We start from the raw sequence: 144,179 nt of genomic DNA, 5'->3' as shown, positions 1-144,179 counted from the left end.
GTTTTATATACTGTAGTGCAACTTTGGTTCATTTTTGGTTCGTGGGTCCCCCTGGATTGCCTTTGTTGATCTGTTTCAGGGCATCGCATTATAACACATTTTTCTTTTATAACACATTTTAACCCTTCACTGTTTGTTTATTATATATGTACCTCACTTTTTATTTTCATTCTTTATATGCCGCAGTAGCTGCTCCTAACTATCTGTTTCACACTGCACTTTTCTTACTATGGCGGTGCCCTGGGGCGGCTTAACTGGGCTAGTTTGGGGGTGTCCTGCACTCTGGATTTGAATCGTAGTATGTTAGGGACCTACCCTACAGAGGTTATCTGGATATGGTGGGTAGGCCCGTAACCTTGGCCAAGATTATGCTAAAAACCTCTATTGATTGCAAAATTTTATTGCATTTATATATTATTAATAATTTGGAGTTGTGCACCTGAGATTTGTCTGTTTTTGTGCCTGCAATTTGTCTCATCAGGTAGCACCTCCCATTATATATATATTCAGGGTGTGCAGTCCAGAAATCTTTCCCATGTACTCCATTTAATGTGCTTTATTGCACACCTGAGGGAAAGGAGATGCCCTCAGTCTGGATTAGCACCCCTACCTTATTGGTTTAAAAGCATGGAGTCGTGTAATGAATATGCACACTAGTAATAGGCACAATTCTAGGTAAGTCCTACAAGTTTTATATACTGTAGTGCAACTTTGGTTCATTTTTGGGGCGTGGGTCCCCCTGGATTGCCTTTGTTGATCTGTTTCAGGGCATCGCATTATAACACATTTTTATTTTATAACACATTTTAACCCTTCACTGTTTGTTTATTATATATGTACCTCACTTTTTATTTTCATTCTTTATATGCAGCAGTAGCTGCTCCTAGCTATCTCTTTCACACTGCACTTTTCTTACTATGGCGGTGCCTTGGGCTGGCTTAATTGGGCTAGTTTGGGGGTGTCCTGCACTCTGGATTTGAATCGTAGTATGTTAGGGACCTACCCTACAGAGGTTATCTGGATATGGTGGGTAGGCCCGTAACCTTGGCCAAGATTATGCTAAAAACCTCTATTGATTGCAAAATTTTATTGCATTTATATATTATTAATAATTTGGAGTTGTGCACCTGAGATTTGTCTGTTTTTGTGCCTGCAATTTGTCTCATCAGGTAGCACCTCCCATTATATATATATTCAGGGTGTGCAGTCCAGAAATCTTTCCCATATGCTCCATTTAATGTGCTTTATTGCACACCTGAGGGAAAGGAGACGCCCTCAGTCTGGATTAGCACCCCTACCTTATTGGTTTAAAAGCATGGAGTCTTGTAATGAATATGCACACTAGTAATAGGCACAATTCTAGGTAAGTCCTACAAGTTTTATATACTGTAGTGCAACTTTGGTTCATTTTTGGTTCGTGGGTCCCCCTGGATTGCCTTTGTTGATCTGTTTCAGGGCATCGCATTATAACACATTTTTCTTTTATAACACATTTTAACCCTTCACTGTTTGTTTATTATATATGTACCTCACTTTTTATTTTCATTCTTTATATCCAGCAGTAGCTGCTCCTAACTATCTGTTTCACACTGCACTTTTCTTACTATGGCGGTGCCCTGGGGTGGCTTAACTGGGCTAGTTTGGGGGTGTCCTGCACTCTGGATTTGAAACGTAGTATGTTAGGGACCTACCCTACAGAGGTTATCTGGATATGGTGGGTAGGCCCGTAACCTTGGCCAAGATTATGCTAAAAACCTCTATTGATTGCAAAATTTTATTGCATTTATATATTATTAATAATTTGGAGTTGTGCACCTGAGATTTGTCTGTTTTTGTGCCTGCAATTTGTCTCATCAGGTAGCACCACCCATTATATATATATTCAGGGTGTGCAGTCCAGAAATCTTTCCATATACTCCATTTAATGTGCTTTATTGCACACCTGAGGGAAAGGAGACACCCTCAGTCCTGATTAGCACCCCTACCTTATTGGTTTAAAAGCATGGAGTCTTGTAATGAATATGCACACTAGTAATAGGCACAATTCTAGGTAAGTCCTACAAGTTTTATATACTGTAGTGCAACTTTGGTTCATTTTTGGTTCGTGGGTCCCCCTGGATTGCCTTTGTTGATCTGTTTCAGGGCATCGCATTATAACACATTTTTCTTTTATAACACATTTTAACCCTTCACTGTTTGTTTATTATATATGTACCTCACTTTTTATTTTCATTCTTTATATCCAGCAGTAGCTGCTCCTAACTATCTGTTTCACACTGCACTTTTCTTACTATGGCGGTGCCCTGGGGTGGCTTAACTGGGCTAGTTTGGGGGTGTCCTGCACTCTGGATTTGAAACGTAGTATGTTAGGGACCTACCCTACAGAGGTTATCTGGATATGGTGGGTAGGCCCGTAACCTTGGCCAAGATTATGCTAAAAACCTCTATTGATTGCAAAATTTTATTGCATTTATATATTATTAATAATTTGGAGTTGTGCACCTGAGATTTGTCTGTTTTTGTGCCTGCAATTTGTCTCATCAGGTAGCACCACCCATTATATATATATTCAGGGTGTGCAGTCCAGAAATCTTTCCATATACTCCATTTAATGTGCTTTATTGCACACCTGAGGGAAAGGAGACACCCTCAGTCCTGATTAGCACCCCTACCTTATTGGTTTAAAAGCATGGAGTCTTGTAATGAATATGCACACTAGTAATAGGCACAATTCTAGGTAAGTCCTACAAGTTTTATATACTGTAGTGCAACTTTGGTTCATTTTTGGGGCGTGGGTCCCCCTGGATTGCCTTTGTTGATCCGTTTCAGGGCATCGCACTATAACACATTTTTCTTTTATAACACATTTTAACCCTTCACTGTTTGTTTATTATATATGTACCTCACTTTTTATTTTCATTCTTTATATGCAGCAGTAGCTGCTCCTAACTATCTGTTTCACACTGCACTTTTCTTACTATGGCGGTGCCCTGGGGCAGCTTAACTGGGCTAGTTTGGGGGTGTCCTGCACTCTGGATTTGAATCGTAGTATGTTAGGGACCTACCCTACAGAGGTTATCTGGATATGGTGGGTAGGCCCGTAACCTTGGCCAAGATTATGCTAAAAACCTCTATTGATTGCAAAATTTTATTGCATTTATATATTATTAATAATTTGGAGTTGTGCACCTGAGATTTGTCTGTTTTTGTGCCTGCAATTTGTCTCATCAGGTAGCACCTCCCATTATATATATATTCAGGGTGTGCAGTCCAGAAATCTTTCCCATATGCTCCATTTAATGTGCTTTATTGCACACCTGAGGGAAAGGAGACGCCCTCAGTCTGGATTAGCACCCCTACCTTATTGGTTTAAAAGCATGGAGTCGTGTAATGAATATGCACACTAGTAATAGGCACAATTCTAGGTAAGTCCTACAAGTTTTATATACTGTAGTGCAACTTTGGTTCATTTTTGGTTCGTGGGTCCCCCTGGATTGCCTTTGTTGATCTGTTTCAGGGCATCGCATTATAACACATTTTTCTTTTATAACACATTTTAACCCTTCACTCTTTGTTTATTATATATGTACCTCACTTTTTATTTTCATTCTTTATATGCAGCAGTAGCTGCTCCTAACTATCTGTTTCACACTGCACTTTTCTTACTATGGCGGTGCCCTGGGGCGGCTTAACTGGGCTAGTTTGGGGGTGTCCTGCACTCTGGATTTGAATCGTAGTATGTTAGGGACCTACCCTACAGAGGTTATCTGGATATGGTGGGTAGGCCCGTAACCTTGGCCAAGATTATGCTAAAAACCTCTATTGATTGCAAAATTTTATTGCATTTATATATTATTAATAATTTGGAGTTGTGCACCTGAGATTTGTCTGTTTTTGTGCCTGCAATTTGTCTCATCAGGTAGCACCTCCCATTATATATATATTCAGGGTGTGCAGTCCAGAAATCTTTCCATATACTCCATTTAATGTGCTTTATTGCACACCTGAGGGAAAGGAGACACCCTCAGTCCTGATTAGCACCCCTACCTTATTGGTTTAAAAGCATGGAGTCTTGTAATGAATATGCACACTAGTAATAGGCACAATTCTAGGTAAGTCCTACAAGTTTTATATACTGTAGTGCAACTTTGGTTCATTTTAGTGGAGTGGGTCCCCCTGGATTGCCTTTGTTGATCTGTTTCAGGGCATCGCATTATAACACATTTTTCTTTTATAACACATTTTAACCCTTCACTGTTTGTTTATTATATATGTACCTCACTTTTTATTTTCATTCTTTATATGCCGCAGTAGCTGCTCCTAACTATCTGTTTCACACTGCACTTTTTTTACTATGGCGGTGCCCTGGGGCGGCTTAACTGGGCTAGTTTGGGGGTGTCCTGCACTCTGGATTTGAATCGTAGTATGTTAGGGACCTACCCTACAGAGGTTATCTGGATATGGTGGGTAGGCCCGTAACCTTGGCCAAGATTATGCTAAAAACCTCTATTGATTGCAAAATTTTATTGCATTTATATATTATTAATAATTTGGAGTTGTGCACCTGAGATTTGTCTGTTTTTGTGCCTGCAATTTGTCTCATCAGGTAGCACCTCCCATTATATATATATTCAGGGTGTGCAGTCCAGAAATCTTTCCCATGTACTCCATTTAATGTGCTTTATTGCACACCTGAGGGAAAGGAGATGCCCTCAGTCTGGATTAGCACCCCTACCTTATTGGTTTAAAAGCATGGAGTCGTGTAATGAATATGCACACTAGTAATAGGCACAATTCTAGGTAAGTCCTACAAGTTTTATATACTGTAGTGCAACTTTGGTTCATTTTTGGGGCGTGGGTCCCCCTGGATTGCCTTTGTTGATCTGTTTCAGGGCATCGCATTATAACACATTTTTCTTTTATAACACATTTTAACCCTTCACTCTTTGTTTATTATATATGTACCTCACTTTTTATTTTCATTCTTTATATGCAGCAGTAGCTGCTCCTAACTATCTCTTTCACACTGCACTTTTCTTACTATGGCGGTGCCCTGGGGCGGCTTACCTTGGCTAGTTTGGGGGTGTCCTGCACTCTGGATTTGAATCGTAGTATGTTAGGGACCTACCCTACAGAGGTTACCTGGATATGGTGGGTAGGCCCGTAACCTTGGCCAAGATTATGCTAAAAACCTCTATTGATTGCAAAATTTTATTGCATTTATATATTATTAATAATTTGGAGTTGTTCACCTGAGATTTGTCTGTTTTTGTGCCTGCAATTTGTCTCATCAGGTAGCACCTCCCATTATATATATATTCAGGGTGTGCAGTCCAGAAATCTTTCCCATATGCTCCATTTAATGTGCTTTATTGCACACCTGAGGGAAAGGAGACGCCCTCAGTCTGGATTAGCAACCCTACCTTATTGGTTTAAAAGCATGGAGTCTTGTAATGAATATGCACACTAGTAATAGGCACAATTCTAGGTAAGTCCTACAAGTTTTATATACTGTAGTGCAACTTTGGTTCATTTTTGGTTCGTGGGTCCCCCTGGATTGCCTTTGTTGATCTGTTTCAGGGCATCGCATTATAACACATTTTTCTTTTATAACACATTTTAACCCTTCACTGTTTGTTTATTATATATGTACCTCACTTTTTATTTTCATTCTTTATATGCAGCAGTAGCAGCTCCTAACTATCTGTTTCACACTGCACTTTTCTTACTATGGCGGTGCCCTGGGGCGGCTTAACTGGGCTAGTTTGGGGGTGTCCTGCACTCTGGATTTGAATCATAGTATGTTAGGGACCTACCCTACAGAGGTTATCTGGATATGGTGGGTAGGCCCGTAACCTTGGCCAAGATTATGCTAAAAACCTCTATTGATTGCAAAATTTTATTGCATTTATATATTATTAATAATTTGGAGTTGTGCACCTGAGATTTGTCTGTTTTTGTGCCTGCAATTTGTCTCATCAGGTAGCACCTCCCATTATATATATATTCAGGGTGTGCAGTCCAGAAATCTTTCCCATATGCTCCATTTAATGTGCTTTATTGCACACCTGAGGGAAAGGAGACGCCCTCAGTCTGGATTAGCACCCCTACCTTATTGGTTTAAAAGCATGGAGTCGTGTAATGAATATGCACACTAGTAATAGGCACAATTCTAGGTAAGTCCTACAAGTTTTATATACTGTAGTGCAACTTTGGTTCATTTTAGTGGAGTGGGTCCCCCTGGATTGCCTTTGTTGATCTGTTTCAGGGCATCGCATTATAACACATTTTTCTTTTATAACACATTTTAACCCTTCACTGTTTGTTTATTATATATGTACCTCACTTTTTATTTTCATTCTTTATATGCAGCAGTAGCTGCTCCTAACTATCTCTTTCACACTGCACTTTTCTTACTATGGCGGTGCCCTGGGGCGGCTTAACTGGGCTAGTTTGGGGGTGTCCTGCACTCTGGATTTGAATCGTAGTATGTTAGGGACCTACCCTACAGAGGTTACCTGGATATGGTGGGTAGGCCCGTAACCTTGGCCAAGATTATGCTAAAAACCTCTATTGATTGCAAAATTTTATTGCATTTATATATTATTAATAATTTGGAGTTGTTCACCTGAGATTTGTCTGTTTTTGTGCCTGCAATTTGTCTCATCAGGTAGCACCTCCCATTATATATATATATTCAGGGTGTGCAGTCCAGAAATCTTTCCCTATACTCCATTTAATGTGCTTTATTGCACACCTGAGGGAATGGAGACACCCTCAGTCTGGATTAGCACCCCTACCTTATTGGTTTAAAAGCATGGAGTCTTGTAATGAATATGCACACTAGTAATAGGCACAATTCTAGGTAAGTCCTACAAGTTTTATATACTGTAGTGCAACTTTGGTTCATTTTTGGTTCGTGGGTCCCCCTGGATTGCCTTTGTTGATCTGTTTCAGGGCATCGCATTATAACACATTTTTCTTTTATAACACATTTTAACCCTTCACTGTTTGTTTATTATATATGTACCTCACTTTTTATTTTCATTCTTTATATGCAGCAGTAGCTGCTCCTAACTATCTGTTTCACACTGCACTTTTCTTACTATGGCGGTGCCCTGGGGCGGCTTAACTGGGCTAGTTTGGGGGTGTCCTGCACTCTGGATTTGAATCGTAGTATGTTAGGGACCTACCCTACAGAGGTTATCTGGATATGGTGGGTAGGCCCGTAACCTTGGCCAAGATTATGCTAAAAACCTCTATTGATTGCAAAATTTTATTGCATTTATATATTATTAATAATTTGGAGTTGTGCACCTGAGATTTGTCTGTTTTTGTGCCTGCAATTTGTCTCATCAGGTAGCACCTCCCATTATATATATATTCAGGGTGTGCAGTCCAGAAATCTTTCCCATGTACTCCATTTAATGTGCTTTATTGCACACCTGAGGGAAAGGAGATGCCCTCAGTCTGGATTAGCACCCCTGCCTTATTGGTTTAAAAGCATGGAGTCTTGTAATGAATATGCACACTAGTAATAGGCACAATTCTAGGTAAGTCCTACAAGTTTTATATACTGTAGTGCAACTTTGGTTCATTTTTGGGGCGTGGGTCCCCCTGGATTGCCTTTGTTGATCTGTTTCAGGGCATCGCATTATAACACATTTTTCTTTTATAACACATTTTAACCCTTCACTGTTTGTTTATTATATATGTACCTCACTTTTTATTTTCATTCTTTATATGCAGCAGTAGCTGCTCCTAGCTATCTCTTTCACACTGCACTTTTCTTACTATGGCGGTGCCTTGGGGTGGCTTAATTGGGCTAGTTTGGGGGTGTCCTGCACTCTGGATTTGAATCGTAGTATGTTAGGGACCTACCCTACAGATGTTATCTGGATATGGTGGGTAGGCCCGTAACCTTGGCCAAGATTATGCTAAAAACCTCTATTGATTGCAAAATTTTATTGCATTTATATATTATTAATAATTTGGAGTTGTGCACCTGAGATTTGTCTGTTTTTGTGCCTGCAATTTGTCTCATCAGGTAGCACCTCCCATTATATATATATTCAGGGTGTGCAGTCCAGAAATCTTTCCCATATGCTCCATTTAATGTGCTTTATTGCACACCTGAGGGAAAGGAGACGCCCTCAGTCTGGATTAGCACCCCTACCTTATTGGTTTAAAAGCATGGAGTCTTGTAATGAATATGCACACTAGTAATAGGCACAATTCTAGGTAAGTCCTACAAGTTTTATATACTGTAGTGCAACTTTGGTTCTTTTTTGGTTTGTGGGTCCCCCTGGATTGCCTTTGTTGATCTGTTTCAGGGCATCGCATTATAACACATTTTTCTTTTATAACACATTTTAACCCTTCACTGTTTGTTTATTATATATGTTCCTCACTTTTTATTTTCATTCTTTATATGCAGCAGTAGCTGCTCCTAACTATCTCTTTCACACTGCACTTTTCTTACTATGGCGGTGCCCTGGGGCGGCTTAACTGGGCTAGTTTGGGGGTGTCCTGCACTCTGGATTTGAATCGTAGTATGTTAGGGACCTACCCTACAGAGGTTACCTGGATATGGTGGGTAGGCCCGTAACCTTGGCCAAGATTATGCTAAAAACCTCTATTGATTGCAAAATTTTATTGCATTTATATATTATTAATAATTTGGAGTTGTTCACCTGAGATTTGTCTGTTTTTGTGCCTGCAATTTGTCTCATCAGGTAGCACCTCCCATTATATATATATTCAGGGTGTGCAGTCCAGAAATCTTTCCCTATACTCCATTTAATGTGCTTTATTGCACACCTGAGGGAAAGGAGACACCCTCAGTCCTGATTAGCACCCCTACCTTATTGGTTTAAAAGCATGGAGTCTTGTAATGAATATGCACACTAGTAATAGGCACAATTCTAGGTAAGTCCTACAAGTTTTATATACTGTAGTGCAACTTTGGTTCATTTTTGGGGCGTGGGTCCCCCTGGATTGCCTTTGTTGATCTGTTTCAGGGCATCGCATTATAACACATTTTTCTTTTATAACACATTTTAACCCTTCACTGTTTGTTTATTATATATGTACCTCACTTTTTATTTTCATTCTTTATATGCAGCAGTAGCTGCTCCTAGCTATCTCTTTCACACTGCACTTTTCTTACTATGGCGGTGCCTTGGGCTGGCTTAATTGGGCTAGTTTGGGGGTGTCCTGCACTCTGGATTTGATTCGTAGTATGTTAGGGACCTACCCTACAGAGGTTATCTGGATATGGTGGGTAGGCCCGTAACCTTGGCCAAGATTATGCTAAAAACCTCTATTGATTGCAAAATTTTATTGCATTTATATATTATTAATAATTTGGAGTTGTGCACCTGAGATTTGTCTGTTTTTGTGCCTGCAATTTGTCTCATCAGGTAGCACCTCCCATTATATATATATTCAGGGTGTGCAGTCCAGAAATCTTTCCCATATGCTCCATTTAATGTGCTTTATTGCACACCTGAGGGAAAGGAGACGCCCTCAGTCTGGATTAGCACCCCTACCTTATTGGTTTAAAAGCATGGAGTCTTGTAATGAATATGCACACTAGTAATAGGCACAATTCTAGGTAAGTCCTACAAGTTTTATATACTGTAGTGCAACTTTGGTTCATTTTTGGTTCGTGGGTCCCCCTGGATTGCCTTTGTTGATCTGTTTCAGGGCATCGCATTATAACACATTTTTCTTTTATAACACATTTTAACCCTTCACTGTTTGTTTATTATATATGTACCTCACTTTTTATTTTCATTCTTTATATGCAGCAGTAGCTGCTCCTAACTATCTGTTTCACACTGCACTTTTCTTACTATGGCGGTGCCCTGGGGTGGCTTAACTGGGCTAGTTTGGGGGTGTCCTGCACTCTGGATTTGAAACGTAGTATGTTAGGGACCTACCCTACAGAGGTTATCTGGATATGGTGGGTAGGCCCGTAACCTTGGCCAAGATTATGCTAAAAACCTCTATTGATTGCAAAATTTTATTGCATTTATATATTATTAATAATTTGGAGTTGTGCACCTGAGATTTGTCTGTTTTTGTGCCTGCAATTTGTCTCATCAGGTAGCACCACCCATTATATATATATTCAGGGTGTGCAGTCCAGAAATCTTTCCATATACTCCATTTAATGTGCTTTATTGCACACCTGAGGGAAAGGAGACACCCTCAGTCCTGATTAGCACCCCTACCTTATTGGTTTAAAAGCATGGAGTCTTGTAATGAATATGCACACTAGTAATAGGCACAATTCTAGGTAAGTCCTACAAGTTTTATATACTGTAGTGCAACTTTGGTTCATTTTTGGGGCGTGGGTCCCCGTGGATTGCCTTTGTTGATCCGTTTCAGGGCATCGCACTATAACACATTTTTCTTTTATAACACATTTTAACCCTTCACTGTTTGTTTATTATATATGTACCTCACTTTTTATTTTCATTCTTTATATGCAGCAGTAGCTGCTCCTAACTATCTGTTTCACACTGCACTTTTCTTACTATGGCGGTGCCCTGGGGCAGCTTAACTGGGCTAGTTTGGGGGTGTCCTGCACTCTGGATTTGAATCGTAGTATGTTAGGGACCTACCCTACAGAGGTTATCTGGATATGGTGGGTAGGCCCGTAACCTTGGCCAAGATTATGCTAAAAACCTCTATTGATTGCAAAATTTTATTGCATTTATATATTATTAATAATTTGGAGTTGTGCACCTGAGATTTGTCTGTTTTTGTGCCTGCAATTTGTCTCATCAGGTAGCACCTCCCATTATATATATATTCAGGGTGTGCAGTCCAGAAATCTTTCCCATATGCTCCATTTAATGTGCTTTATTGCACACCTGAGGGAAAGGAGACGCCCTCAGTCTGGATTAGCACCCCTACCTTATTGGTTTAAAAGCATGGAGTCGTGTAATGATTATGCACACTAGTAATAGGCACAATTCTAGGTAAGTCCTACAAGTTTTATATACTGTAGTGCAACTTTGGTTCATTTTTGGGGCGTGGGTCCCCCTGGATTGCCTTTGTTGATCTGTTTCAGGGCATCGCATTATAACACATTTTTCTTTTATAACACATTTTAACCCTTCACTGTTTGTTTATTATATATGTACCTCACTTTTTATTTTCATTCTTTATATGCCGCAGTAGCTGCTCCTAACTATCTGTTTCAAACTGCACTTTTCTTACTATGGCGGTGCCCTGGGGCAGCTTAACTGGGCTAGTTTGGGGGTGTCCTGCACTCTGGATTTGAATCGTAGTATGTTAGGGACCTACCCTACAGAGGTTATCTGGATATGGTGGGTAGGCCCGTAACCTTGGCCAAGATTATGCTAAAAACCTCTATTGATTGCAAAATTTTATTGCATTTATATATTATTAATAATTTGGAGTTGTGCACCTGAGATTTGTCTGTTTTTGTGCCTGCAATTTGTCTCATCAGGTAGCACCTCCCATTATATATATATTCAGGGTGTGCAGTCCAGAAATCTTTCCCATATACTCCATTTAATGTGCTTTATTGCACACCTGAGGGAAAGGAGACGCCCTCAGTCCTGATTAGCACCCCTACCTTATTGGTTTAAAAGCATGGAGTCTTGTAATGAATATGCACACTAGTAATAGGCACAATTCTAGGTAAGTCCTACAAGTTTTATATACTGTAGTGCAACTTTGGTTCATTTTTGGGGCGTGGTTCCCCCTGGATTGCCTTTGTTGATCTGTTTCAGGGCATCGCATTATAACACATTTTTCTTTTATAACACATTTTAACCCTTCACTGTTTGTTTATTATATATGTACCTCACTTTTTATTTTCATTCTTTATATGCAGCAGTAGCTGCTCCTAGCTATCGCTTTCACACTGCACTTTTCTTACTATGGCGGTGCCTTGGGGTGGCTTAATTGGGCTAGTTTGGGGGTGTCCTGCACTCTGGTTTTGAATCGTAGTATGTTAGGGACCTACCCTACAGAGGTTATCTGGATATGGTGGGTAGGCCCGTAACCTTGGCCAAGATTATGCTAAAAACCTCTATTGATTGCAAAATTTTATTGCATTTATATATTATTAATAATTTGGAGTTGTGCACCTGAGATTTGTCTGTTTTTGTGCCTGCAATTTGTCTCATCAGGTAGCACCTCCCATTATATATATATTCAGGGTGTGCAGTCCAGAAATCTTTCCCATATGCTCCATTTAATGTGCTTTATTGCACACCTGAGGGAAAGGAGACGCCCTCAGTCTGGATTAGCACCCCTACCTTATTGGTTTAAAAGCATGGAGTCTTGTAATGAATATGCACACTAGTAATAGGCACAATTCTAGGTAAGTCCTACAAGTTTTATATACTGTAGTGCAACTTTGGTTCATTTTAGTGGAGTGGGTCCCCCTGGATTGCCTTTGTTGATCTGTTTCAGGGCATCGCATTATAACACATTTTTCTTTTATAACACATTTTAACACTTCACTGTTTGATTATTATATATGTACCTCACTTTTTATTTTCATTCTTTATATGCAGCAGTAGCTGCTCCTAACTATCTCTTTCACACTGCACTTTTCTTACTATGGCGGTGCCCTGGGGCGGCTTAACTGGGCTAGTTTGGGGGTGTCCTGCACTCTGGATTTGAATCGTAGTATGTTAGGGACCTACCCTACAGAGGTTATCTGGATATGGTGGGTAGGCCCGTAACCTTGGCCAAGATTATGCTAAAAACCTCTATTGATTGCAAAATTTTATTGCATTTATATATTATTAATAATTTGGAGTTGTTCACCTGAGATTTGTCTGTTTTTGTGCCTGCAATTTGTCTCATCAGGTAGCACCTCCCATTATATATATATTCAGGGTGTGCAGTCCAGAAATCTTTCCCATATACTCCATTTAATGTGCTTTATTGCACACCTGAGGGAAAGGAGACGCCCTCAGTCTGGATTAGCACCCCTACCTTATTGGTTTAAAAGCATGGAGTCTTGTAATGAATATGCACACTAGTAATAGGCACAATTCTAGGTAAGTCCTACAAGTTTTATATACTGTAGTGCAACTTTGGTTCATTTTTGGGGCGTGGGTCCCCCTGGATTGCCTTTGTTGATCTGTTTCAGGGCATCGCATTATAACACATTTTTCTTTTATAACACATTTTAACCCTTCACTGTTTGTTTATTATATATGTACCTCACTTTTTATTTTCATTCTTTATATGCCGCAGTAGCTGCTCCTAACTATCTCTTTCACACTGCACTTTTCTTACTATGGCGGTGCCCTGGGGCGGCTTAACTGGGCTAGTTTGGGGGTGTCCTGCACTCTGGATTTGAATCGTAGTATGTTAGGGACCTACCCTACAGAGGTTATCTGGATATGGTGGGTAGGCCCGTAACCTTGGCCAAGATTATGCTAAAAACCTCTATTGATTGCAAAATTTTATTGCATTTATATATTATTAATAATTTGGAGTTGTGCACCTGAGATTTGTCTGTTTTTGTGCCTGCAATTTGTCTCATCAGGTAGCACCTCCCATTATATATATATTCAGGGTGTGCAGTCCAGAAATCTTTCCCATATACTCCATTTAATGTGCTTTATTGCACACCTGAGGGAAAGGAGACGCCCTCAGTCCTGATTAGCACCCCTACCTTATTGGTTTAAAAGCATGGAGTCTTGTAATGAATATGCACACTAGTAATAGGCACAATTCTAGGTAAGTCCTACAAGTTTTATATACTGTAGTGCAACTTTGGTTCATTTTTGGGGCGTGGGACCCCCTGGATTGCCTTTGTTGATCTGTTTCAGGGCATCGCATTATAACACATTTTTCTTTTATAACACATTTTAACCCTTCACTGTTTGTTTATTATATATGTACCTCACTTTTTATTTTTATTCTTTATATGCAGCAGTAGCTGCTCCTAGCTATCTCTTTCACACTGCACTTTTCTTACTATGGCGGTGCCTTGGGGTGGCTTAATTGGGCTAGTTTGGGGGTGTCCTGCACTCTGGATTTGAATCGTAGTATGTTAGGGACCTACCCTACAGAGGTTACCTGGATATGGTGGGTAGGCCCGTAACCTTGGCCAAGATTATGCTAAAAACCTCTATTGATTGCAAAATTTTATTGCATTTATATATTATTAATAATTTGGAGTTGTACACCTGAGATTTGTCTGTTTTTGTGCCTGCAATTTGTCTCATCAGGTAGCACCTCCCATTATATATATATTCAGGGTGTGCAGTCCAGAAATCTTTCCCATATGCTCCATTTAATGTGCTTTATTGCACACCTGAGGGAAAGGAGACGCCCTCAGTCTGGATTAGCACCCCTACCTTATTGGTTTAAAAGCATGGAGTCTTGTAATGAATATGCACACTAGTAATAGGCACAATTCTAGGTAAGTCCTACAAGTTTTATATACTGTAGTGCAACTTTGGTTCATTTTAGTGGAGTGGGTCCCCCTGGATTGCCTTTGTTGATCTGTTTCAGGGCATCGCATTACAACACATTTTTCTTTTATAACACATTTTAACACTTCACTGTTTGATTATTATATATGTACCTCACTTTTTATTTTCATTCTTTATATGCAGCAGTAGCTGCTCCTAACTATCTTTTTCACACTGCACTTTTCTTACTATGGCGGTGCCCTGGGGCGGCTTAACTGGGCTAGTTTGGGGGTGTCCTGCACTCTGGATTTGAATCGTAGTATGTTAGGGACCTACCCTACAGAGGTTACCTGGATATGGTGGGTAGGCCCGTAACCTTGGCCAAGATTATGCTAAAAACCTCTATTGATTTTAATATTTTATTGCATTTATATATTATTAATAATTTGGAGCTGTGCACCTGAGATTTGTCTGTTTTTGTGCCTGCAATTTGTCTCATCAGGTAGCACCTCCCATTATATATATATTCAGGGTGTGCAGTCCAGAAATCTTTCCCATATACTCCAAATAATAACAGAAAAAGACATGAAAAATAATATCAAAAAAATTTGATGAATAAATAATAAAAAAAGAAGAAAAAAGAAGAAAAAAAAAGAAAAAAGAGCAATGTACCCATAAACCCTGATGGAAGTAAAATAAAGCTGCTAGTGTACTTAAACTCCACGTGTATACTAAGTGAAATCTTATATAAAAAATAAATAAGACTATTGATGTGAAGAAAAAGGGGTGCGTTGTATATGCGAGATGAAGTGTAGTGTCTATGAAAGTGTCATGTATAATAACTCATTGACACAAAAAGTCTTGTACACACATATGTGCAATACGTAAAAAGCAAGCTCAACTGTGAAAACCTATACGAAAAAACGTGAAACAATACTATGTATGTGAAAATGAGTGGGGAAGGAAACTATGTGTGTGGAGCTATTCGATTAAAAAGGGGAAAAATTAGGAAAAAATTTAATCAAAGAGCATAAATAGCTCATTGCATGCCAAAATAGTATTAATTATCATGGATGTGTATGCTCTTAGATGAAATGACAAACGTGTCTCGTATAATGTAGAAGAAAAAAAGAAGAGAAAAAAAGAGAAAAAAACAAATCAATGACTAAATAAATAAATATTAGAAAAAAGGGAAAAAAACAAAGAAAAATTTCCAATATTGTATCTTTTCGTTGAGGCCCTTGGGGTTGATGGTACTTGGGGTTGATGGTATTAAGTACCATCAACCCCAAGGGCCTCAACGAAAAGATACAATGGAGTGTTTTTAAATAAGGATTTTTTATAATGAGATATTGGAAATTTTTCTTAGTTTTTTTTCCCTTTTTTCTAATATTTATTTATTTAGTCATTTATTTGTTTTTTTCTCTTTTTTCCTTCTTTTTTTCTTCTACATTATACGAGACACGTTTGTCATTTCATCTAAGAGCATACACATCCATGATAATTATTACTATTTTGGCATGCAATGAGCTATTTATGCTCTTTGATTACATTTTTTTCCTCATTTTTCCCCTTTTTAATCGAATAGCTCCACACACAGTTTCCTTCCCCACTCATTTTCACATACATAGCATTGTTTCACGTTTTTTCGTATAGGTTTTCACAGTTGAGCTTGCTTTTTACGTATTGCACACATGTGTGTACAAGACTTTTTGTGTCACTGACTTATTATACATGACACTTTCATAGACACTACACTTCATCTCGCATATACAACGCACCCCTTTTTCTTCACATCAATAGTCTTATTTATTTTTTATATAAGATTTCACTTAGTATACACGTGGAGTTTAAGTACACTAGCAGCTTTATTTTACTTCTATAAGGGTTTATGGGTAGATTGCTCTTTTTTCTTCTTTTTTATTCTTTTTTTATTATTTATTCATCTAATTTTTTTTATATTGTTTTTCATGTCTTTTTCTGTTATTATTTACCAGTTTTTTAATGATACGTGAGACACGTAGATTTATACATATGCCCCATTGATATCCATTAGACTGTTGTCCCATATGGGTTCCAGCTGTGACAGGTCTTTTACGAATGATTTTTGCAGGACCAATGTAAATTCTTTAATACTTCATATTGTGGTCTGTACCACACTACAAGCTCTATGCTAAGCGGCAGCAATTACTTTCTTTGTCACTAGAGTGCGCTATAGTATTATTCTCTTTTCTATCACTTTTGGATTTCAGGGCTTCCGTCTTGAGTCTGCGTTGCTGGGGCAACGGAACACAGACGGCGCCCTGACGTCACACGCGGTGTCCGGTGGTGGTTCTTGGGTTCCCGGGCTCTGGGTGTGTCCCGTGTGGGGCGGATCTTCTCTGGGCTTATAAGGTTAGTACATCATTTATGTTAGATTGATTACCTTGACAAAGGGACGTAGCGGTCCCGAAACGTTGGTGCCTGCTATATATATAACAGGCAGTTTGTGATTGCTTTTTACGGGCATCCTCAGGTAAATACAAACTATAAACATATGTGTTTAAACAGTATAGATACGGAGGTCCTCAGGTATTTAGAGTTACAGAGAATTAGTACAGACTCTACACAAATTTATAAGACAGCCTAAATATAACAATAGTTGTCCTGGCATAAAGATTTAGCAACTTTTTATCATCACTGTGATGTTAATACTTTCTGAGCCCACTGGTGTGCAGTATCACATACAGTGTAGTAAGCAAAAATAAAATTGATTTGATAGCAAATTTGCATCCACATTAGTCAAGCAAAACTTGCCCAATTCAAAGGACAAGAACACGTGCTCCATAAGATTTACGTAACAACCTCTCATTTACAATGTATGTTACATTGACTAATTAGCATAATAGCCCATTAGTGTCTACAGTTATCAAGCATAACTTTGCGCACCATTTGTATAGTGCAGATTTCAGAGAAAAAAGGCATACTCCATACACTTTTATATTGCAACCTAGGTTTATCATGTGAAAAATAGTAGTTTTATTGCACTTGCTATCAGGATAATTACCATTTGAATATTAGAACTGAAACAGTAAAATGCTGAAATATGCCTTAAATATGCGGAGAAAGTAGTTTCCGCAATATTTTAAGTGAAGAACTGATTAAAAATTATGCCCTTTAGAATGAATGAGTGTAATGTATTAAAAAGTGTATAATTAGTTATTAATCATAAGTTATTAAATTTGCTATTATTTTGTATTTTAGTATGCTTTAATATTGCCAATAAAGCACCCACAGTTTATCAGAAGCACATTACAGCTCCCCTGTATGACGTTCCCCATAGTTAGATCCTGGACCTCCTGAACTAACCACATTCAGGCTCTCCCTCCTGTGATTACCAAGTGACAGGAGCAGGGTGCTGCGTGGTAACGTTACATTGCACCACTCGGCTCCCTGTCGCTGTGGAGGAGCTGGCATTTTGGTGTAATTCCCCGGGAAAGTAACCCTCAGGTGTGGTCCGCAGCCCTCGAACCCTCCTCGTGGCGCCTCTGATGCCAGAAGAACAACATAGGTGCCAAACGGCAAATGATGCAGGAGGTGTTCTGAGCCTAGTTTCACTACTATATTGAATCTTTATCAAGAATCAGGCATCAACACTTTCAGCCCACCCAGTAGTTGCACGGCTGTCATCCTCCCTACCAGGATGACACGGCCAGCGAGCTTGCTACAGCCGGTCTGGTAACCTTTTCAGTAAGCTACTAATATATCCGGAGTCCAGACCTTCGGCATCACACCGCGACAGATTGCCGCTTTATGACAGACATCTTTTTGCTGGTAATTAATAGTCATTAGTAAGGTTGGGTCATAAAATCGCAGCTGCAGACGAATAATTACAGTGGGACTTTACTTGCCAGTACAATGTAGATTCTATTGGCCTTCTATTCTTCTCAAATCAATATTTTATATTTAAATACTTTTATATTCATTCCTAACTGGTTAGGTATTATATTTTTTAATCATATATGGCTAATGAATAAATGTTTCATATTGTATTACATTTCAAGGGTACTGTATCTTTCTTTGTGCCCCCTGCACTGAATAGAAATAAAAAAAACTAATCCTGCGCCACTGCCATCAAGGGCAGAGAACCTTTGGATCTCCACCATTGATGGAAAAACCACCGACCACTGATGGCAAATCATCTGTGGTTGCCTATACTCAATGGTCAATGGCCATCCGTAGTGAGAACCGATGGCCTCTATTCCTGTCTACATTTCATTTACAGGAACTCTTTTATGAACCGAGATACGTTTAAAATACCGGCGGACGGGATCCTGGATGTCCCTATGCCGATGCCAGAATCCCAACGCTGCCATCCCGAAGACATCAGGACCTCCTGCCATCACAAAGGTAAGTATAGGGGTAAGTTTTACACTTAGCCTGAGGATGGGGGGTTAGGTTTAGGGACCCCTAGGGGGAGATTAGGGTTAGGCATCCCCCAGGGAGGGTTTGGCTATGGGGAGGGGGGGTTAGGGTTAGGCACCACCAAGGGAGGGTAAAGGGGTGAAAGGGGGAGGCTTAGGGCACTTACCGCCCTTGTCGGGATTCTGGACCTTTGGGCTTCCGGCATCGGGACTGAACTGGCAGCAATTCAGCCACCAGTTATTCATACCAATCCCTACGAACCTTCGGTTTTTTTAAACATGAAATAGATATAACTGTATCCTCTTCGCCCAGTCTGATGCCCAGAGTCACTGGAGAGTAAAACCAGAAGCTCCACCATTTACCCCTGTGTCATCAACCCCCATGCCAGTACCCCACTTTTAATAATGACTGGCGGGATGGCTGATGTAGTACAGATCCAGGTTACTGATTAGACACAAAGCTGCAGGGAAGCATCTGTGCCACAGATAACACAAAGATAAATAGGGACTGTGACCTCAGCTCTGATACAATACCCCATTCTACACTTCAGGGTAAGGAGCCTATTCCCACAGGTGTGGGTTATAGAGAGGAAAAGGAGGAACTGTAACAGGAATGTTGGAACCTATGCCATGCTGTTTGACTGGTGGTCCGGGTGACATGACATGAGGAGGGAATGGGCACACAGGGCAGGTGGCACTCTCACAGGTCTGCCACAACAAATATGGCACCCCGGAGGCCACTGTGACGTCACGCAGAATGCACCAAGCAGTGGGCTTGTTTTGGGCTGTGCGTCCATCCGGGTCTGGTGTAGTATGCGGCGTGTACATGTGATTGATTGGTTAAGCATAATTTTCCTTCGCCATAAGGACCTGGTCCTTATGTTAAAGGGAAACTAGACTACCTTATATCAGCTGGCTATTTTCCCTTTACCTTAAGGACCTTTTTGCCCCCTATTTGTCAGGTCCTGCATATGAAGGAAAACTAGCCATATCTTCACAAACATAGCTATTTCCCCTTCGCTAAATGGACCTCTTTGGTCATGTCTTTACAGTGATGGGGAATTAGCCAGCTATGTACAAATGCACCTATTTCCCCTTTGCCATTAAAACCATTTTGCCCCTAGTGGTCAGGTCTTGCATATGAAAAGGAACTATTCATATTTGCACTAACAGGGCTATTTACCTTTCACTTAAAGCAGGGGTAAGGGAACTTTTTTACCTTTTACCCCAAAATATATTTAGATACGCCGACGTTACTCCCTTGATTTGAAAGGAAGAAAATCATATAGGTAGTGCCCCCATAGTTATGCCCCCATATAATGCCCCCTAATAGTGCCCCCATAGTTATGCCCCTGTAGTAGTGCCGCTATATAATGCCCCTGTAGTGCCGCTTGTACAAAAAGAAACCCCAAAAAAACACTTACCTTAATCCCTGCTCCTGCATCTGCCGCAGTCCTGTCCGCCCGGCTGCTCCTCGGAACTATGGGAGAGATGTCATGACGTCTCTCCCATAGTGCGCATGGAGAGAGCCGGAAGCTGGAGTTCAGAAGAGAACTCCAGCCTCCGGCTAACGTGGCGCTGCAGGGAAGGAGCCGGGCGCCCGGTAGTTATAACTTCTCAGTGGGCATCCGGCTTAGAGTCTCTCTGCAGCACAGCCGGGCAGGCATATGAATCATTCTATATTATAAAATGATTCATATGCATGCCCGGCTGTTACCCCCAGGAATTTCATTTTTACCCCATGTGGGGTAATTTACCCGTTCCCTCACCACTGACTTAAAGAACCTTTTTAGCCCCCTAGTGGTCAGGTCCTGCATATGAAGGGGACTGTGCCTTTTGTCCCTTAGTGGTCAGGTCCTTACGGTGAAGGGGAAATAGCCTGATTTATACAAACAAGGCTATTTCCCCTTCACCTAAAGAACCTTTTAGCCCCCTAGTAGTCAGCAAGCCACCCTCACTTGTGCTCTTGACTCTGCTCTCTACCCCATCACTCTAAACTCACTTGCTATCTTCATAAATGTTCCAGCATAGCTGAGTGGTACTGGAGAAAGTCACAAGCTCACACTGACATCCTCCATTTCACCTTCATGGTTTTTTCCTACAGTTCTGCCCTATCCCACACTAAACAATATGACTTCAAATATCTTACCTCCTCCACTCCTTCAACCCATGCCACTTATTTGCTACCTTCAATTGCCTCTTCTGTTCTCCTCTTCCATTAAACTCTTCCGTCTGCCCTTTAGTTCACTATCTACATTACTACCAGAATCAATGCTTCAATGCCATCTCCTCTCTCCTGCCTATGCCTGGCTTCCCTATTGCAGAAGGTGCAGCACACAGTTTTTCCTTATCTCCTGTCTATGCATGCCCTAGTGACCCTATTCCGCCTCACCTCTATCACTCTCTCTCTCTTCTTATGCTTGCTCCCATCTCTTCAACCTGTCCCCTTCTTCTGGCTCTGTCTCCTTTTCTTTCAAACAGGACATAGTCTTAGACATTCTCAAGAAGCCCTCACTTGACCGTCTTACTGGCTACCACCCTATCTGTCCTCCTCTATGCCTTCAAGATTTTGAGATGATTATCCATCACCTTATTCCTCACCTCCTAACCACTTCTTGACATGTTCTTAGCCCCTTCTTTTCTCCTGCTACAACATATCCCTTGAAAATCTCATTAGCTCCTTCAGCCTCCAATACCCTCACTGACGACACACAAATCTACCTCCACTACCCTGACCTCACTTACTTCATCCTCTTGTGTCTCTGCCTGTCTCCAAGCTCATCCTGGATGTGCCAGCATTCCTGAAATTTATCATGGCCAAGACCAAATTCATTGTTTCCCCTCTTCCAGGGACTCTCCCTCTATTCTCTGTTATCACCCTCTCCTCTGTCCCCCAAGTCTACTACCTCAGAATCAAGTTGTCTTCTCTTTCACTCGCCACATCCCAGCAATCTCTATGGGTCAGAATCCAAATGCCGGCATCCCGACAGGGTTAGGATACCAACACCTGTTGTTCAGTATCCTAACCCTCCCCCTGCCTAAACCAAACGAAACCCTCCTCCCCTAGTGCCTAAACCCAAGCTTCCTCCACACCCTAACCCTCCCTCTAACCCCAGTACTTACCATTGGTATATGAGCAGTCGGTATGCCGGTGCCATGATTCTGACAGGTGTCAGGATTCCGGCACCGGCATCCCAACTTTCAGTATTGCAACTACATCCCATCTCTAGAATCCGGGTCTTCCTCACCCCCATGTATCCAAAACTCTTATCACAGTCTCATCATTTCTAACTATCCTCCTCTTCACTGGTCTCCCACTCCCTTATAACCTGTCCCATCAATCTATCCTTACTACTGCTGCTTGTCTCATTTCTTTTCTTGACATACAGAATCTGCTTTCCTCATCTGTATCCAGCTTTACTGGCTCCCACTTTCCCCCCTACATATCTAAGCTCTTTTCTGTCCAGTTTCCCTCCCAATGTCACCACTCCTCTGACACTTTCTCTCTCGCTAACCTTCAAAGATATCACTCAACTTTCCCCTCTTACGCATTCACCTAATCAGACTCTCTACCAGTCTCAACATTGCAACAGCACAGCGAGACTGATATATTCAGATTATTAACTGTTTTTAACCAAGAACATCAGCCAGGGCACACTTCTTATACTCATTTATGTCCTACTTTACTATTATTTTTTTGCTGACTTTTACTGATTTTTTCGTGACATTCTGTCACGTCCAGGGTTTCTTGGCATAGTGGTCGACGGGTATTAGCTGTGAGGACACTGTGGCGGGGGGGCGTCTGGTGGTGGCACTGGTGTTTGGTGAGGAGCATTGGCTGTGCATGGTTCTGTGTGGGCTTGTTGTCACTCTGGGCTGGTGGGGCCTGGTGGTGCTTCCGTTCCGTTTGGCATGGGCGCCGCCATCTTGCCTCCGGCCATGTGATTGAGCCATCCTATCCTGGTGTGTCACGTGCTCTCTCTGGCCAGTCACTGTATGGCACTTGGTATTTAGGGAGGTCCAGAGCCTCTCTTCATTGCCAGTGCAACGTGTTTCTCAGCAAAGCTGAGAGAAAGTTCCCTGTGCTCACCATCTGTTCCTGTGAAACGCTACCTGTCTACCTGCTTGTCTTCTCCAACCCCGCTGGACTACCCTGCATCCTCCATTACCTTCCCCTTGCCTGAGTACCTGAGTCTGCTGTTCACCCTGCACCTTGCCTTCACTGACACTCTGCTGGATGATCTTCCCTCAGCCTGCATTCCTCATTTCAACCACTACACCTGATTTCCCCTGCCTGTCATTAACTGGATATTTACCTATTAACCAGAATCTCACACTGCTGGACAAGTCTTTTTTCACCACCCTCACAAGACCTGGATACTGGACTGTTCCTATCTGCCACTACCTGGACTTTTACTCATTGCATTCACCTCAGTTCCCATTTGCACTTTAGTGCCATCCCTGGACTTATTTTCTCCCATTGTTCATGTCTGCCAAACTTATTAAAAGTTCCACATTACCATTATTACCATTCTCCTAAGCTTTAAATGTGCACTTAAAATATACATTTTTATCAAAGCTTACTAGCCCTCCATAATATAATACTGTTCTGAGCAATATATCCCCCCCAACTGTTTACCCGTTACATGTAGTTCTTTAATAGGAAAAATGTGTTCTTATTATTTTACAGTAAATAGTTTACTTAATGTATAGCATATGTGTTTACTGGTTTTTCCAAATAAATATATGTCTGCAGGTATAGGGCCTGATTCAAAGACGTACGTTATGCTGATATTTACACAGATTGAGTGATTGTTAGCCATTGCACATGCGTGAAAGCCGCACTGCACATTGATGGTCCTGATGTTTGTGTTGGTGGCCGTTGACAGATAATTATGAGAATGCAGCAATGGGCGTCCCTATGCTCGGGTAAGCTTGGAGACCTTAGCATATTTTCCCAATTGCGTTCTGTGAGAAATCATAACTGCGATGGAGAAAAAACAATCAGGGAAGATGAATGTATGCCAGATCCTGCCTCCTAAGCTAGGAGTGTCACATGCCAAAAAAGGTACAATCTGCAAAGACCTGGAACACTGCAGGGGACAAACTTTTCCTTTAAAAAGAAGCTTCCACGGCATCAAGAGGGCATTAACCAGATGGTAATAGATGTGTAAGATTGGCCTTGAGGCTAAAGTTTATGTCAGTAAGGTACAATCGGTCCCTGGAAGATTGTCCAAAATAGGGATGGCCAAGTATGGTCCTCAAGGACTTCTAACGGTTTTTATTCTCTAGATAACCTGTTGATCTTTTTTCAGTTAGTAATGAATACACCTGTGCCACAGCTAGGAGATCTGGAAAACATAAACTGTCAGGGGTCTTGAGGACTGAACTTGGCCATCCCTGTTCCAAAGGATATACCCATCATGGACCTGCAGTACTGCCTTTGTACTGAACTCTCTCCTGGTCTTATGGAGCGGTGACCATCAAAAGCAGAGTGGCAGAGACGCAGGACCACTGTCTTGCAGACAGCTATGAAAGGAGAGTGCCTTTGTGCCTCTAGGTAAGCCTGGGTGGACATCCCACCAGACTCCTACCCCATGTTTACGTTAAGTCCTGTATAATTATTGTGTGTATAGCTCATTTAGAAACCTTCCTAATACTGTGTGGTGCAACCGTGATGTTAAACCAAGTGCCTAGGTGATTCTGAACCATAGGTGGGTACTGGGTATTCTCCCAAGAATGTAAGCTCTGACAAGCAGGGTCCATTCTCCTTTTGAGTCCTGGTATGTGGTCATTATGGCAACAGTCAAAAGGATGACACCATTATGTTGAATGTCATAATGTTGACATTGTTAAAATGTCGACAACCGACATGTTGACACCTGCAAAAATGTCAGCAAATCATATGCTGACATACTGAGAATATAAACAAAATGTCAGGGCTTAGGGCTAAAATTAGCAGTCAACATTTTCACAGTGCTGACATTGTGAAAAGTCAGCAATCCAGATATGGTGACATGTTGAACTTGCTGATATTATTGTGTCTACATCAGAGGTTTCGAAACACAGTCCTCAAGGCACCCCAACAGTTCAGGCTTTAGAGATATCCATGGTTGACCACAGGTGATTAAATCAAATTGACTATTGAACTAATTGAATATCCTTAAAACTTGGACTGTTAAGGTGCTTTGAGGACAGACTTTGGGAACCTGTAGTCTACATAATAACTTTGACCAGATATATCAAGGGGCTCTCGGGGGGATGTAGGGTTAGGCACCCCCCAGGTGGGTTAGGCTAGGGTAAGGCGCCCCCATGGGGAGGTTAGGGTTAGGCACCCCCCTGGGAGGGATAGGTTTAGAGTGCGAGGAAGGGGGGTTAGGTTTAGGCACCCCTGGGGAGAGGTTAGGTACTAGGGGGGAGGTTAGGGTTAGGCAGGAAAAGGGTTAGGGATAGCTTAAATACTTACCCTGTCGGATCTTCATTCTTGTGCCTTCCGGCATCAGGCTTTAGTCCGGCGGTATGTCATACCGGTTCCTTCAGAACAGCAGTAGTTTAACAGCAATCACAATAGCCATCCGTTACACCTTATTTATTTATTACCAGTTATTTATATAGCGCACACATATTCCGCAGTGTTTTTTGGGGAAAATTTATATTTGACCGTTCACATCAGTCCCTGCCCCAATGTTCCCGATCACATGCACCCGCACATACACACTAGGGTTAATTTTGTTAGGAGAAAATTAACCTACCGGTATATTTTTGGAGTGTGGGAGGAAGCCGGAGTACCTGGAGGAAACCCACGCAAGCACAGGGAGAATATACAAATTCCAGTTAGAGCCGTGGTGGGTCTCAAATCCACGACCTCAGTGTTGTGAGGCAGTAATGCTAACCATTCCACAAGACTTTGCTGTGCTTTACAACAGGGGTGTATCTAGGGGTCCAAGCGCCACGGCAAAGACCCCTCCTCTTTTTATAGGAATGATGATACTTTATAATTCTAACTTGGATATTTGCAAATAAAAACAAAAGTAATCAGTTTTAAAATGACTAATAAACTCTTTATTAAACTTTTATTACAGGTACCATTAGTATAAAAAATATGTATGCTCTGCAAAATGAGGTTTTACTCTTCTTGCTTTTATAAAGGCAAAGTCTCTGATTATAGCTTCTAAATCTATATTTTCCGCAACCTTCTGCATCCTAACAGTACAGGTTTTAAAATAACCATGCTTTGGCACAGGTGACTTAATTAGTACCTTAGTCAATATGATTTAGCCATCTGTGCTGAACCATGAATATCCTTAATACCAGGACTGCGAGGGTGCCTTGAGGACCTATTTGGGAAACACTGCTACAGATGTATATCCTGTGGTCCCTTGCCAGACTTAAATAAATGTTTAGATATTTTTAATGTTTCATTACTATCTGGGGCTGCGGTGAAGGACAGGCACACAGAAAATTAACTACAGCAAACCTTACCCCATTACCCTCCTGCTCAATCCCCTTACCACACTAACTGGACAAAGCTATCAGTGGCTACCAACTCCACTTACTTGGGTTGCAGATTGCTGGCAGGTCTCTGGTGGGCTGCTGTTCCCCCTGACTGGCAGGCTGCTGGCCTCTGTCTTTGATCAGATGCAGCATAGTAGAATGGTTAGGTCTAGACTATACAGCGCTGATGGACCTGTGACACGGCCTGAAAGGGGGAGGGGCGGGGATGCTAACGGGGGACCAAAAGTGCCACTCGCCACGCTTCGGCCACGGCGGCTCGCTGCACTCGCCACAAATATTTATTCCTCCTCTATGCCCTAGTGGATGTTAACACAGGAGCGGTCCAGCCTCCTGCAGCGGTCACGTGGTGGATACGTCACAGATGTCCTTTAGCCACATAGGAAATAGCAGCAACCGTAGTGGAATACATGTGAAGGTGGAACGCATAGTTCCTTCCTACTTCCCTTCCTGTGTACAGCACACAGTAGATGCTAGATCCAAGTGGGCGGCTAAAGGACCTTTGATGATGTCACTACAATGTGACCAGCTGAGTCAGTGTGGCACTCTGGAGTATGGAGGAGTTGTGACACTGGCCACACAGTGGCTGTACGGTCCAGTGACAGGCCAGGTGCAGATTCCCCCGGGCCGGCCGGGTCCCTGAGGTGATTACTTACTGTGTCAGTGACCGGAGAGAGTGAGGCGCATGGTGCCGTGGTAAGATTAGAAGCACGATGTGTCAAGTGTCTCTATTCTCTCTTAAAAAATGTATATATCCGTGCTTGTTATGTAAATAAGCAGCTCTGTATCTGTAAAATAAGTTAATTCTAGACAAGTGCAGAGTGCTAGGAGTATGAATGGTTAGTGCAATAACATAACTAAAACAATCTTTTTTATAAAAAGAGAAGTGTAATACTCATTTTTTTGTTTATAGCTCTTTTGAAAAAATTGCGGTTTCGGTGTTCTTGGAAAGGATTCCTATTTAAGCCAGGTAAGGAGGTGCATCCACGATATACTAATCTTGCTATTCCTACACTCCTACCTCTTGATGTCTTGCAACTTTGTCGTTGATCTTTCTCCAGGCTGGTTTCCACAATGCCCGTAGCAATGCTTTCAGTCTCTACGCTTCCCACACTTCCAGTTCAGTTCCGGCTCACGTCAGCCAATGCGTTTCGTGCATGCACACTTTGTCAAGGATGGTTTCTTTCTGTAGAACACTTTATTTATACCCAAACTTTTAAAAAACTTTATTTCTTAGTTTGTTAAAAACAGAAGTTCTATTCTGGAAGTTGTCATAATAAAAGAGCGCCAATCGAATGGTTAATAGTTATTGCACTAAAATATTATAAAAATATATAAAATGTGTTTGTTACATATAATTGTCATTAGAATAAGCGATAATTGCATATTTAATAGTTATTACACTAGAATGATATAAAAATATACTTATATTAAACGAGGACTAAAATGAATCTATGACTATATAAAATATGGAATATTAAAAATGCTATAAAAAGGCTTTTATCTCTGTGTCTATATTTAGCCAATGTGGTTTTAATGTTTTCAAGTGATAAATCCATTTTGTTTTATCTTTTAATAATTCGGCTGTTATACTGCCTCCTCTCCAATTTACATTGACCATTTGTATTCCCATGAATTTAATGGGTGCAGGATCCTTGTTATGACATTCTGAATAGTGTTGTGAGACACTTTGTAAGCCTTTTTTATATTGTTTAAGGGTTCCACTATCCTTATTTTACATTTTCTGTTTGTCCAATGTATTGGTAACTACATGGACATTCCAATAAATAAACCTCTCCCTCTGTGTCACGTTATGTGATTTCTTATTTCATATTCTTTTTTTGTTTGATTTGACTGAAATTTAGTGGTGGCTTTTGTATTATTTCTTATTGTGGTTTTACTGTACATGCCATACAATTAAGACTATGGTGGAATCCTCTTGGTTTTGTTTCTTTTTTTTCTCCGCCTGGTTTCCAACTTGAAGGAAGCTTTTGGTAAGATCTTGTTTTAAATTCTTAGCTTTTTTTTATAAATAATCTCCGGGTTTTTTTTTGGTAGTATCTGAGAAAGATGATCATCCAATTGAAGAATACGACAATGTTTATAGAGCAACTCCTCTATTAATTTATAATGACTGCTGTATTGTGTAATAAGAGCCAACTGGAACTAATTAGTTTTATTTTGTTTATATTTGTATCATTGTGTTTCGGTCTATTTTTTCCTCTCTCTTCGATTTGTTTCTGCAGTTGTTCTTCTTTGTATCCCTTTTCGACAAATCTTCTTTTCATCGTTTGACTTTGGGTTAGGAATGTTTTTATGTCTGAACAGTTTCTTTTTATTCTAAACTGTCCATTAGGAATATTTGACAGCCAGTTCTTATGGTGGTTACTTGTTACGGGCAAAGCAATATTCCTACTTACTTCCTGTGTGTGTGTGTGGGGCTTTATGGTATTATTCCTAATAAAGATTTCCAATGACCATTTCTTTATTGGTTGTTGTTGTGAAGTCCAAATTTGTTGTTATTTATGTGGGCAATAGATTCCTTAAGTAAGTCTTACAATTCCTTACATAAGTTAATAAATTCCTTAAGTAAGCCCCCGGCTAGAAAAAGTCCAGTGCTGGTTCTGGATAATACAGGGAGACCTACGCATTTTTCCCCCCTATATTTCCAGAACCAGCACCAGCTCAGAGCCCAGTGCTGGTTGCGCTGAATACGGGCGACCCCTGCTTCGTTTGTCCCCTGTATTTGGCAACCAGGACTGATTCTGAATAGCCTGGTGCTGGTTGTGTTAAATACAGGGGGACCCCTATGTCATTTGTCCCTTGTATTTTCACAAGGACCGGCAGGAAAGAGTCCAGGGCTGGTTGCGCTTTAGGGAAAGGGGGCCACTTTACACAATCAACCTGGCACCCACTGCCTAAGGGTGTCGGAGATAGCCCCGGACTATCAGGCCTAGGCTGCCCTGGAGAGGGGCCCCCTTTTTTTGGGGGGGGGGGGTCCTCTGCAGGGCAGCCTTTGGGGGGGGTCCCACATGGATCCCAAGCCTGGGCTGACTAGCGGTCAGGGTTAAAGCTTCGGCCTGGGGGACCCGGTGGAAGGGTTCCCCTGGCTGTAGCATTATCCCCCCCCACTAGAAAAAGCTTGGTGCTGGTTATGGAAAATACAGGGGACCCCTACACTGTTTATCCCCTGTATTTCCAAAACCAGGACCGGCTCGGCTGAGCCCAGTGCTGGCTGTGCAAACTACAGGGGACCCTGTACCAGCACTGGCTCTAAAAAGCCAGAGCTCTCAGAGTGAGATTGCTGTCAGCTCCACCATTTTGCGAGTAATCACAGAATTTTGTGCTCATTGGAATACACACAAGCAGCCTATGCAGCTGAGGTCTGAGCTGAAGACAGAGCTGCGGTGTGGAAGGGTGAGACAGAAAGGCATGTAGAGGTGGGAAGATTAAACAGTACAGAGGGGGGCAGAGCCAAAGTGATGCAGGTGGGTGGAAAACAGTGGTGCGGATAGGGGGGGGGGGGAGAACAAAGTGATGCAGATGGGTGGAAAACAGTGGTGTGGATGGGGGGGAAACAGAGTGGCACGGTTTGGGGGATAGAGAGATGTGGATGGGGGTTACAGAGTGGCATGAACATGGGAAGACAGAGCAGTGCAGATGGGTAAAGACAGATTGGTGCGGATGAGGTAATACAGACTAGCACAAATGGGAGAACACACAACAGTAGGGATTGGGGAAGACAGATTGGTGCAAATGGGGAGGAAGATAGAGTGGTGTGGGAAGACAGAGTTGCACGGTTGGAGGGGCAGAGTGGTGCTGATGGAAGAAAGAGTGCCATAGATGAGAGGAAGACAGAGTGGCGTGGCTGGGGGAAAGGCAGTGGTGCAGAAGGAAACAGAGTTGCACAGTTGAGAGACCACACAGCAGTAGGGATTGGGGAAGATATAGCAGCATGGAGGCGTATAGGGGAAGAAAGTGTACATGCATAGACAGAGTATGATAGCTTTAGCAATTAGAGAGCTGATTGTGTATTCTGAATAAGATGGATGTATGGATTGAGAAGGATGTTGGAACCCAGTGAGATTGATGTGGTGATCCAATGGGAAGATTGTAGGCACTGAGTGGGATGTGGGTACCACATAACTGCTCAGACCTCAGCTGCATGTGTGTATTGCAATGAATTAGCAGCTCCACCATTTTGTGAGTGACAGCAATTTCATTCTGTGAGAGTGCTGAATCTGCAGTTAACCACAGACTGTGATGGCATACCATATCTGTATTGTGCAAGTTAATGATCGGAATTAAATTTTTTCATTAAGTTTGAGTGGCAGAAATTCAATAGGTTTTGTGAAATTTCAGATCATGTCTAAGAAGTCTTAATGGGACATGTGAAACCGTAAGGGTTTTGGTCTATGGAAAAAAAAATATTATATATATATATATATATATATATTTATATATACACACATACATACATACATACACACACACACACGTATAATATACACATAGACCAGAAAAAAGGAACTACCCAATGACTAACAAAGAGGGGCTTTTAAAACATAAAATGTTTCTGTAAGCTATCTCAGCTGGACTTGACAAATGAATGCTGCGCTTCCTCTCCAATTGTTTTAAATATAATAGCGGGTGCTGAGGTTACAGAAGTACCAGCTAGTATATTAAACACATATTAGTTACCTTTGTGTGAACAGTGTCAACACGCATTTCATATATAAAAATTTTAAAAAGATGGTATGAAAGGAAACCCAATACACGTGTGTCCTGCTGTATACAGTGGAAGAATAAGTAATGAGGTTCCTATTTCTAGAAAGAGCACCAAAGTCAACAAAGTGAAACTATTATTCTGGTTAAAGATTTGCTTTATCAATCACTGATAGAACTTTATGGGTCTTTTACAGAAGTAAATATTTTTGTACAGATGTCACAAAAGCAATAATTTGTTATGCTCATAGAAATGCAAAACAATTGCTTTACACCATCAGTACATTCTAAAAGTACTGCATGTGGGTACTTAGAACGCATGCCACACCTAAGGTGCATACACACGGGATGATAAATCGTTAAGATATGACCGATAACTATATCGTTCAACAATATATCGTTCATAGCTGTAATTTTTTATTCAGTGAACGACCAACGATGTGCGTTTCCGCATGAACGATAACGATATCTATGATCATCCGTATTTGCCTGTTCAGAGATGTGGCAGGATGACTCACTGAAAGATATCTTTGAACGATCTATGAATGATATCTTTTGAAAGACATCTTTCAAGCCGTTGGTGGTACAGATCGTACCGTGTGTATGCACCTTAAGTCATTCCTATCATGGAAGAAGAGAATTTCCACTGGGATACTACCAGGTTTAATACTATAGTAATTGCCAAACCTAAAAGATCCTACTAGGTATGACAGTTTAAATCTTATTTCTCCACTAACCACAGACATTAAGCTCTTAACAAAAGTTTTGCCATATAATACCGTATTCAATTATGGAGCGAAAAGTCCGTGCTGAACTTTTCGCTTCACATCGGAACTTTTCTGGGGATAAAGTATCGGGCGCGTGCCCGCTTTATTCCCGTATTCAATTTAAAATGAGCGAAAATGGGACCCGGTGAACTTGGATCTATGAAAAAAAAACGGGAATTTTCGGGAATTGTGGCTGGGACCCCCCTAAAGATGTCCAGACATGGAGGATCACTATGGGTACCCCCCACTTTTGCCTGCAGAAGAAAGTCAGGTTTTCAAATAGCCGCAGCTGGTGTTTTTTCCCCCGACATTGAAGAAGTGATGCAGAAGAGCACTTAGGTTTTTTTTTCATTTTTTTAAGTGGCCCATCAAATTTGGTGTACATGAAAATGGGTACTAGCATATTTTTAAGTCCCTAAACTAATTTTTTAATAATTCTGCAAAAATGCACCTGCCGCTAATAGCCTGTTCTAGAAAACACCTGCCGCATACTTACAGAATACCCCTGAACCTATTGCACTATTTTTAAACACTGTTTTCCCTTTTTTTTTTTTTTACCCAAAATTTTTAATTAATTTTTTTGGGGTGTCCCTATTTTTGTTTCTTTACTTTTTTTTAACACAGTTAGTTTTTAGGAGCTATTCCCAGGGATGCAGGCTATTTTTTTTAAAGCCTGCACCCCTAAACCCCAATTCTGCAATTTTTTCGCCATGTAAAACAAGGTGAAAAGTTATCCGTTTTTTTTCAAAGACTTATTGAACCTGCGAAAAGTCTTTGAAATTTAATACAAGGATAATTGAAATAGGCGAAAATTACATCATCGGCGATAAATTATCGCCAATTCCGACTTTCGCCTAATTGAAAACCCCCCATAGACTCAGCATTAATTTGACCCATCTGATTGATACAGATAAAGTTATATTTATTACTAGTAAGATAAGCTCTTGATAACACTAGAACAGTAATTCTCATCAATAAATTAAAAATCCCATCATTTGTTTTGGTGCTAGATGCAGCTGTCTTTGATATGCTATCATGGCTTCTTTTTTTAGATCCTGATAAATTTTGAATTTTATGGTAAATTTTACAGGCGATACATGTCCTGTTATAACCCTACATCTACAGATCTCATGAAAGACTCTCCTTTCTCATGTCTGTCTGCTTCCACATGTGCACCATTGCTGCAGCGGCGAGGTTATAGAAGTTTGCAACGACAGCTCTAGATCCTGTTTCTGTTGAGGTGGAGCATTCACCAGTCTCTAGCTCTGCGTCCTATCCTCCTGACATGGCTGCACCTCCACAGTTACCTTGGAGCGACTTCTATAGGCTATCACTCACTCTAAAAAGAGGCGAGCAGACCAGGTGGCGAAGGTTGATATTGACATCTCCTTCATTCACCAAGATATGCAAAAATTAGGGACAAGAGAAGAGACCAAATCAAATCTCTACCCTTGAGAACTGCAGCGCCTCTCTTTGTAAACTCAGAACAAGTTCAAATGCCAATATAACAAGCAGTCAGTGCCAAACGATATCAAGTGACTGACATGTGTACAGCCCTTAATGTCCAGGGGATACAACAAATTGTGGTCATATTTATTCCATACTAGTCTACATCAAAACACGTTTTGGATGATTCTACTAAGTTACCAACTTTCTACACTATTGGAGTTGTTTATCTCCCTTCGTTCCTTGATTGCAATGGTGATTTATTGGCTACCTGCACCGGTTATTTACATCACACAAAAGAACAGAGACAGCATCTACCAGAACCAGATTTTACGCAGCACAAAGATACCTTGATGTGTATCTTTAAGTAATCTTTACTGTAAGTAGGGTATGCTCATTGTTACATTTATCTTTAAACCTTGGAGCTGTTTGAGATGTAATACTATCTCCCAGAACATCGCTCCAACACCAGTTTGTTATATATGAAGGCATTACACCATTGGGGTCTGTTCTCTTTTTTCTTCAATATCAAGATCACATTCATCCTGCCTATTGAGAGACCCTGTTCTCTACCTGTACTTGTTCCCATTTTCATTGTTCTGGTTTGAATGTTTATAATTGTAATCTTAGGAGTTCCTTCAATGGCCTTATTCTCCTAGGCTGGGGGTACCATGTCCTTAGGGTCTATGGGTGTAGTCACCCTAGTTTTCCTTTTTTCATTACAAATTTAAAGGGTTTGTTATTTTTCTTGTTAGGGTCTAGGTGTGCCTATGCTGGTGTAGGTATGTTGGTTTTTCTTGATGTCGTTTTTGTTTTATATGCATTTTTCTTGTTCTGTACTACTAGCATTTATCTTCTGGGTTGGGGCTGGCGGAGAGCTTAGTGGTAAATATTCCTTTAATTATATTTGGGTTGGGGAGCGGGGGTAGCACTCCTGTCTGCTCTTTGGTATTCTTTCCACTATGTTGAAAATTATGTCCTGGAATGTTCGGGGCCTGAATGACAAGATCAAACGCTCCCTAGTCTTATGTCAGGTAAACGAATAGTTTGTTTATTGGAGATGCAATTGGTGGGCAGCCATATGCTTTCTCTTAAAAATGTGGGTGGGATGGTGATTTTACGCCACTCTAATTCCAAAGGGGCATTAAAGTTCATGTGTTTTGTTTGTCAGAAAATGCAGGTGGATCGGCTAGGCTGATTTTTTTCCCCCTCTCAGGTACCAATCATTCATATCCCTTTATATTATTGGCAATGTATATTCACCCTCATTTTAATTCAGATATTCTCTCAACGGGGTGTGAATTCCTTTTGCACTCTTCGAATGTTCCTGTTATATGTATTGGGGATTTGAATGTATTCGATGAGGCTCTGGCTAGACGGAGGGTCCTCACTGCTATGGAAAGAAAAGGGGGTTCCAAGTTGAGATTGGATAAAGGAGTTATTTATGAGGGTGGTTCAATAAGTAAGGTAACAAGACCTCTCACGTGTGTAATGTCTATTTCATTCTTTTTCCACATGGCCAGAGAAGATACACCACTGCTTCCCCTCACGGCCATTAGACTGCGCCTCGTATCAGTCATACTGTCCCAAGATCAGTTTTAAGATGGCATGGCTAGCAGAAACATGGTCAAGCATTAGAGTGCGAAGTGTGAGCAGATTTCTGCATCTAAAAAGGCACATCAGCAGCTGAAATTCATCACCAACTTGTTGAGGTGTATGGAGAGGTCATGGAAACAGGTTTGGTGCAATGTCAACTGTGGTGGACAAGTTGCTGACTGCTTGGCTGGCTGGATCGCTGCTCATCTTGATCTTTTGTCCTGCAGTTATCAAAGAAGGCAGTTTCTTCTGGCTAGGACCTCGCTCTCTCGGTGCCCCCAATTGCTGCTTGGGTTGCTCTAGTTAAGATTATGGTGTAATCAGAGCTTGATACTGTCTGTGCACAGTGGGGGAGTGCACTCTCTGAATCCCTGGTTCGATTGTTAGTCTGTAACCTCCCTGATTGGAGATCCATTTCTCTATCTTACTCTTCTGTCACGGTAGGGGGCTGATGGGCTATATAGCCTTAGATCTCAGTGGGAGAACCTGGGTGTCCTGTCATATGAAGATTGGAGATTCCAATTGGAAACCCAAGGGATGCCACGGCTTATGTCAGATATTAGCAAATTCAACTTTATATTCTACACAGGATCTATTGGACTCAAGTTAGGCTTTGTGGTTTTGGAGTATTGTCTTCGGATGCCTATCCTAAATGTGCAGCTCCATCTGCTGGTTTCAGGGTACAGGTATTAGGATTCTCCTGCTGGACCCTCAGATTTGTCTCTTTGGTCTCAGCCTAGCAGATGCTCTCGCCTCCTCTTTGCGATTATATGTGGGTAATCTATTGACGTTGGCTCGTGTTTGCATTGCCTGAACCAGGATGGCTCCTAATACTCCCCCCTATTCCTAACTGAGTAGCCTTGGCTAACAACTATTTCTTATGAAAGTGTTATGTATCTCAAAAGAGTGTCCTCTCAAATTTAATAGAATATGGGACCTCTGGGACACATCCAGATAGGCTCTTGAGCCCTCTTCTACTGATCACTCCTAATCCCCCTGCGTTCATATATATATATATATATATACTGGAGTGTCTTCGCTCGCTTACGCCTTTTTATTTTTTATGCTTTTCTTAATCCTGTTAGATGATGTTGTGGTTTATGATTCTATACTGTTTACTGATCTTTTAATATGTTCTATTAGTATTATTGCTCCATAATACCTTTGTTTACTCTGATATATCTATATTAGTGTACAGTATCTTGTATCACAAATTTTAGTGAGATACTATGCTTGTGTTCTCTATTTATTTTGTCAAATTGCCTTTATTGCGCTGTGTTTTACATGTTTTTCTATTTGTGGTTTTCTTTTTTGTTATTGTAAAAAATTCTCAATAAAAATACTTGATTTTAGAAAAAATGGGAATTTCACATGTGATGGGTACTGGCAGGCTAGCCGATGTAGACTAGAAAAGAACTTGTGATCGATCCTTTATTCAAATATGCAGAGATGTAGGATTATCTGGTCATGATGACTCTCTTGGTTTATAGTGTATTGAAAAAATAAATAAAAGCAAAAGTTACTCACAGAGGAAACAATTCCCATGTAATATGTTCTGTAGTACGTCCAGGGAGTATTGTAAATGTCAATACCCAGGAGAAACAACAAAAATGGAGCACAACATACAATCTGACCTTAGCATTAATTGAATACTTGGGCCAGATTAAATTAGCCGCACTAATTACCAGGCTTGTAGCAGTGCCCAGAACTATTCAATTGCAGACCGCAAGCTGCACTCAATGCAGATTTCTGTTGCCTGCTCCTGAGGCTCGAACAGAATTCCATGGTAAGTAGGGCTTTCTGCTGTTACCAAGGCTGCCACGAATATGTTAACCCATATAGCTCCGGAATATATGGGTGAACTCGTGTTAGCCACATATTTACAGTGCAAGGAATAGGGCTTGTAATTAAATAGCTCTGGGCAGTAAAGTCCAAGGCTACAAGCCCGCAATAAGTAGCCCCACCCACGAGACCACTTTTTTTTTTTTAAAACCAGGGCCACATTAATTTCCCAGTCCGCCCCTGCCCCCCATTAATTCCAATTTAAAGTTAATGTATTTCTACTATAGATTATATATTTTCAAACATTATTTGATTTGTCTACTGTTAAAGAGTTACTGTTTTATTGACTAGCTTTGATGCCTCGAATATTGAAGAACGAACAAAAAAAAGTTTCAAAAGAACCTAGGAAAAGAGAAATAAACATCTATTGTCATGTTCTTTCAGTTTCTGTTGACAGAATGCAGTTAGTACTAGTGTAGCCTAGCGTTCAGCATTATCACTCATGACGGAGACCTATACAATTAAAAAATATCTTTATTTTCTATTGTATGTTTTGAATATATTTCCTTAGTAGAGCAAGGCTTACTAACAACATAGCAACGGTGTTCCCTTTTACCCTCTATACCTGATTAAATATGATAAAATGAACTAAAAATGACAAAACAAGATGAATCCACATCCTTTTACATAGGTTACAAATGCTCTGACTGACTTCCACAAACACTTGCAACGCATTAGCAGAGGTATATGTTGAGAGGAGTAGGCCATACACTTGCAGTAAAAAACAGAATAGCAGGTACAGTAGCCGGACATGGCTACTTGCTGACAGACTGGAATTAAAATACAATTTTGCAGACATTAAGAATAACACTTCAAAATCCCATCCTGTGTCACAACATGCTATTAAATCACACAGAAGTTGAATTGCACAATAAATCCTTTCTTATAAGATTAGAATTACATATACAGTTATATATATAAGCAAGTATTAAAGCATTAAAATCTCCTATCTTGAGCTGTACAGGTTTATTTTTCAGTGCATGGCTGAGAACTTCAGTGGTTAATTACTTTTTTTTTTAAAAGGCAGAGTTTATTTTTGAAGGCAACTTGTTGTCACTTCTCTTATGCCACAATTTCCAGTTAGTCAATTGCAAAACACAGGTTTCGCTACAAATAGAGATTTACACACATACATACAGTTTAACTCAAGGTGCAGATGTGGTTCCCTGTAACATATTGCTTCACAAGGGTACAGGATTTTCTATTTACTCCTCAATTGTAAAGGTTTCTTTTGGGATGCAAGGTTTGGTGAGGTCCCTTATATCATCCAGCATTGTCTTAGGAGTAATAATATGAGTAGAACCTGGAGAGATACAACAAAATAATACTGCTGTAAGAAACATTATGGCAAATGCACTCCTCAGTGTAATGGAATATTTGTTCTAGGCTTTGACAAAGGGCCTGATTCAGACCCACTCGCGAGCGGCTGTCCGCTCGCAAGTGGGTCGATGGTCTGCACTGAGCATGCGCACGACGGAAGGAGCTCCGTCGTGCGCATGCGCCAGACACGACGAGCGAAGGACTTTCCTTCGCTCGTTGTGTCCGATCAAAGGGGGCGTGCTGTCAATGTTGATTGACAGCACGCCCCCTTTGGTGGGCGTGCCGGGGGCGTGCCTCCCTGACGGGGGCGTTCCCACGGGAACGCCTCCCGTCAGAAGCCGGCCCACTGACATCACTAGTGATGTCAGTGGGAGTGATTTTGGCTCTGATAGAGCCAAAATCACTCCGGAGCTTGCGGTTGAAAACCTCAACCGCAGGCTCCGGCTCGCAATTTCGATGGTCGCGATGGTCACGACCATCGCGGCCATCAAAATGCACGCTCGTATAGCCTGTGGGTGGTGACCCACAGCTATACGAGCGTCCAGGAGGACGCTCCATGAAAATGGAGCCCGGCCCTCATGCAGAGCGTGCGCTCTGCTCAGAGCGTACGGCTCTGAATGAGGGCCAAAGTTCACAATTTGGCTGAAAAATATTAGTTTATTTAGAAAAGAACATTTCCAGAAGTTAAAATGATGTATGTACTGTGACAAGAATCACAACACCGGGCAAAATCCATCAGTAGCTTTTATTGCTCACCACAGGCAGGTATACAGGACATAGAGGTTTCACAGGCAAGATGTTACACAAACAGGGGTATTCAATATGGGTGCGATAACATCGTTTTTGCGTTAATATCGGAGCTATGACGTCATTATCGCAGGTTTTAGTTTTACACTGTATTCAATATCAAAGACTTATCGCAGTTTTGAAAAGTCTTTGATAAAAAACAGGGATAACTTTTCACCATTGAATAGGTGTCGAAAAAAAGTGCAGAATTGGGGTTTAGGGGTGCAGGCGTAAAAAAAATAGCCTGCACCCCTGGGACTGACATTTAAAAAAGAACTGTGTAAAAAAAAAAAATAGGGACACCCCAAAAAATTAATTTAAAAATTGGGGTGAAAAAAAAAAAATGGTAAAAAAGTGTTAAACAATAGGGAAATAGGTTCAGGGCTATTCTGCAACTATGCAGCAGGTGCACAAATGCAGAATTTTTAAAAACTTACTTTAGGGACATCAAAATATGCTAGTACCCATTTTCATGTACCCCAAATTTGATGGGACCACTTAAAAAAACGAAAAAAATAACCTAAGTGCTCTTCTGCAACACTTCTTCAATGTCGGGAAAAAACCCCCTGCTGCGGCTATTTAAATCGCCGACTTTCAATTAAAGGCTAAAACGGGGGTATCCATAGTGTTCCCCCATGTTTTTACAACTTTAGGGGGGGTCTTACAATTATTTTAAGGAAAAATTCGTAACTTTACGCAAATCCAACTTTGGAGTTTCCCGTTTTCATTAATTTTATATTGAATACGGGGATAAGCGGGAGCGCACACCATACTTTAACGCAGGTAAAAACTCCGATATGAAACGTTAACTTCGGCAGTGAAGTTAACGTTTCATATTGAATACCCCTCAAAGTCTTCCAAACAGAAATATTTCTTCAGTGGACTCGCAGGTCCGGGACCCCTAACACTAGTCACCCCCAGGCCTATAACCTGGGTGACTATCTCACCATCAGGATAAGTTTCCCCAGTGTCTCTGCAGCTCTTAAACCAACCTCACACAGGTGTCTGTAATCAGCTGCCTTTCCAGACTCTGATTGAGGCAACACCTGAACTGTACATTATACATTCCTAATGCCTTTGCTCTGCCAAACCTTGGAGATCTGGATATTCCACATCTACTTCATGTGGAATTATGTGGACCCTGTCACACTACTTTGTATTACCTTTATTTCATGGTGGTACCAAGCCCCAAACAGCACCTAATGATAACCTGCAGAGATGCAGTGAACCCCTTGAACAGTATTACCCACTGATGTGGCAAGACCCTGGCATCTAACACAGTGCTCCCTGCACTCTGGTAACAAGGATACTCCTAATTACACACAAGCATCTCAGAGACTTGAATAAACTGTAACAGGAAAGTTATATGCATTCAAACATGTAGTTTGCTGTAGTGAAAGTTGAATGGGGGTCTGGCACATGCCATCACCATTATGGAATAAAATGATATCTGCAGATGCACAACAGTTACTAATATGACGCCCGCAAAACTCTCAAAATTGTACACGTGGGATCACCATTTTAGTTGATATACTAATAGGCTGGTAAGTGACTTACACTAGGAGACTAGCAAAAGCAATATACAAAAACGCATACAAAAATTAAGTGCTAGACACATAACATTTCACCAGTGTGACCCCCCCCTAGAATAGCGAGAGGACAGGAGGCCGCTACATGTAGCTATACTTCCTTGGACTCTGCTGGTTCTGTCACACAGAACTCAAAAATCAATAAAGCTCTCCATCTTCAAATGGGAAACCGGGTGTGTGAGAGACCAATCACAAGCTGCATCTCCCCTCAACCTTCCTCCTATTTTCTGCCAAGACACACAGCTGCATAGAGCCCCCAGGCTCTGATTAGGAGGAGGGGACAGTTCAGTAATATAATTTTACTATTAGTGGTGCAAAAATAAAATTCTACAATGAGCATTCTACTTACCAATAATAACCTGCACAAACTTGTTGGATTGAGTCACTTCATAAGCACAACGAATTTCAGAGTACGTGATTCCTCCAATTACAAAAATAATCAGCTTAGATACACTTTTCCGTTCCTCACGGTTCAATGTATTGTGCTTCTGTCTGGCACTGAACACAGAAGATACATTTATTGAACCAGAAAGAACACAGAAGATACATTTATTGAACCAGATAATGTATATACACTGAATGGTCAAATTATTATTATTTTATGCAAAGTAGCTATTCTGCAGATAATGCTGACGTTGGATGTCTATCTGTACAATAATGGAAAGACGAAGGTAGAGTGTGCAGAGACTAATGAAGTGTATCACTCATGATATCATGCTTAAACTATACGATCTGACATACCTTGCAGGTGGAATGATTATTGGCGCTCACAGCACCAGTGCGAGCATTAGCTAAACGGCTGCACTGGTGACTAGTTAGAGGCCGGCAGTTGTTACAGTGTACACAGAGTGGACCAGCAGACAGAAAACTGGGTCTGAGCACAAGGCCTGTGGTTATAAATGGCTACTGGATGCTTGAGCAGAACGTACAGTGGGCAGACTTGTTCAGCCCCATAAACGGGCAACAGTGCATCAAATTACAATGATCTGAGTCATTACACATTACATTGTGTGGGCTACAGCAGCAGAAGAAGGCCTGCCCATACACCATTGCTATCTGTTACAAACAGGGTGAAACATCTCCAATTTGCTCAGAAACACAGGAATTGGACAGTAAATGATTGGAAACAGGTCATGTTGTCTGACAAATCACGTTTAATACTACACAATGCTGATGGTAGGGTGAGGATATGGAAACAACGGCATGAAAGCATGGACCCTTCTTGCATCATCATGACTCTTCAGGCTTGCGGAAGCGACGTTATGGTATGGGACATCTTTTCATGGGAGTGTCTTGTGTGAGAGTAATGAAGTAAGAGAAAATGCCTGATTAATGCTGACATATTCTTACCTAGTGAATGGGAATTTCTACATTTTGGGCAATTCACTAGGTGCCATTTGGATGAGTGTGTAACCATCTCTATACATATGCAAGTGCACATATACTAATATGAGACTAATACTCCGTTGGTGCAAAGCTTTCAGTACAATGCAATTAGCCATGACTCGACACCACTATACTGCTTTAATACGATTATCATTGCAATATGTTTATTTAATCTTCAGTGGCAAAGTATAAATTATGTGCATCTTACAGAGGCTATTGTAGTACAAATGTAATATTTCTGAAAAGTACTTCACCTACCTGACTGCCCCAGAGCCATTCCATGCTGCAGGGCACTCAGAGCAGTAGGGCCACTCCTTTGAGTCTAGTTTATTCTCTATATTGTCCTTAAAACAAAAACATGACATGTGAAGAAGCTACAAATTGTGACAAACACTAATACTATACCGACATTTCTTATCAAACGCAACTATAGAATCCTCATCACTTTTTTTTTTTTCATTTAAAAAGCGGAAAAACTAGTTTCCTTGTATTAGTGTTATGTGGACAGAGGTAAACGTTAAATCAATCTCTGATCTATCTTTGGATCTAAGACTTTCCCCATCGCCCTCTCTCTCATCCTCACCTCTAAACAGAGATCTAAATGGTTTTTTTTTTTTAAACAAACCAATTCTACCTGCAGGTGAAAAAGGGGAGAGGTCCATCCAATTCTATGTCAACACTTCTCACCGATGGACAATAGTGATGGGAAAAGAGAGACTGTAGTAGTAGTGGTTTGGGTGGTTAGCTGGGTGAATTAGCAGGCTAAAACAGTCCAACTAGCATACAAAGTTGATGGGAAAGGCATGGGCAGGTTTACTAAGTCAACATAAAGTTATCTCACCTCAATAACATCTTTTATCACAGGCGTCCACCTAGAGAGCTGAAATGTTTCTTCTTTTGATCGATCCCTCCTCGCTTGTTTGCGCTGTGAAGACTAGAAGAGAAGATATGATCTGCATTCTAACTTTAACACCGCTTTGGAAACAAATCACATCACTAGGATACTAAAGAGTTAGTAATGTTAGCTCCTCCGCTGGTGATATCATCAGGCACTATAATGAGCTCACTGGTTTTATCGGGTGTGGATTGAAAGATCTACAGTAAAAAGGTACACCATGTCTAGATAGACAACAGAGGTTAGACAGTCAATAGGTCGACAGGGACAAAAGGTCGACACACTAAAGGTCGACATGTAAGAAGGTCAACATGCACATATGGTCGACATAAAAAAGGTAGACAAAAAAATTGTCGACACGTTTTGTTTTCTAACCCTAATCTTCACCCTAACCCTCCCCTTGGTGCCTAACCCTAACCATCGGGGTAGGTGCCTGACCCTAACTGTCCTTTCTAGTGCCTAACTCTCCGGTAAGTGCCTAACCCTCCCTCCTTGGTGCCTAACCCTAACCGTCAGGGTAAGTGCCTAACCTTAACCGTTGGGGTAAGTGCCTAACCCTAACAAAACATGTGTCGACCATTTTTGTGTCTACCTTTTTCATGTCGACCTTTAGTGTGTCGACCTTTTGACTGTCTAACATCTGTTGTCTATCTAGACATTGTCTACCTTTTTACTGTAGATCTTTAGACCGGATCTCGATTTTATCCCAAAGCAGGACTTTAGGAAAAGAAAACCATATATAAACTGTGCTAACAATCCAAGTAATAAAATTAGATGAATAGTTGTTTAGACAGTATACCTAGAAAATCACTTCAGCTACAGGAGGTTTTCAAAGGCACGAGTTCCCCCAATGTATTAGTGAGAACAAGAATTCACAGTAAGTACAAACTTCAGAGTTTTTTATTCCTATCTATTACTAAGAGATACCCAGGAACAATAAGACATATTAAAACTGTGACAACAGTAGGTTTGGAGGAATGTATATCAGATGCACAAAAGGAAAGATGGAAAACAAATGCAAAGCCTTGTGGTTGAAGCAGGCATTCACTGAAGGATGGATCCTTAAACATTTAGTTAACGCACAAGTTGAGGACCATGTTGCAGAAACAGTTTTGTACAGTGCAGGATGGCAGTAAAGCCAGAGATACATCCTTCCTCGTCTATCCTCTTTGCGTAATGAGTCGCGTTACACATGGTGTCTTTTTCGCCGTGAATGAGTCTGATTAGCAGTGCAATGCCAGTATGACACACAAGAAGAGTTTGCTGATTAAAATGATATGCGGCATGTGTATTGTTCTGTGTGCGAATGAGTCTGTAAAATCATCACAACAGAACGTGGTGTGAAAAGCAGCCGCTGACACTGTAATGTATCATTTCCTATGCAGATACAGCTATAGTCACACAGAACATACACATGCCGCATATCATTTTAATCAGCAAAGTCTTCTTGTGCGTCATCTTTTTTTTATGTTGACAAAGAGGAAGAATTTGATCTTTGACTCCACTGATTTAAGATCACACAAATGTATTGAATATCTTTAGGACTGGAACATTGACCCAATATTTTTGGGTACCACAAATACATTGAAATAAAGCTTCTTAAAGAGTTTCCATCATCTAGGATCCCCTGATGAACACCATGGCTGTGTGACACTGTTGAAGGGGTGCATGAGCAAGATGAACAATCAAAATCTGCAGTCACAACATTTTAAAACTGGTTAACCCCCAAGACATACTCAATAATCAAAAGCAAGGGTGATTTGGTAGATATAACATCTGGGTGATAACTCAAAACTTGGTTCCTGGTAGTAAACTTGCACTTTGGTCACTCCTTTCTAAAACAATATTCCTGGCTAGACAGACTGCACATTCATGCTAAGGCAGACTGGTCTCCTCCAGGTCTGGAGGCACACATCTGCAATTCTGTTTTGTGGTCTACAAGGACTAGCACAGAGTTAGACACTTTACATTTAATAATAACCCTATCCATATTAACTTTACAAATTGCATCTTTTAAGATTTCCAATCCTTCCTTAATAGAACTGTTTGTTCATTTTAAAGAATATTTGAAAGGTTATGATCAACATGTAAAAATTAGTGTCATGCGCAAGATCACATAGAGAATAAAACAAAACGCAAAGGTTTTTGTAAACATGTCCAGCAATTCTAAGTAAAAACTGAATACATCAGTATGAAACCTAAGGGTGAATGTGTGATGAAGGATCTACATTCGTGGTGCATGGGTCCCCTAATATAAATGCTACGAAATAACACAATTTTGTTGAGAAAGTCATTCTTAACCCTTACTGATGGTCATGTACTCATGGGTCAGAAGCCTACCAACAATAAGAACGTCACTGTCATCATCAACAATCCACCCAGTGTAGAATATTTGTAATCACCATACCAACACTTACTGGATATTTCATGGAAGCACATTCTTTTCTAAATGAGTCTAAATCAGGATTTAACTCGGTCCGCAAAGCACCCTAGCATTCTAGGTTTTAAGGCTATTCATGCTTGTGCACAGATGGTATAGTCAACTGAATGAGGTATTAAGTCACCCGTGCTTAAGTACGGATATCCTTAAAACCTGGACTTGCAATGCTGGGTACACACTTGTTGATGTAGAGCGTTCTTTTGATCAACGAATGCTAAATTGCGAGTGCATAGGCAAGTGTGTGCATCCGATATGACTGAATGACGTCACTCACAGACATAAGGTCGGCCCTACAGCACAGCCGGTATATTGGAAATACAGTATTTGCATGCATGAAAGGGAAACCCGCCAAACGCACCATACACAAATTTAAATGGCCGCCCAGTTGTGATGTCAGGCCAGACATAAGTGTGTATTGCTTACCAATCAGCCGCTCGAACTACTGTCCGATCCATCACGTAAATGTGTACCCAGCATTAGGCTGCCTTTAGGAGCCACTGGTATAAATAACCCCACATGTTTACAATCATAGGCCCTCATTCAGAGCCACTCGCTAGCGGCAGTACGCTTGTTCCGAGCGATGTTCGCACATCTGCGCATGCGTACGGTTTTTAGTACGCATGCGCGAACCAGTCAGTGCGGCCGAAAATCATTTGTACGCAATATAGCGAGTGCCTGCTATTTTGAGTGACAGAATGAGGCGTATGTGGGTGGTAACAGGGGAAGGTGCTTGAAAACGGGGAGTGGAGATCCGATCACAGGCGTGCTTAAAGGTCAAAACGGGCGTTTTATGGGTGTGCATAATTAATACAGCAGCGTCAATGACCACGTCACTTGGTTTTTTAAACTCAGAACTGCTCGCAAAATAGCGGTTGAAAAAACCAACCACAAGAATAGCGAGCAGTTCATATCCTGTTCGATGTACTCGATTAATCTAATAAATAGCGGACATGACGTATGGTGCGAGCGGCCAGGGGGCGTTTTTATCAAATAAACGAGCGGATGTTTTGCTCGCTCGTTCAGACTTAGAGGTGTGAACAGACTGCAATGTGCGAACGGATCATTTGCATAGCCGCCCCTTGTTTTTGAACGAAGGAACGCAAATAGCGAACGGCTCTGAATGAGGGCCATAGGTGGAATTCTAAACTGGAAAGAGAACTATAAAGCAGACATGCATTTTAGATGCAAAGTGGTGCAGATTCATACAGAAGCCTACATGAGACCTTATCGTAGCATGTAGTACAATGAGAAGTTATGATGAATAATGCGCAGGCAGATTCTAGCATTCATGAATGACAGAAATTAGGATGACCAGATGACCACTTTTCATCCACTTTGGACCTGTGTGTGTGGCCAAGTTTAAAAGTGGCCCTGTAACTTGGGCTGAGTGCTAGCATCAGCTAATCTTTGGCCAAGCATAAACTTGGTGTCTATTAAAAGTTAATTGCCCATTTTAGGGTCCAATTGACTGTCAGCAGAGTTCTTTAATAGCCTTACAAATATTCCAAGTTCTGATAAGTTTCTGCAATGTTTCCATGTAAATAGGTTACAATTAGTTATTTTCTATAAGGTAACCTGCATTTTAAGATTAAACAATGCATAGCATCAATATACTGTAAAGTGAAGGGCTTTTACAACTGGGCCCCCACTATATGGGTTCATTGAGCAGATTAGATGTCCAGAACTGACCTGAATGCCCAGAACAGACAGTCTTAGAAAGGAATAAGAAAAAAGGTTAGTTCATTAAGCAAAGGGAAAATAAGAATACGCAGTAAATGACAGATATTTCAAAGGGAGGGATTGCTTGTGCCCAAACCCAGTGTAAAACTGTGTGTAGCTCTGCACTGGATCACACACAGCAGTGTATGAACATGGCTCATCCAAAGTCAGGGCAGTAAATAAGGAGAACTAAAAAAGGAAAATTCTAATAAAAAATGAACATATTATTAAATGCAATATAAACTAGAAGCTTGTATAATAAAAGTGAAGGAAGTAAACTCAATCATACAATAAGCATTAGCCCACAGGTACATGATACAATGCATTAGCATGTACTTAGTTGTGGTTTGAAAGCAATCTGAGTCTGCTCTCTATGTGATGACACACAGTATGCAAGTCAAAATGGCTGCTCCAATACCATTTATCCCTTACCTTGGGTACGATCGGAACGCCAATGTACTTCCAGTTTTTCAACACATCTCCATCACTCTCAATCTTGGCGTGTTGAATAAGTCGGTCCAAGTTCTCCTGAGTTGTTCCTTTAAAAAAGCAGAGGGTAAAATTATTGTGTGCACATCTCAGTATTACATTTCTTCTTTAGTTTTAATATTTATAAAAAAAAAAATAAAAAAATAAGAGATATGGTAAGAACTTACCTTTGTTATCTCTATTTCTACGAAGTCCATAGGGTTCCACAGGATACCTTGGGGGTATAGGTGATGACGTCAGTCTTCAGGCACCACAGAGTTAAAGTTTTCAGCCTCCCAGGATGCATCTGGGTCCCTCTCCTATACCCCGCCCCCGGGCCAAGGCATCTCAGTTACGTCACAAGCCATAGGCCGGAGGAGGAGAAGAAAGAGAGAGAAGAAAGATCTGGACACTCACGAAAATCACAATCTCACCATAGGGAGAAGGAAAAACCGGAGACCAGAATAAAGCTCATCTGCAGTACAGGTGCGACAGGGCGGGAGTCCTATGGAATCCTATGGACTTCGTAGAAATAGAGATAACAAAGGTAAGTTCTTACCATATCTCTTATTTTCTACTGCAGGGTCCATAGGGTATCCACAGGATACCTTGGGGATGTCCCAAAGCAGTATCCTTCAAGGGTGGGGACGCTCCTGTGCTGAGAGGAGAATCCGCCGCCCGAAGGAAGCATCCTGAGAGGCAAAGGTGTCAAAAGCGTAATACCTCACAAAGGTATGGACAGAAGACCACGTAGCAGCCTTGCAGATCTGAACTGCAGAGGCACCATGTCTAGCTGCCCACGAAGGACCCACAGACCTAGTGGAATGAGCCCTCACAGAGAAGGGAACTGAAAGACCTTCATGAAGATAAGCTTCTGAAATTGCCATACGAATCCAGCCTGCCAAAGTCTGCTTTGAAGCAGGCCGACCTTTTTTTTTACGGAAGCCATAGAGGAGAACAAGGCGTCCGACTTCCTAAACGAAGAAGTGCGTTGCACATAAACCTTTAAGGCCCGCACAACATCCAAAGTGGCTTCACCCACCGAAAGTCCAGGTGAATTGAAAGCCGGCACAACAATTTCTTCATTGATGTGAAAACAGGATACCACTTTGGGAAGGAATCCCGGACGAGTGCGAAGCACTGCCCTATTCCTATGAAAATTCAGAAAAGGGGGTCTACAAGAGAGAACCCCTAAATCCGAAACCCTTCTGGCCGAGGCAATGGCCAGAAGGAATATGGTTTTAGCTGTAAGCCATTTAAAGTCCAGTGGTTTAAACGGCGGTCCCTGGAGAACTCTCAGGACCATAGCCCAATTCCAATGCGCCACCGGTGGAACAAAAGGTGGCTGAATGCGAAGAACACCTCGCATAAAGGTGTGCACATCAGAGAGCGCAGCAATCCCACGATGAAACCAGACTGACAGGGCAGACACCTGCACTTTCAGAAAAGCCAGGCGAAGCCCATGATCCAGTCCATCCTGTAGGAAAGCCAACACCCTAGACAGGCGGAACTCCCTAGGGGAATACCCTCTAGGTCTACACCACCGGAAGAAAGTGTGCCACACACGAACTCTTAGCATGGTTTGCACCACGGAGCCAGAAAACGCCCTGGACCTTAGGATGACCGTTTCAACAGCCACGCCGAGTCAGGTCCGGGTGAAGACAAGGACCCTGTGACAGCAGATCCGGTCGTAATGGTAACCTCAGAGGAACGTCTACTGACAGACTCTGGAGGTCGAAGAACCAGTGCCGTCTGGGCCACTCGGGAGCCATCAACAGTAGCGTACCTCCTTCTCGTTTTGAATTTCCGTATTACCAACGGAAGAAGGTAAAATGGAGGGAAAAGGTAGGCAAACTGGAACGTCTACTGGACGGACAGGGCATACACCAGAGACGCCTTTTTGTCTCTTGTTCGAGACCCGTACACCAGCAACTTGTTGTTGTGCCGGGACGCTATGAGGTCTATCTCTGGAAGACCCCACTTGTCCACCAGACTCTGAAAGACGTCCTGGTGTAAAGACCACTCTCCCAGATGCACGTCCTGCCTGCTGAGAAAATCCGCATCCCAGTTGAGGACTTGAGGACTCCCGGGATGAACACTCCTGAAATTGCTGGGAGATTGCGCTCCGCCCAGACCAGAATACGGGACACTTCTGCGAGTGCTGCCCGACTGCGGGTTCCTCCTTGCTGGTTTAAATAGGCCGTGGTGGCGTTGTCCGACTGGACGTGCACAGGGTGACCCTTGAAAACCGGCTGTGCCAGCTGGAGAGCACTTAACACCGCATGGAGCTCCAAAATGTTTATTGGAAGCTCCGCTTCCGCCCGAGTCCACCTGCCCTAAAACAAGTGTGGACCCGCGACAGCTCCCCAGCCCCGGAGACTGGCATCCGTTGTTAACAGGACCCAGTTCGCCACCCAGAACGGGCGACCCTTGTTGAGGTGGGTCGTCTGCAACCACCAGGTTAGAGACAGGTGAACGTCCGGAGTGAGCCCCATCGTCCGGGACTTGAGACACTGAGGCATTCCATTCCATCTGGACAGGATCAATAGCAGCAGAGGTCTGGAGTGAAATTGGGCGTATTCCACCATGTCAAATACCGACACCATTGAGCCCAATAACCTCATTGCCGAGTGTAGCGACACTCGATGACACTGCAGACAACTGCGCACCCTCAACTACAAAGTAAGGATCTTTTCCTCCGACACAAAGATCCGCTGCTGCCTGGCGTCCAATAAGGCCCCCGAGGTGCAGGATCCTCTGAGACGGGGTGAGAGTGGACCTCTGCCAGTTTATCAACCAGCTGTGACGTTGCAGTACCGCAATCGTAAGATCCAGATGGTGTAAAAGAAGTTCTGGAGACCCCGCTATCAACAGGAGGTCATCCAGATAAGGCAACAGTCGGACTCCCTGCATCCGCAGGAGAGCCGCCATGACCGCCATGACCTTGGTGAATACCCGTGGAGCAGTCACCAGGCCAAAAGGCAGCGCCCGGAACTGGAAATGTTTGTTGCCGATTGCCAATCTGAGGAACTGCTGATGGCGCAAAAGAATAGGGACATGCAGGTAAGTGTCCTGGATGTCCAATGACACCATGTAGTCCCCAGGTTCCAGTGCCAGAATAATGGACCGCAGGGTCTCCATCCGAAACAGAGGCACCCTCAAGGACTTGTTGAGGGCCTTTAGGTTTAGTATCGGACGGCAAGACCCATTGGGTTTCTGCACCAAAAATAGATTGGAATAGAAACCCAGGCCCCTCTGGGAAATTGGAACATGCACTAAAACTCCGGCCTGGAGCATAGTGTGCAAAACCTTCCGCTGTTCCGAGGCTTTGCTCCGGTCTAGCGGAAGGCCTGTGGTAAAGAACCGGGATGGAGGCCTGTACCGAAAGGAGAGGGCATACCCATGAGAGACCACCTCCTGAACCCAAGTGTCTGTCGTAGTCCTCGACCAGCACTGGGCGAACCGAAGCAGGCGGCCCCCCACTTTGGGATCCCGCAAAGGGAGGCCCGGACCGTTAGGCCGCAGGTTTGTTATCTGACCTAGGAGCCGGACGTCTGGTACTCCAGACCTGTTTCTTGGGCTTGGACAATTTCTTGGTCCCAGCCTGCCGTGGAAAGGACTGTGCTTTAGGCCTACCTTGGGCCCTGTGAGGCCGAAAGGACGACTCACCAGCACTAGAAGGAATCGTAGCAGACGGAAGACATGCAGATTTTGCTGCTGCCAACTTAGCTACTATTTTGTCCAGATCTGGACCAAATAGTACCTGTCCATTGAAAGGCAGACCTTCTAATCCCTTTTTGGAATCCGCATCCGCTTTCCAAGAACGCAACCATAAGGTGCGACGAGCAGCCACGGCTGCAGAGGAGATCCTAGAGGTGAGCATACAAATATCTAAGGCCGCTTCATTAATGTAAGTGGCCGAGTCTGTGAGATTGCTCACCAACTCGGTCTGTTCAGCCGAACAGTCAGAGTCCAAAGACGCCTCCAAATTATCCGCCCAGCGCTCCATAGCTCTGGCTACCCAACACACGGCCATAGCCGGTCTGGATGCTTCCCTGCAATATCAATAACTAAAGCCGTGTGGACCGCACGAATAAGACCAGGGATATACACCTTGGACTTAGCGTCCGGCTCTTTGGTACTGAGAGGTTCCTGGTCAGATAGATCCAGAATCTCCCCATCATCTGACGTCTCATCGTCATCTCCATAAGGAGCAGATAAAGACGCCACCGGCCGTTTATGAGGCCGCAACACAGACTCCCCCTGTAAAACATCGGACAAACGCTGAACCGATGTAGTTAGAGTATTAACCCACGCAGGCTCTGGAGAAACCTGGGAAGGGACAGGGAGACTGTGGGGTACCATAAATTGTCTCGGGAACTCCTGCATGGGTGATGACACCACTGACTGCTGGGACAAACCCGTCTGGGTAAACGCAGGTGGCGGAGCTAGCTGGGCCACAAGGGTTGTAAGCGCCTTAGCGAAACAAGCCCAGGGAGGTTCCTGTACCGGGACCGTGACCATAATCGGCCGTGACAGTGTCAGGCACTGGGGACATAACCCCTATGCGTTACCCTCCCCCTCCGCTATTGGTACCTTACATTTTGTACACATGAGCTGGAGAGGAAAATCAGTCTCAGACATGATGGTAAGTATGTGACACTCACACCTATACGTATTGGTATAGTGTGAATAACACCCTGCACACCGCGCACCGCAAGGGCTTTGAGCAGAGCAAGATCAGGAACAGTAATATGGCTGACAGTAGAAAGTGAAAGTACGGACAGCAGGGCTAGCAGATTAGTCACATACAATGCAGAAGAAACAAATCCCTGCACTATTAGCGCTGATTCTCAACTACTCAGACCCTCAGGCTGGTAGGACTCAGCGCTGCATACACTGACCTGTGACAAACAGAGGAGAGGTATGCTGGGGGACCCAGACAACAATGCCACCGATCATAGGCTTCCAGCATCGTTCACCATGCTTCAAAGATGGCCACCGAGGAGCAGAGGATGAAGGAGGCCGGCCTGGGGGAGGAGCGCTGACACACTATGGCCAATCAGGCAGAGCAGAGAGGCTGTGTGCAGCAGGGGAGGCGCCGGCTGTGAGACAGGGAAAGCGCGCTCCCCTGTCTCACCAGTACCGGCGTTCTGGTACCGGCGGGGTGTAGGGGAGACAACATGGACGTCAGTACTGACTGTCCATGCTGTACTCCCAGATATGCAGCCAGTGCTGCCTTTAAAACAAACTTCAGGGGCTCTTCATAGCCCCCCTCTGCACAGTGCCTCCGACTCCGAGCCACGCACCGACGAAACTGAGATGCCTTGGCCCGAGGGCGGGGAATAGGAGAGGGACCCAGATGCATCCTGGGAGGCTGAAAACTTTAACTCTGTGGTGCCTGAAGACTGACGTCATCAACTATACCCCCATGGTATCCTGTGGATACCCTATGGACCCTGCAGTAGAAACAAAATTTTTAATTATTTGAATAAACAAATACATAGGGCAGAAAAGTGAAGCAACAGGGTAGACAAAAAGCTTCAAGGATCCAGAGTGCAAACAATATAGGTGGCTTATAGTTTTGGAAATTATTCAGTTTGACTAGGGTGGGGGAGTAAATAGGTGGGCAATTCAGAGAGAGGTAGGTTTCATACCATTGAGTTTCTTTAAAACAAATACTGTATGTATATGTCTCCAAATCGTGGGGGGTAGAGGTCTATATATATTTTTCCAGGCAGACAAAAAAAAACTATTTAGTATAAAGGAAAAAAAACTATTTGGTATAAGTGTTCTTATGGAGCGAGGCCTCCACCCAGTCCATGCGAAATACAAAGTAAAGCTTATTCAGAAAAAGCCTTATATAAGAGGTATGCTCCTGGCCACCGAGGTGTAAATGACTTCCGCCTTTAGAAACACGGAGGGTGGGGTCTATGATGCCCAAGATTGCCCATTCAGTAGACAAAGGGGTAGAGTTAAGTAAAGTGGAAAAGGCATTATGCGGTACCTTTCTCCAAAAATGCTTGATGGCTTGACAATCCTACATACAGTGGAAAAATGATGCATCGTCACAACCACATTTTAGCCAAACATTACTGTCAGAAAGACTAATAAGTATGCAAAAGGTGGTGTCCTCCATGGAAAATATTGAGGAATATCACGGGATATGGGCTAGCAGTAAGCACAGAACAAGAGTATGCGAGCCTTTTGAGAAGCAGATCTAATGAAAGTTGAGATAAACCTCCAACCAGTTGGAAAGACCAGTGGTAGCGGTGGCATGATTGATTAACAAACAAAGGCGTCTCTAATGTAAGGAAATAACTTTGTCAGTGGTCATTGGTGTAGACAGCATGGAGCCAAGAGAGTTAGACCAGTCTAACAATTGATCACAATGGTGGTATAATTCGGTGTCTCACCCATACGGGTCAAAATCTAGAAATGCTAACAAGACCCGTAAGGAGGTGACTCCCCACACTTTTCAAAAACAAATTTTAATAAGGCTAAAATCAGGAAGGAAGTATTGATCGACTGTAGCATTTGTGTAGGTAGAGTGAAACCAAATCCTAATGGTACAAAAAGTGCTCGCAAAACTGTACAGGGAGAGGTTGAGGAAATGGATGCCCCCATTAACCAGTGTCAGTTGTAGTTTGAAAAGCCTCATTCGTGGGCATTTACGCTTCAAAATAAATGTGTAAAGGCGCATTAAGAAATGTGTCATCTCTTTGGGCAACACTTGTAGGGGGTAGAAAAGTTTGGGAAAAATTATAATTTTAATGAGATTGCCCCAGCCAAGGTAAAATAAGGAGAGTTTGTACCAACTATGTATTTCCGATTAAGACAGACTTAATGAGTGGTCGCATGTTAAGCGCACAGACGGAATCTATCCATCTGGGGAGGTTTTCATCCAAATTAATGGAAATGGTTCGCTCCAGCGTGGTTTAAATGAGGTACCTAAGGAAAGGGCTGTGGATTTCTCCTGGTTAAAAGAGAAGCCAGAGACGCAGCTGTAGCCATGGAGTTTGCCAAAAATATGGCACAGGGAATGGGAGGGATGGATGGAGAATATGCAATAAAAGGTTGTTTCCAAAAGTGGTAACTTTAGCAGTCACTCCACACCAGGTGATGCCCTCAAAAGATGACAGATTGGAAAATGCGAAGTAGGGAGTGCAGAGACAAATTGAAGAGTAAAGGGGAGAATGGGCTGCCTTGATAGGTGCCCTTAAACATGACGACCTTTCCTCCTAACGATCCATTGATAAGAATGGCTGGGTAGAGGCAAGAAAGACTGTTACAAAAGACTGCTAAGTATATACATAATGACTACCATGGATGAAACCTAACTGGTTAGGAGTAAGGAAAGAAGAAAGAACAGATTGAAGTATGTTAGCAAACACAGATGTGTCCATATATATCTATCTTCCGTGCGTTACAAGTCGAGTTACACAATGCGTGAGCACAGTGTGAGACTCTGTGGCACCAAGCGTGTTTTCAGGCGACTTTTTCCCTTAAAATGCGTCTTATTTTCAAAGTGGTAGGGAGTAGATCTTTGTTACAACAGTGCAGAGAGGGAGCATTAAATGGGCAGTTAGGAAGGTTAGGTGCGTAGATATTGACTAGGGCAAAGGACTCAAAAGTAATATCAAGAACTATAAATCTACTCCCTGGGCCAAGGCAACACCTTGCCGCTTAAATGGGAAAGGGACAGAGGAGTTCCTAAGGGCCATGTTCTATTCTAAACACTACTAGGTTTCTTGTAGAAAGGAAATGTAGCGGTTCAGAGATTGAGGCTACTTGTTTTTGTTTAACAGAGGAGTTGAGACCATTGTGGTTCCACAAAACTACTCAGAGTGTGGAAAGAGTCAAAGGCGGTCAAGGGGGGGGGTTAATTATCTTGAGGCCAACTCATCCAGGTGCAGATAGGGGAGCGTTTAAAACGAGAATAAGGTCATAAAGGGAGTGGGCTCACTCTGTCCCAACCAAAGAATGGGGAGGAGCAAGGGAATCAGGAGGGGACTGGGGATCTCACCCGGTAACTTCCATGTTAAAAAACTAGGTAAACACTTAGGGAGAAGTAAGAATCAAATATGGGAGAAAGAGAGAGAGAAACCTTAAATATAGGATGGCACACAATATCACTGTAATGAGGAACAACAGTAAGGTTGGAGAAGTAGATTCCAAAACTCGGATTTTTAAAATTTACCACCAGATAAACCTAAACAATGTCTGATCACAGTCGGACATCCCGAGATATAAATAACAGCAAACAGTAGAACAAAACAAAAATGTAACATTACAAGTAATACAAGAAAATAATAACAGTAAACAAATGGTAAAGATAGGGAGTCAATAAAAAAGGGACACTAGCTAGCTAGATGGGCCAGGGGAATGCCCACCGGGGGCGATGAAGAGGGGAGATGTTGAATGTAATCTTTAACAATGGAAATATCAGTAAAAACATGCAACTGACCATTATGTGTAATACATAGTTTAGTTGGGTACATAAGGGCAAAACTAATATGATTTTCAAAATAGTCGGTACACAGTGGGGAGGACTCGCAACGCTTTTAGGAAACCTGCGCTAAGTAGTCCTGGAAAACAAACATTTTGTAGCCACAAACCCGTACCTCAGGAGCCTGCTGGTATACTGTTAGAAGAGGCTCCTTGTCATGAAACTGAAACACTCTATCACAGCATGAGTTCTCTGGGCATTGTTATCCTGCTCAAGACTCACGCGTGACGCTTTTTTGAGGAGCATGGTAGTAGTGAACAGGGTAAGGCCCAGAGAAAAGGAATATCAACCTGGAAAAAGGTGAAGAGGCCAGATCCCTTGACCAATTCTGGCATACCTAGAAAACGGAGATTATTTCTCCCAATAAGGTTCTGCACGTGGTCCAGATTTTCAGTCATATCAAGTCGATAGTGAGAGGATAGTATTCTGGGCAGTTACCATTGAGTCCTCAGCATTGCTAAGTTGTTGTTCAAGGTGGGTGGCCTGTTTCTCTGTAGAGTCCAGGTGAGATATTATGGAGGCAATAACTGACTGGTCTAGCAGGAGAATAATAAGTGACATATCCTTAGCAGCATCAACTGCCAATTAGACAACCAAGGCAATGGAGGGGGTAGCATCTAAGACTCAAGGAAGAGAAGGAGAAGACAAGGAAGGGGACAAGGAAGGGGACGAGAAGTTCGACCTTCTGGAGTGAGTTTGAGAGCATGCGTGTTTAGTTTTGCCCATATTGGCTGGAGTAGATTTCACCAAATATCTTTTCATTACAAAGAAGCATACAGGGAGCAAAGACAATGAAAAATAAAGCAAACATAGGCTAATATGAAGAAAAATCACAATACTTAGTAAGTTTTTATAAAACAGCGTAATATGTATGCAAGTACAGACTAGATAGGTAAACAACATCAGTTTAGCAGTGTAGCAAAAAACTATTTAGTAAAGAAACCTGAGATGCCAAAAGGCAATACGATGGTCACAGACAAAGTTGAGGTTGGAAGAGAATTGAGGGCCACTGTAGGAAGTATGTGGGACTAAAGTATGGAGGAGTCCATTAGGTAAAGGCCTGGGAAAGAAGGGGAATGCGGTGGGCCGGCAAGGAAGGTAGACAAGATGGTCCAACACTGGCTTAATTGTAGTGTCTGGGAGGATGACAGTCCAAAATAGAGTCCACCATGTGGAAGTTAGGGACCAAAGGACTGGAGAAAGAGTACAAAGGAAACAAGTCCCGTAGAGGGTCCCAGACGGGGCAGGAATTGAAAAGGGACAACTGGGGGCTGTGAGAAGAGAGGGAGAGGTGGTAGATCCTGGAGATGAGTTAGAAAACTGACAACTTTGGGATATAGTATTTGTCCACTGTGCTCCAAGTTGCCTAGGGAAGAGCACCATGTACTAGAGAGTCGCACTAGTCGTGGGCAGGAACTCTGGCAAGTGCAGCCAGAAGGGCAAAAAAAGGGACCAGCAGGACATGGTCGGGCCACAGGCGGTCAGGGAATGAGAAAACACATTCCAGGGGGCACTACCTACCTGGTGAAAACACTCGGAGGTCCAGGCAGAAGGTAATCCCAGCCAAGGGGTAGACAGCAGCCAGGGACAGTGGGAGAGCGACTGCGTCCCACTCCACAGATGATGACCGGATCTGTTGCAAATTGCAGTTAATGAAGGGCTGCAGAGGGTGCTTCCAAAAGCAGGCACAACACATTGGACAGTTGGCAGGTTCCAGTAAAAAGAGAGTCTCCAGCCCTCAATACAGCAAGAAGCTGTAACTTAGAGCCACCACTGTGCCAGAGATCCTCATAGGCACCTGGGAACACTGGGGCAGGCAGGACAGATCCGCAGACAGACGATGCAGCAAGCAGGGCTTCCAGGCAGAAAGGCTGTTGTGTTTACGCAAAACTGAAATCTTGGGCAGACCGGCAAGCAGAGGAGCCACTGGGTCTCACACAGGATTCGGTGGGTTACCCACAGGAGGCAGGAAAGCATGCAAAACAGAATGGTCTTCTATTCAAATCTAACGCCCTCCCTCCAGTCAAGGAGTTCACTTCTCATATACCAATGAGGAAGAGTAGATATACACAAGCCAAATTAAAACAAAAAAATGTCTGGGAAAATATATCTATCTATCAAGGCACAATAGGAACAACATGCCAAGCCTGGGAAGGTATGTTTCCCTCATTTGGAATTGGAGAAAATAACTGGAACAATACAAATTCACAGTGGGAACATCAAAAAGTTTTCTGTTATAGGAGAAAATTGCGGGTTTCCACAGCCTGCAACACTTTCTGTCAAGACTAGCCCCAGATTCAAAGACAAGGTACACCAAATAAAAGTTTGTGAAGGTGTGCAAGTCGGACCATGTACCTGATTTGTATAACTCTTCAGTCGAACCCTGTGTTTCCAGGCTGAGTAACACAATAAGGGGTTATTAATAAGGAAACAGGCCAGACTTATCACTATACACACCAACCAAAAGATGGACTGTGAGGACCTTTCCTTATCCTTACTTAGACCAACATATAACCCAAATTGTGACATAGCATATCAAATATTTTTTTTATTTTCCAGGCCTTCAACAAATTCAATAATTGCAAGTCAACAGACTCAGTTGACTTTGACAAGGGCAGAAACAAAGAACAATCTCCAGGTTCATACGAAAACCTGAGACAACCTTTGGAAGGAAACTGATGCTGGTCCTCAGGACAGCCTTGTCTAATAAGAATACAATGAAGTTGGAGGACCTAGTATATAGCTAACGTAAACATCCTGCAAATGGAGTATATAGGGATAGGAGGAACAAACATTGAAATATATCTCACGAAGAGAAACCTTAAACAGGGGTTGAAAAGAATTTTATTAGAAAACGGAGAGAGTCAGACGGAGGTCCAGCTGTGACACTGGTTGGTCAAATAGCATGTAGAAATATGCCACCTCTTAGAAAAAAGTCATGACCTCCAAGATTGAAGCAAGTGACTTTTTAAAGAATTCTACACACTGAGAAAAGTGAGACAGTCAACTGGCAAGGCCACTATGGGAAAAAGGTCAGGCAAATGATCACCGTTATAGAAAAGAGGGTGTTGTAGGATAGGTCAACATTGTGAATGTCAGCACTCACAAAGTTAACACTAAGGGCCGTATTCAATTAGTTTTGCATCTGCGATACATTTTTGCGTGCCACACTTTTCGGCGACTTTGCATGTTTTAGCCGTGGAAACTTATCGTACCTGGCCCAGCTATTCGCCGTATTCAATTCCAAAGGACGTGAAAACGCGTCCCGGCGAAACTCGAACAGGCGAAAAGTGCTGTCAAAAATTGTGAAAATCAGCCTGACACCCCCCAAAAGATGCACTAACATTGGGAATCAGTATAGATGTCCCCGATTAGCCCCCCTGGAGCTATTTGGGGTACTTAAGTGCTCTCAATTGCCTCTATATAGCGACTTTGCATAAGTGTTGAAGAATAGCATTAAGCAGTTTTTCTTTTTTACTTTAGAAAATAAGTAGTTCTGTCAAATTTGGGGTACTTGAAAATGGGTGCAAGCATGGTTTAAAATCACTAAAGTGAAGTTTTAAGTGCCGCCAGAAACGTACCTTCAGCAAGCACCTGCAATCCAAAAAATCACCTCACCCCTACTTGCAGACCCCCCTAAAGTCTATTTCGCTAGTTTTTAAGTTTGTACCCCCACTTTGTCTAGAACAGGCCCCACTCACCTGTGCAGTATTTACCTTTCTTGACGATGGCCCGCTCGGTACCACTCCAGTCCACGCCGTCTTCACTCCCACCGTCCTGCGTAGACGCTGCCTGGATCTAGTTAGATCCAGAGCAGCAGGCGTGGGCTCCTCTCATCACGGGAGACGTCATGACATGACGTCACCCGCGTGGTGCATTACTGGGAAAGCTGGCCTCTGAAGCGATCAGAGGCTTCTGATCGCTTCAGAGTACAGCGTTGCCAGCTTTAAATAAAGTAAACACTGCCGTGGCAGGGGTGTGGGCCGCATATGTGAGCCCACACTGTCGGGCCTCATAAAATGTTTATTCGGGCCGCATGTTTGACATGCTTGGGCTACAGAGTTGGCCAAAAACCGGAATAGAATAAAACAGAGCATAGATCAGACCAGCTATACGCTTTTATGCCTGCATGTACAGGGCCTTTACAACTGAGGAAAATCCAAAGGGTGGAGATTAAGGCCCTACTAGTTGTAGTAAAGATAGTCTTCAGATCATTATCTAGTCTACTTTCAGTGGCATCCTGGAAGGCTGCTGTGTCTGGAAGTGGAGCAGCAACAAATATAGGTTAGCTCCGGCTTTAAAAATTTGTTTAAATCATAGTTTCCCTGCAATGTCAGAAATTGCCATTACATGTACAAGGGTTTTCATAGCTTGACATTACATATTTATAAATAAAAACAGACAAAAACACATCACTTATCTGAAGTCCAATTTCAGTAATACTGTAAGTCATGACCAATAATTAGATGGCTGGCTTCTTCATTTTTTACTTACCATTTTCGACAAAAATGTACAGAAGTATGGCTCTTATCTTATTATATTTATCCAGATCTTTGTTAAGCAAAACTGGTAGCAGAACACGCATGTGTTCCTTCACCTTCTGCCCATCAACATCGGTGCCCACAGCTAGGTTCTGTAAAATACAGCATCATGGTTGTATATCAATGAAAAAGTCATCTCAAAATGATATTTTTTCCTACTTCCCTTCCACATTTTAAAGTAGAGAATGTTATCGGCACGTATCAAATGGTCAGGCGACGCGTGACCCCTCTGCCTTATCTCACCTCTGGATACCTGATCGGCCAAAATATGATGGGGGAGCAATACAGTGGTTTTCTTAGTCAATGCTCAACTCAATTCAAGATGTTACCTGAACATTTCATTCAGAGAAAACAAAGGTGACTTCCATTATTTCCCTGCTTTCAAGTCAAGCCTTAGGCGGATTCTTTCCACTCTTGGGAGCAAAACGATCCTCTTTCATAACTGCTCTTCCATCCTTCAGTTCTTCAAAAGGATCTTTGGCAAAAAAGGTTGTGACCTTAGCTTCAGATGAAATTTTTTGCTTTCAAGGCTCAGTGGGTCAGTACACTGCAGATAATGGCGTCAGATCTAAGGTGGAATAACAAGGCTCATTCTGGAAGAGCTGTCTGACCAAACTAAGGCCTCTTGGGAAATACAAGACATAAGATCATCCAGAGAAGGAAGTAACAAAATGGAAATCCATTTCAGGGAGTACGCTCAAGAGATGGATTTGTTCCATCATTCTATGGTCAAGATGGTGCTCCATTTTTAAACTCCAGTGGTATCTTCTAAAGAGCCCATGTAACCTGAGCATTTCCATCCTATTCCTAGAGGAATGTGAGAGGCAATTCAAAAATAATCTGTGTGTCTACTGTGGTAAACTGGGACATCTGCTCGGAGTATGTCGTAAACACCTTCCCTGAATCTTATGAGAGAGTCCCTATCAGGTAGCACAGTCTACTATTCATCTTTGTAATGCTAGCTACTCAGATTATACTTCATCATGCCACTGGTTCATTTAATTCCTGGATTATCCACCTTCTTGGACAACGGCACATTAATGCTGCTATCATCACAAAGCTGACTCTAACCACCCAGATTCTTGAGAATCCCATCTCTATAACCACTATCGATACAGTAAAATCAAGCATGTCACTATTCAATAGCGCATTACTCCATTGGTTATGCAAGCTGGAGCACAGCATAAAGAGAAGATTTCCTTATTTGTTATTCCAATATTCATTAAGTTGTATTGGTCTTCCATGGTTACAGCTGCATTACCAAATGGATTTCTGCACAAATATTTGTTTGAGGACATCAGAGTCACTCTGATTGTGGGGTAGAATTCGTGTCAACATTTTGCAGGTTCCTTTATAAGAGAGACTATGAAATTGAACATCTACACAGCATATCACCTACAATGAAACAGGGCAACTGAAAGGTAAATCAAGATTTGGTAACCTTCTTGTTTGCAGGTGTCCTACATGTCTATTGAATTCCATTATATCTCCTTACCCTGCCTACACCGAGAATTTCTACAAGCAGAGAGTGGAGATTTAGAAACCTCTCTTAAGAGTGAATAACTCAACAAATCAGGATGATTGGATAGATCTGATACCTTAAGCCAAAATTCCCCATAACACCACCATCTGAAGGAATCTCATGCAAACATGGGGAGAACATACAAACTGTGCAATATTTTTTGGAGGTTGGTCTGGGCACAGGTATTTACACGTTAAATCCGTGTGACCATAGAAAATGTATTATCGGTAATTATTCGTCTACTACGATAAAAGTTTCTAGAGACGATAAACAGTTTTGTCTGTTGCCGGTGGTGCTCCCCTAGAGTCAGTGAGATTATATGCGTAGAGGAAGAAAAGAAGACTTTTTTGGGGGGGCACACTATGTCGTTTAAAACTTAACTTTTATTGAATCTATTAGAGATCAAACGTACTTACTCAAAAAATAATAAATGAAAAAACATAAATTGGACCTTTGTGAAACAAAATCTAGGTTTCACACCGGCACCAAAATAGACACAAAGTTAAAAATATATTAAACTAAATATCTGGTATCTGGTGATACCTAGTAAGTATGGACCCTTCAAATGGCTGTATTAGATTTCTCTCCACATGTGTATTCCTGTATTGAAATAATCAACCAATCTTTATATGTCAAGACAGAGAATGTCTCCCTGAGGTTGCCGTAATGGAACCGAATGGACGTCAAGATTGAGACATTGTCACACCATAGAGTTACCAAAAAAATATCATATCAAATGTTAACATTTGTGGTACGACAAGATATCCTGTAATAGTTGTTGTACATACAATATGACAGTTGGAAGGCGGCAATGATGTGTAAACAAACAACACAATTAACACAATAAAATAAGAGAGATTATGTGAACACAGTTGCTCGGCGGCAATATCATGGTATTTAACAGCAATATCGTTCAGAATGATCCATATTAAAAGGTAAATAAGCTCAATAGGTCAAAAAGATTTATAATTTGTAAATAAATCGTATGCTGTGTCTAATGCTGATATAGATATTTTAGTAATTGATTGATTTATTCTCCTTATATTCCTCTGCTTTTTCTTTTTCTTTCATAACATCAAGTACATACTAAAAATATATTTTTTGACCTCAGGATATAATTATAGGATAAACTGGTACTTAAGCTTGTAGATATGCACACTAATGGATGCATATAAAGGTATGCATACATAGAGGTGTACAAATAAAGATGTACATATCTTAATAACATAACAATTATTTAGAGATGTAGACAGAGCATTAAAGCATGAGATATCTTAGCCCCAATTTTTTAAGAGTCTTATTATGCTGACAGGAGCAAGTGGTAGGCTCCTTAATTCAAACAGCGCGCGGCATATATGTACACCATCAAATGAGACAGTGAAAAAGTTAAAGACTATCATAATTCAGGACAGAGTTCAGTCTGCACAAATGTATGACTCGTTTTTATATGACTAATGTTGCCTGGGCATTATCCTCACCAAGGGAATCATTCCCCCATATCTGAAAATGCCTTGTACCTCTGTGCCTCTTAGTAGGGCGTCTGGCTTCACTGCAATTGCACATACTTTATGCAGCTCTGCCAGACTTGAATAGAACGGAGTCTTTCTTTCTCTACCTTTATGAGATACATTTTACTTTTTCTTCTAAGTACAGAAAAATTAGTATACTATTCAGTTGTGATGCAACACATATATGAAGAAACAATTGTCTATACATCAGATTAAATATTCTATGGAAGTCTAAGAGTTTAAGCTGCTTACAAAAAGTGTATTAACACTGTTAAGACTGCCTACATATTAGCAGCACATTATATCAAATATCTATTCACCTGTTTTAGGACACAGTTGTTGCCTTTGTGAATAATACATTATTTCTAAAGGGGTATTACACCAATAGGTGGAATTTTAGGACTGTACAATTGCCTACGATCTCTCTCCTCTCTCCCTTTTTTTCCCTCTTGTTACTTTCTGTAATCTCATCAGTTCCATCTCTGGGAGCTGACAGTAGATGCAGGGGAATCTATGAACGCATGTTTTGAGGTGCAAATTGAAGAAACAAAAGAAAAGATAGGATTTTCACAGTGTACTGATGGGGTCTAAGTATCTCAGTTACAAGTGTTTCTCTGAATTTATATTAAAACATGACTTTTATTAGATATTACTTAAAATAATGGTAGTTAGGTCCAAAATATAAGGCGAAATATTGTTAAAATAAATAGATACAGTTAGAGTGTGTATACATATGTAGAAAGATTAGAAAAGTGATTAAAATTCCACCTGACGCCGAACTGTTACACGTTGTTAAATATATTATATATCCGGTACTGAAATATCGTGACTTGTAATATACTGACAATATCAATATTTCATTGCACATAAAAATAATAGCAAGTAAGGGGGGAAAAACAGGGAAAATGGAAGATATGTATTTTATATAATGTTATCAGTATAATTTTAGTACTGTTTGATCAATATCTTTCCCATTTCCACAGTATTTAAATGTTATAATGAGCAATGTTCAAAAGGCTTTGCTTTAATTCAGCAATGATGTTAAATTCTATTGCTGAGTTTCATAGTTTTTCTTTTTGTCATTGTTTTAAACCGGCTCACATCTAGAGCTGATCAGCAACTGGATTACCACACGTATTATGCTTTGGGTATATGACATTCACAGACCTCTTAATAAGTGGTGTGGGATGTGACTGGCTGCTGGTTTCAGAGTTGTTCCATGACAATTATCATAGGACTTTAAATATCTTATCTGTAATGTTATAGCGTTATGTTAGCAAATGAGTCTGGTTTAGTATACCCGCATCTTACAATCCCAACTCTTCAAAGTCAGTAATAATATATTAACAGTATCCTGATTTATCAGTTATGTTGCCAGTAACATTACACTTATTAACACTGTGCGTCCCCCTACAATTCAATATTATGTGCACTTCGAGTGTAGCAATGTTATAACAAACAGTCTGAGCTGGCAATGTTGCGTGCACTTAGAGTATTGCAATATTGTAACAGACAGTCTGGGTTGACTTAATATGCTCATGTCACAGTCCCAGCTTTCCCTAAGCTAGCGGAACTATAAAGCAGTCTGTATGTCAAAAATAGTGTGATGCTGTAAGCAGTCAAAGTCCCCTTAGAGCCCGGTATGTATATGTAAAGTGATTTAATCAATAACGTGTGTAGCATATAGTTGTGCTACAGTCCGGCGGCAGCGCGCTTGCCGACGCGCGTTTCGCCGATAGCTGCTTTATCAAGGCACTTTACAGTCTGCCAGCTCAGACTGTTTGTTATAACATTGCTACACTCAAAGTGCACATAATATTGAATTGTAGGGGGACGCACAGTGTTAATAAGTGTAATGTTACTGGCAACATAACTGATAAATCAGGATACTGTTAATATATTATTACTGACTTGAAGAGTTGGGATTGTGAGATGCGAGTATACTAAACCAGACTCATTTGCTAACATAACGCTATAACATTACAGGATAAGATAATTAAAGTCCTATGATAATTGTCATGGAATAACTCTGAAACCAGCAGCCAGTCACATCCCACACCACTTATTAAGAGGTCTGTGAATGTCATATACCCAAAGCATAATACGTGTGGTAATCCAGTTGCTGATAAGCTCTAGATGTGAGCCGGTTTAAAACAATGACAAAAAGAAAAACTATGAAACTCAGCAATGGAATTTAACATCATTGCTGAATTAAAGCAAAGCCTTTTGAACATTGCTCATTATAACATTTAAATACTGTGGAAATGGGAAAGATATTGATCAAACAGTACTAAAATTATACTGATAACATTTTATAAAATACATATCTTCCATTTTCCCTGTTTTCCCCCCTTACTTGCTATTATTTTTATGCGCAATGAAATATTGATATTATCAGTATATTACAAGTCACCCTATTTCAGTACCGGATATATAATATATTTAACAACGTGTAACAGTTCGGCGTCAGGTGGAATTTTAATCACTTTTCTAATCTTTATACATATGTATACACACTCTAACTGTATCTATTTATTTTAACAATATTTCGCCTTATATTTTGGACCATGATAACCTCCATCCCCTAGTGCCATATACTAAAATTATTTTAAGTAATATCTAATTAAAGTCATGTTTTAATATAAATTCAGAGAAACACTTGTAACTGAGATACTTAGACCCCATCTGTGCACTGTGAAAATCCTATTTTTTCTTTTGTTTCTTCAATCTGTGATGATCATAGGATTCCAAGGTAGCACCTTCATGTATATAAGCATTATAATAATACTAATGAAGTTGATATGCCCGAAATAATAAAAGATATATTTCATTTTCTCTGATATAACATATCTATATAGTTATTGGTGCGAGATAATTTTCTTTGTTGGTTTATATACATGTTTTGAGGTGCGTGACTCTCATTGACCATCTCTGCCGACGGGCAAATGGTTAATAGCAGATCACTCCCTCAATTTGATACAGGCGCTTTTCATTGACTGTTTCTATATCAGCATTAGACACGAACACAGCATACGATTTATTTACAAATTATACATCTTTTTGACCTATCGAACTTATTTACCTTTTAATATGGATCATTCTGAACAGTGTTAAATACCATGATATTGCCGCCGAGCAACTGTTATCACATAATCTCTCTTATTTTATTGTGTTAATTGTGTTGTTTGTTTACACATCATTGCCGCCGTCCAACTGTCATATTGTATGTACAACAACTATTACAGGATATCTTGTCGTACCACAAATGTTAACATTTGATATGATATTTTTTTGGTAACTCTATGGTGTGACAATGTCTCAATCTTGACGTCCATTCGGTTCCATTACGGCAACCTCAGGGAGACATTCTCTGTCTTGACATATAAAGATTGGTTGATTATTTCAATACAGGAATACACATGTGGAGAGAAATCTAATACAGCCACTTGAAGGGTCCAATACTTACTAGGTATCACCAGATACCAGATATTTATTTTAATATATTTTTAACTTTGTGTCTATTTTGGTGCCGGTGTGAAACCTAGATTGTGTTTCACAAAGGTCCGATTTATGTTTTTTCGTTTATTATTTTTTGAGTAAGTACGTTTGATCTCTAATAGATCAATAAAGGTAAGTTTTAAATGACAGTGTGTCCCCAAAAAAAGAGTCTTCTTTTCTTCCTCTACGAAGAACATACAAACTCCCAACAGATGGGCCATGAAAGGGAAGTAAACGCATGACCTCGGGGCCTGATTCAGAGCTGGACGCAATTAGCGCTCGCTCGTCCAGAAAATAGGGGTGGCTATTCAAATGAACCGTTCGCTCTTTGCGGTCTGTTCACGCCTCTAGGTCTGAACGAGCGAACAAAACTTGCGGTCGTTTTTTGAAAAATACGCCCCCTGGCCGCTCGCATCCTACGTCATGTCCGCTATTTATTAGATTAATGGAGTACATCGACCAGCGTATGAACTGCTCGCTATTCTTGTGGTTGGTTTTTGCTACCACAATCTTGCGAGCAGTTCTGGCTATAAAATAACCCAGTGACGTGGTCAATGACGCTGCTTTATTAATTATGCACACCCTTAAAACGCCCGTTTTGACCTTTAAGCACGCCTGCGTTCAGATCTCCACTTCCCGTTTTCAAGCACCTTCCCCTGTTACCACCCACATACGCATCCTCCTGTCACTCAAAATAGCAGGCATTCGCTATTTAGCGAACAAACGATTTTCGGCCGCACTGACTGGTTCGCGCATGCGTATTACGATCCGTACGCATGCGCAATTGGGCAAACATCGCTCGGAGCGAATGACGGCTCTGAATCAGGCCCTCAGTGCTGTGAGACAGTAATGCTAACCACGAGAAGTTAACCAAAGCATATTTTTGCTAAAAGTCTTTGGTTGATAAAAGGAAGAGTAATTCCTAAATTAATTCTGGGAAATAGTGTGGTTATCCCCCAAAAACCTTTGACGTAAGAGTGGCCTAGAGGTTGCTAAGAATTTTAACCCATTTTAGATTTGCCGGCTTCCTTAAGAGTACACAACTAGTTTCATGTCTCCCTACTGAAACTGTAGGAAATCAACTGGCTCTCTTCCACCAACTCTCCTACGTCCTTTATTCTTGTTTTACAACAGGAAGAACAGGAGGTCAAGGAAACCTTGGACTTCAGGGGCTAAATGTAATAGCTTGTAATCTTTAGCCGCTGCAAGGATTTATGCAGGTCTCCCCCTGCATTTTTAAATCGGCAATAATTTTAAAAGGCTAAACCAAGTTGGTTTAGCCTTTAAAATGATTGCTACTTTAAAAATACCGGGAGAAGCATAAATCCCCGCAGCAGCTGAAGATTGCAAGCTATTACTTTTAGTCCCAGGTATTTCCAAAGGTGGTCTTCAGCTCTTTGCAGACTGTAAGGGGTCAAGTTCTGAGGACCGCTGTTGGATCAAGGATGCTGATATCCTTGCTCCATATCTTCACAAGAAATTTTATAAAGAACATCCTGGTATGCCTTTTAAAGTCCACTAGTAAAAGGAGCATACCGTCAGGAGACGCCGACGTACAGTAGACTCCGATGACTTCATAGCAGGTCCAACTATCACTGCTGCAGGTTTCTCTACCTAACTCTCCCTCTCAGCAGGCAGATCACTATAGAAGTAGACACCTGACAATTTAAAGGACAGTTATGTTACCACTGATATCATGGTGCCAGATTTGAAATTGCTTTGCCTATATAAGGCATATATGTGCCCAGAACTGTGCCAGAGTATTTGGTTCACTTCCAGTGTTCATGGTTTCCAGTCCATCTTTATGCCGTGTCCTGCATTCAGTTTATCTCCTATACATATGACCCTGCATATTCCTAACATTTCCCTTGTCTTCCAATTTGGCTCTGATTCTGTCCCAGCCTGTCTGGACTTCCCCTTCATAGATAATCCTGTCTTCTCCGCAGCCCACTGGTGTACTAGACCTGGCTTGACAATTATTCTTCGTATCTGCACCAGCATACCACATCTGGAGGCCCGGCAGAGGGCTGCAACCTGTGTTTCTTCCAATAAGTCAAAAAAACCTCTGCGGTAGTCACTGGGAAATACCACTATAATATCATTATATCTATGCATTTGCTACTGGCAGTGAACTAAACTTATGTCACTACTTTGTATTAGAGGTGCATTTTGGCTTTAATTGCATTATATCGGGCCATTGTCAGCTTTTCGTCACTGTATATTTCTCTTCTTTGTCCAGAATGCTGAGCACACATAGGACAAATATTCGGATGAATAAATACAAATCACTGCCATTTGTCCACAGCACAATTTCACCAACAAACATACTTACTTGCTCAACTTTACAGAGCATCTCAAGGTTACCCTTGAACTTTTGCATGCAATCCTCCGCAAGGTTAAGATGCAAAGTTTGCTGGAAACCAGAAAAGAAAGTGAAATTGTAGAACTACATTTGCTTTAAAATCTCCTCTAGCGCTATCATTTTTTACATAGCACCAAAATGCTCATTTATCATGCACTATTTCCTAAGTGGGTTGGGTACGGGATGTCAGCGCACGGGATCCTGGTGGTCAAAATGCTGACGCCTGCATCCCAACAGGGTTACGATACAGACACCTGTCAGTAGGTTTCCTAACCCTTCCCCTGAACCTAACCTCCACCTCCTAGTGCCTAACCCTAACTCTCCCTGCATGCCTAACCCTCCCCCCCCACCTCTTGCCTAACCCTAAACCTCCCCCTAGTGCCCAACCCTAACCCACCGTCCCCCCACTACTTACCTTCAGGTTACCGGCAGTAAGGATGCCGGCGCTAGGATTATGACAGGTGTCGGGATTCTGGCGCCGGTTTTCTAAGCACCAGCATCCCTTTGTGGGGATTGTGACTACATCCCTCCTAAGTGACCAACATAAATATGCTTAAACCCTTTAGATAACTGGTCTCAGAAGCCCCATTTAAAACATAAAAACATTTTAGGCAGAGTTTAATTACTTGGCCAAAAAGAACTGCTACAAAATGTTTTTGACTGACAAAGGTGTGTTTTAACCAGTTTTGCCCACAGTACATTTCAGGAGGTGTTATGATATAAACCTACTATGTTCATTAAATATACCAAGAATATAGTTCATAAATACAGTACGCATCAAAAACACAGAACTGATTAGTGTGCCAATAACCCTCAGAGGAAATCCTGATCCCTCCACCAAAAGTATGCAATGCTAAGTAAACAGGAATAGATATCACCAGCGCGCCTTTAAACTCATATAGCAAGGTCCTTTCTTGTCTTCATAGGTGATAGATGTAGCTTTTAAACTTCAACCCAGGTGTATTTCCTCCCAAATAATGGAAAAAACATATATAGTATAACACCCTTTAGTTTTAATAAAAGCACAACATCCAATCGCATCAAAAAACATCACATAATACAAATAGTAAAAGCATCATTTAAAAACAGCATTCGCACTGCAATATCCACAAATGGCTAGAGACGTGGTAAATACCAGCTGATAGAAAAGAACTGGCAACGGACAGTTCTTTCAAAGCGTGCACACACTAAGGGATGTAAAGCTGCTGCAGTTCAGGAATTCACACTTGGATCGAAAGTCTGTTCTGCTCTTTCACGGACCCCGTGTCGCTCCGTCACCATCGAGTGGATATGCACCAGTACCCACGCGTTCCGACCCTCCCCGGCTCTTTCTCAAGGTAAGCCTAGATCGTGAATGCCTACCCCAATCCACCAGGGGCCTATAAATATCAGTGTCCCTATCCCTACCTGGGATTGGTCCCCGCGCATCTGATCTCTAAATAGCAAAAGGCCTACAAGTCCTTTGATTCTGTGCGCTGAGAACGCTCCCGTGAACTCTGATGCGCGTCCCCGTTGCCGTTGTGAAACATTCTCTTTCAACTGTAATGTATCCTTTTTCAATGTGGCTGTAATTAGGTCCGGTCAACTATGCTGATTATGAAGAAATGTTTCATTCTCTCACTTTTAATAAAAGGGATTTCTTTGATGTCCTGATGTTTCTTGTCTGTTTAGGACTTTCATTCAGACACATTATCAAGCATAGTAGGTACTTCCCATTTGGCTGGTCAGCTAGCTAGAGCTGAAATGAAATTAATTTACGACCTCGGTACTTTACAACTAGGAGGCCTGAACCTCGACTTCGAGGTTAAATGGTTTCTGTGACTTGCAACCTATTGTATTACCTCTATTTGATGCACTTTCTCAAGCACATGCACTTTGGTGAAGCTTGTATTTTTAAAAGTCTTATTTATTTGTGATGTAACAGCTTTTAGACTAATTTGTATTTATTTGTATTTATAGTGACCTTGTAAGGGAAATGATGCGCATGCCCCGGTTGATAATATACTATCCCGTCCACACACAGAGAAAAAATGGGAAGTACCTACTATGCTTGATAATGTGTCTGAATGAAAGTCCTAAACAGACAAGAAACGTCAGGACATCAAAGAAATCCCTTTTACTAAAAGTTAGAGATTGAAACATTTCTTCATAACCAGCATAGTTGACTGGACCCAATTACAGTCAGTGAAAAAGGATACATTACAATTGAAAGAGAATATTTCACCACGGCAACAGGGACGCGCATCAGAGTTCAAGGGAGCGTTATCAGCGCACAGATTCAAAGGACTTGTAGGTGATTGCTATTTAGAGATCAGATGCGCGGGGACCAATCCCAGGTAGGGACACTGATATTTATAGGCCCCTGGTGGATTGGGGTAGGCATTCACGATCTAAGCTTACCTTGAGAAAGACCCGGGGAGGGTCGGAACGTGTGGGTGCCTGTGCATATCCACTCGATGGTGACGGAGCGACACGGGGTCCGTGAAAGAGCAGAACAGACTTTCGATCCAAGTGTGAATCCCTGAACTGCAGCAGCTTTACATCCCTTAGTGTGTACACGCTTTGAAAGAACTGTCCGTTGCCATTTCTTTTCCATCAGCTGGTAATTACCACGTCTCTAGCCATTTGTGAATATTGCAGTGCTGTTTTTAACTGATGCTTTTACTACTTGTATTATGTGATGTTTTTTGATGCGATTGGATGATGCGCTTTTATTAAAACTAAAGGGTGTTATACTACTATGTTCATTAGCTACAGTATACTGTACAATCCTACTTTACATTATGCTTGAAGGCATCTGACAGAAACCACGATATTTATGTACTTTTTATAATATTTGTGACAAGCGTTACAGGCAGGGCTGGATTAAGGTTTGTGGGGGCCCTGGGGCAACAACCTTGTGGAGGCCCCTATCAATATAATTGTATTAAAAGTATATACATATGTATGTTTGTGCAGGAGAGCTGCATGGGCAGGCAGGACAGGGAGTGGGTATGCTTGTGCAGGTGCGCCGACATGCCAGGATACGGGGAACCACTGAGTGGCCAGGATCTCCATGCTGCAGCCATCCCGGAGCACGGATACAGTCGGCAGGGGCAAACGCAGGAATGGGACCTGGCAGACAGGCACCATGTTATTAAGCTGCATCCCCTTCGTGGCAAAATGCTGCGATTCGCAGGCAAAATGCTGTGAGATGGGCAGGGCTTAATAAAATGGTGCCTGCTCTGGTGCAATTGCTGCTCCTGTGTGGGGGCCCCCCAGGTGTGGTGGCCCTGGGACAAACGCCCGGTCGCCCACCCTTTAATCCGGCCCTGATTGCAGGGATTAAAAAATAACTGGGAAAGATTTAACAAATAGCTCCTCACCTTGCTGATTTGCTTTCGAATATGGGGCATTTTTTTCATGAGGTTAGACAACTTGTTTAAAGTGAGCTGTAAGATAAAAAAAAAACACATCCGTTACCTTTAATTCTCCAAAAGTACCATTTATAGAGCTTAAGCGGTCAGTCTAGTCTCAACCAGGTTTTGTCGGTTCCCCCATTCCTATCATATTGCTACAGGAAATGTTTTAGCTATAATGCTGGCACATTGAGCTCAGTGGACAATTCTAGTTTTAAAACAGAAATAGAAATAATATGAGATATGGTAAGAACTTACCCTTGTTATCTCTATTTCTACGAAGTCCATAGGGTTCCACAGGATACCTTGGGGTATAGGTGATGACGTCAGGCATCGGGCACCATAGAGTTAAGTTTTCAGCCTCCCAGGATGCACTAGGGTCCCCCTCCTATACCCCGCCCCCGAGCCAAGGCATCTCAGTTACGTACCAAGCCATAGACCGGAGGAGGAGAAGGAAGAGAGAGAAAAAAGATCTGGACACACACAAGAATCACATTCTCACCAGAGGGAGTCGGAAAAACCGGTGACCAGAGTAAAGCCCATCTGCAGCACAGGTGCGACAGGGCGGGAGTCCTGTGGAACCCTATGGACTTCGTAGAAATAGAGATAACAAGGGTAAGTTCTTACCATATCTCATATTTTCTACTTCAGGGTCCATAGGGTATCCACAGGATACCTTGGGGATGTCCCAAAGCAGTATCCTTCAAGGGTGGGGACGCTCCTGTGCTGAAAGGAGAATCCGCCGCCCGAAGGAAGCATCCTGAGAGGCAAAGGTGTCAAACGCGTAATACCTCACAAAAGGTATGGACATAGGACCACGTGGCCGCCTTGCAGATCTGGACTGCAGAGGCACCACGTTGAGCTGCCCACGAAGGACCCACAGACCTAGTGGAATGAGCCTTCACAGAAGGAGGAACCGGCAGGCCTTCATGAAGGTAAGCTTCTGAAATCGCCATACGGATCCAGGCTGCCAAAGTTTGCTTTGAAGCAGACCAACCCTTTTTACGGAAGCCATAGAGGACAAATAAGGCGTCCGACTTCCTAAACGAAGAAGTGCGGTCAACATAAGTCCTTAAGGCCCGCACAACATCCAAAGTGGCCTCACCCACTGAAAGACCAGGTGAGTTAAAAGCCGGTACAACTATTTCCTCGTTAACATGAAACTGGGAAACAACTTTGTGACGAAATTCAGGACGAGTGCGTAGCACTGCCCTGTTCCCATGAAAAATCAAGAAAGGGGGTCTACAAGAGAGAGCCCCTAAATCAGAAACACGTCTGTCCGAAGCTATGGCCAGAAGGAAAACAGTCTTAGCTGTTAGCCCTTTAAGATCCACTGAGCCCAGTGGTTCAAACGGCGGTCCTTGGAGAGCCCTCAGGACGACAGCCAAGTCCCAAGGCGCCACAGGTGGAACAAATGGCGGCTGAATTCGCAGAACGCCTTGCATAAAGGTGCGCACATCAGGGATTGTAGCAGTCCTACGATGAAACCGACCAGAAAGGGCAGAAACCTGCACCTTCAAAGAAGCAAGGCGAAGCCCATGGTCTAGTCCCGCTTGTAGGAAGGCTAGCACTCTAGACAGACAGACGATACTCCCGCGTTGCATAACCTCTCGGTCGACACCACTGGAAGAACGTATGCCACACGCGATGGTATATTCTCACGGAAGACGGTTTCTGAGCTCTTAGCATGGTTCGCACTACAGAGCTGGAAAACCCCCTGGACCTCAACATGGCCGTCTCAACAGCCACGCCGTCAAAGACAGCCGAGTCAGGTCCGGGTGAAGACAAGGACCCTGTGACAGAAGGTCCGGTCGTAGCGGTAACCGCAGAGGACTGTCCACGGACAGACCCTGAAGGTCTGAGAACCAGTGCCGTCTGGGCCATGCGGGAGCTATCAATAGGAGCATCCCTCCTTCCTGTTTGAATTTCCGGATTACCCGCAGAAGAAGGGAAAACGGAGGAAACAGATAAGCGAACCGGAACGTCCACCGGACGGACAGAGCATCCACCAGAGACGCCCCTTCGTCTCTTGTGCGAGACCCGTACACCGGCAACTTGTTGTTGTGCCGGGACGCCATGAGATCGATCTCTGGAAGACCCCACCTGTCCACCACCAGTTGAAAAACATCCGGGTGCAGGGACCATTCCCCCGGATGAACGTCCTGGCGACTGAGAAGGTCCGCTTCCCAGTTTAGCACTCCCGGGATGAAGACTGCTGATATAGCCGGAAGATTGCATTCCGCCCATACCAGGATTCGGGACACCTCTACGAGAGCCGCCCGACTTCGGGTTCCTCCTTGCAGATTTATGTAGGCCACAGTTGTAGCGTTGTCCGACTGGACCTGCACTGGGTGACCTTGGAAAACCAGATGTGCCTGCTGGAGAGCACTGAACACCGCGCGGAGCTCCAAAATGTTTATTGGAAGCTCTGCTTCTGCCTGAGTCCACCTACCCTGGAACAAGTGTGGACCCGAAACTGCTCCCCAGCCCCGAAGACTGGCGTCCGTTGTCAACAGGACCCAATTCGCAACCCAGAACGGACAACCCTTGTTGAGATGGGTCGTCTGCAACCACCAGGCTAGGGACAGGCGAACCTCCGGAGTGAGCACCATCGTCTGGGATTTTAGAGACTGAGGCAGTCCATCCCATTTGGACAGGATCAGGTGCTGCAGAGGTCTGGAGTGAAACTGGGCATATTCCACCATGTCGAATACCGACACCATGGAGCCCAGTAACCTCATCGCCGAGTGCAGAGACACCCGGCGGCTCTGCAGACAACTGCGCACCCTCGACTGCAAGGCAGAGATCTTTTCCCCCGTCACAAAGATCCTCTGCTGTCCGGAGTCCAATAAGGCTCCGAGGTGCAGAATCCGCTGAGACGGTATCAGTGTGGACTTCTGCCAGTTTATCAACCAGCCGTGCCGTTTCAGTACCGCAATGGTCAGGTCCAAGTGGCGCAGAAGGAGCTCTGGAGATCCTGCCACCAAGAGAAGGTCGTCCAAGTACGGTAACATGCGGACTCCCTGCAGCCGCAGGGAAGCTGCCATGACCGCCATCACCTTGGTGAAAACACGTGATGCTGTTGCCAGGCCAAAAGGCAACGCTCGGAACTGAAAGTGGTCGTTGCGGATTGCAAACCTGAGGAACTGCTGATGGCGCAAAAGAATAGGGACATGCAGGTAAACGTCCTGTATGTCCAATGATACCATATAGTCCCCAGGTTCCAGCGCCAGAATGATGGACCGCAGGGTCTCCATCCGAAACTTCGGCACCCGCAAAGACTTGTTGAGAGCTTTGAGGTTGAGTATCGGATGATACGACCCATTGGGTTTCTGCACCAAAAAGAGATTGGAATAGAAACCCTTGTCCCTCTGGGAGAATGGAACAGGCACTATAACTCCAGCCCGGAGCATAGTGTGCAAAACTTTCCGCAGTTCCAAGGCTTTGTCCCGGTCTGATGGCAGACCCGTGGTGAAGAATCGAGCCGGGGGTCTGTGCCGGAAGGAGAGGGCGTACCCGTGAGAAACCACCTCGAGAACCCAAGTGTCTGTCGTGGAGACTGACCAAAGGGAGGACCGGACCGTCAGGCCGCAGGCTTGTCATCTGGCTTAAGAGCCGGACGCCTGGTACTCCAGGCCTGCTTCCGGGGCTTGGCCGATTTTTTGATTGTGCTTTAGGCCTACCCTGGGCTCTGTAAGGCCGAAAGGACGACGCACCTGAGCTGGACGGAACTGCAGCAGACGGGAGACATGCCGATTTGGCTGCCGCCAGTGTGGCCACAATTTTGTCCAGATCCGGACCAAATAGGACTTCTCCGTTAAAGGGCAAGGCTTCCAGGCCCTTTTTGGAATCAGCGTCTGCCTTCCAAGATCGCAACCATAACGTGCGACAAGCCGCCACAGCAGCCGAAGAAATCCGTGAGGTCAGGATACTGATATCCAAAGCCGCTTCATTAATGTAAGTGGCTGAATCTCAGAGATTGCCTATCAACTCGGTCTGTTCAGCTGAATAGTCGGAATCGAAGGACGCCTCTAAAGTATCTGCCCAACGCTTCATAACTCTGGCTACCCAACAAATGGCCATAGCCGGCCTAGCTGCCCCCCCCCGCAAGGGAATAAACGGACTTTAGGCAGATTTCCACCTTACGGTCCGTGGCATCCTTTAAGGAGGACATGGAGGGCATGGGCAACGTGGCACTTCGGACCAGGCGTGTTACATGGGAATCCACCTGTGGCGGAGATTCCCACTTAGCAAAATAATTGTCCGCAAACGGATACGCCACTGCTAAACACCTTTGAGGCTGATACCGTTTGCCTGGATGTTTCCACGCTTCCTCTAGGTGGTCCACTAATTGCCCCGAAAGAGGAAACACTGTGGCATCGCCCTTAAGATCCTTGAAAAAGGCGTATTTGGATTTTGAAACCGGAGGCTCCTCATCCTCAATAACTAAAGCAGTACGGACTGCACAAATAAGGCCAGGTATAAAAACCTTAGACTTAGCGTCCGACTCTTTAGTACGGGGAGGTTCCTGGTCAGAAAGATCCAGAATCTCCCCATCATCGGACGTCCCGTCGTCATCCTCATAAGGAGCAGACAGAGACGCCACCGGCCGCTTGTGAGGCCGCAACACAGACTCCCCTTGCAACACGTCCGACAAATGCTGTACAGAGCTTGTTAACGAATTAACCCACGCAGGCTCATGAGAGACCTGAGGAGGGGAAATAGGGAGCCTGTGGGGTACCATCAATTGTCTCGGGAAACCCTGCATGGGTGACGATACCACTGACTGCTGGGACAATCCCATCTGAGGGAAGGCAGGCTGCGGAGCTAACTGGCCCACGAGGGTTGTAAGCGCTTTGGCGAAACAGGCCCAGGGCGGTTCTTGTACCGGAGCCGTGACAGTAATCGGCCGCGTCAATAAATAACACTACCGTACAGGCAGCAGCGCTAGCAGACGTCACATACAATGCAAAGAAATTCAATTCCTGCACTACAAGCGCTGATAATCAACTACACAGAGCCTGGTAGGACACAGCGCTGCATACACAGACCTGAACCAGACAGAGGAGAGGTATGCCGGGGGACCCAGACCGTGATGCCACCGCTTCCAGGCTTCCAGTAGCATTCACCATGCGCTTGTAAAGATGGCCACCGAAGAGCATAGAGGAGGCTGGCCTGGGGGAGGAGCGCTGCCACAGTTCCAGTCAGCACATGCAGAGAGGGCTGTTTAGTTGTCCCATTACTTTTGGCCCCTTAAAAAGTGGGAGGCACATATAGAAACCGTTGTAATTCCTACACTGTTCACCTGATTTGGATGTAATTACCCTCAAATTAAAACTGAAAGTCTGAAGTTAAGGCACGTCTTGTTTGTTTCATTTCAAAGCCATTGTGGTGGTGAATAGAGGCCAAAATATGAAAATTCTGTCAATGTCCCAATATTTATGCACCTGACTGTATAATTATATTGATAGATACTATTGTTAAGATGTAGAGTGTACTACAGCTATTTTCAAAAATAATATCTGAGCATATGAACATCACTGCCAGACTTTGCTTGTTCTAGTCCTGTGAACAAACACTCTGAAACAATCCAAGGGTATCTATGTTGAGCCCAGCATCGATTGCTTACTTTGAAATAAGACTGCTGGTCAGCAGGCAATCAGGAGGATCCAACTGGAGTAACCAACAAAGAGGCGATGTACCACTTCCACACATTACCCAGAAGCATGCAGATGTAGTTTCCAATGAATGACATGGTGGTTGCAGTGACTACTCTTGTACAATTGAGGGCACAATGCAGGTGTACAGTTAACAATTGCAGACAGTGATTTTCTAACTTAAACAAGTGGCACCAGAAAGTGTGGTGAGTAATGAAAGGTTATGGACAATAAGCAAAATTCCAACAATCTGTAAACCTCTGACAGAGTGAAAACGTAAACCCATCCTGTCACAAAGTCTCAAACAAAGCTGCTTGTAAATTGAACTGCACAAGGAGGGTAATGTAATAGGTTCCGATATTACGGAACCGGCATGATTTTGGCTGAGTTTGCTCCTAAATTTAAAGGTGCCAACAAGTTGTAAGACAAAACCAGCGTTATAATGGTTTGCTGGTTTCAATTTAGTGGAGAACTTGCCCAATATATGCCGGTTCCGTAACCCCCAAGTGGTCTGACATCTCACTGTATCAGGGGCCTGGAACTGCTGTCCATTTAGTTGTAGGAACTTCTTATTTTAATTTGCTAGCTATAAAAATGTACACCCAGGAAAGGTGGTCTCTCTGTTTGGAATACACTTCTCCAGAACAATAACCCACCAGTAGACACCAGGTTATAGGGGACAGTTTTGAATATACGTAGTGTGATGGTGGCAAAGGTCATTGCGGTTGAACTGCATAATATGCTGGTATATGTGAGTAGCTGTATGTGTAGGTGACACCAGATAAACATCAATCCCAAAATACTCATCCAAGGATTCAGCACTCACTCTGAGAAGGACTGCATATAAATCTCTCTAATGAATACGGTACCTTTCCTTCAGTTTCTTTTTTGCTGGAAGAGATCTCTTTAACAAGTTTTGGTATTTCACTGTAAAATAAAAATACAATTGAAAATAAATGCATAATTTTTTATATATAATCAACACATAGCATGCTACCAATGAGTGGTGGGCACATTGATCTGTAGTTGGCTTTTCAACTTTACCTTTCAGATACCACTAATAGCCAGGTATTCAAGATTTTCTTCTGTGGGAACAGGTTGGATGATCCGATGTCATAAAAATCGGAATCATTAATGTATGATTAGGCCTTAGAATTCTGCCGAAATAATGCAGCAAAAGTATGACAAAGACCTGGATATCAATACTCTTATCACCTCAATATCTTGGAAGGAATGCAATAAAGCTTTTGACTAACACACAAGATATATTTGGTTTGATTTTGTTAACACACCCAAGTGCAGGGTTCACAAAATATGCACTATAGCGAGTATTTACGAGCTACAGGCTGTTGGGGACCCAATTTTTAAAACTAAGTGGGTCCCGTAGGATGCGCTGTGTGCAGCCAATCGTCGCCGATGGCGGCGTCCTCACGTCCAATAGACGCCGGCGGAGTTTCCTCATCTAGTCCCCGCAACTCACCCAATCTCCAGGCAGCTCCGACCAGCCAGACACCGGCACTGCAAGGCTCCGCCCACTCCCCGGAAGAAGCAGCAGCGCCTCCAGCCAATCACTCGCTACCTGTATCCCCAGCCAATCACTGGCTTTGTCTCTTCAGCCAATCACAGCATGCAGTGTCTTCCTCCCCCTCTATGAGCCCGCCAGCGCAGAGCATCAATCTGCTGGTCTCTTTCCTCCAGCTCAGGTCGGTCTCCTGTGGTGCCTCTGCATCCTCTACAGGGCACGCTGACCCCGGTAGCCACCGCAGAGACTGTCCCGACTCACCCAGTGCTGTGCAGCTACCTCCTCCTCCGCAAAGGTAAGCGGCTCTCTCTGTCACTGCCCCACGATGTGTGGTCTGGTCTGTGTATGGGTCGTGAACCACAGTGACACCCCATGCCTTGCATCTGTGCCCGGAGAGACGGTTAGGCTTATGGCTGTGACTCTGTATAGTAGAGATGTGTAGAGGTGTGTCTCCCCTGCAGTAGTGTGTGTCCCCTGTGCCTGCAATGCCTTAGAGTCTAACCCCAGTACTGCCTGTCCCTAAGCACCTGCTTGCCACAGTTATCTATACATACCCCCTCTCCACAGTACTGCCCCAGCTGCTATCTACCCTTAGCCCTTTCCTAATCCTAACCTAACCCCATCCTTGCCCCCCAGTCCTGCCCAGCTGCTATCCACCTTTGCCCCCTCCCTACCCCCGTAGTGCCTGCCTCTGACGTAATCTTGCACCCCAGTACTGTCCTAGCTGCTATCAACCTCCTCCCTACCCCCACAGAACATTCCCCAGTACTGCCTGCCCCTAACCCCCTCCTTGCTCCAATGCTGCCCCAGATGATTTCTACCCTTACCCCCCTACCACTGTCTGCCCCTAGCTCCATCCTTGCCGCTCAGCACTTTCACAACTGCTGTCTGCACTTACCTCCTCCCTGCCCCCAGCACTGCCTGCCCTTACCCCCCACTTCTTCCTGCCTCTATCTCCAGCTCTACCCCAACTACTGCTTACCCTTAACCCCCTATACCCCGACTGCTATATTCCCCCAGCACTATACCATATGTGATGGGACACAGAAAAAGAGTTTGACTGGGGTGGTACACCTGTCAAACCGTAACGCAGGTGTCGTTAGGCGAGCTCAGGGAGGAGAAAAACCTCAGGTGGAGCAGAAGGGCTTTCGTAAAGTGTGGGGGTCCCCGGAATCCACTAATTTTTCGCTCACCGCGATCACTGCAAGTGTATCCCTAATTTGTTCCAATTAAAAAAATAAAAAAGGGACAACTTCTACACATGAAAGTTCAATGTTTCAGTGGCAAAGTTACTCGAAGATGAAATGGCAATGTATTATAATGTAAGTAAAACTGGGACATGTGTATACTATAAACTAATAATTCCTTAAAGTCAGGGTCAAATTTAAGAAAGGGAAGATTTTGGAATATTTTAACATCATCATGCCTATACTAACAAAATGAACAGGGAAAAAAGTCCTAGGCTCTCTAGTCCTAAAGGCACTCAACAGTTCAGGTTTTAGACTTATCCATGATTGAGTCCAGATAAAGCAAGATTTTGACACCCTTTCGACAAAGGTGCACCGTTATGAACGCCATGACCTACGTGACAACACAAGGAGCTGTGGACAGTCTAAATGATAATACCTGAAACTGGTAGTGATCCGACTGCACCGCAATCTGAGGAAGAGCTGGTGGCTGACTCGAATGAGTAAAATGGCATCCTGGATGTCCAAAGATGCCATAAAATTCCCCGGTTCCATAGCCAGAATGATGGAGCGAAGAGACTCCATGTGGAATCTTGGAATCCGCAGATACCGATTCAGCACCTTCGAATTGAGGATGGGCCAAAATAAGCCATCCGGCTTCTGGACCAGGAAGAGGTTGGCGCAGAAACACGTACCTCTTTGCTTGGGTCCTAGACGCCTGGTGGACCAATACTGGTTACCACGTGGGAACTCTGGAATCTAGACAACACCTGACCTCTGGCCTGTCCCTGTGGATGAAAGGAATGAAAGGTAGACATTCTGGCCTCTGGTGGTGTCGCCAAAGGCAGGAAGGCCATCCTGGACACAGTCACAGTAGCAAAAATCCTGTTCAACTCTTGACCAAAAAGGATGCTGCCAGAATATGGGAGTGCCTCGAATGCTTTTAGAATCCGTATCAGTGTGCCAGGAATGTAGCCAGAGGGCTCTCCTAGCAGCAACAGTTGATGACGACAACTTAGGGGGTCAAGACCCCCGTGTCAATGACCCACATCACCCTGGTAAGAACCAGTCTTATTAATGTGCCCCACAAGATGCAATAATTGTTTTCTGCTGGTACCAGAGTGAGGCCAACCTCCAATGCCTTTGCCCAGCTTACAACAGCCTTGGCCACGAAGCCGAACCCAGGGTGGGGCATGCAAAAGTCCCCACATTGGTGAAGGCTGACTTAAGAAAAGTCTTCAGCTTCCTATGCGTAGGATCCCTAAGGGAAGCCGTATTAGGAAAAGGAGGAATGGAAGAACTAACAAGGCAAGTGATGTGGGCATCAACTGGAGGAGGAGACTACCGCCTACCCACTCTGCAACTGGTAGCAGGTAGAAGGATGTAATGCGCTTTACCAACTGGAAACGCCTATTAGGATGAAACCATGCTTCCATAAGGATGTCTTCCAACTGCCCCAAAGAAGGGAACTCGGTGGTCGCATTCTTCAGATGCTTAATAACCAAGGCTTTGGACCTAGGAGTCTGTTCAGAATCCTCCACCTGGCATATCCTCAACATCAACTCTAGCACAGAATCGATGAAAGCCTCAACATCAACTCTAGCACAGAATCTTCAAGCACTGGGGAAGTTTCCCCTTCAGAAGTGATTGAGATACTAGCCTCATGCTCCATGGACAACTCAGAATATGAATGCCTTCAGATAAGGGCAGAGAACTTCCCCCTTCTAAAAAGCTAGCACTTGGATGAACTACATTATCCCTGTCTAGCATCTGCTGGAAAGTTGCTGACACCTGCGCCAACCCTCTGACTGTGCAAATTACTGCATCCAGGGTGGTTCTATAGTAGACAGCAGAGCAGTCTGGGTAGGCAAAATGCTGGTGCCCGGGAGCACCCCTGTAGCTAGACTAGCAGGAGGTGTTCCGGTCGCCGCAAGCAATTCAACTAATTGAGACATTACCTATCTCATTGTTAATGCCCAAGCTGGTTCCTGACTAGACAACATGGCTGAAGGAGTCTCCCTGTGTGTATCTGCGATGCAACGGACACAAAGGTCATTGTTGTCTGGTTCCTGGTCAGAATGTTAACACAGGTCCAACAGTGGGTGGCACAGGAGCATCCATCTACTTGGGAGCTTTCTTTTTGGAAGCCATAATAAAAGCAATACACGGGTGTCCCCACACACAAAAGCTGAAGCAGTGGTGTGTGTGTATATATATATTAGTACAATGAGTGGTAAGTAGCTCCAATACACCATAAATGGGCTGCACAAATAAGAGACAAAGCACTGACCTTTGGGGTGTCTCAGTGTGACCGATATACTGCAGCAGTACACACAGAGCCACTCAATGCTCAACAATCCAGCAACAGCAGGACGGAGCTTAACAATATAACAAGGCTACTAGGAGTAAAGTACTGTATAAGTGGAGACAGAAGCCCAAGCTTCTCTCTCTGCATGTGCTGAGGCAGGCAATGCAATTAAACTGGCTGCCCAGCTTTAATTAGGAGGTGGAGAGAGGAGAGGTGAACATCCGAGTCAGGCTGTCTGGACAGATAGAGTGTGCCTCCCCCCTCTGGTATGGACCCCAGAGTAAAGGCCACTGCCGATACAAGCAGGGTTCCCATTTTAAATGCCCCGGTGATCTATTGTGCAGAGCAGGGACCCCTGGACTGGCATTACCAGCAACATTGGTGATCTCCCCACCGGCGGTGTAAAGCCGCGAGTGTGTTTATCTGCCCCCCTGTGTGCGGCTGCAGGCTCTGGAAGGTGAGTGCAATTCTCTTTGGAGCTTGCGGTTGAAGTCACCAACCCAGTTGCTGGTGCTGCCGTCCCAGCACTGAGGGCATCCATAAGACGCCTTTCAATGCCCCTCTGAAAACAATAATAAAAAAATAAAAACTTACAGGCAGTCCCCCCTGCAAACGGTGCCTGCTCCTGCTGGCACCAAACTGAAACTGGTATAGAGAAGAGGGAGCTCTGGTCTGCTGGGCAATTAAAATGAACTGTTTGATGCCCAGACTATAGTCTACAGGCTATACCCATTGTCCTCCCTGTGCTCCTTAGTGCATACATTCAGTAAAATAGCAAATATTCTTAAAAATTATCCCAGCAGTATATGCTAGTGACACCCCCCTCATAGGTTTTTCCCCCGATTATTAACAATTCATTTTGCATTTCTCTGCTCAGATTTTTTGGAGGTAATTGACAATGTTTGCATGCCAGGTTAGTGCTTTCAAAAATAGCTTGTCTATGCAATGCACTTTCCTCATTGCAAGATCCTTCTGCAACAATCCAAAGATCACTTTATCAAGGTCAGCACTTCAATCTGTCTATCCAAAATAATTGAACATATTTAATTTGTTCCATGATATTTAAAAAAAATTCTGTTCCAGTGAGTGATTGTTTCAGAGGAAACCATTGTGCATGAGCTAGTCTTTCTTTCTATTTCTGTAGTCCAGTGAGATCTTCATGTAAGGAGAGGACGGGTTCACGTATCGATGATGTACCATTGTGAGCACGGTCTGTGCCAACTATACAAATGAATTGTTAGTGCATTTAGGAGGGCTATTGTTTTGTGTGTAGGGCATTATATCATTTGCAGTGTAATCAGTGGTGTTATCTGTTTATGTGTGGTAAATAGAACAATTACTTTCATTTTAAGCATCGATCATTATTGTCATTTGATAACAATTAAACATTTATTTTATACCTTCAAAACCATTGTGGCAATATGTCAGTAAGAATATGAATATCCAGAACTTTGTCTTGTTTAGATAATGCTTAAACTTAAGCATCCAGTACAAACACTATAGTTACAATGTAAACACTTATCACTTCAGTGCAAGGATTAATCTTCAGGTGGGAAGGGTTAGTAAAAAGAATATCCAAAGAAGAAATTTAACAAACACATTTTAAAAGAATTTTTCACCATTTTCTAATAAGTTCCTTTCTCTGAAGCAGTAGGAGGACACATGCTACATTATGTTGAACCCATAAAGGCACTGGGAGAAAGAAAGGACTCCTCCATTCTCAAGATATTAAGGGGTCTATTTACTAAGCAGTGATATTATACAGTGTGAAAAGTGATAAGAAAGTGATAAGGTACCAGCCAATCAGCTCGCAACTGTAATTTTTCAAACACAGCCTGTGAGATGAGTTGGGAGCTGATTGGCTGGCACCTTATCACTTTCTTATCACTTTTCACTCTGTCTCCTAACACTGCTTCGTAAATAGACCCCTTAGTAAGGAAGCAACTGCTTCAGGGCCCATCAAGGTCTTTTAGAAGCCAGGTCCTGATATAGCGGTCACCTGTGCTACTGTAATCCCTGCATTCCTCTGCAGTAAGATTAATGAAAACCTGTTGTGTGACCACTGACACTAGTTGGAATTACTCTGCTCACAGGGGAAAACAACTCTGGTTTTCCCTTCCTCTCAGAGCAGGAAGATAAGTGCAGAGAGGATACAGGAGTGAAGGAAGCAACCTTGGAGGCCTGTTTAAAATTTGCTGTGGGGCCTCCAAAGTTCTAGCACACCGCTGTCACTGGCTGGCATGTCTGAATTATATAGGAGAAAAAAATAATTGGGAAACTGACCCTGGCCCTTAATCAGCCCATCAATAGCCAAAATCAACAGACGCTATGTGAATGGGTACATTTTCTTGGACTGCATTTAGGTCTCCGCGTCTGGTCTCTCCTTCCTCTTCCATGAGAATAATAGGGAAGGGGGTGTACTATCCACACAGAAAAGGTTTGATAATAACTTGTTTAGTATTTGTACATCAATCCCAATGTTTCCTGCTTGATTGTATGAGAGCTCTGTTTTTAACTCTGAGGCTGCTACCAATAGACTCTACAGTTTCCAAACCTATATACATGTATACAGAAAAAGAAGAATCCAAGACGGAAGAGAGAATTTATTATTAGGAGCACTTTGATGTATTTGGATTATTGTGTTTTATAACATTTTACTTTTATTTCACCACTGCAGATATATTTTTTAAATTGGTGAAATAAAAGTTAAATTTTAATAAACACAAATATATAATTGTGTACCTATTATGCAAAGTCTCTCTTCCTTCTCGGACTCTCCACTCTTCTGAACACTGTGTAAATAGCCTGAATGGTGAGGGGGGGTACTAGCTCTCTGCGTGCATGTGACCTGAAGACTCTGATTTTCCCTTGCTGCTCCTGAGGCTGCAAGGAAAAATCCTGCCTCAGTTAATTGGAGCACAGGGTTCCTGAAGCTAAATGAATCTGGCAGCGTGATCAATTAGCTGCAGGGTAAAAACCACACCTATTTGAATTCCCCGATAGTATTTTGACCAGGGCCGGCTCCAGAGTTCTGAGCACCCTGTGCCGGCTCTTGACCGAATTTGGGGGCATGGTCTAATTATCACAGGCCACGCCACCTGTGTGACGTTATTTGGAGGTGTGTCCATATGGCACACTGTGTGACGTTATTTGGAGGTGTGCCCATATGGCACGCCTCCAAATAACTTCAGGCCCTCTCCCGTCAGTGAATGGTTGCCGCACGCATGCGCGCGGCCAGTGGCGTAAGTTCATCCCAGATGCCCGGAGGCAAGTTATAATTTGGTGCCCCCCCTTGTCACAGCCGCTGACACTGTATTGTAACAATTTGCATGCAGACAGGCTATAGATAGACAAAGGCAGCAGCTGATGGTCTGACATGGAGCTCTCCACTAATGTATGTAGCTCCTCAGGTGCCAGGAAGAGGTGCCATGTATTGGGCGGCCGTGACGGTACACTCCGGGTACATAGTTACAGCCTTAAGTGGGGAGAATATATTGTGGACAATTGAGGAGGTGCCCCTTCAGAGCTGGAGCCCGGCGGCAAGCGCCTCCATTGTCTCCCATAGTTCTGCCCCTGCGCGCGGCATCCATTCACTCTCTAGGGGGTCCCCAGCCTCCCGACTTGACCACCCGCTGATATCGGGATGCTGGGGAGGGGTGCCGCCCTCTACGGGTGGCGCCCCTGTGGGACTGCACTGGTTCAACACCCCTAGAGCCGGCCCTGATTTTGACGTGAAGAAAAAAGAAAAAAAGGTTTTAAATTCTGCTAGTAGAAAAGGTCAGAAGAGCACATTAGTAACTTGTTTCTTAAAGTAGTGGTGAACATAATGCTGTACATACTCTAAGACTTCAGCGATGTGTTTGTGCCGGATTTTCACCCACAATTCATCAGATTCATCTAATTGACCTTCTTTATCTTTTCCTGAAGTGCCGTCCGTCTGATATCTACAGTATTAAACAATGTAACAAAAATAATTTCATAATCAAACCTGTGGACATTTCTCTGTATCTACTATTTACCGGTATAATGAGGTATTTCAATAATACAACAGACTGAAAAATAATGAAATAATATATTCCTAAATGTAGTATAGGTGAAATTAAGTGGATTTTATTTTTTTAAATGTGCACATTATTAACAGATAAATGTATAATACAATTATGTATGTATCCTTTGGTTTCTTTTTACTCGCTTTTCCCAACTTCAGTCTATCGTGAACACTGCTGCTCATCTCATTTTCCTCTCTAACCACCATGTTGCAGCCTCCTTCACTGGTTCTCCAACCCCCTCATAATCCAATTCAATCCCCTTAGCAGTGATCATTCCGCATTCTCCTAAATCTGCAATTTGCCATTTTTCCCTGCGTGCATACAAAAACTTCTGCCTCACCTCCACCCTGGTTAGCTCTTCTCACAATCCTGTCTACAAGATGTCTCTTGCTCCGCCCCTCCTCTGGAACACTCCCTTGACAAGTCATACGGTCTGCCAGTCTTGCCAGCTTAAAACGTGCACTCAAAACACAAGTGGTCATCAAATCCTTACATCCCTCCTTCTAAATCTCCAGTTAACTCTCCTCCCTTGATGTGCTCTTCTCAACAGTTTACACCTCCAACTATCCAGCCCTCCTATTATGATGTGTCGACTTAAAAATGATAATAAAATTAATAGGAGGGTGGTTCAATAAATACAGTAAGAAGACCTCTCATTGCGTAAATTCATTCAACTTGTACTTATACGTACTGTATAATCAAGATTATGGCCTTGGTACAGATTATTTTTCCACTTAGTCCCCATACTTGTCTAAGCAATTGCTCCAACGGTGCACCAAGGCATTTATCCCGGCATAGAAGAGTGTCAATCGCCTGAAGCCAGGACATGACAGCTTGGTGAACCTCACCGTCTGTTGCGAATTGCCTTCCACCTACAGTAGGTGCTTCTTCAATGGTCCAAAAAGATGGAAATCACTTGCCAGGTCAGAGCTGTAGGGAGGATGGTCCAGTACCTCCCAATGGTAGCACGGTAACAACTTACGTGTACGGTTGGCTGAGTGTGGCCTGGAGCTATCGTGCAGTAATACAACATCTGTACGTAGCTACCCAGGTTGTTTTCAACTAATTGCCCTCCGCCACCAGCTCAATGTGTCACAATAGCAGACAGCATTTACAGTATCTAAGTAAGGAAATCATCACGAAGCACCCCTTGTGGTCCCAAAACACGGTCGCCATGACTTTCATTGCTGCTTGTTGTTTGGAATTTCTTTGAAGGTGGGGACGATGCGTGTTTTCATGTCATGGATGCTTGCTTCATCTCCGGTATCACATGATGCACCCACATTTCATCACCTGTAACAATACACTGCTGGAACTGCACTCCCTCATCATGGTGCACAGGACAATCCCATCCTACAGGTTTTGTGAACTTTTGTGAGTTGCTTCGGTACTCAGCCTGAACACTTTTTCCTGTACTCCAGTTGCTCATGAACAATGTTGTATCAACTGAGATGTTCAGTCCATCAGCAATATTACTAACTCGAAGGCGTCTGCCCTCCTGAACCAGACCTTTAATGCAGGACAAATTGTCACCTGTAGAGGACGTGCTTGGGTTTCCAGATCTCTGCTCATCTTGAACATCTGTCCAGCCATTATCAAAGGCAGTGTACCAAACCCAAATCTGTTTTCGTGAAATTATGAAATCACGATACACCTTATGAATTTCAGCTGCTGATGTGCCCTTTAGAGAAGAAATCTATTCACACTACGCACCTCAATGCTTGACAATGTTTCCGCCAGCCCCGCCATCTTACAACTGATGTTGGGACAGTATGACTGATATAAGGCGCAATCTAATGGCTGTGAGGGGAAGCAGTGGGCTACCTACTCTGGCCTGGCGGGGAATTAGAATGAAATAGAGAACATTACACACGTGAGAGGTCTTGTTACCTTACTTATTGAACCACACTGGTAACTTTTTTAGCTTTTAAAAAAAAAAATAAGTGTTACAAAGTCTTCATACACATTAAAGTACATTGCTTTAGGCATGTTCCATAATTCTCTAAGGTCATTCTAAAGGTTTTCTCTCAATTTTAATCCAGTGTGATTATTTTAGGCTTTGTAGAGATGGGCATTATGTTAAATCATTCCAACTCACTCTCGTCCCTAGCATTATCAAATATTTATTCCTGCTAATGTTGTATTAATGCAGTAAGAACTAAAACAACAATAAGGCACTTAAAAATGATCAGAAAATTTGAATTGATTGTAACTGAATAAAACACATTCTTGATTTATAAAACCCATAAGTATACGATTTCAGGTGCCACTGAAAATCTGCTACAACTCGGGGCCCAAAGTTGGAGCACATCTAACATAGTAGGTTAGTATCTGGTGGGGAAGCAGCATTAGAATAAGTGTTCATCTACTGCAGGTAACTAATGGGAAGAGAACCCATAAAATGATCTAGAAGACCCACAACTTGTCAGGCAAACAAAGCAAGCCCACCCTGTCACATTCCACAATCTTAGATTGATGGCTGTAACTGTAAGTCTGTATAGAAGTATGTTGCGTGTATGCATTTCTGGCAAAATGACCTGAAGAAAAAGTGCATAGATACTGAATGGTCTTAAAAATGACAAAGATATGCCGTGCATAGAATGATTAATAAATCAAATAAATATGCAGGCAATATATGGCATTGGAGGTCAACAAATGTTGGCACACATCTTAACAAATAAGAGATTGAACATAGAAGGGCCGCAAAGCCTAAATCACAAACTTTAATAGAAACATGAGGAAAAGGGTAAAGGGAGTACTTGCTTATAAGTGTCATTTTCTATAGGAAGAAGATCATAAATCATGGCTTGGAAAGTCAGCTCATGCAGCACTGTAGACACTGGATCGAATCCTCTGTCAAGAATAAGTAGCTGAGACTGAGTTTTCTCCTGAATAAGAAATAAAAATGGGAGAGGACATGCAGGAGTCATGGAACCATCTGTCAGGAAGTACATCAGTTACTTGTAGCATTGACATGCTCTACAGAGAGTTTTCTAATGCAAAGAATCCTCAAGCACCGAGGGTCTGATTCATCAAAGATCGCTATTCTGCTAAAATGCACACATCGCAGTTGCTAATATCAGCAAGGAAATGCAAATGTGCGCAATCGCAGTTCGATCACAGTCTAACATAATGACAACCACTTCCCCTTACACACATCCGTATACTTGGGCAATATAGCGAAACAATCGGTAACATCGGACCTGTACGCACAGTTAATGCAGGTCACACCTCACTCACGAATTGCTAACTTCAGTACATGATATGAGGCCTCAGGCTGCATATGGTATTGCAGTGAATAATTTATGCACGCCCCTGCAACGACTTTGCAATGCACTGGCATGCCTGCGTTTGCACCACCCCCCCATCACTACCCACAAACGGTACTTCCTGTCAATCACTCTACTCTGGGTCTGCGTAGCCTCTGCAAACGCAGTTCCCATCGCAATTGTTAGTTCGAGCGCGCACACTGCAATGCATATGCATGCGCTATGCGAATTAATCGACCGATTGAGTCTTTGTTACTGCGAACCTTGCTAAATCAGGCCCAGAGTCTCAGAATTCAATTTGACAAAACATGAATATTTGTATTTTTTTGTTACTACAAATGCTAATAAACTGTTTCTCTATAATACTAACCACAACTTAATTTGAACAGCAGAGTGTGGTCATCTCAGTTTTATTTGTTATCTTATTATAGTTACATTGCTTAGGGGTTGGGGAGAAGCAGCAACACCTTATTGTAGGCTTCCTGCTGGGCTGTTTTAGCCTAGCCCTGCCCTACCTGTCGGGGGGGGGGGATTGCGGTGCAGCGCTCACCGCCGGTGAATAGATGCCGATGAGGGGAAAGCTTGGGGGCAGCCCAGAATGTAAGTTTGGCATGCCTCCAAAAGTGATGACAAGGGGACAGTATCTTAAGGATACGCCCCCTTTTCACATGGCGACGCACCCTTTTCGGGCACACTCGTGACAGTGCCTTTTTAAGGTCCAGCGCCCTGCCCAGATCCAGACCTAGAATTAACACCATCTTCCACTACAAACCAGGTAACAGTAACCAGTTGGAGAAGATGATTTGTTCACTATTAGAGAGATATAAAAGGGAATACATGGGCATATGTATCAAACCTTCTAAAGAGTGGAGAAGTGCACAAATTAAGAAGTTGCACACAGCAACCAATCAGCTTCTACCTAGAATTTACAAAGTACATTCTATAAAATGATAAGAGTAAGCCGATTGGTTTCTATAGACAACTTCTCAACTTGTCCACTCTTTGGAAGGTTTAAAACATCTCCCCCATATTGTATGACAAATGACTAGTACTTCCCAACTGCCGTCAAATTCTATGTTACTAGGTTTCTAACTTTCTAAAGTATTGTCATACTGTATATATTGCACATCTGAAAGTGGATAAATTAGATTAAATCCATCCAAATCTATTCCTGCATCACTGGTTCCTCTTAATGTCGTCAGAAAATGCCAAAACAAACAACAGAAGTCCATCTGAAGTCATGTTCCTACAACATTCACCTGATTTGGATGTAATTCAAATTAAATCTGAAAGTCTGCAGTTAAAGCACATCTTGTTTGTTTCATTTCAAAGCCATTGTGGTGGTGAATAGAGGCCAAAATATGAAAATTCTGTCAATGTCCCAATATTTATGCACCTGACTGTAAGTTTTCCATATCTGGGAGGGAGGGCACTATGTGCGTCATCATCCCAATAATTATACCTGTAAACTTGGCGGCACCCACATAATCTTTCAAATGATGTGAACCCTTAGTACATAGTGTCTGGTGATCACATCTTGCGCTATGGAAAAATTACTTTTCCCATAGATGGGGGCTTATCTCATATTGACTATAACATGTGGGGGAAACCCTTGTTTCTTTTTGAACTATCATATTATTCCACCAAATAGTAATCATTTAAATTGAGACAGCGAAAAGTATCATTGCAACTGCAATAGCCCAGCTGATAACTTAAGGGCAGCTTATTATAAGGATTGAATGATCTTGCTGCTACCTGGTTTTAGGTATTGAAAAGAATAATTTACCTGGTTTAGAAGAAAACAAATTGTAATTTCCACAAAAAAAAGTGGTAATTACTGACCACTTAACAGTGGTAATGCCGATCTTTCAATATTGGCAGTTACAAACAGATATCCACATGAGTAGTGGTAATATACTGTATTTGCATGATGTAAACTTTATATAAGGTTATCATATATAAAACAGGATAATCGTATCAAACATGGGTGTATTTTTATCCTAAGGAATTAAGTGACCTTGGTACTCACAACCAGATAGGGAATGTTTCCTTTTCTGTACCTGTATTTCTAGCTTGAACACTCACTACAATATGATACAATATTATTTATGCAAAACTACAATGAAAACGTAACATGATAACCACTGGAGGAATGGCCCTTAATCTCTGAGATGGGCCTGTGAAATAATATCCCTGAAATGGGTCTGTGAAAGTTTGTTGGATAGATGAAAATCTGCACAGTTTAGATAATTTACTAGAATGTCATTAAAGATTCAAACAAGGATATTTTTACACATAAAGTGCGCCACTAAATGTAACCCCCATTACCTTACACTGATTTCTTTCATCAGTTTTGTAATACTGAACAAGTTTTTCTTCCACCAAGTTGGCCAACTCTTCTGCATTATCCAGTGGTTCCCTTAAACAGTAAGACATCAAATTACCAATAGTTACTTCTTAAGCTGGGTACGCACCTCAGCGATGTGCCGACGCAACAATGCGATGTAAAGATATTTTGTACACACTGTATGATCTGCTGTATAATGATGTGATCTAACGCTACATGCTCAATGTAACAATACAGTGTGGCATCATCCCATCTGACATACATTTAGATGGATTTGGGTGTACACACTATACGATGGTTATTGCAATCCATCACAGATCGCAAGATCATCCAACATATTGTATATTGTGTACCCAATTTTACACTATAAGTCATCAGACATTAAAGTTAAACATTTATATTTGGAATACTAATGCTGGCCATACACTAGCGCGATTTCGTGCCGACAGCACTATTTTAGACGCCTCTTATGATGTATTGTGTGCAAATCGTGCAGTATTTAGGTACGAATACGATCCGATGCTCGCTCCTGCTGCTCTTATATCGTATCTTATGATCACACGTGCAGCTCATATTATCCGTCGTAATCGTATGCAGATCGTGCTGTGTATTTGCGCACTCTATGCATCATGCAGCCGACCGGCGTCATTTGAGTGACATTTTCCTCTATTTAAATCTATTACGATTGCATGTTTTTAGCGAGGCACACGATCAATCGTATCACGACCTGTCGTATAGGGGCGAATGATCGCACGTGAGATTGTATGTACATCGTGTGTCAAAAAGCACCAAATCGTGGACTGCCAGGGAGTTCAAGGGAAATCTTATGGTGAATCACATCTTATGCTGGTCGTACTAGAGTATGGCCAGCATTAGAGAGGGGGGGCACTTGTTAATGGAATAGAGATATCATAGCACAAATAAATGCATAATGCGTTAATCAAAACGGACAAAACACGGTTTCTCTGTATGTTTCCAGTTTCACGATGATGTTGGATGAATCCACAATGACACTACCTTTTGTAGCGGACCCCAGGGTTTTCATCCAGAGTTGCACAGAGGGTCACTATTTGCTCAGCAATGGACTGCATTGCAGATTCCTTGTCCACAGCCTTATCTGGACTGTACATTAGGTGAAAAGGATCAGCAATATTTAGCAAGAACACCTAAAGAGAGCAAGAAACCCCTTATAAACATAAAACTGAATAAATGGCATACAATGTATAGAAGCAGAAAATTATGGCCAAAAGGTTTAGTCATTGGAATTACCTGAGATTCTTTAGGGAAGAAGGAAATATTGACCTCCTTGCATCTGCGTATGGTTTTGGGCTGGCATGATTTTAGTTTGGAGAACAAGGAGTCAGAACATGCTGTAAAACAAATTTTCTGTGACTATAAGAAAATGGAAAAATACTTATTATGCTGTAATAGCATGCATTGTATTTGTCTAGTATGTCTAATCATTCAGATGGGGTTTCCTGTCTCTCTGAATATATCATGTGTTAATGGGACACCCCGTTGAGATAAAATAATACATCCTACCCAGTGGGCAAATGGTTGTGAGCTAGGAAATACTGTAGTCATTTTTTCTCCAACATTAGTAAACATGATTTCTTTCAGCACAAAAAAGGAAAACAGGTTTATGGCAAAACCCTATACCTAAATTATATTATTTAACAAGAATGAGGACACTTTTGGTCAGATTTTTATAAGCTAAATAGAGTTGCCAGCATTAAATATCCAAGCTATTCCCATGTGAGGAAGCCTTACATTGCATTATAGGTCACGTTATGAGTGATGGTGGAGTTTGTGTAACACACATTCATGGAGAATCTCCAATGACATCAGTATATAATGTTAATATAAACAGGACATTCTGTGTCAGAACATGCTAATTATACACGAACGTTAATTAATCAATACTTTCCAATGTGGAAGATCATGTCATTTTCCAGCACCAAGGTCATGGCTGCAGCAGCTCCCAAGCTGCAAATTATAGTAAGTAATGGGCAGTAATCTCTGATTTAGTTACTGCTGCAGCCCTGGCACTATCAGTCCCATGAGGAGCAGAAAGATAACTAAGAGGTAGGTAAGGACTAGCATTGTGAGTCTATGAAAAAGGGAGACTGTGATTTTATTGAAACTTATGTTTTATAAGCAATACTGTACTCAATTATTAAGGATATTAAATTAAACTTTGATTGGCCTGTAAAAAAAGACTTGGTAAATAATATGAGATATGCTAAGAACTTACCCTTGTTATCTCTATTTCTACGAAGTCCATAGGGTTCCACGGGATACCTTGGGGTATATGCGATGGCGGCAGACATCGGGCACCTCAGAGTTAAAGTTTTCAGCCTCCCAGGATGCACTGGGGTCCCTCTCCTATACCCCGCCCCCGAGCCAAGGCAAGTCAGTTACGTAACAAGCCATAGGCCGGAGGAGGAAAAGAAAGAGAGAGAAGAAAGTTCTGGAAGAATCACACTCTCACCAGAAGGAGACGGAAAAACCGGTGACCAGAGCAAAGCCCATCTGCAGTACAGGTGCGACAGGGCGGGAGTCCTGTGGAACCCTATGGACGTCGTAGAAATAGAGATAGAGAAATAGAGGGTAAGTGCTTACCATATCGCATATTTTCTACTTTAGGGTCCATAGGGTATCCACAGGATACCTTGGGGATGTCCCAAAGCAGTATCCTTTAAGGGTGGGGAAGCTCCTGTGCTGAAAGGAGAATCCACCGCCTGAATGAAGCATCCTGAGAGGCGAAGGTGTGAATTGCATAATACCTCACAAAGTATGGACAGAAGACCATGTGGCTGCCTTGCAAAGCTGAACAGCAGAGGCAACATGGTGAGCTGCCCACGAAGGACCGACAGACCTAGTGGAATGAGCTTTAACAGAGGATGGAACAGGAAGGCCTTCATGAATGTAAGCCTCAGAAATTGCCATGCAAATCCATCCTGCCAAAGTTTGCTTAGTGGCAGGCCAACCCTTCTTACAGAAGCCATAGAGGACAAACAAGGAGTCCGACTTCTAAATGAATTGGTACGGTCAACATAAATCCTTAGAGCACGTACCACATCCAAGGAGGCCTCACCAGCTGAGAGGTCTGGAGACCTAAAGGCCGGCACAATGATTGTTAATGTTAATGTCGAAACTAGATACCACCTTAGGTAGGAAACCAGGGCCAGTGCGAAGCAACGCCTTGTCCCTATGAAAAATTAGAAAGGGAGATCGACATGATAGAGCCCCCAATTCTGAGACCCTTCTGGCCGAAGCAATGGCCAGAAGAAACACAGTCTTAGCTGTAAGCCATTGTAAATCCACTGAGCCCAGTGGTTCAAATGGTGGTCCTTGAAGAGCCCTCAGGACCACATCCAAATCCCAAGGAGCCACTGGTGGAACAAAGTGAGGCTGAATACGAAGTACACCTTGCAGTAAGGTGCGAACATCAGGAAGAGCAGCAATCCTACGCTGAAACCACACTGACAGGGCAGAAACTTGCACCTTCAGAGGAGCAAGACCGTGATCTAAGCCCGCCTGTAGGAAAGCCAACACCCTGGATATTCTGAACACCTGAGGATCATAGCCTCTAGGACGACACCATTCAAAGAAAGTATGCCATACTCGGTGGTAAATTCCTGCAGACACAGGCTTCTGAGCTCTGAACATGGTGTTAACTACAGAGCTGGAAACACAGCTGGACCTTAAGAGGGCCGTCTCAACAGCCACGCCGTCAAAGACAGACGAGTCAGGTCCGGGTAATGGAAAGGACCCGAGACAACAGGTCCGGACGTTGAGGAAACAGCATCAGAGTGTCTACAGAGAGAGACTCCGAAGATCTGAGTACAAGTGATGTCTGGGCCACGCTGGAGCTATCAACAGGAGTGTGCCTCCTTCTAGCTTGAATTTTCGAACCACTCGAGGAAGAAGGGAGAATGGAGGGAAGAGGAACGCAAACTGGAAGGTCCACCGGACCGACAGAGCGTCCACCAGAAGAGCCTCCATGTCTCTTGTTCTTGACCCGTACACAGGCAGCTTGTTGTTGTGTCGGGAGGCCATGAGATCTACCTCTGGAAGGCCTCACTTGTTCACCAGGAGTTGAAACACCTCCTGGTGAAAAGACCATTCTCCTGGATGCACTTCTTGATGGCTGAGAAAGTCTGTTTCCCAGTTGAGGACTCCCGGTATGAACACCGCCGAGATGGCAGGGAGGTTGCCCTCCGCCCAACTCAGGATGCGGGACACCTCTGCTAGTGCCGCCTGAGTTCAGGTTCCTCCTTGGCGGTTTATGTAAACCACCGTGGTGGCGTTGTCTGATTGTACCTGCACAGGTTTTCCATGGAGAACATGTTTTGCTTGCTGGAGAGCTTTGAATACTGCCCGAAGATCCAAGATGTTTATTGGAAGCGCAGATTCTGCTGGAGTCCACCTGTCCTGGAACAAGTGTGGACCAGTCACTGCTCCCCAGCCTCGGAGACTGATGTCCATTGTCAGGAGGACCCAGTTTGCCACCCAAAAGGGGCGTCCCTTGTTCAGATGAGTCATCTGCAGCCACCAGGCCAGAGACAGACGTACCTCCGAAGAAAGCACCATGGTCTGTGTCTTTATCCGATGAGACAACCCATTCCATCTGGAGAGGATCAATTTCTGCAGAGGTCTGGAGTGAAACTGGGCATATTCCACCATGTCGAACATTGACACCATGGAGCCCAGTAACCTCATCACCGAGTGAACAGACACCAGGCGACTCTGAAGGCAACTGCGTACCTTTACCTGTAATGCAGAGATCTTTTCCTCAGTCACAAAGATCCTCTGTTGTTGAGAGTTCAACAAGGCCACGAGATGGAGCATCCTCTGAAAGGGAACCAGGGTGGATTTCTTCCAGTTTATCAACCAGCCGTGATTCTGCAACACAGATATTGTCAGTTGCAGATGGTGCTGGAGGATCTCTGATAGACCCTGCTAACAACAGAAGGTTGTCCAGATAAGGCAACAAGCGGACCCCCTGCATCCGCAGGTGGGCTGCAATGACCGCCATGACTTTGGTAAAGACTCGAGGCGCTGTGGCCAGACCAAAGGGAAGTGCCTGGAACTGAAAATGTTGGTTGAGCACTGCAAACCTGAGGAACTGCTGGTGTGCTAAGATAATAGGGACATGCAGGTAGGCATCCTGAATGTCCAACACCACCATGAAATCCCCAGGCTCCATTGCCAGAATAACGGAACGCCGGGTCTCCATCCTGAACAGAGGAACCCTCAAGGACTTGTTGAGGGATTTGAGGTTGAGGATGGGTCGGTAAGACCCATTGGGTTTCTGCACCAGAAAGAGATTGGAATAGAAACCTGTGCCCCTCTGGGATAACGGAACAGGCACTATAACTCCAGCCTGGATCATAGAATGCAACACCTTTTGGAGTTCCAGGGCCTTGTCCTGATCTGACGGAAGGCCTGTGGTGAAAAACCGGTTGGGAGGCCTTCGCCAGAAGGACAGGGCATACCCCCGGGGGACCACCTCGTGTACCCAAGTGTCCCTGGTAGTCAGGTACCAGCACTGGGCAAACTGAAGCAGGTGGCCTCCCACTCTGGGGTCCCCCAAGGGAAGGCTCGTCCTGTCAGGCTGAAGGCTTATCCTCCGACTTTAGAGCAGGACGTCTTGTACTCCAAGCCGGCTTCTTTGGCTTGGCAGATTTTCTGTTACCTGACTGTCTGGGAAAGGACTGGATCTTGGACTTACCCTGGGCCCTATAAGGCCGAAAGGACGAAGTACCAGACCTTGATGGGACTGTAGCCGATGGCAAACACGCAGATTTAGCTGCTGCCAGAGTGGCCACAAGTTTGTCCAGGTCAGGGCCAAACAGGACCTGTCCATTAAAAGGGCAAGTATTCCAATCCCTTCTTGGAATCTGCGTCTACTTTCCAAGAGCGCAACCACAGGGAGCGGCGAGCCGCTACTGTTGCCGAGGAGATTCTGGAAGTGAGGAGACCTATTTCTACTTCAGGGTCCATAGGGTATCCACAGGATACCTTGGGGTATAGGTGATGACGTCAGGCATCGGGCACCATAGAGTTAAGTTTTCAGCCTCCCAGGATGCACTAGGGTCCCCCTCCTATACCCCGCCCCCGAGCCAAGGCATCTCAGTTTCGCTGGTGCCCTGCTCGGAGTCGGAGCACATGATTAGAGGGGGGCTAAGAATAGCCCCGGAAGTTTTCTTCAAGGCAGCTGTGGCTGCACATCTGGGAGTACAGCATGGACAATCACTGCTGACGTCCATGCTGTCTCCCCTACACTCCGCTGGTAAGCATCTGGGATCACAGCTAGCGGTGACCCCAGATGTTCCGGACCATGGGCGGATTCAACGGGAGCAGGTAAGCAGCGGGGGTCCAGCGGTGAGTCCCTGCTGAGCACATGGTCTAGAGTCCCCAGGCAGGGGGCTCCCTGGGGACTGGCTGCAGCGTGGAGCCAGGTAACTAACCTGCGCTTCCACTACCCCCCTGGGACAGCGGGCCGAGGCTGAGCGGCAAGCGCTGCGGCGTCCCAGGGGTTAATTGCATGCCAGGGGAGCGCGCTTTCCCTGTACACAGCCGGCGCCTCCCCCGCTGCACACAGCCTTCTCTGCGCTGCCGATTGGTCCTGTGGCAGCGCTCCTCCCTGCTCCTCGGTAGCCATCTTTGTATGGTGAACGCTGCTGGAGCTGCTGACGGTGGCATCGCGGTCTGGGTCCCCCGGCATACCTCTCCTCCGTTGATACAGGTCTGTGTATGTCGCGGTGTATCCTACCAGACTCTGTCTGTGTAGTTGAGGAACAGCGCTGATAGTGCAGGGATTTATTTCTTCTGCATTGTATGTGACTTCTGCTAGCGTCTGCTGCCTGTACTTTCACTTTCTACTGTCAGCCATTTTACTGTCCCTGCTCTTCCTCTGCTAAAGCCCTTGCGGTGCGGTGATTGCAGGGCGGTTCTCCCACTATACTAACGAGTATCAGTGAGAGGGGTCACATACTTACCATCATGTCAGAGTGAATTTCCTCTCCAGCTTATGTGTACTAAGTGCAATGTACCAATAGCGGAGGGGGAGGGTTACGCGGAGGGGCTATGTCGGCAGTGTTATTTATTGGCGCGGCCAATTACTGTCACGGCTCCGGTACAGGAACCGCCCTGGGCTTGTTTCGCTAAAGCGCTTACAACCCTAGTGGGCCAGTTAGCTCCGCCACCTGCGTTTTCCCAGATGGGATTGTCCCAGCAGTCAGTGGTGTCGTCACCCATGCAGGGCTTCCCGAGACAACTGATGGTACCCCACAGTCTCCCTATTTCCCCTCCCCAAGTTTCACAGGAGCCTGTGTGGGTTAATTCACTGACAAATTCGGTACAGCATTTGTCGGACGTGTTACAAGGGGAGTCTGTGTTGCGGCCACATAAGTGGCCTGTGGCGTCTCTGTCTGCTCCTTATGAGGATGACGACGTGACGTCCGATGATGGGGAGATTCTGGATCTATCTGACCAAGAACCTCTTCGTACTAAAGAGTCGGACGCTAAGTCCAAGGTTTATATTCCTGGCCTTATTCGGGCAGTCCGCACGGCTTTTAGTTATTGAGGATGACGATCCTCCGGTGTCCAAGTCCAAATATGCCTTTTTTAAGGATATTAAGGGTGACGCCACAGTGTTTCCTCTTTCGGGTCAGTTAGTAGACCATTTAGAGGTGGCGTGGAAACACCCTGGTAAATGGTATCAGCCTCAAAGACGCTTAGTGGTGGCTTACCCGTTTGCGGACAATTATTTTTCTAAGTGGGAATCCCCTCCACAAGTGGATTCTCATGTGACACGCCTAGTCCGAAGTGCCACCTTGCCCATGCCCTCCATGTCCTCCTTGAAGGATGCTACGGACCGCAAGGTGGAAATCTGCCTAAAGTCCATTTATTCCCTTGCGAGGGGGGCATCCAGACCAGCTATGGCCGTATGTTCGGTAGCCAGAGCTATGGAGCGCTGGGCTGATAGTTTGGAGGTGTCTTTGGATTCCGACTGCTCGGCTGAACAGGCCGAGTTGGTAGGTAATCTCCGGGATTCGGCCACTTACATCAATGAAGCGGCCTTGGATATCAGTATCCTCACATCTAGGATTTCTTCGGCTGCTGTTGCTGCTCGACGCACCTTATGGTTGCGATCTTGGAAGGCAGATGCTGATTCCAAAAAGGGCTTAGAAGCTTTGCCCTTTAATGGAGAAGTCCTATTTGGTCCGGATCTGGACAAAATTGTAGCCACGCTGACGGCAGCCAAATCTGCATGTCTCCCGTCTGCTGCGGTCCCTTCAAGTTTAGGTACGTCGTCCTTTCGGCCTTATAGGGCCCAGGGTAGGCCTAAAGCACAGTCTTTTCCCCTGACAGGCTGGGCCCAAGAAATCGGCCAAGCCCAGGAAACAGTCCTGGAGTACCAGACGTCCGGCCCCTAAGTCTGATGACAAACCTGCGGCCTGACGGTCCGGGCCTCCCTTTGGGGGATCCCAAAGTGGGAGGCCACCTGCTGCAGTTCGCCCAGTGTTGGTCGATAACCACGACAGATGATTGGGTTCACGAGGTGGTTTCTCACGGGTATGCCCTCTCCTTCCGGCACAGGCCCCCATCCCGGTTCTTCACCACGGGCCTTCCATCAGACCGGAACAAATCCTTGGAATTGCGGAAGGTTTTGCACACTATGCTCCAGGCTGGAGTTATAGTGCCTGTTCCATTCTCCCAGAGGGGCCAGGGTTTCTATTCCAATATATTTTTGGTGCAGAAACCCAATGGGTCGTACCGTCTGATTCTCAACCTCTAGGCCCTCAACAAGTCCTTGCGGGTGCCGCGATTTCGGATGGAGACCATACGGTCCATCATTCTGGCTCTGGAACCTGGGGATTACATGGTGTCATTGGACATACAGGACGCTTACCTGCATGTCCCTATTCTTTTGCGCCATCAGCAGTTCCTCAGGTTTGCAATCCGCAACGATCACTTCCAGTTCCGGGCATTACCTTTTGGCCTGGCAACAGCACCACGTGTGTTCACCAAGGTTATGGCGGCTTACCTGCGGCTGCAGGGAGTCCGCATGTTGCCGCACCTGGACAACCTTCTGTTGGTGGCAGGATCTCCAGAGCTGGCAAAAGTCCACCCTGATCCCATCTCAGAGGATTCTGCACCTCGGAGCCTTATTGGACTCCAGACAGCAGAGGATCTTTGTGACGGAGGAAAAGATCTCTGCCTTAAAGTTGAGGGTGTGCAGTTGTCTACATAGTCGCCGAGTGTCTCTGCACTTGGCGATGAGGTTGCTGGGCTCCATGGTGTCAGTATTCGACATGGTGGAATATGCCCAGTTTCCCTCCAGACCTCTGCAGCAATTGATCCTGTATAAATGGAATGGACTGCCTCAGAGTCTAAAGTCCCAGACGATGGTGCTCACTCCGAAGGTTCGCCTGTCTCTAGCCTGGTGGTTGCAGACGACTCATCTCAACAAGGGTCGTCCATTTTGGGTGGCGAACTGAGTCCTGTTAACAACGGACGCCAGTCTTCGGGGCTGGAGAGCTGTCACGGGTCCACACTTATTCCAGGGCAGGTGGACTCAGGCAGAACAGGAGCTTCCAATAAACATCTTGGAACTCCGCGCTGTTTGCAATGCTCTCCAGCAGGCACATCGGGTTCTCCAAGGTCACCCCGTGCAGGTCCAGTCAGACAACGCCACCACCGTGGCCTACCTAAATTGGCAAGGAGGAACCCGAAGTAGGGCGGCACTCGTAGAGGTGTCCCGCATGCTGGTCTGGGCGGAGCGCAATCTCCCGGCTATATCAGCAGTATTCATCCCGGGAGTCCTCAACTGGGAGGCGGATTTTCTCAGTCGCCAGGACGTACATCCGGGGGAATGGTCTCTGCACCAGGACGTCTTTCAACTTCTGGTGGACAGGTGGGGTCTTCCAGAGATAGACCTCATGGCGTCTCGGCACAACAACAACTGGCCGATGTACGGGTCTCGCACAAGAGACGAAAAGGCGTCTCTGGTGGATGCTCTGTCCGTCCAGTGGACGTTCGGGTTTACTTATCTCTTTCCTCCGTTTTCCCTTCTTCCTCTGGTAATCCGGAAATTCAAACAGGAAGGAGGTACGCTCCGGTTGATAGCTTCCGCGTGGCCCAGGCGGCACTGGTTCTCAGACCTTCCGTGGACATTCCTCTGCGGTTGCCGCTACGACCGGACCTGCTATCACAGGGTCCTTGTCTTCACCCGGACCTGGCTCGGCTGTCTTTGACGGCGTGGCTGTTGAGAAGGCCATGTTAAGGTCCAGGGGGTTTTCCAGCTCTGTGGTACAAACCATGCTAAGAGCTCGGAAACCATCCTCTGCAAGAATATACCAACGTGTGTGGCATACGTTCTTCCAGTGGTGTCGACCGAGAGGTTATGCCCCTCAGGAGTTCCGTCTGTCTAAAGTGTTAGCTTTCCTACAGGCGGGGCTAGACCATGGGCTGCGCCTTGCTTCTCTGAAGGTGCAGGTGTCTGCCCTGTCAGTCTGGTTCCATCGTAGGATTGCTGCGATCCCTGATGTACGCACCTTTATGCAAGGTGTTCTTCGCATTCAGCCACCTTTTGTTCCACCGGTGGCGCCTTGGGATTTAGCTGTGGTCCTGAGGGCTCTCCAGGGACTGCCGTTTGAACCACTGGGCTCAGTGGACCTTAAATGGCTGACAGCTAAAACAATATGCCTTCTGGCCATTGCTTCGGCCAGATGTGTTTCTGACTTAGGGGCTCTCTCCTGTAGACCCCCTTTCCTGATTTTTCATAGGAACAGGGCGGTGCTGCGCACTCGTCCTGGATTCCTTCCCAAAGTTGTTTCAAGTTTCCATATCAACTAGGAAATCGTCGTGCCGGATTTTAAATCACTTGATCTTTCAGCGGGTGAGGCCACTTTGGACGTTGTGCGGGCCTTAAGGATTTATGTTGACTGCACTTTTTCGTTTAGGAAGTCGGACGCCTTGTTTGTCCTCTTTGGCTTCCGTAAAAAGGGTTGGCCTGCTTCAAAGCAAACTTTGGCAGGTTGGATTCGTATGGCAATTTCAGAAGCTTTTCTTCATGAAGGCCTTCGGTTCCATCCTTTGTAAGGGCTCATTCCACTAGGTCCGTGGGTCCTTCGTGGGCAGCTCGACGTGGTGCCTCTGCAGTCCAGATCTGCAAGGCTGCCACGTGGTCCTCTGTCCATACCTTTTGTGAGGTATTACGCGTTTGACACCTTTGCCTCTCAGGATGCTTCATTCGGGCGGCAGATTCTCCTTTCAGCACAGGAGCGTCCCCACCCTTAAAGGATACTGCTTTGGGACATCTCCAAGGTATCCTGTGGATACCCTATGGACCCTGATGTAGAAAATATGAGATATGGTAAGAACTTACCTTTGTTATCTCTATTTCTACGAAGTCCATAGGGTTCCACAGGACTCCCGCCCTGTCGCACCTGTGCTGCAGATGGGCTTTACTCTGGTCACCAGTTTTTTCCGTCTCCCTCTGGTAAGAATGTGATTCTTGTGTGTGTCCAGATCTTTTTTCTCTCTCTTCCTTCTCCTCCTCCGGCCTATGGCTTGGTACGTAACTGAGATGCATTGGCTCGGGGGCGGGGTATAGGAGGGGGACCCTAGTGTATCCTGGGAGGCAGAAAACTTAACTATGGTGCCCGATGCCTGACGTCATCACCTATACCCCAAGGTATGCTGTGGAACCCTATGGACTTCGTAGAAATAGAGATAAAGGTAAGTTCTTACCATATCTCATATTATCTAAGGATGCCTCATTGATGTACGTGGTGGAGTCTCTGAGATTGCCCACTAACTTCACCTGTTCAGGAGAAGAATCAGTGTCCAGAGACGCTTCCAAGGTATCTGCCCACCGCTCCATGGCTCTGGCCACCCAGCACACGACCGTAGCCAGTCTGGAAGCCCCTCCAAGGGAATAAATGGATTTTAGGCATATTTCCACCTTGCGATCCGTAACATCCTTTAAGGAAGACATGGGCAATGTAGCACTCCTCACTAGGCGTGTGACATGGGAATCCACCTGTGGAGGTGTTTCCCATTTTGAAAAATAATAATTAAATGCAAATGGGTATGCAAAGGCCAAGCGTTTTTGAGGCTGGAACCGCTTACCCGGATTTTTCCACGCCTCCTCTAAATGATCCACTAACTGACCAGACAGAGGAAATACAGTGGCATCTCCTTTAACATCCTGAAAGAAGGTGTATTTAGATTTGGCCACAGGGGGATCCTCATCCTCACGGACTGCCCGTATAAGGCCGGGTATATAGACTTTAGTTTTAGATTCCACCTCCTTTGCACGAAGGGGCTCTTGGTCTGAAAACTCAATCATTTCACAGTCATCATCATACTGAGCCGTCTGAGACAATAAAGGTCGCTTAGAAGGCCGCAATGGTGACAGCCCCTGTAAAACGTCTGTCAGGTGTTGTACCATAGTGGACAATTATATCACCCACACTCAACTGCCTGGGGAACCCCTGCATGGGTGATGAGACTACCGTCTGCTGCGATAACCCCATCTGGGATATGCAATGGGCGTCGTCAACTGGCCCACAAGGGTTGTAAGTTCCTTAGCAAAACAAGCCCAGGGCGGTTCCTGCACAGGCGCAGTGACAGTAATCGGGCGTGATATAAGATAACATGCCCTGCATAAACCCTCAGCGTTCACATATCCCTCTGCTAACAGATAGTCACTTTCAATGCAGAAATAATTAACTAACCTGCACTACAAGCACTGTGACCAACTACACAGACCAGAGCCTGGTAGGAAACAGTGCTGCACACTCTGACCCTATCGGAGGAGAGGTATGCGAGAAGACCTGGACAGCGATGCCACCTGTATCAAACTCCAACAGCGTTTGCACACTTCCTAGAAAATGGCCGTCGAGGAGCTGAGAGGAGGTGGGGGTCGGGGGAGGAGCGCTGACACAGCTCACCAGACCACTGTGGAAAGACACAGTGCAGCGGGGGAGGCGCCGGCTATGAGACAGGGAAGGCGCGCTCCCCTGGCATGCTACTAACCCCTGGGATGCTGGAGCATATCCACACTGCTGCAGCCCGCTGTCCCTAGTGGTCTAGTGGAAAGCGCAGGATCAGTACCTGGCTCCATGCGCAGCCTGTCCCCAGGGAGCCCCCTGCCTGAGGACCAAATGACTGTGAATCGGCGGGTACCCTCCGCAGGACCCCGACGCTTACCTGACCACTTGAATCCGGTCACAGTCAGGGATATTCCGGGGTCACCGCTAGCTGCGACCCCAGACACCCACCAGCATCACCAAATCAATACCGGTGTTCTGGTCCGGTGGGTGAAGGAGCAACAGCATAGACGTCTGGATGACTGTCAATGCTGTACAGCTCATCTTGTGCAGCAAAGCTGCTTGAAAATAAACTTCAGGGGCTGTAACAGCCCCCCTTTGAATATGGTGATCCAACTCCGAGCTGAGCACCTACGAAAACTGATTTGCCTTGGCTCGAGGGCGGGGTATAGGAGAGGGACCCCAGTGCATCCTGGGAGGATAGAACTAACTCTGAGGTGCCCATGTCTGCCGCCATCGCCTATACCCCAAGGTAACCTGTGGATACCCTATGGACCCTGAAGTAGAAAATGAGAGTTATGGTAAGAACTTATATTTGTTAACTCTCTTTCTTCAAAGTTCATAGGGTCCACAGAGAGACCTTGGGGTGTAGGTGATGGGAACCAATCCAGGCACCACGCAGTTAAAGTTTTCAGCTCCAAGGATGTATTGGGTCCACTCTCCCTATACCCCCGCCCCCGAGCCACCTCAGTTGGTAACAAGCCAAAGACAGGAGGAGGATAAGAGAGAAGGAAGACTGGAACACTCAAGAATCACTCTCACAGAGAAGAGACGGGAAACAATAGCCCATATGAAGCCAGGTGCATCAGGGTGGGTGCACTGTGGACCCTATGGACTTTGAAGAAAGAGTTAAAAGGTAAGTTCTTACCATAACTCATTTTCTTCTTCAGGGGCCATAGGCTCCACAGGGAGAACTTGGGGATGCCCCAAATCGGTCCTTCTAAGGGTGGGGACGCTCCTGCACTGAGAGGAGAATCCGATGCCCAAAGGAAGCATCCTGAGAGGCAAAGGTATCAAATGCATAGAACCTAAAAAAAAGTCTCAACAGAAGACCACGTGGCCACCTTGCAAAGCTGAACAGCCAAGGTGCCACGGCGAGCTGCCCACGAGGGACCCACAGACCGAGTAGAATGAGCCTTAACAGAAGACGGAACACACAGGTCTGCCTGCGTGTAAACTTCTGAGATAGTCATAGGTACTATAATTTCCTGATTAATATGGAAACTAGACACAACCTTAGGAAAGAACTCAGGGCAAGTACAAAGCACCGCCCTGTACTGGTGAAATATCAGAAAAGGAGGATGACAGGAGAGTGCCCCCAATTCTGACAACCAATGCAATAGTCAGTAGAAAAAGAGTCTTAGCTGTTAACCACTTAAGATCTGCTGAGTCTAGTGGTTCAAATGGAAGACCCTGGAGGGCCTTAAGAACTACTGCCAAATCCCAAGGAGCCACTGGTGGAACAAAGGGAGATTGAATCCGGAGGACCCCCTGGAGGAAGGTGCGGATATCCGGAAGTGGGGCAATTCTGCGTTGGAACCACACTGACAGTGCAGAGACATGCACTTTCAACGAGGCCTGGCGTAGGCCGAAGTCCAACCCAGCTTGAAGGAAGGAATGCCAGTATTCTGGAAATTCGAAACACCTGAGGGTCGTAATCTCTTGTACAACACCACTGGAAATATGTATGCCACACTCTGTGGTAGATCTTGGCGGAGGCAGATTTACACACTCTAAGCATCGTGTTGATGCAGAGATAAAGAATCCTTTGGACCTTAGGAGGGATGTCTCAAGAGCCACGCCATCAAAGACAGACAATCCTGGTCCAGGTAAAGGCAAGATCCCGGAGACAACAGGTCCGGACATTGAGGCAGCAGGAACGGAGTGTCGATGGAGAGACTCCAAAGATCTGAGTACCAATGACGTCTGGGCCAAGCTGGTGCCACCAGCAGGACAGTGCCTCAGTCTTGCTTGAACTTCTGAAGAACTCGAGGAAGCAGAGAGACTGGAGGAAATAGGTACGCAAACCGGAAGGTCCATTTTACTGACAGAGCACCCACCATGCTTGCTTCGACATCGCTTGTTCTGGATCCATACACAGGTAACTTGTGATTGTGTCAGGAGGCCATGAGGTCCACTCCTCTGGGAGACCCCATTTGTCCACTAGGAGTTGAAACACCTCTTGGTGAAGAGACCATTCCACTGGATGCACGTCGTGACGGCTGAGGAAGTCCACTTCCCAATTGAGAACTCCCGGAATGAACACTGTCGTAATGGCCGTGAGAGGAGATTCTGCCCATGTCAGAATGCGTGACAATTCTGTCATTGCTGCCCGACTTCGAGTGCCTCCCTGATGGTTGATGTAAGCCACTGTGGTGGTGTTGTCGGACTGAACCTGCACGGGCTTCCGTGAAGAATGTGCTTTGCCATCATGAGGGCCTTGTACACAGCCCGAAGTTCCAATATGTTGATGGGCAGGTATGCTTCTACCGTTGTCCACCGGCCCTGAAAGGAGTGTGGACCGGTCACTGCGCCCCATCCCGGGAGACTGCCGTCTGTTGTTAGGAGTATCCAGTCCGGGATCCAAAAGAGGCGACCCTTGGTTAGATGAGATTTCTGGAGCCACCAAGAGAGGGACAAACACACCTCCGGAGAGAGTACCATAGTCAGAGCTCTGAACCGGTGGGGTAATCCGTTCCACCTGGAGTGGATCAGCCCCTGCAGGGGCCTGGAATGGAACCGAGCATATTCCACCATGTCGAATGTGGACACCATGAATCCCAGAACCTGCATTGCCGAGTGGACTGACACCCGGTGACTGTGGAGACATCTGCATACTCGCAACTGCAGTGTGGAGATCTTTTCTGGAGTTATAAAGATTCTCTGCTGGTGAGAGTCCAGAAGGGCTCCCAAATGAACCATCCTTTGTGAGGGAATTAGGGAGGACTTTCTCCAATTGATTAACCACCCGTGTGCTAGTAGACAAGCAACTGTAAGTTGTAGGTGGCGGTGAAGCAATTCTGGAGAACTCGCCAACAACAGGAGGTCGTCCAGATATGGCAGGAGCCGGATACCATGACTCCGCAGGTGGTCTGCCATGACAGCCATAATTTTGGTAAATACCCTTGGAGCCATGGATAGGCCAAAGGGTAGAGCCCAAAACTGGAAGTGTCATTGCAGTATAGCAAACCGCAGATAACACTGGTGAGAAAGCGTTATGAGAATATGTAGGTATGCATACTGAATGTCAAGTGATACCATGTAATCCCTAGGTTCCATAGCCAGTATGATGGATTGTAAGGTTTCCATCCTGAATCTGGGCACTCTGAGGAACTTGTTCAGAGATTTGAGGTTGAGGATAGGCCGATGAGACCCGTTCGGTTTCTGAAACAGAAAGAGTAGAATAATAACCAGTCCCTTGTTGAGATAGTGGAACTGGTACAATTACCCCTTCTTGCAGCAAGAACTTTATATATTTCTGGATCTGCAAGGCATTGGGTTTGTCTGAAGGAGGGCCTGTGCAGAAAAACTGGTGGGGAGGCCTTCGAAGGAATGAGAGGGCATAACCCTGAGAGACCACTTCTCTTACCCAAGCATCCTTGGTGGTTTGACACCAGCACTGGGCGAACTGAAGAAGTCGGCCTCCCACTCTGGGGTCCCCCCAGAGGGAGGACCGCCCCGACAGGCTGCAGGTTTATCCTCCTGTTTGGAAGCTGGGTGTCTTGTGCTTCAGGCTTGTTTCTTAGGCTTGCCAGTTTTCTTGCCAGCGGACTGACTAGGAAAGGACTGCCCATTGGCTTTTCCTTGAGGACAAAAGGACCTAAAGGAGGAGCTTTGAGACTTTGCAAGAGCAGATGCTGAGGGCAGAAATGCAGATTTTGATTTGGTTAACGTGTCAAACAAAATCTCCCCATTATAGGGTAAGGCCTCTAGGCCTTTCTTAGAATAGGTATATGCGCTCCAATAGCGTAACCACAGGAAACGGAGAGCAGACACGGCCACGGCCCTGGATGTCAGTAAACTAGCATCCAGAGCGGCCTCACCGATATATGCAGCTGCATCCCTAATATGGCAGACCAATGACACCTGATTCTCTGGAACTTCCAAGGAGTACTCAAGTGCATCGGTCCAACTCTCTAAAGCCTTAGCTACCCAGGAGATAGCCATGGACAGCCGGGTCACAGCTCCTGAAAGAGAGAATACACCTTCCTATCCATAGGATCCTTTAAGGAACAAAATGGAAGGCAAAGGTAACATTGCACTCTTAATTAACCGTGTAACGTGTGAATCCACTGCATGGGGTGATTCCCACTTCTTACAATGAGCCTCAGGAAATGGGCAACATGAGGTTAAACGTTTCTGAGGTTGATACCTCTTACCAGGTGATTGCCAGGCCTCAGCCATGTGATTCACCAGCTGATCTGACAGAGGGAATACTGTCAAAGAAACCTTTATCTGTTTAAACAGAGGGTGTTTGGATTTAGGGGATGGTTCGTCATCCTCTATAACCATTGCAGATCTGACCGCACGCACCAAGGCAGGAATATTAATCCTTGACTTAAGCTCCGCCTCTTGCCGAGGGGAGTCGGGGTTAGAGGTATCAGCCACCTCTACGTCATCAGATGACATCTCAGATTCTGACAGCTGTGTGGATTGAGATGACAACACAGGACGCTTAGCTGGTTGTACAGGTTTCTCACTCTGCAGCATGGTCTGAATGACTGTAGAGGTCGTAGCCAGACTCTATACTGAGGTAGAGAAAACATCCACCCATGGTGGAGGTCCACCCTGTAGTAATCCCACTGTGGAAATGACCACCTGCTGTGGTACAGGCGGTCCACAATGGAGGCTAGCATCTGAGAAAAAAAACGCCCAAGGGGGCTCCTGTACTGATGTCAGGTGGTTCGAGGCACATGGCGAGTTATAACACCTTATACATAACCCACCCCGAACCACATCCTCCTCACTGAAAACTGCAGTACATAATCTACAAGATTGCGGCATAAATACAGGAATGTGTTCATTACCCTTGTCAGACATGTCTGCGGGGTGAATGACACACAATAGCGCACTGTGGAGCGGATTCAGACCCGTTCGCTAGTATGCGTTCGCTCGTAGCTGGCCGATTTTCGCAATCTGCGCATGCATCACAGTGCGTGAACCACTGCAAAAGATCAGAATGCGTTCGCTCGCTGCGCATAGACAGCCCAGCAGAGTGAGTGACAGGAGAAGCAGTTTGAGGGTGGTGACAGGGGCTGGCCACTAAAAACGAGGGAGAGGTGGTGCGAACGCAGGCGCGCCTGAGCATCCTAATGCCGTTTTAGAGGCGTGCATAATTTAGAGGGAGCGTCATTGTACATCCCACCTGGCTGGTGTTTACACTGAAGTGATCGCAGTGCTTGCGGCATGGTATGATCAACCTCAAGCACTGCGATCGCATTCGATGTACCGATGGTTGCATACAATTACTGGTTATGACGTGCGCAAGTGGGCGTCTTAAGACAGGCCGGTGGGCGTCTGAATACACAATGCGATCGCACTCTGAGACATAGTGGGCGTGCTAATGCATTGTGTGTATATATGAAGTCAGGTATGAGCTACCCTAACAACACCTGTATTACGGCAGAACTGAGAGAAAAGGTATAGTCATCTGGTAGGAAATAGTGCTACATACGCTGACCCTGGGGCGAGTACGCTGACCCTGGGGAGAGGTATGCAGGGGGACCAGACCACGAACTGTCTTGGGAGAGCTGCGACTGCACACTTAGAAAATGGACGCCAGAGACTTCAGAGGGACTGCCATTATGTGCGGGTCCATCGCGAGTGCCGACCCGCCTTACCTGTCTCAATGTCCAGGTACAGTCTGGGCCCTCTCTGGGGGCCCTGGCTAGCGCTGACCCCTGGAACGCCCACCGAGATCCCCAGATCAGTACTGAAGCCGTGGCACTGGATGGGTGACGGTGCGGCAGCGCAGACATCCCACGGACAGTCTGCTGCTGTGCGTTCTAGTCACTTGTAGAAGTAAACTAAATAAAATAAAGAAGCTTTAGGTGCTGATTAACAGCCCCCCTGCAAAATGGTGACCCGACTCCGGCCAGGTACCAACGAAACTGGGGTGACTCTGGCTCGGGGGCGGGGTATAGGGAGAGTGGACCCAATGCATCCTGGGAGCTGAAAGCTTTAACTACGTGGTGCTCGGATTGGTTCCCATCACCTACACCCCAAGGTCTCCCTGTGGAGCCTATGGACCCTGAAGAAGAAAGAACTATGCTTTTTATATTATTATGAAACTATTCCTATATCCTTATTTAACATAGGGGGGCACATTATTCCACAAACTACTGTAAATACCTACATAAATCGTGAATTCTGATTATTATCAATAAGTTCTTATGTCAAATCAATGTTCATCAAGAAAACCAGTGTATTATAAAGGAACAATGCTCCCCCTACAGTTATTATTACAGCAACGGGTCTGATTGAAACACCTAAATTCAATAGTTAACAAGTTTGTTCATATAGTGTATCTGCAAGTTACAGTAAGGAGTGTATTACCAACATACATCACAAAACATAATACGCAACATTAGCTCAGCATGTGACCCATTACAGCCAACTCTGGAAAATAAATTTTTCACCCTTTATTATCATAATGGCATCACAGCAGATGTAAAAGAATATGCAGGCCATTTGTTACCAATTATCTTTATACATACAGGTTGAGTCTCCCATATCCAAAATGCTTGGGACCAGGGGTATTTTTGATATCGGAATATTCTGTATTTTGGAATATTTGCATGCCATCATCAAATATCTTGGGAAAGGGACCCAAATCTAAACACAGAATGCATTTATGTTTTATATAAATTACCTGCAGGCTGTATGTATAACACAGCCTGTAGGAAATTTATACAATATTTTCAATAATTTTGTGGCTCAAACAAAATTTGTGTACAAACATGAAATTCATTTATGTTTCATATTAGGGGTGAGCCTCCCGATCCGAGTCAGGCTCAACTTTTCCCGCCTGACTCGGATCTGAAATCGAGGCAAAATGTCATCATCCCGCCTTCAGGGTCTCGCGGGTTTTGGATTCTATATAAGGTACCCGCGTCGGCGCCATTTTCTCACTCGGCTGTGGACAGTGAAGAGGGAGGGTGGGAGTTAGGGCTGGCTGTGTAGTGTAGTGTAGTGCAGTGTAGTGTTGTGCTGCCGTTGTCCATAGGGGCTGTGTCCACTCCTCCAAAGTCCATAGGGGCTGGCTGGACTGTGTTGTGCAGTCAGTTGTCCATAGGGGCTGTGTCCACTCCAAAGTCCTGTGTAGTGTCCCAGTCCTAAAGGGGTGCTGTAGTGTTGTCCAGGGGGTGCTCTGTCCATCAGGGGTGCTCCCCCAAGTGCAAAAAAAATAAATATTTTTTCTGTGTTTGTGAATTGTGTGCGCAGTAGCCGCACGTGCATCAACAAAGTAGCGCCAAGCGTGCGCCTGTGTCCAATAAGTAAAAGGCCGGCTGGCTTGTCCGTTAAAGGGTGCTGTAACCCCCAAAGTACACTCCAAACAAAAAAAATATATATTTTCTGTGTTTGTGAATTGTGTGCACTGTGGCTGCACGTGCATCAACAAAGGAGCAGCGCCAAGCGTGCGCCTGTGTCCCATAAGTCTGTTAAAGGGTGGTGTAACCCCCAAAGTGCTCCAAAAAATAAAAAACATTTTTTTTTCTGTGTTTGTGACTTGTGTGCGATGTAGCCGCACGTGCATCAACACAGTAGCAGCGCCAAGCGTACGCCTGTGTCATAAGTCAAGGGCCGGTTTGGACATCTGGTCCGGACTGAAGGACGTGCCAACAATTTCTGACAAGTCTACTGTCACTGCATATGATACTGTCCTCAAAGCAGCAGCGACAAGCGTGCGTCTGTCTGTTAAAGGGTGGTGTAACCCTCAAAGTGCGCTCCACAAAAAATAAAAGATTCTTCTTTTTTTTCTGTCTTTGTGAATTGTGTGGGCTGTAGCCACACCTGCATCCTCAAAGCAGCAGCGACAAGCATGCGTCTGTCTGTTAAAAGATTACATCGGTGACAGCATCCAAGTAGGCATGTCAGACAGTCCGTACCTGTACTGGCAGGAAAAAGAGGCAATTTGGAGGCACCTGTACAAACTGGCTCTATTTTACCTGAGTTGCCCCCCCTCCAGTGTGTACTCCGAAAGAGTGTTTAGTGCAGCCGGGAAACTTGTTAGCGAAAGGCGTAGGAGGTTGCTTCCACAAAATGTGGAGATGATGATGCTCATAAAATGAATTATCAACTCTTCCAGGGGGACCAGCCTCCAGAACGTACAGAGGGATCTGTGGTTGTGGATTCCAGCGGGGACGAATTAATACTCTGTGAGGATGAGGATGTACACAACACTGAAGAGGGTGAGGAATCGGTGGATGAGGAGGATGAGGACATCTTGCCTCCGTAGAGCCAGTTTGTGCAGGGACAGATTAATTGCCAGCTTGTTTTGTGGGGGCCCAAACGAACCAATCATTTCAGCCACAGTTGTGTGGAAGACCCTGGCGCTGAAATGATTGGTTTGTTAAAGTGTACATGTCCTGTTTATACAACATAAAGGTGGGTGGGAGGGCCCAAGGACAATTCCATCTTGCATCTCTTTTTTTTTCTTTGCATTATGTACTGTTTGGGGCCTAGTTTTTCAAACTGCCATCCTGTCTGCCACTGCAGTGTCACTCCTAGATGGGCCACGTGTTTGTGCCGCCCACTCATGTCGCTTAGCATAGTCATCCAGCTACCTCGGTGCAACCTTTTGGACATAAAAACACTATTGTGAGGTGTTCAGAATAGACTGGAAATGAGTGGAAATTAAGGTTATTGAGGTTAATAATAGCATAGGAGCAGAAAAACCCACAAATTCTGTGATTTTAGCTGTTTTTATGCTTTTTAAAAAAAAAATACAGATCCAAAACACAAAACCCGGAACCCAAAACACAGTAGGGTGGTTTTGGCAAAACCGATCCAGATCCAAAACACGAAGAAAGATCCAAAACATAAAACGTGGCCGGTGCACATCCCTATTTCATATACACCTTATACACACAGCCTGAAGGTAATTTTATACAATATTTTAAAAAATTTTGTGCCTTAAATAATGTTTGTGTACTTTGAATCATCAAAAGCAAAGGTTTCACTATCTCAGTCATGGTAAAAAAAAAATCCGTATTCAGAATATTTGGATATGGGAGACTCAACCTGTAACACCAATTAGGGAATTCTAAACATATGTCTAAAACTGTTATTAGAAATATTGCATTTATCCAAATTGAAATAATACAAACTGTATTATTTAACAGTCAAGCCTATTTGTATACTGAGGAAATGTGAGACTCAGCATTTCTTCAAATAGACTCTAATAACATGTAAATATGATGCGTCCTAACTTTTAACATAATTTTGCCTTAATAGTCATATGAAATTAGCCAGAATTCAATAGAAGTCCAGTCATCCTTTGTTTTCTTCAATTAAATAAAATTAGCTCAATATAATTATACATAATGTGAAAGAAGTAAATCAGCAAGCCACTGTATCACTAATAATGTATACACATGTTTAAGGTATGTTCCCTAAATGGACTACTACAAATATGTTGTCCGTGTCCCCACAGTGCTGATCCAATACTTACTGTCACTGAAGTAGACATATGCAGCTTTGTACATGCAGGAAGATTTCAACGTGAAGTCTTTCACCACACAGTCTACAGACTATAATATAGAAATAAGTAATGCAATATATACTTTCCTGCAATAAATAACTTGTTTCTTTACAATCAATATAAAGCATAATACAAAATGTACAAATATGTAGTGCATTCATAAAAGCAATGAAGGCAAATTTCCAAGCGCAAATACAACCCCAATCCTATCTGAAAGTAGGATTGGAGAGAGAAAGCAGAGAGAGAAAGAGAAAGTACCAGCCAAACAGCTCCTGTCATTTTTCAAACGCAGCCTGTAGACAGAGTTAGGAGCTGATTAGTTGGTACTTCATCTCTCTCCAAGACTTAGTACAGCTACCACTTTATCTCTCTCCAAGGCTTAGTACATCTACCCCTTTATCTCTCACCAAGGCTTAGTACATCTACCCCTTTATCTCTCACCAAGGCTTAGTTCATCTACCACATTATCTCCATCTACTTTATCTCTCTCCAAGGCTTAGTACATCTACCCCTTTATCTCCATCTACTTTATCTCTCTCCAAGGCTTACGACATCTACCCCTTTATCTCCATCTACTTTATCTCTCTCCAAGGCTTAGTACATTTACAGCTTTATCTCTCACCAAGGATTAGTACATCTACCCCTTTATCTCCATCTACTTTATCTCTCACCAAGGATTAGAACATCTACCCCTTTATCTCCATCCACTTTCTCTCTCTCCAACTCCCTCCTCCGCCCACCCCCTCCTCGCCTCCCCTCCTTGCTCTCTGCCCTTGATTTTGCTACCTACTTTACATCTAAAATTGACTCCATACGTCAGGACATCATATCCCACCAGTCCCCCTGCTATCCACCTCCTCTCTTCCCAGATCACCCCTCTCCTTCAATTCTACTGACTCTAACTTTCTTCTCCCCTGTATCTGGAGAGGAAGTCATGTCCCTCATCCAGTCCTCCCCCCCTTCCACCTCCCCCCTTGACCCTATCCCTTCACGTCTCCTCTGCTACCTCTCTCCTTCTGCTTGCTCCCATCTTGCCCACCTTCTTAATCTCTCCCTATCATCAGGCACTGTCCCGTCTGCATTTAAACATGCCCTTGTCTCCCCCATACTAAAAAAAACAACCCTTGATTCCAACACTCTCTCCAACTACCGTCCCATCTCTCTCCTCCCTTTTGCTTCCAAGCTCCTTGAGCGTGCCGTTTTCAAGCACCTTACCACCTTTCTTTCCTCTCATTCCCTCCTTGACCCTTTTCAGTCTGGCTTCCGTTCTCTCCACTCCACTGAAACTGCCCTCACAAAAGTCAGCAATGACCTCTTTGCTGCTAAATCCAAGGGCCACAACTCTCTGCTCATTCTCCTTGACCTTTCTGCTGCTTTTGACACTGTGGACCACCCTCTCCTTCTGCAAATCCTTCACTCCCTTGGTCTGCGTGACACTGCCCTCTCCTAGCTATCCTCCTACCTCTTTGACCAATCCTTCTCTGTCTCCTCTCATGACTCCTCTTCTCCCCCACAGCCTCTTACAGTGGGTGTTCCCCAAGGTTCTGTTCTTGGACCTCTCCTTTTCTCACTCTATACACCCTCACTAGGTGAACTCATCAGCTCCTTTGATGTCCAATATCATCTCTGTGCTGATGATACTCAAATCTACCTTTCCTCCCCTGACCTCTCTCCCTCTCTCCTCACTCGTGTCTCCAACTGTCTCTCTGCCACTTCTTCGTGGATGTCCCAGCGATTTCTTAAACTTAATATGTCTAAGACTGAGCTAATCATCTTCCTTCCCCCCCCTAAATAACCACACTTCCCACCATTTCTTTATCAATTGATGGCACAACTATCTCCTCTAGCCCCAAAGTGTGCTGTCTTGGAGTTATCCTGGACTCCACCCTCTCCTTCAAACCACATATCCAGAATCTCTCACAGTCCTGTCGCTTTCATCTTAAAAATATTTCCAAGATTAGACCCTTTCTCACCCAGGACGCCACTAAAACCCTCATACACTCATTGGTCATCTCCAGATTGGACTACTGTAACCTTCTCCTATCTGGCCTCCCCAAATCCCATCTCTCTCCTCTCCAGTCTATCCATAATGTTGCTGCTCGGCTCATCTTCCTCTCAAAACGCTCTGCATCTGCCTCCCCTCTCCTACATGCCCTCCACTGGCTCCCCTTCCCCTTTAGAACCCAATTTAAGGTTCTCACGCTCACTTACAAAGCCCTCAGCCATTCCTCTCCCACTTACATCTCTGATCTCATCTCCCTTCACTCTCCTGTCCGCCCTCTTCGTTCAACAAATGCACACTTTCATGCCAGCTGATTACTTCCTCCCACTCCCGCCTCCAAGATTTTGCCCGCGCTGCTCCCCACCTTTGGAACTCTCTCCCGCTTCCCATCAGACTCTCCACCTCTCTACAAACCTTCAAACGGGCTCTCAAGACCCACTATTTCATCAAAGCCTTCCAGCTCTCATCTTAACTTGCTGCTACATACTCCTTCCTCCCTGCCTACCCCATCTGTTTCACCCCTGTTTGTCTGTCCCTCCCCCTTGGAATGTAAGCTCCTATGAGCAGGGCCCTCTACCCTCTTGTGCATCTCCTTACTATACCTTCATCTACTTCTTACTCTCTACCAGGGCACCTAACACTTGATTGCTTTGCATTGTTGCTTATCTGGGTGTTATGGTCATGAATGTAGCAATGTATATTATCCATGTCCTGTAATGTATTGTATTGTACTGTACTGTAAGTCACTGTAAATCAATCTATTTGTTTATGTACTTTGTAAGGCGCTGCGGAAAACTTGTGGCGCCATATAAATAAACGATAATAATAATAATCTCTCTCCAAGGCTTAGTACATCTACCCCTTTATCTCCATCTACTTTATCTCTCTCCAAGGCTTACGACATCTACCCCTTTGACCACTGCTACTTAGGTACATCACCCTAGATCATAGGTTCTCAAACTCGGTCCTCAGGACCCCAAACAGTGCATGCTTTCCAGGTCTCCTCACAGAATTGCAAGTAAAATAATTAGCTCCACCTGTGGATCTTTTAAAATGTGTCAGTGAGTAATGTGTATACCTGTGCACCAACTAGGTGACCTGGAAAACGTGAACTGTGTGGGTTCCTCAGGACCAAGATTGAGAACCTCTGCCCTAGATATTAGGTTTGGACTTTACCAGTAACTCAGCTGGAAAGGAGATTGCTATCTGCACTGACAATGAAAAGAAGGGCAGGAGACTAAACACCGGCTTAAAATATAAATCGCAAATGCAACTCTTCAATGAACTGGCCAATCCATTCAGGAAAATAAGTGTTCACAAACACCCCTAACCTAAGTGCTTGCACAGTTAGGCTAGGGAGTACAGAAGCAGTGATAGCTTTAACTTCTCTTGGCTTTAAGTACTGAAGAATTACACTTGCATTCCAGTAACAGCAAAAATCTAGAGGAAGAACACATTCAGCGAAGGTGAACATGTGGAAAGTGAGTCCAACTAGTCACACTTTTCCCAAATCCTCTCCTTATGCACCCCCAGCAACTCGTTTTCAGAATTTCTTTAACTATGTACAGTTTACTTGGCACACTCAGTAATTAATTATCCTGTTTCCACAGACAGAAATCCTGAAACCATGCACTGTTGAGGGAGCATGAGGATCGGATTTGGAAAACACTGAACTAGACTAATAAACATTGTGAAAAGAAGTATAACAACTTTAAGGTATTTTTCCTTTGGTTATACTAATCTATAAAACAGATGTTACAGTATGTCCTACAGGCTACAACAACAAATATTTGCGAGATGAGCCAGTACAAACCTTTTCATTGGGCGATATAAAGTAAATGGCTTTTAAATCTTTAACCGGTTGTCTGATCTTATAAATGTCCTCCACAACTAGAGAAAGATAAAAAAAATAATATAACACAATACAGTACAAATTTGCCAATGTGAACATTTCTAATGCCAACATACATTAAAATATTTGTTTCTCTGTTTTCTGGCTTTAAATAAATATTTTCATTGTTTCAATTATTGTGGTATCATAAACCTGCAAGTGATCAGATTCCTGGAAAGAACAGGAACAGTTACAGTGTTCTTATCCACATACTGTATTTCAAGGACTGTGCCCACAGAAATCAGTTTTTGTCTAAAATACATATTGCAATAGGAACATTTTCTTACATACAGAGATAAATATCAGCAGGATTTTAGTCAAATATTTGACTAATTTGTCCAGAAACAACTGTAGAGCAAAATAATAATAACCATGTCTGTTTTAGTTAGCCAATAACAGTTTCCCTAAAACTCAGAATTTCAAGTACATGGTGCATGCATTTTCCTTTACACATACTAGGTCTCATTTAGAGCTCAGAGTAAAACCAGCTAGAAGGTGCAATTTTGCACTTAGCACAACCATGCTGCACTGCATGGTGGATACATTTAAAATGTGCAGAACGATTTTATGATGGGTACAGACTTAACAATATTTTGAACGATTAGCCTGATTCTGATCGCTCGGAACAAGAAATCATTCAAATAGTCAAGTGTGTACCCACTATGTCGGCCATTGCCACATCGTCAGGACGGCCCTACATACAGCTCAATCTGACAATGTGATCGGCGACCCCATGCAGCGGGATGCAGCAGGACTAACATATCGGGTGGATGGGCGCCCCGGTTCGTCCAATGTGTACTGGCCGCCCGATATGTCGGCCCGTAGGGGGTCGTCAGTCGCATCTCTGGGTACACATATCATTTAGTGTGTACCCCAGCTTATGACTTGGGAGAGATATGTCCCTGGCTCAACTGTAAACTTCAGCGTACAAATATTGCAAAGCTGCCACTATATGTTTGCTAATGTACCATGCAATAGCAGGCAGTAATTTCTCTGTAAGCAAAATTAATAAATGCAAAATAAAATTGTATTTTCAGGTCTTGCATCACAAAATGGTTTGTCCAAGTACAAATTTGCACCCATTAACCATACTTATTCCTATGTCTACATAAATCCCACTGTGTGCTTACCAAGTAGTGGCCTAGTTATCCAAAGCCTAAATATAAGACTACTTATAGAAGAAAGAAGCCTGTGGCTTGCTAAATGTACAGAAAGGAAAAAAAAATCAGTGCTTCGTTGACCATAGGCTGAAAGGGCAAGGCATACTGGGACTTGTAGTTCCCCATCACCTGGAGAGCAATACGCTGCTTAGGAAAGATTTACGGTATCATGACAATCTGAGTGTACTGAACACAATTTAATAAAGAACCATATTAAAAGGCTAGAATAAGCTTGAAGAGAGGAAAACATGAGGCAACAAACATTTAATGTCACAACAGTGTACGCTGTAAAACAGGGAGCCTTTTTTCTACCGAAGGCCATTTTGATTTATATAACATTATTCGCGGGCCCGAAGCAGGTCACGTCCCCTCCGCGTGATGTCACACGGGGGGCGGGGACACAATCGTCAGTGATTACAGCAATGCCCATAGCCTCCCTGGATGCTCCAGGGAGCTGTTAGAGCAGCGGAGTGACCATCTGAAGCGCCCTAAGGACGCTCCAAGCAGCACTGCTGCATAGATTCTGTCTTCAGTGTGCCATTCTAGGCACCCTGCTAGCCAGATGAGGTTGGCAGAAATAAGTTTCCGAGGGCCAGACCAAATGATTCCAAGGGCGTTATATGGCCCCCAGGCAGGAGGTTCCCCATCCCTGCAGTAAAAAGTGATAATATTTAGTATTGTCACACTAGTTAGAATTGTTTTGAATTTTGAATAATGAAATTAAATCAGCAAAGCATAGAACTATGGGCCTGATTCAGAGTTGGGAATAGAGAGAGATATCTCTCTCAACTGATCATCTTGGTGAAACCATGCTGTACTGCAGGTGGGGCAGATTTAAAATGTGCACAGAGAATTAGATTTGGGAGGGAGGTGTCTAAACTGACATCTAAATTGTAGAGTAATAATAAAGCTGTCCAGCATTTGTGGGCTACATGTATGAATCTGAATCAGGAGCTATGTGCAATTTAATGCAATAGTAACTACATCTTTTTTTTCCTTCAGAAAGCTTTACTGGTTGTTTGTGTATCTACTATACATATTATTTGACTTTTCAATCTTAATGCACATTTCATAATTTATATTGGTGCTGTCCAACTTCACAGAGACAGAGCAAGGCCATAACTACGGAGGTGCGTCACGTGCCACCACCCACAAAGTTGGTAGGGCGACGGCTAAAATGTCAGCGACAAAGACAGAGCAGATCCTCGCTGAGATCAGTGTTCCTGCTCACCAGAAAGCGTGGGCACTGCCCGGAGCCAAATTCATTTGTTTCTTCACTTTTTTTCATATTTACATGCACTAATATGCTTCTAGTAGCTGGCCCCTCCCATGAAACCAGCAACCTGATACTATGTGCCACATATTGGAGGTTCCCTCTCAACGTCTCTCCTTCCTTCCATCCCTACTCTCCTCCCCCTCCCGTCCCTCACACCTCCCCTTCTTCCAGGGTTTCCTACTCCTCTCTTTCCCTCACTGCCATAATTGCAATCATTTGCACCCATTTCTGTAGAATTCATGCTGAACTCACCCAGGTACAGTATTCATACATGAAACACCCACCAGACCAATTCATAGGCTGGCTCAGTTAGCAGTGAAACCCCCAGGTAATGAGTTAGGAAATAAAAGGTCAGATGCTCTTTCCCAAGACACTGGCACAATCTTTTGAAGGTTCCAATCCCCAGACAGCAGTGTATGGATAGGCCAGTGGTTCTCAAACTCGGTCCTCAGGGCCCCACACAGTTCACATTTTCCAGGTCACCCAGTGTGTGAGTGAGTGTGCATGTGTGTGTGAGCGTGCGTGCGCGCGCGCTAGGGGTTGGAGGGTGATGTAGTGCTTGTAAAGGGCTAAGTATGTCAAGTAGTAGGTGGCATCTCTTTCTGTCGCCAAGATTGAAAGGTGGAGGGCGGTACTTTAGCATACAGGGCACCATAATGTCTAGTTACGGCTCTGTTATAGAGGGACACATTTTTGTGACTTACCTTGTGGAGGGCATTACGGAACAAAACAGATACATGTAGTAGACGTGTTATATCAACATTATGGCAATTAAAGACATGCTATATGCGCCAATGGCAAGAAAGTTTTATATTGTTTGCAGCAGACCATCCCCATCACACAGTGCTGTATGCAGTATCATAGCTTCAAGCCCGCCATACAAAACATCTGCCTAGCTTACTTACTTCCAGCACAACTAGAGATGCACACTGGAAGTTCACCTTCTCGGATACCAGGAAGGATGAAGGCATAGAAGGAGGTGCTCCTACACTACTCCAGTATAATGGCTACTAGTCAGAAAGCTTATATTAAATTGATATGAAATAAAACACTGACAAGCTCTAGAATGACAGGTCCACTAGTGTATATTACTGGGGGCAATATGTGCAAGTTTATTTGTAGCTTTTACCTGTAATGCCTTCTTCCAACAGGTCTGTCATTTTGCAACATGATGTCAGCAACTTGGTTGTAAACTGATCTATGAGTAGAATCTGAATGGAAAACATAACAAATAATATAATATATTGGTCTTTGTAATTATAAAGTAGAATAAGAATGGTACACACAGAAGCATAGGCACAGGGGTGACATAACTGAAATAGAAAGTATTAGGTAAAGTGGATACACACATAAAAAGTCAAGAGATTTACTCCTAGAATGATAAAAACAATCCATAACTTTGTAGAAGAATCGTCATTTTCAGCAACCACCAAATTAGATCTCACACATCTTGCTTTTTGTTATATGATTTTATGGGTGGGTCCTTTTTCTTTCAATGAGTAAATGTTTTGTGTTAGAAACTGTGCTATTGCTCTCCAATTCCAAAGTACAATAAGTAAAGGTAACCAATTCACGGTGCCCAGGGATTACTTTTTTTTCCCTCTCTTACAACTTCCATAAGTCACACACATTAGATGTAATTCTAGCACATGCAAGTAAAAGAAAAATAAGACAACTGCACAAACCTTTGTTCTACAGAATATTTAATCTCTTGTATAAAACACGTTGCGGTTGCATTGGCAGCACGTTACACTACAATAATTCTGAGGGATGTAGTTATGAGACCGTCGGTTACGATGCCGCCGGTCTCAATAACAACAGGAGAATCCCGACTAGGGATTTAAGATAGGCGTCGAAATACCGACGCCTATCTTGAGCCAGACACCGGAACACCAAAGGACGCCAGCCCGAACGAGGGAAGTCCGGGTCGACCTTAGCGCTCCTAATTCTGATACTACACAATGAAGTTTTAGAATATAACTATTGATTAAAAAAATATGCACTGAAATGATAAAAAAAATAAAAAAAATACGTAGGGGTAAAAAAACCCTGTAACTCCCGCCTGCAATCTTACAAACATCTGCCCCACCTATACAGCACCTCCATATAACTTTTCCACATCTTTTAACCCATTATTCTGCACTTTACAGAATTTCACCCCAAAATTGACATGTAATTATTGGACAAAGTAAGCTGATTAAAAACTAATACGTGCTTAATTAATCATTAGGAGAGGTGTCCCAGGGGTTCTGAAGCATGTTCCAAAATTCTGATCTTAAAATAGCTATTTTCCTCAAAGATTTGACCTGCTCAGGGGCTGCAAGAAAAGAGCTGCATTAAATACTATGTAAATTTTCCACAGTTAAATTTGTGTAGCTAACTTGCATTATGGTTAAATGTTATTTGAATATGGCCCATAGTCTTCTGGAAAAAAATATGCATTATTTTTTTTTTTTTAATTTGTGTTGAAGCATTATGTGTCAATTCAACAATATGTTCATATGGTCACTTAAAAATTACAATATGCCACTTTTGAAACAAACAGAAAGAATTGTAATAATTTTCAATAAAAAATTATTTATCATAACAAGGTTATCAAGATATAAAGGATTTAGCAAGTTCTCAAACATGAAGAACTACATACTATCATACCACTTGAAGAGAATTAGCAAATTATTGTGGGTACATAGTCCACAAAAAGATCAAGAAGGGTCATAGACAAGGTTATAAAGTTAATACCAGGTGCTATGTTTTAAACAGTTGTAAATATGGATTTAAATTGCACTTGGTAGGTTATCAATACAACTTTCCCGGGTTTACAAAAACTTGAGAGCATCTTTTTCTCTTTGTCAAGTGTGAGTTCCAGCCTGTCCATTAGAAATAGGTAAAATGTGCCTTTAAATGAAGAGAAAGTGATCGAGGTGTGGGAAGGATCCATGATTGTAAAATTTCATTACAGGCTGCAGCGCTCATGGCCAGTAGTAGCCGCCTCTCTCCCTTCGTTATTTTTTGTGCCATCAAGAATATACCCAATATTGCCCATTCTGGCCCAAAAGACACATTATTTACCAAAAGTTTCTTGATGAGTCTTGTGACTTGCAGCCAAAACTTTATAATTAAGGGGTAACTAGACAGACAAGGATATAAGTTAGCTTCTACCCAATTACATGTATGACAATTATGGGTAGTGGAGAATCCTGCTATAGGGGGACAGGCAGGTTTGCACGATTTAAATCAAACAATTTAAATCAAATTATTAAATCATGATTTAAATCATCAGGGTTGCACGATTTATATCAAACGATTTAAATCAAATGATGTAGCTGTAGCTCTGGATCGTGAACAAAGACGCAACTGCACAATCAGTGATGTCGTACAAGTGTGGAAGAAGCTGCTGTGGTGTCCAATCTCTTCAAGATCATCTAACAATGTAGTAAAGATGGAAAAAGCAATAGCTAAAATTGCACTCACAGATGCCCACTTGCTGGCTAATCTACTTGATCCTAGGTACAGGGGAAAAAAAACTTAGTCCTGCTGAAATTGAGACTGCTATAGTTTTGTTCATGCCAATAATCGTCAAATTATGCCGGTCATCATCAACTTTTGTGCATCCATGAAACCAGTTGCACTATACATGTTTGAAGTGGACACCAAGTATCTCCTCTAGCCTGGTGGATGTCCTACGCAGCTCAACTTCAGTTAGACACCACAGTTTCATCAAGTGCAGGAATTGCAAGGATTTTTTCAACGTAAGGTTTTGTACAATCCAAAACACGCAACAGATTGGGAAATGAAAAAGCAGCTAAGCTGGTTGCATTCTACAGAGTCTTTTCTGTTGAGGACAAACGTGGGGACGTGGACAAAGACATGTACATGTTTGACTCAGACTGTGTATTTATTCTATTACGGTGTTCATTTTGTTACTGTTCTCACTTCAAAAATTATTCATCTATTACTAAAACAAGGTTTACACATCTAGAACTAAACAGTTTACTTAAAAAAAAATGTAATAAAAAAATCCTATTTAAATCCCAAAAATCTGATTTAAATCAAATAAATCCAATTTTTTATTTTTTTTTTAATAAAAAAAAATCAGATTTTTATGCAACCCGGGGACAGGTTAGTCTTATGAAATATTTTTACCCCATGCTGTGCTTATTATGACACTTTTTGAGCTGGTCACATTTCATGCAATACCCATACAACTTATGTACTTTGTTTTACATGTATGGCCCACATAACACTGTTGCTTATTTCTCCTCACAAAACAAAACCAATCTTCACAAAATAGTGATTTTTATTGATACCACCCACATAACCTCAATAAGCTATCATACCCAATTACATCCCCTCTATACAGTCCACACATAACTTTACATATTCTTGCTTTCTTCCCTTTCATATGTTTCTGACCCCAAGGAAACATTCCTGTATGACCTCTGCAATCTGGCTGGACCAATATTAAATAGGTAGCAACTATCCTTGTGTATCAATGCCTATTTCCCAATAGAATGTAAGATTGAGAGCAGGGTCCTATTACCTTTTTGTTTGTCTGTCATTACCCAGTCTTGTTTTATTACTATGTTGTTCCCAATTGTAAAGCGTAAGGCAATATTCTGGCGATATATAAGCAACTCATTTAAAAAAAAATGTTTTCAAGAATATGAATTCAATGCAAATCTCTGCATTTTTCTAACCCACACCAAGACATAGTGGTTATTGCTTCCATGATAATAACTCTTTCCAAAACAGCAAAAAGATCGACTTTACTCATAGGTTTTCATAATAAAATCTGCACTAAATTATATTAATAATCATATATACAGTTAGGTCCATATATATTTGGACAGTGACACAATTTTCAAAAATTTGGCTCTGCATGCCACCACAATGGATTTGAAATTAAACAATGGAGATGCAATTGAAGTGCAGAATTTCAGCTTTAATTCAAGGGGTTGAAAAAACAGTGGATTATACTCACTGATAATGCTGTTCCTTCTAAATACTCCATGGGCAGCCATTACTGTAGGTTAGTAAACCAATCCCCTAAATGTAGCTCCTAGCCTAGCTCCTCCTCTCACCCCTTGTCTTTTAAGCATCTCTCCTTTAATGTCTTTGTGGAAAAAAACACAATTGGGGGGTATTCTATAGGCTGCCATGCAGTATTACGAAGAAATGTAATTATCGGTGAGTATAATCCTTTTTTCTTATTCACTCCTCCATGGCAGTCATTACTGTGGGATGTACCCAAGCAGAATATAGGGCGAGCTAATGACCAGTCAAGACTTTAAAGGATGTTCTTACACCAATGCAATTTATTTACTTTACTGCCACTTGAAGAACTCGACTTCCAAAGTGGGTGTTCAAAATATTTAAAGTACAATGCCCTGTAAACATATGTATAAAGGACCAAACTGCTGCCCCACAGATGTCCTTCACGGATGTTTGAGCTTTCCTAACCCCTGAGGTCATCACTGCCCTAGTCAAGTGTGTTTTCAGCATTTCCAGTACTTTACGTTTCCTATAGATGAAGACAGTTAATTATCTGATCCATCCTGAAATGGTTTAGTTGGTTCACAACCTTTTCTTATTCTTGCTGGGAGAACAAACAGGTTTTCTGTTTTTCTAAATTATTTTACTCTAAACGGGTAATTACATATTGCTCTTAGTAAATTTTCTTCATCATCCTATGGTTGAGGGAAGAAAGATGGCAATGTCATCTTCCGATTCAATTGGAATGAGAATGCCACTTTGAGAAAGAAGACTGGATTTTGTTCTCAGTACAAACCTATTTGTCATGATATTCGAGAAAGGGCCTGTACTCCTTCACCCTTCTGGCTGATGTGGTTTTCTTAATTGCTATCACCTTTCAGGCAAGGTATTTCAGAGAACTTAAAAAGTGAACTGATCCACGATTTAAAGGAAACATTACCTTACAGTGGACTCCGAACCAGCTCCAAAGTGCCAAGCTGGTTGACCGCGGTGAGGACTGGCATCAGCAACGGAGAACAGATTAACTGATTCCTACATATATTACTCACCGCTGAAATTATAGCCGGCACCGCTGAAAGCCTGTCACAGGCATCAGAGCTACACAGCAGGGTCTGAGATTCCATTCTTTTATCCATGGCATTTTAAAATGAAGCTCCATAGTCTAGAGTAGGGATGGGCAATAAGTGGCACCCAGCTGTTGTAGAAATACACAGTCCAGCATGCCTTGCCACAGTTTTGCCATTTGGTCATGCTAAAACTGTTACATGGCATGCTGGAATGTGTAGTTCAACAACAGCTGGAGGGCTGCTTATTGCCCACCCATGCTCTAATGCAGTGGTGTCAAACAAGGGGCCCTCCAGCTGCAGTGGAACTACACATCCCAGCATGCAGTGCCACAGTTTTGCCATTAGGGCATGCTAAAACTGTGGCAGGGCATTCTGGGATATGTAGTCCCACAAAAGCTGAAGGACCAGAGTTTGACACCGCTGCTCTAGAGCAATGGTTACTCCAGACATTAATTCTGCCACCACAGCATCCTCCCTTGGTAATACTGTATACACCAAATAAGAAAAATCCTCACCATTCACAGGATACATGTGTTCGATCCTAGCAAGGATTATCTAAATTCTGCCATTCTTTAATCACAATTTCTTTGATGATTTTGTGTACACAGAAGACTCAGCCTCTTTTTGATCTATCCTCAAACCAGTGGCGGATCCAGGGGAGGGAGGGGCGATTGGATTGATCGCCCACCCTAGCACAGTCCATCCTTGATCATTTCTCTCTGCATCCTTACCTGCACTGAAGAGGTTAAAGTCCGTCACTGCCCTTACCCTTATATGTATATCCTCAGCTCTGAAGGGAGCATTTCAAGTCCATCCTTCAGCCATGCACTGTGATCGGAGGTGGAGGGGTTGAGTGCTTAAAAGAGCTGCAGTATCAGAAAATTATTTCGTATCTTCACAATTTCCCTCGATTCTTCACTTGAAAAATCCTCAAACTCTTGCCACACTCTAAGGAAACTGCACCATAGCAATAGTCAAGGCTAGTCAGGGACCCGGGCCTTCTTAACTGACAAATATTTTTCCCAAAAACCGCTCAGAAACTGTTGATTTTTCTTATTATAAAATTATGTAAATAAGAGCTACTTAAACCTGATTCAATATGATTTTGTTTTAACAAAAATGTAAAATCCTATAAATCGCTATAATTACCGTGATAATTAAAAAAAAAAAAACTACAATTGTGGGGACATTTTTGATAAAAAAATGTTTTTTAATAGTTTAAAAACAATAAAAAACTATTGTTAGCCGGGGTGATGTGGGGCAGATTATATTATAGTATATAATACATACACACACACACACACACATATATATATAGTGATATCTTGGGGGGGGGTAATTAGCTCGGCAGAGGGTGGATTGGTACAGTGTTTAGGTGCTTAATGAGGGTCCACACACAGCTTTCAAGTAAATAAATGATGCTTTACTTTCCAGCATGGAAAGTCAGGAAACAAACAGAAAATAATAAAACAACCTAGCCCCTATTTAGGGCATATAACTCACTTCTTGAACCCTCTCTATAAGGGTCCAGCTAATCTGCCAATAAAGTCTCAGCCTGCTTCTCTGCAGGTCTATCGCTGGCTCCAGCCTGGCTTGGCTGCCACAGCTATACAAACACAGTCAGTCTCTATGCCTTCCCTGTATCCTCCAGGTATACAGTAGGCCCTGGCCTCCTCAGCCTGCAGCCCAGCTGCTTCAATGTCACACAGTCTGAGAGTTTTGTGGTCCCCCCTGCCTCCTGCAGGTACAGACCCAGGCCTCCTGGCCCCCAATGGCTTGCTTAGCTGCACTGGGCTCTCTGGCTGCCACAGTCCCACAGACTCCAACAGCAGCCTGACTGGTCTGCCTCATCAGCCCACGTCTGTTCTCTCTTCACAAGGCAGCCCTTAGGCATCTTCCGACAATGCTTTTCTACTCTGTGTGGGCGGATCTGTCCTGCCCCACACAGAATCTGCTGCTCACTAGCACCACCTCTGGTGATACTACCACTAATAAATTATATATAATATATATATATATACATATATATATATATATATATATATATATAATATCTCACATAGATATATAGTGTGTGTGTGTGTGTATATATATATATATATATATATATATATATATATATGCACTTCCAGGCGGAGCACTGCTGCCGTGCCAACCCCCATTGACATTGCCACGGACGTTGAGCAAGGCATTGTGCAACAGGTACCAGGTGTCCTCCAAGCAACTGCAGTTGTCCTGCGGCCCCAGGGACACCTTGGTGAAAGCCAGCAGTTGCTCGCTGTCCAGCCGCAGGTACAGCCCGTAGAAGCAGAGCTGGAGACGGCTGCCTTTGGTCACCTGCAGTTTCCTGATGTCTCATAGCTGGGTGCCCAGGTAGCAGCTTGAAGCCCAGGATGAGGGGCAGCTGCTCCTGGCACCGGGAGGGGGATCCGGTCGGAGAGGCACATGATGCTGGGGTGAGGAGGAGCAGTGGATTGAGGATGAGGACGCCCGGCCAGGCCACTGGGGGAAGGCTGAATTGACCGGTGGCTGCTCTTTTCTGCAGCAGCCGGGTATAGACTGGGGACAGCGGCTGCTCTGCCTTCATTACTCCGGCGGCTGCAGAGAAGAGCAGCTGACGGTTATAGACTGGGGACAGCAGCTCCTCTGCCTTCATTACCCTGGGGGCTGCAGAGAAGAGCACCCGCCAGGTATACACAGGGGACAGCGGAAACTTTGCATTCAATACACAGGCGGCTGCAGAGAAGAGCAGCTGCTGGACGGTGGGTGTCGCCAGGCTGGCTGATCACCCAGCAGTGATCAGTAGACAGTGTAGGAGTATCCAAAAGTTGCAGAGGTGCTGGGAGCTCCCTCTGAGACTGGCGGCTGTGGGTAGATTAACTTCCTACAGCCGCCCAGTGTGTTTCTACCTGGTCACATCAGATGCGATCATGTCAATGACAGCCCAGCCTGGCATGGTCGCATCTGATGCGACCATGCCAGGAAAGTGGTTAAGACCCTTGCAGAGATAAAAAAATCCCAACGCCTATCTTAATCCTGACGTCGGACCGCCGAGGACGCCAGCCCGAACAAAGGTAAGTCCGGGGCGCCCTTAGCATTTGCCATGGTGGGGGGGTTTAGGATTAGGGAGTCTAACGGGTTAGGTTCAGGGGGGGTGGGGGGTAGGAAGGTTAGGCACTCCCAGGGGGGAGGGTTAGGCACCCCCAGGGAGAGACTAGGGTTAGGCACCCCCCACCGAGAGGGTTAGGTTTAGGGAGCGGTAAGAAGTGGTTAGGCACCCCTGGGGGGAGGTTAGGGTTAGGCACCACTAAGGGAGGGTTGGGGGGGCAGTGTAGGGTTAGTGTACTTACCAACCGCTGTCGGGATTTTAACCTAGCGGCTAAACAGACGCCGGTATTTCAATCCCATTCCCCCAGCACAACAGACTGCACATCTGTCAATTTTCTTTTAAACTTCTTCTTAGGTCCCACTTCTGTAGGCATACTATGGAAATATACCAGCATTCTTAATCTCCTGCACTAATCTAATAGTCTATATAAGCACCCATAGTAATGAGGACTTACCTTGTTGGGGTGCTGACAGGTTGTTGGGGGGGGAAAGCTAATTGTCTTTTTTGTTCAACAGGATCACAGACATCAGCTTTGAGAATCGGAAGGGCAAAGGCGGCTCCTTTCTGGTGTGCGGGCATATGCACAGACTGTCCCGCAAAGCAACGGTCACTGTTACCGAATGACCGCCGGTTTGGGCGCCACGAGGTCACAAGCCGCACATCAAGTCTTTATCCAGGTGAAATCAGCACCTCAAGTTTTACCAGATACCCCCGGGGTACACCCCACCATAGACTTCGGCTCCAGGAGACAAAACAATAAACTTTCCTACTCTACTGCTAGTGAGAAAAGAAAAAAAAGACAAGGGGAAGCAGGGGAGCTAGGATATATGCACAAAGTGAGCAGTTCCTGTGAAAAAACTTCCTGTCTACGCCTAGGGGATTGGGTTACTAACCCGCAGTAACGGCTGCCAGGGAGGAGTGAAGAAGAAAATTATTGTATGAAACATTTACAAATTGCAAACATTTTTATACACATTCGCTTATTTTCAGGTGCTCAAATGTAATTGGACAAATTAACAATCATACATAAAATGTTAATTTTTAATACTTTGTCGAGAATATTTTGCAGACAATGACTGAAGTCTGGAACCATGAACATCACTAAATGCTGGGTTTCCTCCTTGTTATGCATTGCCATGCAGTTACTGCAGCTCTCTAGTTGCTGTTTGTTTGTGGGTCTTTCTGCCTTTAGTTTTGTCTTCAGCAAAAGAAATGAGCAATTGGGTTGAGATCAGGTGATTGACTCGGTCACTGAAGTATATTCCTCTTTGCCAAAAAAAAAAAATCCTGGTTTGCTTTCACAGTATGATTCGGATCACTGTCCATCTGTACTGTGAAGCTCAGTCCAATCAACTTTGCTGAATTCAACTGAATCTGTGCCTCCAGCCACTGTGCAATTTTAATCCAGTTCTGCATCCTTTTCCCTGTGCTCGGAATCTAGCTCCTCCTCAAAAGGCTCTGCACACCTTTCCTGCCAGCCCCCATGTGAATCTTCCGGCAACAGCAGCAGCGTTGTTGCCCCATCATGTGCTGAACACACGGCATTGTGAGCTCCATCCTTAATTCCTTCAGCCAGCAAGCTCTCTGCATGCAGGAGGCCAAGGAAGTGGACACTGCCAGGGGGCAGCTGGAGCTGCAGCTAATCGAGCTAGAGGCAGACAACAGTATCCCAGAACTGCCTTTGTGGGGGACATAGCTGTGGTGCTGGATGAGACAGCTCTGGTGACTTGGCCAGGGCTCCCAGCAGCAAGGAGGAGGTAACTACTGTACCCAATACTGTCTACCACTAACCCCTCCTTGCCCCAAGGATCTACCCTTAACCCCCTCCCTACACCCAGCACTGCCTGAAAATAACCCCCTCTTTGCCCCAAGACTGCCCCAACTGCTATTTACCCTTACCCTCCCTAACCCCAGCACTGACCACCTTAAATCCCCTCTTTTTCCTCAGTACTGCCCCAGCTGCTTTCTCTACTTACTCCCTATCCCAATTGCCATATGCCCTTACCCCCTCTACCCCAACTGCTGCCTGCCCACAGCACGGCCAAAACTGCTACCTTCCCCAAACACTGCTCCAAATGCTGCTTGCCCTTCCCTCCTCCCTTCCCCCAGCACTGCCTGCCCTTACCCCCTCTACCTCAACCCCTCCCCCATCTGCTCACTGCCTTAAACCCCAGCTCTAAACCAACTGCTGCCTGCCTCAACCAGCTTTACCCCCAACTGCTGCCTGCCCTCAGCACTTCCCAAGCTGCTACATGTCCCCAACCCAAGCACTGCCCCAGCCCTTACCCACCTCTCTACCCCAGCACTGCACCTGTTGGCTATGTGAGATCAAGGCAATGTTTTATAAGCATTATCAGTACTGGAAAGAGTACAGCATGTGTAGAGCATGCGGGGTGGTCTGATGGCATATTGGGAGCTCAAAAGCATGAATTGTGATGGGACCCAGAAACAGTGGAGTAGGACCCCCATTTTTAAAGTGAGGGGTCCCTGGGATTCACATTTTTGCACTCAGCTTGATCACTGATCATACATATACACACACACACACACACACTGCAGCTCATTAATTTCAATACATCCAAGATTAATTAATTTCTCTGTAAAGGATTAAATTGATACGTGTGTTTTGCACAGAGATGAGGCCATCTGCTGTGATTCGCGGGTGCTGAATTCCCAGCGAATCCATGCCTCTAACCAAGAGGCCACGCACTCTAAATTCCTAAAGGTCCATCCTGAGGTAAGTTGGGAGGTATGCTAACAGCCGGATAATGTTAAATCCCTGAAAATAAACAAATTATGCCCGCAATATCAGGTGCTCGTAGGGATATCAGATACATGCCTAATTCTGTTTTGAAAGATTCGCCAACACATACACAGTGGAAGAATTCCAGTGTTCACCTTGTATTGTGATACTGTGAATACTTGCGAAAACGTGTAAACTGATTTTCGGAAATGGCTCCCAGGAAAGTGTTATCAATCGAAAATAGATCTGCCATAGTCGCTTTGAGAATTGCAGGGCACAGATTACGTGAAATTGCTTGCCTGGAGAAGGTTTCTCTTGGTGGCGTGCAGTGTAACCTCAAGACATACTCACGACCTGAACAACCTCGAGTGACCACAAACAGGACAACAAATTTATCAGTGTGTGCTCCAAACAGCTCGTCAGACCTGTGCTGTTCTGATGGAAACGAGGAAGACAAGTGTGTCAATCGCGACTGTCAAATGCCTCCTTGTAGCCAGTTGCTTGAAGGGATATTGCTGCAGCCCGAAACCATTGTTTAGGCTCATAAATAAAAAGTGGCTATTGTGGGCAAAAAAATCAAAGGAGCTGGACCACTAGTCAGTGGAAGAAGGTTAGTTTCACAGCCATATCGAAGTTTGAGGTGTTTGGGTCCAAGAGGCCCAAGTTTGTTCGTCGTGCGACAGGTGAGCGCATGCTTCCTGCTTGCATTCAGCCCAGAGTCAAGCATGGAGGAGGTTCCATTATGGTCTGGGGATATTTTGGAGGTAGTGCGGTTGGTGCGTAAAATTTTCGCAAAAGTTTAAAGAATCAAGGACTCCAAACGCTACCACAACATCCTGGTGCGCCATTTCATCCCTTCCAGCACCCAACTTATTGGTCGTCACTACAACAAGATAACAACCCAAAACATACTTCCAGTCTTTGCAACAACAGGTGCTGAAGAACATGGTTTGGCCACACCAGAGCCCTGATTGTAATCCAACTGAATTCCACTGGAATAATCTGGACTGGTGTGTTTGAGATGTGCAAGTAACAAGCCAAAAATCACCTTTAGGAGTTGCTACAAGTGGGCTGCAATCAGAGCTGAAACTTTAGAGAAGTTGACCAACAGAATTTCCACATTTGCACTGCTGTGAACGCCACAAAGAGTGGATACTTTGAGGGGAGAAAAATTTAAGGAAATCAAAATTGAATTTATTTGTAAACAATTTGTAAACCAGAACAGGTTCATTTGCCAAAATAAATGTATAGCTTCCATTGTTCATTACTTTCTGAAAAATCAACGATTCGGGTGGTATATTGAAATGAATGAAACTGTAGTGTGTGTGTGTATACACACACACACACACACATTACTGTGCAAAAGTTTTAGGCAGGTGTGGAAGAAATGCTGCAAAGTAAGAAAGCTTTCAAAAATAGAAGTGTTAATAGGTTATTTTTATCAATTAGCAAAGCGAATGAACAGAGGAGAAATCTAAATCAAATCAATATTTGGTATGACCACCCTTTGCCTTCAAAACAGCATCAGTTCTTCTAGGTACACTTGCACAAAGTCAGGGATTTTGTAGGATTATAGTCAGGTGTATAGGCCGCCATACATCAGCAATTGATTGCAGCAATTCTGCAATTTGCAATTGATTGAAAGAGGGAAAGATTTTTATACACAATCGATTGCAAATTGCTGAAATCAATTGCTGATGTATGGGGGCCTTAAGATTACAAAACAGGTGATAATGATCATAATTTTGATGTGTAGTTTAAACACAGTCATTAACTGAAACAGAAACAGCTGTGTAGGAGCCTTAAAACTGGTTGGGGAACAGCCAAACTCTGCTACAAAGATGAAGTTGTGGAATACAGTTTCATGTCACAGGTCCTACACCATGGCAAGACTGAGCACAGCAACAAGACATTAGGTAGTTATACTGCATTAGCAAGGTCTCTCCTAGACAAAGATTTCAAAGCAGACTGGGGTTTCAAGATGTGCTGTTTAATCTCTTTTGAAGAAGCACAAAGAAATGGTCATCATTCAGGACAGTAAACGCAGTGGTCGGTCAAGGAAACTTAGTGCATCAGATGAAAGACACATCATGCTTATTTCCCTTCGAAAACGGAGGACGTCCAGCAGTGCCATCAGCCCAGAACTGGCAGAAACCAGTGGGACCCAGGTACATCCATCTATTGTTCAGAGAAGTCTGGCCAGAAGTGGTATTCATGGAAGAATTGTGGCCAAAAAGCCATACCTTCGACGTGGAAACAAGGCCAAGCGACTCAACTGTGCATGAAAACATAGGAACTGGGGTGCAGAAAAATGGCAGCAGGTGCTCTGTACTGATTAGTCAAATTTTGTAATATTTGGCTGTAACAGAAGGCAGTTTGTTTGCCAAAGAGCTGCAGAGCAATACAATAATGTCAGCAGTGAAGCATGGTGGAGGTTCCTTGCAAGTTTGGGGCTGCATTTCAGCAAATGGAGTTTGGGATTTGGTCAGGATTAAAGGTGTCGCCAATGCTGAGAAATACAGGCAGGTACTGATCCATCATGCAATATCATCAGGGAGGTGTCTGATTGGCTCCAAATTTATTCTGCAGCAGGACAACAACCCCAAACATACAGCCAATGTTAATAGGAACTATCTTCAGCGTTTAGAAGAACAAGGAGTCCTGGAAGTGATGATATGGCCCCCACAGAGCTCTGATCTCAACATCATCGAGTCTGTATGGGATTACATGAAGAGACAGAAGGATTTGAGCAACCTCCCTGCAGAGTTCCTTCAAAAACGATGTGCAAGTGTACCTAGAAGAATTGATGCTGTTTTGAAGGCAAAGGGTGGTCACACCCAAAAAATTATTTGATTTAGATTTCTCCTCTGTGCTTCTTGCCCAGCACTATCATAATTGTGGTCTGCCATATTTTGGTCCTTCCTGACATATTCATGCATCATACCACTCCTTAATTATGTCAAATCTCTTTCCACCAGGCACCTGCAAGATATTCTATTGTAAAAGGATTGCCTACAATATTATTACAGAACTCTACAAGGAGATAATGAGGATTGTATAAAGGGGAATGCATATTAACAAATCTTTAATTAATAGTGAGGTTAGCAAGTAGAAATACTAGACTGCACGATGCTCATTCCCAGAACAGGCTTTCAGAATGCACTGTGCTCGTTCCCAGACTAGCTTCCTCCATACCTTACAGCACTCCTGCTGGGCAGGAAAAAGTCAGCCAAGGAAAGAATACAGTGTCCATAATAGGCGCTTTCCGGGGAAAAAGGGTTTGATGTAAGGACAAGGCACTATGTAATAAAGGGAAAAAAAAAAAATCAAGAAGACCTGGTGAGGGTGTTTTAAAAATTATTAGGAAAACAAAGGATGAGGGATTTATGAAACATTAACAAAATTATCAAAAAGGAGGTGTTAACGATCAGATACAGACAGTTTTGAAAATTAATAGGTTGCTGCTATATATATATATATATATATATATATAAAAATTCCCTACTTAGAAACAGGATGTATTAAACAATTAGCAAATCTGCCACTAAAGCTTGGTACACACATGACAGATATATCTGCAGATCGAGTGATGTGCAGATATATCTGCAGAAAATGGTTGTTCATACACACTGAACAATCACCATCTGTCATCTGGCCGCGGGTCCCACTGGCAAGGGGTCCCCACGGCCTCAGCAGTATGGTGTACGGGTGGTAGGAAGACCGCCCGTACACACAGCACGATGGGCAGATATATCTGCCATCAACTGTGTAGCAGAGCAATAACCTAACCCCCCTTCCCGCACCCTAAACGTAACCCTCCCCGGGCAGTGCCTAACCCTAACCTCTCTCTGGTTGTGCCTATCCCTAAACTCCCCTCCCCGCAGCCTAACCCTAACCTTCCCCGGTCGGTGCCTAACCCTAACCTTCCCCCAGTGGTGCCTAAACCTAACCCCCCCCCCACCCTAAACCTAACCCTCCCCGGGTGGTGCCTAACCCGAAAACCCCCTCCCCGCAGCCTAACCCTAACCTTCCCCGGTCAATGCCTAACTGTAGCCCACCCGGCAGGTCCCTAAACCTAACCCCCCCATCCCGCCTAACCCTAACCCGTGTACTTACCTTCGGGATTCCGGCGTTTGGGATGCCGATGCCGGCTTCAGGATTCTGATGTCGGCATTAGGATTCTGGTGTCGTTATACTGACGTCCGGCATCCCGTCTGCCAACATCCTAACTGGATCCCAAATACACACCTAGACCATTTACAAGCATTCTGCTCACATTAAAAAACACATGAAACTCACAGTTAAATAGTTTCCAATAACCCATGTATCAATATACAATTTGCATGATACTTATTCCAAGTACATTATAAAATAGTATAATACAGTCAATAACTTTGGGTGGAATTCAGTTCTTTTTTTGTGTGCCTTAACTAATGGGAGCCCATCAGAGCAATTTCATTATTGCTCCATTCGGGAGTGAGAGCCGGTGGTGCCGACATTACTGCTCGCTGCCTCCTGAGGTGGCAAAAAGACAGTGTTTACGGAGCCCAAACCAGGACTTTAGAGACGGGTTTAGCCGCTATACACATCTAAACCCACCAGTACAAGCGCAATAATTAATGGGTGCCCAATACAATTGAATTGCTCAATTGAATTGCTCGCATTTTTCCCATCACACCAGACAGTGCTTTATCTGATCTGGTCGCAATATACCGACCAGTCAGATAAACAGCGTGGGCGACTGCAGGAATAAAATGTTTCCGCAGCTGCTGCTCTCAGAGGGACCTCTGCTTGCCTGCACTCTCCCCCAGTGTCTGCTGTGCTGCTGATTGGTCAGCAAAAAAGGACCCCCCACCCAGCAGCTGCAGAGATTTGCAGCCGCTGGGAAAAGGTAAATTAAGCACCCCCCCTCACCCCCATGTGTACCTGATGCCTGAAGCCGCTGTGAAATAGAAAGTCGCGATGTTTCTGTTGTTGGTGTTCCAATGTTTCAAAAGCCGAATTTTTTTTACAAACATTAAAAAAATATATTATTTTTTTATTTAATGAAATTATTTTGCATAAGATGAAATAGATGTTCTTCACCTAATTCACTCAGAAAAAAGACAATTTCTGAGAGGTTTTTACAAAAAAAAAAAAAAAAGTGACAGTTAAGTGGTTGATTATCACTGCAAAAAAAAAAAACAATGAAATTCCTCCCTGTGCATTTTAATATGAAACAATGCATAAACACTCGTGTGTGTTTTGTAATTAAAAAAACATTATTTTTTATAAAAAAAAAACAAACCTTAATTTACATAGTGTAATGTGCAGTACAGGTATAACATATAAATAGTTTATTATAGTCTAGTGCAGTATAACATTATCAAATTAAATAGACAAAACATACACTAATTCAGTTTTAAAGATACAGAACATACCTTCCATTCATTTTCTTTTCTACAGTCATCTAAGATTTCAATTTTGATCTCTGCAATACAGAGAAATCTATTTGTTTACCAAACAAAATTTGACAATAAAATAAGTAACTGATAAACTGTGCACTTTAGTTTAACACTTTAGGGTTCAAATACTGGTACACAGTAGATATAAAAGCAAATGAGTAACTCACAAAAAGGGAAGCTGTCAATGACATATCAGTATTAAATACCCAACTGTCCCAGTTTCGCCAGGAAAGACCCTTTTGTCATTCTAAGTCGATCACATTTATCCATCGTTTCATTTTAATGAACCCAAATTAACATAAGAAAAGGGATAGGCACCTACAATTGTACTTAGAAACTACAGGAATCATGCAATGACATAAGGATTATCGAAGTTGTGTGCAATCCTCTTAAAAGTACAAGTAGCATGCAATAACATTTCTCATCGAGCTGATGGCCAAGGTAGAGCCCATCTATACTATATGTATATTATTGTTTGTACATGTATGTACCAAGTGTGGGAGTCAGTAATTAGCACGTTGTAGCTATTTGATGTACGAAACCACAGAAAGTTGACTGTAAACTGACTCTATAGTACTATCACAGCGACACAGGGCACTGCAGACACCGATCTGATGCCTAGTACTATATAATGTTTCTACGTCATTATAAAAGACCTGTACATGATGCATTCTGACGTCACAATTGCGCTGTGAGATCACGGATAAGTGCGGGTGGTCTCGGCTGCAGGCAGTCATTTCAGCAATTAAGTAAATACTCACTCTGCCACACTGCATGCTTCAGCCCTGTGTCAGTGCTAGGAGCCATGTTTGTTGCCAGAATCAACGTCACTGGCACCTAAAAAAAATCCGCTCCTGGGGCCTGGTGTACCCGATGTGACGGATGAGTACGTCAGAGTTGTGCTTCTGACAAACCCTTAGTCACTAGATGTGAACCATTGATTACTTTTCTGTCACAGAAAGTGTTCTACGGCAAAATGGCCGCCGCCAGCTAATAGTTCAGTTAAAAATAAATATTTTGACACTGCGCCAACGCTAGTGTGTATAGACACGCCCTCTAGATTTTACCCGTACCCGTAACTAATACTTTATTTAGTTTATTAGTAGCAACAACTTAGGTAAAGCAAAACAGCATGATGGTCCTCTATATGACTATTTTTTCTACATATTTAAACTACCACCCTACTTCTAATAATAATAATTGTATGTTTTAAATCGAATAAAAAGAATGTATTTTCCATTTCACTAATTATTACAGAGACACATTTACAGCGTTGAACATTTGTTTTTATATTAGCTATATGGTTTGTAAATGTTTTTACTGGAAACTTTATTATTCATTGCTGGCACATTGCGGTTATAGCAAAATCATGTTGTAGCAGTCATAACAGTGTTATCTAATGGAACCAGCTAGATACCCTTCCGTAGATTGACCCTGACGTCATCAGCCAGTGTCCAACATCATTCCCTACCATCCAAGTGGGCAATGAGGGGGAATATAATCATGTAGCGAGCACAGTGACCCACTGAGCCCGAAGCGTGGCGAGCGAACGGAGCCCGCAATTGGCCAACTTTCTTTTTTTAGTGGACTGTATGGGCAGGTAATTGCACTTCCGCCCTCAATTCAGGACAGGTCACTTCCAGGTACAGTATCTGAAGGGGAAATATACCTTTCCATTATCTAATGGAGGATCAGGGAATGTGAGAAGGGTTTACAGGCTTACAGGGTCACAAAGCCATTTGTTTTTTAACTTCTAAGTACAATACTACAAAAAGATGTCACTTTTAGTGGCCACTATTTTTTTCTTATGATAGCTGACCAGGGGCGTATCTATAATGGGTGCAGGGTGTGCGGGGAACACGGTCCCCTGGGTCCAGGGGGGCCACACCCTGCACCCATAACAATACTTACCTCTCCGGAGTCCCATGTCGGCGTGGGCTGTAAAACAAATGGAAAATGGCCACAGCTGCCATTTTCCTGTCGTTTGCGCATGCATAGTACACTATAGACTCTGGGCACACTCTAGTGCCTAGAGTCTATAACTTATAACTCCGGCACTGGCCGTGCACAGCTCAGTGCGCTGCCAGCTGCCGGGCGGAGAGGAGGGGGCCTGTGTCGGAGACTGCCCCCTCCTCTCTAGAAATGCCCCTGTAGCTGACAATCAATTGTGTATTGTTTGTCAGCAATTCTTTTGAGTAATAATGCATGACAGTTTTGATCTGTGTCCTGGCTGCCTGGCAGAGCCCGATTTATACCTCATGGGGCCCTAGGCAAGATACCAGTTTTGGGGCCCCTCCCTCAATCCATAGCATTAAATTTTTATTCCTGATTCATGCCTCTTTTACAGCATCGTGAAGGCCCGCTGCAGCCTTGAAACAACGGCTATGTATTATTATACACTTGATTTTTCCTAGCGTTTGCAAAGCTTTTCAGAGATAGGCCCCGCTGATTTCCCCCTCTATAGCTTTTACTGCCAGTCCATTAAATATCGCACTGCCCTCTGAAAGCAATCACTCAGCACACTGGCCTCCATCCCAACTCACTCATGTCCCCCATAACACACACACTAAGCCAGTTACTGCCCATCTCACAGCACCACATACTGCCCCCTTGACTGCCTGTCTCACAGCACAACACTCCTCTCCCCTCTCAGCTTCCCTCTCCCCTCATAGTACCACTGTCTTCCCTTTCATCTCATCACCTCTCTTTCATTAAAAGCAAAAACCCCTCTCAGCACCCCTTTTCTCTCCTAGCACATACCTCTCTCAGCATAGTCCACCCCACAGCACAGACCCCCTCCTTTCACATCACCCCTCCCCACTCACAGCACAGACCCCCACCGCTCACAGCACAGAACCCCCACCCCTCACAACACAGACTCTTCTTCCCATAGACACCCTACCCACATCGCATAGACCCCCACCCCCTAACAGCACAAACCTTCCCCTGCACAGCACAGATCTCTCTGCCCTCTTAGTACAGGCACTCCATCCTCTCACAGCAAAGACCCCACTTCTCTCTTAGCATAGACCCCCCTCCCCTCATAGCACAGACCCCCCCCTCCCTCTGCCCATTCAGCACAGACCACTCACACCATAGAACCATCTCAGGCCAGACTCATCTCCCCAAACCACCTAGACTGCTCTCCCCTTACAGCATAGACCCCTTTACCCTCCAGACCCACAGCACAGCACCTTTCTCCCCTACTCGCTAGTGCTATTAAACATACCTGCCGGGGACATAATTTTTCGACCTGTCCTTCATGGCTCCGCCAATAGTAGTAAGTATAATTGGGACGTGACGTGATGACTTCACGTCGCCCTCATGGATCACTCCCAAGCCTCCTGAAGGAGGCACAAACACTGCTTGGTGGTAGGATCGCCGGCCGGCCGGCCCTGATCTATGACTCTGCCTCCTCCACCGACTGGTAGGAGCAGGGCACCGGACGTGTGTGTGTCCTCTCCTCTTCTGGGCAGTTAGTCCCAGCAGCACCTGTAAACACAGGGCTGGATTTCGGGAAGGGGGGGGCCCGACTATGTTGCCTATCGGTAAATCCGGCCCTGCTGCCTGGCATGCTAGGAGAAGGCAAGGTTTTGTTGTTTACAAATTTCTCTACAGTTTTCTATTTCATTTGTTTGTTCTAACATGAACTCTTATACAGTATATAAAATTAATTGGTCTGTTTGTTTGTCTGTCCAGTTATGCATTCGGACACCCCTGCACCGACTGGGATGAAACCAACGCACGGTGGTCCAGTTGGATCCTAGCCAGGTTTTAGGGAGGTTAGGGTCCTGGTTGGACCTCCCATTGGTGTACGGTGGGTAGAACTTTGACCCGGGAAGCCTGTTCTGAGCCTTCCAGTGGATAGATGTGGACGAAAACTTCACAGAGTGGTAACATTGGATCTCAGTAGACATACTAGGGGGTTGAGGTCTCAGCCGGACCTCCCGTTGGTGTACGCAGGGCAGAACTTTGACCCGGAGATGTTGGACAAAACCTTGACCCGGAAAGCCTATTCTGGGCTTTCCACTGGATGGATTTGGATGAAAACTTCACAGAGGGGTGGCAATTGTTCTGGGATGCCTAATGAAGTGGTTGGGGTCCTGGTCGGACCTCACAGCATAGTGCGCTGAGCAGAACTTTGATCCAGGGAGCATGTTCTGGGTCTTCCATTGGATGGAATTGGACGACATCACATAATTTGGACCAAAACTTCACAGAGTGGTGACATTGGATTCCACAACATAGTAAGGGGGTTGTGGTCCCGGTCTGACCTCCTGTTGGTGAAGGCTGGGCAGAACTTTACCTGGGGAGCCTTTTCTGAGCTTTCCACTGGATGGTTTAGAACAAAACCTTCACAGAGTGGTAACACTGAATCTCAGAAGACTTACTAGGGGGTTGAGGTTCTGGTTAGATCTCCCGTTGGTATACGCTGGGCAGAACTTTGACCAGGGGAGCCTATCCTGGGCCTTCCATTGGATGGATTTGGATGAAAACTTCATAGACGGGTGGCAGTTGGTCTGCGTTTCCTAAAGGAGTGGTTGGGGTCATGGTCAGACCTCACAGTAGAGTGGGCCGGACAGAATTATGACCCAGAGACCCTGTTCTGGGTCTTCCACTGGATGGATTTAAACGACATCAAATAATAATAACTTGAAGATTTAAACC

At 43.9% G+C, this 144,179-nt stretch overlaps 1 protein-coding gene across 1 annotated transcript; it reads right to left on the bottom strand.

Annotated features, from left to right (window-relative positions):
• Nucleotides 1-37,172: 37,172 nt before the first annotated feature.
• Nucleotides 37,173-140,413, bottom strand: STXBP3 (syntaxin binding protein 3). Its single transcript, XM_088464118.1, has 19 exons — nucleotides 140,273-140,413; nucleotides 139,488-139,537; nucleotides 123,286-123,367; nucleotides 119,643-119,719; nucleotides 115,798-115,876; nucleotides 94,264-94,364; nucleotides 94,012-94,160; nucleotides 92,976-93,066; nucleotides 90,142-90,266; nucleotides 87,169-87,273; nucleotides 79,182-79,239; nucleotides 72,623-72,688; nucleotides 69,228-69,308; nucleotides 60,321-60,459; nucleotides 47,282-47,388; nucleotides 42,637-42,729; nucleotides 42,054-42,139; nucleotides 40,759-40,907; nucleotides 37,173-38,017 (listed from the first exon to the last, which is right to left on the bottom strand). The coding sequence occupies exons 1-19, from the start codon at nucleotides 140,316-140,318 to the stop codon at nucleotides 37,920-37,922; spliced, it is 1,782 nt and encodes a 593-aa protein (XP_088320244.1). The 5' UTR covers nucleotides 140,319-140,413; the 3' UTR covers nucleotides 37,173-37,919.
• Between the last annotated feature and the right edge of the window lie 3,766 nt (nucleotides 140,414-144,179).

The sequence above is a fragment of the Taudactylus pleione genome, unplaced genomic scaffold, assembly GCF_031769625.1.
Source record: "Taudactylus pleione unplaced genomic scaffold, aTauple2 ptg001594l, whole genome shotgun sequence".
NCBI classification, from domain to species: Eukaryota; Metazoa; Chordata; class Amphibia; order Anura; family Myobatrachidae; genus Taudactylus; species Taudactylus pleione.
Note: the sequence above shows the minus strand (reverse complement) of the source record. Positions and strands in the feature narration are given on the sequence as shown.

Coding starts and splice junctions, on each gene's coding strand:
- STXBP3 (XM_088464118.1), bottom strand. CDS start 140,318: ATGGCTCCTAGCACTGACACAGGGCTGAAGCATGCAGTGTGGCAGA. Junction 94,161..94,263: donor TCTTCCCTAAAGAATCTCAG/GTAATTCCAATG, acceptor TGCTCTCTTTAG/GTGTTCTTGCTAAATATTGC. Junction 42,140..42,636: donor TGATAAAAGATGTTATTGAG/GTGAGATAACTT, acceptor TTTTGTTTTAAG/GACAATATAGAGAATAAACT.